This window comes from Hemiscyllium ocellatum, chromosome 33 (assembly GCF_020745735.1).
Source record: "Hemiscyllium ocellatum isolate sHemOce1 chromosome 33, sHemOce1.pat.X.cur, whole genome shotgun sequence".
NCBI classification, from domain to species: domain Eukaryota; kingdom Metazoa; phylum Chordata; class Chondrichthyes; order Orectolobiformes; family Hemiscylliidae; genus Hemiscyllium; species Hemiscyllium ocellatum.
The window spans coordinates 21785031-21929209 of record NC_083433.1 but is presented as its reverse complement, the minus strand read 5'-3'; the positions used below and the strand labels follow the sequence as shown (position 1 = coordinate 21929209).

Sequence of the window (144179 nt, the reverse complement as noted above, 5' to 3'; positions counted from 1 at the left end):
TCCACAGAATCTGCCATTTCCCCATATCCCTGTCCTGAAAGGTTGGCCCCATTTTTAAAACAGTGACCTGGGGTTCTAGACTGCGGAGGAATCATCATCTCCATCTTGTAAATCCAACTAGATTTCCTCTCATTGTCTAAACTCGAGCAAGTGTAACAACTAGGAGCAGGAGTAGGCCGTCAGGCCCTTCCAGCCCGCTCCACCGTTCAATAAGATCATGGCTGATCTTTTCACGGACTCAGCTCCACTTACCCGCGCTCTCATCGTCAACCTTGATTCCTTTACTGATCAAAAATCTATCTTTGCCTTAAAAACAACCAACGAGGTAGCTTCAACTGCTTCACTGGACAGGGAGTTCATCAGACTCACTAACCTTTGGGTAAAGGCTCCTCCCTCAGCTCTGTCCTAAATCTGTTCCCCCCAGTTCAAGTCGGCCTGAACTGTTCGATCGCTCTGTGTAAGATAAAACCCTCCTCTCTGGGATTAATCTAACGAACCTGTTCCAACCTGCCTTCATTGTTGAATGTCGTCTAAGGCAAAGGCCAGGTCAGAGGCCACAGTGCCCCCTTCCGACACACTGTACCTGCCGAGATGGGGAGGAGGGGCGACGGTTCAGCTTGGGGGTCACCGTACCTGCTGAGGGGGGCAAGGGGATGGGAGAGGGGCACACTGTACCTGCTGAGGGGGGTCGGGGGGTGAGGAGGTGGGGGTGACTGTACCTGCTGAGGGGGGTCAGGAGATGGGGGTGACTGTACCTGCTGAGGGGGATGAAGGGAATGAGGAGGTGGTGACTGTACCTGCTGAGGGGGATGAGGAGGTGGGGGTGACTGTAGCTGCTGAGGGGGGGGGTTGAGGAGGGGGGGGTGAGGAGGTGGGGGTGACTGTAGCTGCTGAGGGGGTGAGGAGGTGGGGATGACTGTACCTGTTGGGGGGGGGTGACTGTACCTGCTGAGGAGGGTGAGGAGGTGGGGGCGACTGTACCTGTTGAGGCGGGTGAGAGGGATGAGGTGGGGACGACTGTACCTGCTGAAGGGGGTGACTGTACCTGCTGAGGGGTGTGAGCGGGATGAGGAGTTGGGAGCGACTGTACCTGCTGAGGGGGGTGAGGGGGGGTCCTGTCTTTCCAGATCCTGGCACTATGTTGCCTGTCGCCCCCATTCCCGTGTAAATAATCTTCAGCATCCTCCAGATCTGCGCCACCTGGTGGCGGCTGAGTTGCCGGGCAACGGCGGCATTACGGTCGCACAGTTCAGGCAGGGGCCCTCCGCTCAGGCTGTACCGGGCCGCTGTCTCAGCGAACCAGTCCATGGAGGCGGCACCGGGCCGCGTCTCAAACAGGCTGAGGGCACTCGAGACGTTGGTGAACTGTTCAGCGGGGTCCGGACGCCGGGAGAAGAAGAACGGGTAGCGGCGGTCGGCAGCCAGGGCCTTGCGGTGGCTCTCGGCCGAGCACAGGCCCTCCTTGACAGCGAAAGCCACGTCCCCAAATAGGCCAAAGCACAGCCCCTCGGGTACGGCCTGGCCTGCCGGCCGCTGGGCGTCCTTGAAGAAATGGTGGTAGAGGGTGCTGTCCTTTGAGCCGGACAGGAGGAAGTGGGGGTCGTGGCTATGGCGCCAGGCAATGCCAGTGGTGACATCCCGGTGCTCCTCAAACATGGCGAAGGGGACGTAGGGTCTGCGGACATCCCACACGTAGATGTTGTGATCCACCATCATGGAGCAGGTGGCGATGTGGTACCTCCTGTCTGGCCGCCAAAGGACGTGTGCCACGGAGGCAATGGTCTGCACACAATACATCTCCCTGGCCTTGTAACCAGTCAGGTCCCAAACCTTCACCATCTTGTCCCGGCCTCCGGTCACCAGGCAACCCCTGCACAAGAAACAGAAAGAGATGAAGACTAGATTCAACCAATAAGGAGCAGGCTGGAAACCTCTAGCCGTACCCGCTCCCCCAACTCAATACGTTACCATTCATCGGTACAGAGAGCTCCCCACCACCCTCTGTGGTTACAGACGGGAAAGACAGAGGTAAAAACTCCTCATTTGCCTTCGATAGCAAAACATGAGGGTGATGAAACTGACTGCAGTGGGATGTAGAGAGACAAGGGGGGGGGAAGAATGGGGGGAGAGAAGAAGGGGTGGTGGAGATGAGGGGGGAGAAGAGAGGGGGAGAAGAGGGGGGAGAAGAGTGTGGGGAGAAGAGAGGATGGTGGAGATGGGTGGTGGAGATGAGGGAGGGAGAAGAGGGGAGAAGAGAAGGGGGGGAGGAGAGGGGGAGAAGGGGGTGGAGATGGGGGAGACGGGGTGAATAAAGAGGGGGAGAAGAGGGGAGAAGAGAGGGGGAAGGGGGTAGAGAAGAGGGGAGGAGGGGAAGAAGAGAGGGGGCAGAAGGGGGGGAGAAGGAGTGGGGAGAAGAGAGAGGGGGAGAAGATGATGGGGAGAAAGGGGGGAGAAGGTGATGGGGAGAAAGGGGGGAGAAGGCGTGGGGGAGAAGAGTCGGGGGGGGGGGGGTAGAGAGAGGCCATCTAGATGTGGTGGCCCCATTCTACAGAGCGAGCAGGGACAGAGGGGTCTTGGAGTTCACGGGCATCGATCTTTCAAAGGTGGTAGGATATACTGAGGAAGTCGTGAGAGACATGTATAGGATCCTGGGCACTGAGTACAAAAACAGCAAGGTTATAGTCAACCTTTATAAAGGTCTGGGTGGGCCCCAACGAGAGAATTACCTCCTGACCTGGTCACACTTTAGGACAGATGTAAGGGTCCCTGAGTGGGTAGATGTTATCAGGATGGTTCCAGAGATGAGGGATTGTAGCTGCAGGGTTAGGTTGGAGACCGTGCGATTGGTCTCCCTGGAACAGAGGAGACTGAGGGGAGATTCAATGGAGATGGAGGAGGTCAGGTCTCATTCAGGTAAATGAGGAAAAGCTGACTCCGATCACTGATGATGCATGGGTAGAGGTGGAGAGGAGAGACAGATTGAATGCTTTGGGAGAGTGATGCAGGGTTTGGATGGGTAGAGACGTGTTTTCTTGTAGAGAACACTAATGAGCTGGAACTCGGAGCTCAGGATAGGGTGGAAGTGGAGATGATGAACAATCCATTTAACAAGGAAATGGTGGGGTTTTGGAGGAAGACAATCACAGGCCAGGAAATGGAACTGAGTGAACTGCTGCTCAGGGAGATAGCATGGACTGAACGGGCTGAACAGCTTCTTTCACTGCAGTAGGTGACTCATATAAATATAACTAACCAAAGGAAACACATCGCTGTTCCTTCAGTTTTGGGTCAAAACTCTGGAGGTGAATTTTGACCCAAAACTGAAGGAACGGCGATGTACTTCCTCCACATGGAGTGCAGCGGCTCATCTGGAGGGCAACTAGGGAAGGACAGCAAATGACGGCCAACGCAATGAAGCCCATGTGCCCTGAATAAGTGAGTTCCTCCACAACGGAGCAGCACTTTGTGAGGTGGCACTGACCCAAACAGAAGGGAGGAGTCTCAGAGTACGCTGTCACATGTACCTGAATGTGTACTTTCACATGCCAGTGTACAAACACACCTTGCACCTTGTCCTCTCACCCAGACTCTGTCCTACCTGTCATCTGGGTGCCAATCACAAGAGAACACAGGCCCGTTGTGGGCTGTGAACATCCTCTCACACCGGTCAGGTCTCCGCATGTCCCACAGCTGGACGTTCCCATTCTCGAAGGTAGCAGCAAAGGTGAAGAAATCACGGGCGCTGAAGTGGACATTGCGCACGCTCTCCGACTGACCTGCAGGAGGCAGTTGCAGCACAGTAACATACAAAGGAGTCCCAGCCTAACAAACCAGACCAGAGTTATACTTTCCGCAAACAATAGGAAGGTGGGCGATGTTCCCGTGAAATGGGGTCACTGTTGTGACATAGAGAGCACAGAGGCCAATTTCTACACAGCAAGCTCCAATAAATAGCAAATTGACAGTCACCACGCTGTCCAGTTTCAGTGACAAATAAACATTGGCCAGAATTCCCTTGAGGAATGGGCTCCTGCCCCGAGACCTTTCCCATTGACCTGAGAGAGCAGGCAGTGTGAAAGACAGCACCTCCAATAGGGCTCTGTCAGTACTGCACTGAGGATTGGTACTCACTCGACAGAGCTGACAGTACAAGTCATTGCATGATCAGGATGATCATATTGAGCAGTGGTGGAGGCTCAAAGGGCCGAATGGCCTACTCCTGCACCTATTTTCTATGTTTTGACTGATTAAAAGAGCCTTTCTGATACGTTTAACCCCTGCCCTTCCTCGCCATTGCTTTTAAGAAGCAAATCAGAAGAAACAGGGAGAAATTTCCAAAGTTTGGAGAACAGTCAAAAAAAGTGGGAGAAGAGATTGAAGAAGAGGAAGCCGGAGATTACGTGGTCAGAGGGTGGGAACACTGCAGAAGATTAGAGATAGGAAAGGGACTCCGAAAGATTTGAACAAAAGAACAACAATTTTAAAACTCAATGCCGACCCTGAACAGGAACCAGTGTAGATTATTAAAAATCACACCACACCAGGTTATAATCCAGCAGGTTTAATTGGAAGTGCTTTTGTACACCCCAGTCCAACACCATCATCTCCAAATCAGTGTAGATTAGTGAGCACAATGAGTGAGGGTTAAACAGGACGTGGTACAACAGACAAAAAGTGAGCATCAGAGAAAGAGTCCCCAGACAGGGTGGCAGTGGAAGAGGTGGGTGTGGACCAGGGCAAATGCATGGGTGAGAGTCCCAGCAACTGATCAGGCCAGAGCACAGGGAAATGTCACATTGACTGTCACCCAGGAAGGTCAGGAGTCCAACTGCAGGAGGTCAGACAGGAATCCAAAATTGTTGTTGAGGAATCACTCATATTTGGAACCGAGCTGGGGGAGATCAGGGTAACATCCCTGGACTAGCAATCCCCGCTAATGTTCTGGGGACATAGGTTCAAATCCCGTCACCACAGATGGAGTTTAGACTCAAAGTGATCGATTAAATCCGGATTCGAGAGCGAGTCTCAGTGACACTGACCATTGTGTGGTTAGAAACTCTCCCTCTCACGTTCACCCATGTCCTTTAGGGAGGGAGACTCTGCTCGCTCTGGCCTACATGTGACTCCAGGCCCAACGTGACATGGGTAGGTTCATAACCGGCCTCTGAAATGGCCCGGAAAGCCACTCACAGCCAATTAGGGAGGGAGTGACACACACAGCCCATGGAAGGAAAGAGGAAGATGATTTTTATAAAAAGAATGAAGTTTGTGGTGGGCAGCTAAGCACATGGCCAATTGTAAATCTTATATTTCTGTAAACGTGGGACATTCTCAGGAACTGTTCAGCAGCACATCCATAACAAATAGGCTGGCACGGTGGCTCAGTGGTTAGCACTGCTGCCTCACAGCGCCAGGGGCCCAGGTTCAATTCCAGCCTCGGGCGACTGTCTGTGTGGAGTTTGCACATTCTTCCCGTGTCTACCTGGGTTTCCTCCGGGTCCTCCCACAGTCCAAGAAAAAATATGCAGGCCAGGTGAGTTGGCCGTGCTAAATTGCCCATAGAGTTAGGTGCATTAGTCAGGGTAAATATAAGGTAGGGGGTCTGGGTGGGTTACTCTTTAGAGGGTCGGTGTGGACTTGTTGGGCCGAATAGCCTGTTTCCATACTGTAGGGAATCTAATCTAAATAGGAGCGGAATTAGGCCACTCAGCCCATCAAATCTGCTCCACCATATGTTTCTCAAATCCATTCCCCTGTAACCCTTCATTTCCCCTTGGCTAACAGGAACTATCTGTCTCTGTCTTAAATACCCTCAATGACATGGCCTCCATAGCCCTCTGCAACAATGCACCCCACAGATTAACCACCTTCTGGCTGAAGGAATATTTCTCTTCTTTATTATTCATACAGGATGAAGGTGTCACTTGGCTAGGTCAGCAATCATTGCCCGTCACTAATTGCCCAGAAGGCAGTTGAGAGGCAACCATATCGCTGTGGGTCTGGAGTCCCATGTAGGTCAGACCAGGTGAGGACAGCAGATTTCCCTCCCTCGAAGACATTATTGAACCCACAGTCGACAATCGTTTCATGGTCATCAGTAAATTCTTAATTCAAGATTTTTCTTTTAATTTGCATAAGTACATGAATAAGAATTTTTTTCTTTTTTTTATTTTCCCCCCACACTAATAGCAGTAGTACATACTTTTCCCCAGCCCCCATGTCGTGTGTGTGCAGCTGTAGGACACAGTGAAGGGCGACAAGTGTGTAAATCTTTATTCAATTCCCACCACCAGGAAGTTAGGAAAACACCCGAGTGGCCAGTGACAAGCAGTGTCCTTCACATCAAAGGGCAATGCTGTGTGACCAAAACAGTGAAGGGGAGGGCAGGGACTAAATCAAAATAGAGTTGGAGGGGGAAATGATGCACTCCACTCCCTGCGGCGCCCACCTCTCCCTGAACAACTCCAGGGTGTTGGTGGACACCGTGTGCTCCTTCTCCAAGGACACCTGGGCCCTAATGTAACCGCGGAAGAGGGGCAGGCAGTCGGCCCTCACGACCCCCTCCACGGCCCGCTGCCTGGACTTGTTTATGGCCAGTTTGGCCAGGCCCAGGAGCAGACCCGCGAGGAGGTCTTCACACCTGCCCTCCCTCCTCTGTACCAGGTGCCCGAAGATCAGGAGCGTGGGACTGAAGTGCAACCAAAACAGAAGGAGGTTTTTAAGAAAATCAAAAAGGGAGTGCAAATGCCCACACCCAACATACACATGGTCCATGGACTCCACAGCACCACAGAACAAGCAGGTGGGCTGGGAGTCCGTGAACCACCGCAATCTGTGGGACTGCCGCGTGCAGCACCCTCCATCCCAGATCCCCGAGAGAAAGGGGGAGGACTCCCACGTAGAGAGGCCTTCACTGGGGATGGTCCCCACCGCCCGGTGGTAAATGGGCACGCCAGGGTGTGTCCGGGAGGTGGATGAGGGTGTACAGCAGCAGTCTGTACAGGGCCCTCTGTGATACACCCCTGAAAGGGACAGAACTAAAACTCCGGAGACAGCTCAGGTTGTGGAGCATAGGCTCCCACAGGAAGTACAGGACCCTGGGACCAACGTGAAATTCCGTCTGGGCAGGAGTGAGCGCAGACGGGATCCCACTGTACACCTGAGCATCCTCCAACTGGGACACTATGTCGGGTCCGAGCACCGCCATTTTAAGGTGCTGAACGGCAGTGGCCATGAACCAGACGTCTACCGCTGCCAGGCTCACTATATCCTGCAGCAGCGTTCAGCTCAGACCCCTGCCACCCAGCACGTCCCCCCCTCCGACAGCCACTCGAAACCACAGTAAGAAATCTTTGGAGAGATAGGGGCCAGGAGCAGGCAAGTGGGATTCGTTTAGTTTGGGATTATGGTCAGCATGGACTGGTTGGACCGAAGGGTCTGTTTCTGTGCTGGAGGATTATGACTCTTAATTGAATTCAAATCCCACCAACTGAGGGGTGACCTTATTGAGGTTTATAAAACCATGAGGGGCATGGATAGGGTAAGCAGACAAGGTCTTTCCCCCCCTGGGGTGGTGGAGTCCAGAACTAGAGGGCATAGGTTTAGGGTGAGAGGGGAAGGATATAAAAGGGACCTAAGGGGCAACTTTTTCACACAGAGGGTGATACATGTATGGAATGAGCTGCCAGAGGATGTGGTGGAGGCTGGTACAATTACAACATTTAAGAGGCATTTGGATGGGTATATGAATAGGAAGGGTTTGGAGGGATATGGGCCAAGTGCTGGCAAATTGGATTGATGAATTTAGGATATCTGGTTTGTATGGACGAGTTGGACTGAATGGTCTGTACATCTCTATCTGCCCTGGTGGGATTCAAATCCCTCCTCACCTCAGTTCTAAAGGGTCATCCCTTCACCCTGAGGCTGTGGACCCCCAGGTTCTAGTCTTTCCTCAGAGCGGAAACGCCTTCCCCATGCCCACTGTACCCAGAGGCCTCTGCGAATTTCAATCCAATTTCCCCTGCTCCCCTCCCCCACATTGAGCTTGGGGCCTACCTGAAAAGGTGCAGACGGACTCCTTCCTCCTCAGGTCAAAGCACTTCATGGAGCCGTCCTGGGATCCGCTCAGGAGGATGTGCAGCTCCACGGGGTGGAAGCACACTTTGTTGACTGTGCGCTTGTGCTCCATGAAGAGCTGGTCCTGCTTGTTGCGTGACTGCTTGCCCAGGTTCCAGGTCACCACCGCTCCGTTGGTAGCCGCCGTGGCCAGCAGGTTGTCCTCCGCCTGGTGCCAGGCCACATCGGCACAGCTGAGGTTAAGCGAAGGCTTGCGGCCTACCCGCAGGTTGGCCTTCTCGCACAGCTGCTCCTCCTCGATGGCGTAGACCTTGAAGATGTTGCGCCCGGCCACCGCCACCTGGGAGCCGTCACGACAGACGCTGATGGCGTTGGCGGGTGCGTCCAGGTTGCAGGACATGGTCCTGCCCCCAACGGCGCTTCCGCCCAAAGCTGTGGCCATTCTCGCCATGACGCGGGGTGGTGTGGGAGCGCGAACAAGTCACTCGGCCGTCCGTGGTGTCCTCCACCCACCGAACCTAACTGTCATGGCTGGCATTGCCGATCGTTGATGCGCATTGCCACGGTTACCGGGGCCTGCAGAATGATGGAAACAGGTGGGTCACAGTTGGATTGGAACAAGGCCTCCCCTTCCCCCACCTTCCCTCTCCAAACACATCCACCCAGAATTCCAGATTGGCAACCATCTTCCAAAACAACACACCTAGCTCGGCAGTACCTCTCTGTGCCCTTTCAGGTTAGAGGATATTGGTGGCTACATCCCAGCTCTGTCCATTTATTCTTTACTGGTTGTGGGCATCACTGGCAAGTCCAGCATTTATTGCCCATCCCTAATTGTGTTTGAGGATTTCATGGATTTCCGTGATTCTGACCCAACAACAACAAAGGTACAGTGATATATTTCCATGTCAGGATGGAGGAGATAGTGTATGGTTTGGAGAGGAACTTCCAGCTGGTGGTGTTCCCATGTATCTTATGCCTTTGTCCTTTGAGTTGGAAGTGGTTGTGGGTTTGGAAGGTGCTGTCCCAGGAGCCTTGGTGAATTTATGCACGTTATTTTGTGGATGGTATGACCTGCTGGTACTAAGCGTCGGTAGTGGAGGGAGTGAGGTGGATGTGGTGCCAATCGAGTGGCCCTGTTAACATCAAGCTTGAGGGTTGTTGGGAGGTGCACTCACCTGGGAAAGTGGGGAGAATTCTAACATACTCCTGACTTGCACCTTGTTAATGGAGGACAGGCTTTAGGGAACCAGGTGAGTTACTCACGGCAGGGTTCCCAGCCTCTGACCTGCTGTTGCTGGCCACAGTATTTATATGGCTGGTTCATTCTAGTTTCTGACCATTGGTAAACCGAGATGATGTTGACAGTAGGGTATTCAGTACTGGAATGATGCCTTTGAAAAGCAAGGGGAGATGGTCATTGCCTGGTATTTATGTGGGATGAATGTTCCTTCCAACCTCCACCAGATCTTGTTGCATATGGGTTACTGTCACCACCAAGAGTGGAGGAAGGTCAGTAGTTCCTTTCTAGCCCTGTCCCTCCATTATTGAGACCTATCAAAACCCTTGCTACAAGCTCCTCCCCTATTGCCGGGCAGAATTGAATGTAATATTTGGAACAACCAATTGCTAGCTCCTTTGTCTGTACCCCTGAATGTTGCAATAACCACCAAGTGCTGATACAAGGAAATCATCGCAACAAAGGGCTGCTTTAGTATCTGACCAATTGCATACGGTTCTGAAAGTTAGACAAATTTACCCACTTCTGACCTGAACTTTTTAAAAAATTGTCCACGGGATGGAGGTGTTGCTGGCCAGGTGAGGAGGAATTGCCAGTCCCTAATTGCCCAGAGGACAGTTAAAAGTCAATCACATTGGTGTGGATCTGGAGTCAAATGTAGGCCAGACCGGATAAGGACAGCAGATTTCCCTCCCTACGAGTTTTTACACCAGTGGACGGGGGTTACAGGATCCATTACCGAATGATTCCCCTCATCAATGCCACGAGACGAACGCACGGTTAACCTGATTGCAGTTGGTGGGATCTTGCTTTAGATTAGATTAGATTCCCTACAGTGTGGAAACAGGCCCTTCGGCCCAACAAGTCCACACCGACCCTCCGAAGCGCAATCCATACCCCTACATTTACCCCTTACCTAACACTACAGGCGATTTAGCATGGCCAATTCACCTGACCCCGCACATCTGTGGACTGTGGGAGGAAACCGGAGCACCCGGAGGAAAACCATGCAGACACGGGGAGAACGTGCAAACTCCACACAGTCAGTCGCCTGAGGCGGGAAGTGAACCCGGGTCTCTGGCGCTGTGAGGCAGCAGTGCTAACCCACTGTGCCACCGTGCTGCTGTGCACCTGTTGGCTGCCAGGCCTGCCCTAAGTGACAGCAACTTCTAACCGGCTGACTGAGCCGACGAAGTGCCAGCTAGGAGAATGGGAAAGGTGCTATGTAAATTCCAGAAGGTGAATGATTCCCCCCCCACTGCCTGGTGCTGTGGTCCAGATCCCACTGTCCCCTTTAAGCAGCAGAGATGATTCAACCAATAAATTCCCACAAAACACAACATTTCTGGGTGTTACAGGGAAAGAGTGGAATTAATCGGAAATGTTTTTCTCTTCAAACAGCGGATGCAGGATCGATGGGCTGAATGGCCTATTGTATTGTGTCAGCCTGCATTGCTATCTGTCTTGATGTGTTAACTGGGAGGAATCAGTGAACTCTATCCCAGTCTCTCTCTCTCTCACGGGGCTCGGGTGACTCCGGGGAAAGCTAAGGCTAAGCAAAGAGTCAAATTCTTACAGCTGCTCCCTCCAAATCATCAAGTTCCCCTTCCTAATTACAGAAATGTGAAACTAACCACTGAAGTAACACTGGGCCTTAACAAAACTAGAGGCTGTTTTCACTAACAGCTTCGCTAGCTGCTTCTCAAACACACTCACCTTCGGACGAGAGTTCTCCCTGATTCCCACCCCGACAAATCCAGGCAAACCAGTCCCCATAAACCTTGGAAGCAATTTCAGTTTCAGTAATGGGGATTCGACGTTTCGGGCATAAGCCCTTCTTCAGAATTCCTGAAGAAGGGCTTATGCTCTAAACATCGATTCTCCTGCTCCTTGGATGCTGCCTGACCTGCTGCGCTTTTTCAGCAACACATTTTCAGCTCTGATCTCCAGCATCTGCAGACCTCACTTCCTCCTCAGTTTCAGTAATGTCAATTTAACATATATTTATTCAGTATTTCACCATTTATACAATTGCTTTAATGTCACCAGAATGTGGTGACATTACCTACTTTTCACTGTACCCAATATATCTCCACTAAACTTCACATTTCTTCCTTGTTGGGGCTGTTACTTTCTGATTTAATTTATTCCCGCAGGGGGAAGGCCAGCACTTGCTGCCCGTGCCTGATTAGATTAGATTACTTACAGTGTGTATACAGGCCCTTCGGTCCAAAACGTCCACACCGACCCGCCGAAGCGCAACCCACCCTGAAATAACCAATTCAGGGGGGCATTTAAGAATTGACTATTTTGCTGTGGGTCTGGACTCACAAGTAGGCCAGACCGGGTAAGGGTGGCAGATTCTCTTCTCTATTTGGGCACCGGTGAACTTGACTGGGTTGGTAATCGACATTTAGTGTTTTTCTTTTAAAGAATTGAATTTAAATGGCCCCGGATGCCTGATGGGATTCGAACTCACATCCCCAAAACATGAGCCAAGGCCTTTAGTGTGAGTGAAACGACCAGTACGCTAAATCCCTGTGTACCTTGTGAGCCAGGAGTCGGAGGCTGTCCTTATGCCAAATTTCATTTGTATAGCATGGACTCTTTGCTTAGCCTCAGCTTTCCCCTGAGTCACCCGAGCCCCGGGAGAGACAGAGACCAGGATATAGCAGTGAAACAAGTCCCCAGCCACATCCGGCAGTAACCGGGCAGGTGACTGACAGCCTAACCAAGGGAGAGGTTTAAATGGAGGATGGAAGGTTCAGAAAGGTTTCAGAGAGGGAATCTCAGAGTGAGCTAAGGCATGGCCTGCCAATCGTGGAGGGACAGACGATGGGGATCCCAGAGATTCCATTCAGAAATGGTACTGAAAGAGTTAATGGTAACAAACTCCACCCAACCTGATGGCACCGTGCAGTTCTGGTTTGGAAAATGGTGAATATTTCAGGTTTTTGAAGGGGACAGATGTCTCCCAACTGTCTAAATTGTGCATAATTCGTGTTTTACAACGAACTGCCTCTAGCCTGCACCTCCCTGAACGCCACGGGCAATTTAGCATGGCCAATCCATTTAACCTGCACATCTACAGGACTGTGGGAGGAAACCCAGGCAGACATGGGGAATGTGCAAACTCCACACAAACAGTCACCTGAGACTGGAATCGAACCCGGGTCCCTGATGCTGTGAGGCAGCAGTGCTAACCACTGAGCCACCGTGCCGATGTCTGACACAGCTGGGTGCTGCTTAAGGGGGCAGTGGGGCTGATTCAACAGGAGGGTTCAGTGGAGAAATGCCCACAAAAGGGACATTTCTCAGGGTTGTGGGGAAAGGGCGGTGGGAGTGGGAGTGATCAGAGAGATCTTCTTCAAAGAGCGGGTGCAGGGTGGACCGGCCAAATGGCTTTGTACTGTGCTGCTATCTGTCTTGAAGAGTAGGGAGCGACAACATGGTGGAATATAGCAAACAGGGATGGGAACACTGGGGACTTGGTTAGCATTAACCATTCGAGCGTGAATCAAAGGGTATAACTTCCTGCCTGGCTCACTCCCCGTTCTCTGGGATGTAGCATGAAGTAAGGTGTAACGGTCACAGACTTGAGTTTCACAAGTCACTGTGTTGCAGAGTGATGGACAGAGCTACACAGAACAGAGGAAGCGCCATTTTCTCAACCCAGGGAAACGCTACATTCAGTCCCTGGGCTGAGAAATGGGACAGGAACCGGAGTTTTGGCCCATCCCTCAAACAAGGTCTCAGGGTAAATCTAACATGGCCACAACCAGAAAGGGAGGGAAAATACCAAACCAATTTCTCCATCCCTCCCTACCCAGCTCCATCCAAACATTGCAGTGATTTCGGCTCCAATGGAGGGGGAACTGGAAAGAGGAAGTTCACGTGAGGCACTTCTGACTCTGCTATTTTCACAGTAGATTCAGTGAAACGTGCAAACCACAGGCTGGTAACCAGCAAGAGGAGCGTGATCACCAACTCTGTAACCCAGGGAAATCCCAACAAACCCACTTGGGAAACCAAGGAGAATCAAGACAAGACCCTGGTTTACGCCCACCCACCCCCAGCCCAGGGCTGTCTTATTGGGTAGATCCTGGAAAAAGGCTTGAGAAGCTAATCTGAGAAATTATGATCAGGAGTATGCCATTCACCCCTTTAAACCTGATCTCCCCTCCAATGCCAGCTCTTTCCCGTCTACCCCCATATTCCTTGGTATCCAATAACTACTGATATCTACTCAATAAATGAGCAGTCACAGCACTCTGAGATAATGAATTCCTCAAAGAGCACTGTTTTTTTTAATAGAATCCCGACAGTGTGAAACAGGCCCTTTGGCCCAACAACTCCACACTGACCCTCCGAAGAGTATCCCACCCAAACCCACGCTATATTACTCTACATTTATCCCTGACTAAACACACTACACACCCCTGGACACTGTGAACAATTTAGCGTGGCCAATTCATCATTTGCACAGTGGGAGGAAACCGAAGCACCCGGAGGAAACTCACGCAGACACGGGGAGGATGTGCAAACCCCACACAGTCAGTCACCCAAGGCTGGAATCGAACCCAGGTCCCTGGCGCAATGCTAACCACTAAGCCACCATGCTGCCCATTGAGTTGAGTTAAGACATTCCCTCCACATCTTGATTGACCTATTTTAAATTGGACAGATTAATACCTGGAACGAGTGGACTGCCTCATGAGAAGAGGTTGGACAGACTGCACTTGGTTCTGCTGGAGTTTAGAAGAGGGATGGAAGTTTTGATTGAAGTGGTTAAGATCTTGAATGGTGTTGACGAGCAGGAAGTGACAGTGATGTTCTGTCTCGTAGGCGGGCCCTGAACTAGAGGACACTTTTAAAGTGGGGGGGGTAGAATTCATCTTTGAGGATGGGGATGAGAGGACTTGTTTTTTTAAAAAGAAGGTTGCCTGACTTTGGAACTCTGCCTGAGGAGGCCATGGAGCTGGTGTCATTGAATACGAAGTTCACGGCGGGAACTGTGACTCACCATCAGTGATGGGCCTAAGGGCCTCTGTCTGTGCTTTAATACACCGACTCTAGATAGATTCTTTAAGGAGAAGGGAACCAAAAGGCTTTCAGGGGTAGATGAGAATATGGAATTGAAAACACTAACAGATTAGCCATGGTGGTATAGTATAGTTGGCTTGAAGGATCAAATGGCCTATTTTTGCTCCTAATTTGTAGCAAACTGCATTTACACTGGGGGTTCCATGGGTACGTGGATTATTTTTTTCTCTAATCATTCTTACATGCGCGCGCACACACACACACACACACACACACACACACACACACCCTCCCCACTTACCCACCATCTTGTTTTTGTTGGTTATCTATTCCCCCCGCTGCTTATCCTCCCCAATGGCTCCTTTCACAACAGGGCTTGCCCTGTTACCGTGAGGGGCTGGAGTCTGAGGAGGAGCACGGCTGCTATAACCCAGTCCAGAGCAGCCCCAGAGATCTCTCACGGGTCCCAACCCCCCCCCCCCCACCCACCCCTTTCTGAGAAACTCTGCCCAGGAAGAATTTAGGGAAATTGAAGTCAGAATTGTAAGGGGCTCGACTGGCCTCTGCTGTGGGAGGGCGAGTGGGGAAGGGGGTGGAGAATGGCAGTTACCGGGAGATCAGACACGGGGTGGGTAGTACTGAGCCGAGGAGCTGTGGGGGCAGCTCGGTCAATGTTCGCTACGGTGTAGCTGGTCAGTGTCAACCCCTTACGTCTCGCTGCTGTTGAGCTCAGTACCTCGGAGATTGGGAAAAGTTAAAAATCACACAACACCAGGTTATAGTCCATCAGGTTTAATTGGAAGCACTAGCTTTCGGAGCGCTTCCCCACCTGATGGAAGGAGCAGAGCTACAAAAGCTAGTGCTTCCAATTAAACCTGATGGACTATAACCTGGCGTCCTGTGCTTTGTAACATTCCAACACCGGTGTCTTCAAATCGGAGATTTGGGGAAGGGGACAAGGAGGTTGGGGAAGGAGCAGAGGTTGCCAGGGCAAAGAAGACAATGGGGGGGTGGAAGTTTGGGGGGGGGGGGGCAGGAACAGAGAGAGTTTGGGCATTGGTGTGGCAAGAACAGGGAGTGGGGAGTAGAAATGGGGAGAGTGGGGGGGTGGGCTGGGGTGCAGGAATGGGGAGAGTGGGGGCAGGAATAAGGAGAGTGGGGGGTTGGGGGAGCAGGAATGTGGAGAGTGGGGAGTGGGGGCAGGAATGGGGGGAGTGGAGGGTGGGGGCAGGAATGGGGGGAGTGGGGGGCAGGAATGGGGGGAGTGGGGGGTGGGGGGCAGGAATGGGGAGAGTGGGGCAGGAATGGGGTGGGGGGACTGGAACGGGGAGAGTGGGGGGGGAGAGTGGGGGGGTGGGAGAGAGTGGGGGGGAGGAAGAATGGGGGGTTCATGAATGGGGAGTGTACACACACCCCCAATGGGTACACACGCCCCTCCCTCCAGGTACACCCCCCTTCCCCCAGTACTCACCCCCCTCCACCCAACATGTACACAGACCCTCCCCAATGGGTACACTCCTCCTCACACCGGGTACACACCCCTCTTTCCCCCTGGGTACACACACACACACCCTTCCCCCCCCCCCCCCAGGGTAAACACCCCCCCCCCCCCCCGGGTACGTACACACACACACAGGTACACGCCCTCCCCCGGGTACTCACGCCCCTCCCCAGATACACACACACCCTCCCCCCCCCCCCCCCCCCCCCCCCCCCGGATACACCCCCCCGTGTACACACACCCCCAGATACACACACACCCTCCCCCCCCCCCCCCCGGATACACCCCCCCGTGTACACACACCCCCAGATACACACACCCCCTCCCCCCCCCCCCCCCCGGATACACCCCCCCGTGTACACACACCCCCAGATACACACACATCCACCCCGGTACACCCCCTCCCCGGGTACACAGCCCCCGCGGCTCCTGCGGTCGGGGCCCGGGGCCCGGTCAGTGTCCGGCTGCAGCGTCTCACACAGACCCCCCCCCCCCCCCGGGGGCGGCAGAGCCCGGAGCCCGGCCCTGAGCTGGAGCGGGTCCTGGATCTGGGGCCTGGGACCGGGGTCTGTGCCGGCTCCCGGGGGGGGGGGGGGCATTCAGGGACCGTCAGTCCCGGCAGGAACTCACCGACCGCAGTGACTGCCCCCGGCCAGGCCACTCTTCCATCATTCCGCTACTAGCCCATTGCTCCCTCCCTTTCCATGATACACACCTCCCTTAGGAGCCGCTGCCGAATCTCCTCCCCCCTCACCCCCTCTGTCTCTGTCTCTGTCTCTGTCCCTGTCCCTGAGCAGGAACACACTGACGCTGCCGCCTGGTTTATTTTTAAATGAACACGTTTTGGCAACAAATCCAGCGACAGCCCCCTCCCTCACTACACCCTATACCTCTCCCACTCCCTACACCCTATACCTCTCCCACTCCCTACACCCTATACCTCTCCCACTCCCTACACCCTATACCTCTCCCACTCCCTACACCCTATACCTCTCCCACTCCCTACACCCTATATCTCTCCCACACCCCACACCCTATACCTCCCCACACCCCACACCCTACACCCTATACCTCCCCACACCCTATACCTCTCCCACTCCCTATACCTCTCCCACACCCTACACCCTATACCTCCCCACACCCTACACCCTATACCTCTCCCACTCCCTATACCTCCCCACACCCTACACCCTATACCTCCCCACACCCTACACCCTATACCTCTCCCACTCCCTATACCTCTCCCACACCCTACACCCTATACCTCCCCACACCCTACACCCTATACCTCCCCACACCCTACACCCTATACCTCTCCCACTCCCTATACCTCTCCCACACCCTACACCCTATACCTCTCCCACTCCCTATACCTCTCCCACACCCTACACCCTATACCTCCCTACACCCTATACCTCTCCCACTCCCTATACCTCTCCCACACCCTACACCCTATACCTCCCCACACCCTACACCCTATACCTCTCCCACTCCCTACACCCTATACCTCTCCCACTCCCTACACCCTATACTATCCCCACACCCTACACCCTATACCTCTCCCACTCCCTACACCCATACCTCTCTCACTCCCTACACCCTATACCTCTCCCACTCCCTACACCCTATACTATCCCCACACCCTACACCCTATACCTCTCCCACTCCCTACACCCATACCTCTCTCACTCCCTACACCCTATACCTCTCCCACTCCCTACACCTCCCCACACCCTACATCCTATACCTCTACCTCTCCTACACCCTATACCTCTCTCACTCCCTACACCCATACCTCTCTCACTCCCTACACCCTATATCTCTCCCACTCCCTACACCCTATACCTCCCCACACCCTACACCCTATACCTCTCCCACACCCTACATCCTATACCTCTACCTCTCCTACACCCTATACCTCTCTCACTCCCTACACCCATACCTCTCTCACTCCCTACACCCTATACCTCTCCCACTCCCTACACCCTATACCTCCCCACACCCTACACCCTATACCTCTCCCACACCCTACATCCTATACCTCTACCTCTCCTACACCCTATACCTCTCCCACTCCCTACACCCATACCTCTCCCACTCCCTACACCCTATACCTCCCCACACCCTACACCCTATACCTCTCCCACACCCTACATCCTATACCTCTACCTCTCCTACACCCTATACCTCTCCCACTCCCTACACCCATACCTCTCTCACTCCCTACACCCTATACCTCTCCCACTCCCTACACCCTATACCTCCCCACACCCTACATCCTATACCTCTCCCACACCCTACATCCTATACCTCTACCTCTCCTACACCCTATACCTCTCTCACTCCCTACACCCTATACCTCCCCACTCCCTACACCCTATACCTTCCCCACACCCTCTACCCTATTCCTCCCCACTCCCTATACCTGCCCCTTTACCTGCCTCTCCCTATTCCCATACCTCACCCACTCCCCTGCACCTGCCTCTCCCTATACCCATACCTCTCCTCATTCCCTGTACCTGTCCTCTACTCCCTCTACCTGCCTCTCCCTATACCCAGACCTCTCCCACTCCCTGTACCGGCCCCCATTCCCCATTATCTGCCCCATATTCCCTGTACTTGCCCCATCCTATACCTCCCCCTACCCTGGACCTGCGTCTCCATTCCCTGTGTCTGCGCCCCCATATCTTCCCCAACTCTTTATAATGACCCCCTCCGTGATCGTGACGCTGTGTGCTCTGGCCACTGAACAGCTCCCTCCCGCTGACAACTGGAAACTGTTCCCCTCCTCTTCCTGCCCTCTCAAAACCCCTCACCATCTCCAAAACAGCTCAAATCTATCTCCCCATAACCTCCCCCACTGAAAGGAGAACACCACTGTCTATTCCCAAAACATTCCTCAAACGTGGGAGCATTCCAGTAAATCCCCTCTTCTGGCCATGACTCCTTCCCAAAGTGTGCTGCCCAGAATTAGGTGTTTGGTTGGAATGGGGGAGTGGGGTTGAGACAGTGCTGGACCCTGCGACCCTCTCATTGAAATGCCTCCATTTTCATTGAATTGCTAGCGTGGGTCCATCAGGTCCACATTGACCCCTGTGAAGAGCATCCCACCCAAACCCACCCTGTAACTCTGCATTTCTCTTGGCTAACCCACCTAGCACATCCCTGGACTCTACGGGCAATTTCCCATGACCAGTTCACTCTAACCTGCACATCTTTGGACTGTGGGAGGAAACCGGAGCACCCGGAGGAAACCCACGCAGACACGGGGAGAATGTACACACTCCACACAGACAGTCACCCGAGGCTGGAATCAAACCTGGTGCTGTAATCAATTTTCAAATGGATTAAGTATTACCAACGTACAGTTTCTAAATTATAATGTTTGTAGGAGTTTAAACCTACCGATAAAACATCTCTGAACTATTCACTGGAAGATAGTATAAAACCTTTTAAGGAAGAAATGTTACCATTGATACACTAGCAGTTATCAGAAATATACTGAAGGTCAGCACTGACCAATGGGCTGGGACAGTGTGAATTCTCAAACAACCACAGAAGTTGCTGGAGAAACTCAGCACATCCGGCAGCATCTACAGAGAGAGAAACAAAACAAAATTAATGTTTTGAATCCAATGTCCCCTCTTCAGAAATGTGAAATCTCAAGTGTTTTTCAGGGGGTGTGAATGCCCCGCCCCTAAAAGCCGTTGGACTGAGTGTCTTACTAGGCCATTCCAGAGTCAATCTCATTGACTCTGGGTTTGGAATCACGTGTAGGGCCAGGCCAGATAAAGGTGGCAGGTTCCCTTCCCTGAGGGCCATACGTGAGGCAGATGGGTTTTTACAACAATTGATGACCATTGCATGGTTGCCGCTACTTTTCAATTCCAGGGTTTTAATTCACCAAGTTTAAATTCCACCAGAGAATTAACCCAGGACTCTGGGTCACTCGTCCACTGATATGACTTCCTCCATTATTACCCTGCAGTTGTCTGTCATTTAGGTAAATCCCATACTCAGTTATTTTGGCAACAACAGTCTTCCAAGCTTCACACTTATCAATAACCTTGAGGTTGAATTTTAAATAACAATTAATAACAGCGTCATACTCACCCATTAACATAATTTACCAGTCTCTAGGGTGGGAGTTGAACTCATACCCTGAGTGCATTAGTTCAGGCCTCTAAATTAATAGCCCAGTGATATTGCCACTATACTACAGCTCCAGAGTGCCTAAGGATTGAGTGGATGGGATTTAGAAACAGTCCCAGAGTGCGTAAGGATTGAGTGTGGATGGGGTTTAGAAACAGTCCCAGAGTGGGTAAGGATTGAGTGAGAATGGGGTTTAGAAACAGTCCCAGAGTGGGTAAGGATTGAGTGTGGATGGGGTTGAGAAACAGTCCCAGAATGGGTAAGGATTGAGTGTGGATGGGGTTTAGAAACAGTCCCAGAGTGGGAAAGGATTGAGTGAGAATGGGGTTTAGAAACAGTCCCAGAGTGGGTAAGGATTGAGTGTGGATGGGGTTGAGAAACAGTCCCAGAATGGGTAAGGATTGAGTGTGGATGGGGTTTAGAAACAGTCCCAGGGTGGGTAAGGATTGAATGTGGATGGGGTTTAGAAACAGTCCCAGAGTGGGTAAGGATTGAGTGTGGATGGGGTTCAGAAACAGTCCCAGGGTGGGTAAGGATTGAGTGTGGATGGGGTTTAGAAACAGTCCCAGAGTGGGTAAGGATTGAGTGTGGATGGGGTTTAGAAACAGTCCCAGAGTGGGTAAGGATTGAGTGTGGATGGGGTTTAGAAACAGTCCCAGAGTGGGTAAGGATTGAGTGTGGATGGGGTTTAGAAACAGCCCCAGAGTGGGTAAGGATTGAGTGTGGATGGGGTTCAGAAACAGTCCCAGAGTGGGTAAGGATTGAGTGTGGATGGGGTTCAGAAACAGTCCCAGGGTGGGTAAGGATCGAGTGTGGATGGGGTTTAGAAACAGTCCCAGAGTGGGTAAGGATTGAGTATGGATGGGGTTTAGAAACAGTCCCAGAGTGGGTAAGGATTGAGTGTGGATGGGGTTCAGAAACAGTCCCAGAGTGGGTAAGGATTGAGTGTGGATGGGGTTCAGAAACAGTCCCAGGGTGGGTAAGGATTGAGTGTGGATGGGGTTTAGAAACAGCCCCAGAATGGGTAAGGATTGAGTGTGGATGGGGTTCAGAAACAGTCCCAGAGTGGGTAAGGATTGAGTGTGGATGGGGTTCAGAAACAGTCCCAGGGTGGGTAAGGATTGAGTGTGGATGGGGTTTAGAAACAGCCCCAGAGTGGGTAAGGATCGAGTGTGGATGGGGTTTAGAAACAGCCCCAGAGTGGGTAAGGATTGAGTGTGGATGGGGTTCAGAAACAGTCCCAGAGAGGGTAAGGATCGAGTGTGGATGGGGTTTAGAAACAGTCCCAGAGTGGGTAAGGATTGAGTGTGGATGGCGTTTAGAAACAGTCCCAGAGTGGGGAAGGATTGAGTGGGGTTGGGGTTTAGAAACAGTCCCAGAGTGGGGAAGGATTGAGTGGGGATGGGGTTTAGAAACAGTCCCAGGGTGGGTAAGGATCGAGTGGGGATGGGGTTTAGAAACAGTCCCAGGGTGGGTAAGGATTGAGTGTGGATGGGGTTTAGAAACAGTCCCAGAGTGGGTAAGGATCGAGTGGGGATGGGGTTTAGAAACAGTCCCAGGGTGGGTAAGGATTGAGTGTGGATGGGGTTTAGAAACAGTCCCAGAGTGGGTAAGGATTGAGTGTGGATGGCGTTTAGAAACAGTCCCAGAGTGGGGAAGGATTGAGTGGGGTTGGGGTTTAGAAACAGTCCCAGAGTGGGGAAGGATTGAGTGGGGATGGGGTTTAGAAACAGTCCCAGGGTGGGTAAGGATTGAGTGTGGATGGGGTTTAGAAACAGTCCCAGAGTGGGGAAGGATCGAGTGGGGATGGGGTTTAGAAACAGTCCCAGAATGGGTAAGGATTGAGTGTGGATGGGGTTTAGAAACAGTCCCAGAGTGGGTAAGGATCGAGTGCGGATGGGGTTTAGAAACAGTCCCAGAGTGGGTAAGGATCGAGTGCGGATGGGGTTTAGAAACAGTCCCAGAGTGGGCAAGGATTGAGTGTGGATGGGGTTTAGAAACAGTCCCAGAGTGGGTAAGGATCGAGTGTGGATGGGGTTTAGAAACAGTCCCAGAGCGGGTAAGGATCGAGTGGGGATGGGGTTTAGAAACAGTCCCAGAGTGGGTAAGGATCGAGTGCGGATGGGGTTTAGAAACAGTCCCAGAGTGGGTAAGGATTGAGTGTGGATGGGGTTTAGAAACAGTCCCAGAATGGGTAAGGATCGAGTGTGGATGGGGTTTAGAAACAGTCCCAGAGAGGGTAAGGATCGAGTGTGGATGGGGTTTAGAAACAGTCCCAGAGTGGGTAAGGATTGAGTGTGGATGGGGTTTAGAAACAGTCCCAGAGTGGGTAAGGACTGAGTGTGGATGGGGTTTAGAAACAGTCCCAGAGTGGGTAAGGACTGAGTGTGGATGGGGTTTAGAAACAGTCCCAGAGTGGGTAAGGATTGAGTGTGGATGGGGTTTAGAAACAGTCCCAGAGTGGGTAAGGACTGAGTGTGGATGGGGTTTAGAAACAGTCCCAGAGTGGGTAAGGATTGAGTGTGGATGGGGTTTAGAAACAGTCCCAGAGTGGCAGCTCCTCTCGCGCAGCACCTTGACCCTGAAGAGAAAAGTGAGTGATGGTGATGGTGTGCGCTGGGACGTGGTGGAGCCAGGGATTGTTAATTTGACCTGAAGTTGCACTGAAATACTTCATCTGAATTATGTGGTGTTTTCGTCCTCCTCATACCTCGACCCTGACACCATTTGAGGACTTTCTGATTCTTCTCCTGGCTCCTTCATTTAAAAAGTTCAGCATTTGGTAGCTCTGAGCATGACATCATTAGCAGGGTTTTTTTTTGTTCATTTATAGGATGTGAGCACCGCTAGCTTGGCTCAGCATTTATTGCCCAGTCCCTAGTTGCCCCCTTGAGAAGGTGGGGGTGAGCTGCCTTCTTGAATTGCTGCAGTCCACCTGCTGTGGGTTGCCCCACAATGCCCTTAGGGAGGGAATTCCGGGATTTTGACCCAGTGACAGTGAAGGAATGGCGATATATTTCCAAATCAGGATGGCGAGTGGCTTGGAGGGCAGCTTGGGTGGTGTTCCCATACATCTGCTGCCCTTGTCCTTCTAGATGGAAGTGATTGTGGGTTTGGAAGGTACTGTAGAAGGATCTTTGATGAATTTCCATAGTGACATCTTGCGGATAGTACATACTGCTGCTACTGAGTGTTGGTGGTGAAGGAAGTGGATGTTTGTGAATGTAGTGCCAATCAAGTGGGTTACTTCGTCCTGATGGCATCAAGGGTCTTGAATGTTGTTGGAGCTGCACTCATCCAGGCAAGTGGGGAGTATTCCATCACACTCCTGACCTGGACAGGCTTTGGGAAGTCAGGAGGTGAGTTACTTGCTACAGTATACCCAGCCTCTGACCTGCTCTTGTAGCCACTGTGTTTATGTGGCAAGTCTAGTTGAGTTCCTGGTCAATGGTAACCCCCAGGATGTTGATAGTGGGGGATTCAGTGATGGTAATGCCATTGAATGTCAAGGGGTGATGTTTAGATTGAGTCTTATTGGAGATGGTCATTGCTTGGCATTTGTGTGGCATGAATCTTACATTCCACTTGTCAGCCCAAGGCTGGATATTGTCCAGATCTTGTTACATTTGACCATGGACCATTTCTTGTAATGAACTTGACAAGGGTCAAATGCCTATCAATGTTACACTGGCCTTTGTGTCCAGTACTGATGCTAATTTGCTGTTGATGTGCTTTGGGGATTGGAGTGGATCTCAGATGCTCAACTTGTATCTGAAATATCTTCTTCATCTACCCTACTGACCTAGGATAATCTGCTTCTTAAACAAAATGCATCCATGTACAGGTTGGTTAGCTCAGTTGGCTGGACAGTCACTTTGCAATGCAAACATCACAGGCAGCACAAGTTTGATTCCTGAACTGGCCTCGATCACCAATTAAAGCTCCTGCCTTCTCAATCTTGCCCGAGGTGTTGTAACCCTCAGGTTAAACTCACCACCAGTTGTCCCGAGGAGAAAGGGAGAACTGGGAATCAGAGTCAAAGAGTGCGGTGCTGGAAAAGCACAGCCGGTCAGGCAGCATCCGAGGAGCAGGAGTCAACGTTTTGTGCATTCCTAACGAAGAGCTTGTTCCTGAAACATCAACTCTCCTGCTCCTCAGATACTGGCTGTGCTTCTCCAGCACCACACTTTTCAATAAGTTGGCCCTCCCCAGGAGAGAGTGCTTTTACCTTCACTTAACACAATGTATGAACTTCAAAAGCAAAACGAAACTCTGGATCAGATCAGGTGTATGTCAAGGATCAGATCAGGTGTATGTCAAGGAAGTTGGTCAAAAAGGTAGCTGTTGTATAAAGCCATTAGGATGGCAAAGAATAGAATCTCTACTGTGTGGAAACAGGCCCTTCAGCCCAGCAAGTCCATGCTGACTCTCTGAAGTGTATCCCACCCAGACCCAGTCCCCTATTACTCTATATTTGTACCTGACCTTCACACCCCTAAACAGTATGGGCAATTCACCTATACTGCATATCTTTGGACTCTGGTAGGAAACCAGAACAAATCCACAGTCAAAGGGAGACTGTGCAAAATCCACACAAGCCTGAGGCTGGAATCGAACCCAGGTCCCAGGTGCTGTAAGGCAGCAGTGCCAACCACTGAGCCACCGTGCCGCTCTCATGAGTTTGGTTATATCCTAAGAGATGTTTGTCCAGTGGTATACCAGTATTTAGTTCAAGCTGTTGTGTGTTACCAGAATGTTGTAGTGCTTAGTCACTCTTGCATTGAGCCTAAGGTCTTAGGAAGATTTTCATGTAAATCTGTCTAACGTAAATAGCCATTAAGTGTTAAGAAATAAAGACATCCTGCACACTCAGTACTAAGACCTTCCACCAATGATGCAATGTGGTCATCCTTCCCCATTGGATAGACTGACATAGACTAATATCCAGACGAAGAATTGCTGGCAGTGCATCTACCCAAGGTGGTTCCAGCAGAAACCAAAATAGTCAGAAACAAAAACAGAAGTTGCTGGAAAAACTCAGTAGATCTGGCAGCAGCTGCGGAGAGAAATCAGAGATAACGTTTCGGTCACAGGGTTGACTCTGATCTCTCTCCACAGATGCTGCCAGATCTGTTGAGCTTTACCAGACAAAAGTGAGGCGTGCAGATGCTGGAAACCAGAGTCTAGATCAGAGTGGTGCTGGAAAAGCACAGCAGATCAGGCAGCATCTGAGGAGCAGGAAAATCGGCATTTCACCGATGAAGGGCTTTTGCTCGCAACGTCGATCTTCCTGCTCCTCGGATGCTGCCTGACCTGCTGTGCTTTTCCAGCACTACTGTGATCTAGACCGCTAAGCTTTACCGGCAACTTCTGGTTTTGTTCCTGATTTCCAGAATCCTCACTTCTTTCGGTTGTTGTTTACCACGTCAGCCTGAGTGTCTTTAATGGAGAAGGAGAGACAGAGAGGTTCTGGGTGGGAGTTCCAGGGAAGGCACCACCACCAGTGGTGAGAGAGATTAAAATCAGATGGGACACTGTACAGGAGGCTGGAATCCGAAATCTCAGAAGGTTTTGGGGCAGTAGGAAGTGAGAGGGGGAGAAAGTGGGACCAGGCAATTGAGGGATTTGGGAAGAAGGGTGGAAGTTTCATAATGAAACTTTCAATCTAGGAGCCAGTGGAGATCAGTGAACACTGATGGGGGGAAATGATTCATGAGAAGACCCATACAAAAGGAGAAGTTGGTCAGGAGTTAGTCACATGTGGTGTCGGATCCTTTTCTGGTCATGCTCACATCCTTTTCTTAAGTGTTGGAGCAGCCGAATTTTCAGCTGACCTTGTTATATGGGGCAGAAAATGTGTTGCTGGAAAAGCGCAGCAGGTCAGGCAGCATCCAAGGAACAGGAAATTTGACGTTTCGGGCATAAGCCCTTCTTCAGATTCCTGAAGAAGGGCTTATGCCCGAAACGTCGAATTTCCTGTTCCTTGGATGCTGCCTGACCTGCTGTGCTTTTCCAGCAACACATTTTCAGCTCTGATCTCCAGCATCTGCAGACCTCACTTTCTCCTTGTTATATGGGGCAGTCCAGTCCAAAATCTGCTTTGACGGGGTGATTTGTATCCTGTCAATTAGTGTTTGCTAAGAAGGTTTTGAGAACAGACAATGCAAACTGAATGGTACAATTATTTTTATATGAAATGGAGGAGCAGGGAAACATCAAGGTAGGTTTTTGGAGTTGGGTAGGAGAATTTGAAAAAGATGTTTAAAATAGTTTGGATGCTTTACCTTGATCAGAAGGCTTTGTCTGAGCTGTACAGAGCACCATCTACAAAATGGCAGATAACACACAACTTTGGAAGTATTCATGACCACAGAGGGCTGTCGAGACTGGGTCTCTAATTATGTTCAAGGCTGAGGGAGGCAGATTTTTAATCAGTAAGGGAATTGAGGGTCCTTGGGGAAAGGTAGGAAGGTGGAATGCAGCAGTAGCATTTGGATATGGAAGCAATTCATCAGCACTGTGTGGAGCTTTCCACCGGCTACATGACTTAGCGGGAATATTGTTCATGGGCATGATTTCCAGGATGTGGCACTTCACTTACATGGATACATTGAAGAAGTTGGGACTGTTCATCTCGGAGGAGCCTTGATTAAAGATGTTCAAAATCATGAGGGATTGCACAGATATAAAGAAACCCTTTGTTCTTACTGGAAAAATCAGGAACCAGAAAACTACACAGACTTAAGGTGATTGGTGAAAGAAGCACAAAGAAAAATATCTACACACACCCACACACACACATACTCTCTCTCGCTCACACTCATATCTGTACACTCACACATACATGCACGCACACACATACATACACACACTCACTCATGCATGCATGCACACACATACATACACACTCACTCGTATCTGCACTCACACATACATGCACGCACACGCTCACATACATACACACACGTACTCATATCTGCACACACACATACGTGCATGCACACTTACATACACGCATTCATATCTGCACATTCACACATACATACACACACACTCACATACATACACGCACACTCACATACAGACACTCATTCATATCTGCACTCACACATACATGCACGCACACCCATATCTGCACTCAGATATACATGAATACACACATTCACATACATACACACATGCACGCAGATACTCACATACATACACTTATTCATATCTGCACACTCACACATACATGCACGCACACACTCACTCATATCTGCACTCACACATACATGCACGCACACACATTCATACACACTCACTCATATCTGCACACTCACACATACATGTACGTACACGCTCACTTACATACACACACTCATATCTGCACACTCACATACATGCATGCACACAGACATACACACTGACTCATATCTGCACACTCACACATACATACACACACTCACTCATATCTGCACACTCACACATGCATGCACAACACACATACTCCACACATACACTCTCACACACATACACTGTCAGACACATGCATACCCTCACACACACATACACACACTCTCTCACACAGACACACTCATGGCGTGTGGTTATGATCAGGAAGGTGCTGACACCATGATGGAGGCAGATTCAGTCATGACTTCCCACATGAAGTTGGATCACTGACTGAAAAGGGAAAATCTGTGGAACTCCAGGGAAAAGGCACGAGGGAGTAATCAGGTGACTTGTTCTTATGGACAGCCAATCTCGAAATACCGGGCAGGTGGAGAGAGAAACAGAGACAGAAAAACATTGGAGTTTAAGTGGAAAGTGACAGATCTGAAACATTAACTCCCTCCACAGATGCTGTCAAACTTGCTGAGTATTTCCATCATTTTGTAAAAGATTTCCCAAGCTATAAATTAACAGTCATCAGTCATAATCAACTTTAGGATGTTTTTGAACTGCCAATCAAAACAGAAACCTACATCATTCACAAATGTCATGTGGTTAGCATCATTGCCTCTCAGCGCCAGGGACCCAGGTTCAATTCCAGCCTCAGGTGACTGTCAGTGTGGAGTTTGCACATCCTCCCTGTGTCTGCATGGGTTTCCTCCCACAGTCCAGGGTTGTGTAGGTTGGATTGGCCACACTAAATTGCCCATAGTGTCCAGGAATGTGTAGGCTAGCTGGGTTAGCCATGGGAAAATGCATGGTTACAGAGATGGGGGAGGGTCTGGGTGGGATGTCCTTTGGAGGGTTGGCATGGGCTTGATGGGCTGAATGGCCTGTTTCCATACTTCAGGGATTCTGTGATTCATAATCTAGGGTAGAAAGTGCAGCTGTCCATCTGCTGAATGTGTACCACTGCTAAGAGGAAGGATTTTAAAATTTTATTTGCGATGCGCTTTCTGATGCAGACTTTGGGAAGAACGTTGAGATTAAACTTTATCAGTGTCTTTTTTAGAAACCAGCTTCAATCAATATGGTTTACACTGTATAATATGAAGAGGAAAAATGTGTAGGGTTATAAGGGGAATGTAAGTGAATTGTTCATTCACAGAGCCGGTGTAGACATGATGGGCCAAATGGCCTCCTTTCCTGCTACAACAAATCCGTGAAATAGCAATGCATGATTTTTATATCGAATCTTCCAATTGCAAGTTTTACGCAGCAGTGGGGTTGGTATGGCTCCAATCATGGATTCATCCCTCCTGTAACATTGAGCTCAGGTCACTGGCGAGAATCTGAGTGTTGGGAGTTCAACTCTCACTCTAGGAGCACATAATCCCTGCTGATGCTGCAGGACAGAAGTCTTTGCTGCCGATCCTGTGTTGAATCAAAGCCCCTGTCTGCCCTCCAAGGCGGTCAGAAAAATTCCATGGCCTTCTTTCCAGACGGACTGGGAATTCTCCGCAGTGACCTGACCAAGGTTTCATCCCTCGAGCTCAATCTAAATATGTTTGCTGAAAGATGTTGTGACACACTCAAACAAGATCGCAACAACAGATGATCTGTACCTTTTGGTGATTTGAGTGAAAGTTGTTTGCCATACAATAATGACTACCCTTTAAAAATATGTCACTGGCTGTTAAACACTTTGGGATGTCCTACGATCAATGCAGACACTGTATAAATGCAAGTTAGGGCTTGTGTGGTGATAGCGTCCTTACCTTTGGTCTAGGAGAGTCAGACTCAAGTCCCATCTGCTCCAGAGTGAGCAATATCATCTATCAAAACACCTATACACACACAAGCTCTTCCACCCACTCTCTCTCTGGTCAATCCCAGCGACGATAGCTGTGGCATTGGCTAGGCATGGAGACGGATTGATGCCACCATTCAAAGCCACACCGCAAATGCGTCCATCTGACTAACGACCCCACGACTGCCCTTATCGTCAATGATGTAATTGTCTTTCACCGTAAAAATTATAACCCCGTTCGTCTTAAAGAAGCTGAGCCAAAGGTTGCTATGATTGAAATGAATGGTGCTGTGGCTGCGAGGGGCTGAATGGCCTCCTCCTGTTCCTCCGGGTGGGAGGAACCAGACCACCAGGAGATGTAAGTTTTAAAGGAAATGTCAAAGCAGGTGATGACAAACAGAGGGGCTGACTTAGATGGAATACCTGGGAACTTTGGTCAAGGGAAAGGTGCAGAGGTCATGGGGGAATCAGGGTGGGGAGAAATGGAAGGGTCAATAGAGGAGCATTAGAGTGGGTGGGGCAGTGAGGGATTAGAGTGTTCGAAGGGAGTGGGAATAAACTAAGCGGGATGCAAAAGTATAATCTTCCCGTCACCAGTGACAGGCAGCTCCAGGATCTCAGGGTGGAGATTCTACTTGCTGAGAGCTGGCAGCTAGCTAGATCCAGACAGCCAGGGGAGGACCAGGATCGTGAGGGGGACACAGGCAACTCACAGAGGGAGCTAGTTCACAATCAAGGCAGGGGGTGGCTCCCAATGCCCTCCCCGATGCGGTCTTCCCCACTGTGTTTTTATTCCTCAGGTACCAGTGGGCGTGCCAGCATCTACTGCCCATCCCTGAATGCCCAGAGGGTAAATAAGAGTCAACCAGATTGCTGTGGGTCTGAAGTTACATGTAGGCCAGACCAGGTGAGGAGGGCAGTTTTCTTCCCCAAAAGACATCAGTAAACAATTGCTCTTCAGTTTCACATGTTTGCCGAATTCTAATTTGAAGGGAGATGACTTGGTGGGACTTGAACCCAGGTCTTTGGAATATGAAGCTTGGGGGGTCTCTGGATTAGAGTCCATGACTTTACCACAAAGCCATCACCACTCCCCAGGAGAGAGTCCACCCGCGTTTACTGTGCCACATGGGGGCAGGCTCCCTCTCACAGCCAGATCATACACGTAAGCTATGGGATTAATCTTGAAGTGATCATTCATTTCCATTTAAAGGCCTCAAGTTGCAGTCACACTGGAAAGCTATCGATACACACAAACATACCCATCCCCCAGCTCACCCATCCATTAAATTCCAAACTCCTGATGAGACACAGTGGAAGATTCTGAGCTCTATCCATCCATTATACACACCCGTCTCCCAAACCAGTCTTGGTTAATAAGGTGTCTAGTGCACAGATGTACCTCAGACATTGTCTAATGGGAGTGTCAGTACTAGTTAGACTAGTGGATGAATTCACTGAACAACAGCTAACAACCTTCTATCCCATCCTGCCTTAAGAGTCAGAGTCATAGAATTGTACCACATGGAAACAGACTCTTCAGTCCAACTCGTCTATGCCGACTAGATATCCTAAGTTAATCTAATTGTGTTTGCCAGCGCATCCCTCTAAACCCTTTATATTCATGTACCCATCGAATTTAAAGGGTGCAGTGGCTGAGTCCCTACCCTTGGACTAGGAGACCTGGGTTGAAGTTGTACTGGCTCCAGAGGGGTGTTGTGACATGGTTGAACATACCAATTACAAAATTCCTGCTGTTCACTTGGACAGTCATCAAGAGCAAGTGGCCACTTGAGTAATGTGATCCTGCCTTAGGCCCAGGGCTGGGCAGTAATCAGGACTGGGGTTGGTACCTCCTTGAGGCTTGAGGTGTCCCATGTGCCACAGTAGATACTGTTGGCACCGACTTAACACCCAGGGCATGTTGCAAGGTCAGGAACCACAGACGTTCACTGCCCAAGGTCAACTCCACCACTGATAAAGAGGAGACAGTGACCCACCCCAACACAGAAGGCAGTGACAGTCTGACTGGGTGGGAAGGGGTCTCCGAGTTTCAATCCAGGGGCAGGGTAGCTCATGGGAATTCACGATGGGAAACGAGAGCAGGGTCTTTAATAAGCGGAGGTAAGGTAGTGAGGGGGAAAGCGTCAGATTTCTATCGGCCCCCTCACTGACTTCCTGAGATTAGCTGCAAGGGAAATTGATTATGAAAGGACGTTGGAGCTGTCTACAAGTGTATGGATCATTGGTGAGGCGACAGCTGGAGTACTCCATGTAATTCTGATCTCCATAGTTAAAGGAGATGATTGTATTCAAAGCAGTTCACTGAACCAATTTCTGGGATAAGGGGACTAATCTCATGAGGAAATGTTGGGCAATTTTGTCTAGAAGAAAGAGGGGCAATCTAATTAAAACTTACAAGATCTTGATGGGGCGGGGGCAGGAGTTAGAGAATGTGGCAGGAGGAGTAGAGAAGGGGAGAAGAGGAGAGATGGCGGAGTGAGAGAAGGTGAAAAGGAACAATAAAGGGAAGAACAGAAACTTTCTTAAAACATTCTAAAAGACTGATGCATTTGGAGTTTGAAAGACTTGTGTTTAGCACATTTAAAGCATTTCATAGCAACTGGCTGGACAGGAAATTGTGGCAGCCATTTTGTACACAGCAATATCCTGGGTGCCCCAGCCCAGTCTGTCCCCAGGGTCATGAGATTGAACTGTAGACCTTGAATACAAATAAACCAGACAAAAACCTGAAAAATATATATCCTGGGGGCATGTCCACTTTGTAATTTTGGTGCTGTATTTTGAGACTTAATGAGAAAGTGCCACAGGATCTTGAACAAACAGAGCCTCAGTTTAACACAAGATCCCTCAATGATCCTGGACAAATGGTGCTGAAGGCTAGGTGCTGGGTTTGAACTGCCACCCTCTCGATCTACAGCCTATATTCTCCCAGCTGAGCCAGACTAGCTTTGGAACACTGTGGGCTTCTCTCGTTTCCTCAACAGCACCATTTAAAAAAAAACGACAACAAAATCCAATCCACAAACATCTTTTACTTTAAGCACCTGTGCCGAAGTCAGGCCACTCTGTGCTGTGAGGTAGTCAACATGGTCTCGACAAACCAAGTCTTTATTGGAAGCTTTTCCAATAACGTTCCACTCATGCATGTTCATTTCTAGTCAGGAAAATGTTCCCTGTCGCAGTAGGATCTTGCTCGCTTCCTGCTCTGGTCCAGCATCTGTCCTGGTCTCGGGAGACTGGATCCTTCAGGAATCAGTGAGAGAAGCAAGGCCAGAGTGTGCTCCAGCTCCATCCAGGCACCACCGTCTCAACGCTGCATCCCAATAGAGTCCTTCCTGTCCAGCTCATTAACCATTCGTCCACCAGGAGAGCAGCCCCAGTCCCGGCTCACTGATGGAGCCCTGCAAAAAGTTTGGAAACGGTAATTAGATAGGAGGCCAAGGTAGGCCAATCCCAAATGGGGTGGATTCCCATTTATTCTGTTTCAGTCCAACCCCACATACAATATTGTAAAGGGATGGGCAGGGAGAGACAGAGAGGTGCATATGAAGCAAGAGACACAGGAACAGCAATGGAACACAGTGAGGGAGAAACGAAGGAACACAGACTGACAGTGAATGATATGCTTCTAATTTCTGTCTCTACAGAATTCAGGACAACACAAAGATTTTAGTTTCAGTACTTGTTCTTGTATCACCCATTTTTTTCCCCACCCGCAGGGCAGCACAGTGGCCCAGTGGTTAGCCCTCACAGCACCAGGGAACCAGAGTTTGATTCCTCCCTTGCGTGAGTGTCTGCGTGGAGCTTGAACATTCTCCCCATGTCCTGACAGCGGGAGGAAACCCTCCCAAAGATGCACACGTTAGGGTGGATCGTCTGGGCTAAATTACCCATAGTGTCTAAGGATCTGCAGGCTAGTGGGTTAGCCTTGGGAAACAGGATTTACAGGGATAGGGTATGGGTTGGATGCCTTCGGAGGGTTGGTGTGGACTTGATGGGCTGAGTGGCCTGCTTCCACACAGTAGGGATTCTATGATGATTCAGAAGGACAAGTGCGCTCTATGGTTCTCTCTCTCTCTCTCTGCTATTGCCTTCCTCATGTTATACCCAGCCAACAGGAGGCTCCAGACAAGAGGCAAGCACAACTCTCGGTCCCTCCAAACATTGAGAAGTTCAACACTCAAACCCTCACAGGGTGCTTTCATTAACGGCCACCACTCTCCTTTCCACCAAAACTCACTCAGCAGCCTCGGCTCTCCTCGGTGTTCTCAGATCCAGCTAACCAGACCCATTAAAAACTTTACATTTCTTCCCTGGTGGGGCTGTCCTGTGTTCATTTCCTTTCTTATCCTCACAGAGGATATGGGCATCACTGGCCAAAGCAAACGATTGCTGCTCCAACCCTAATAGCCCTTTGAACTGCGTGAGCACACAGCCGAGTGAAGAGATAACCACGCTGCTTCCGGCCAGACTGGGTGAGGATGGCCGATTTCCACGCCCAGCGGGGATTACTGAACCAGACGTGACCCTACAACAATGCAGATTCACAGGCACCACGCTGAGATTTTATTCCAGAGTTGTGAAATGCTTTTAAAATTCCTTCAGCTGCCGTGGTGGGGTTTGAATCTAGTTCCCAGAGCATCAGTCTGGGCCTCAGGATTACCAGTGACATTACCCAGCATGCCACGGCCTCCCATCAGAGCTGCAGTGCTGCACTGAACCACTAGAGGAGCTGTCTTTCAGATGAGATGTATGCCTTCTGAGATGAAAGCAGAAGATCCTGTAGACAGTGTGGTACAGCAAAAGCACAGCAGATCAGGCAGCTTTCGAGGAGAAGAATCATGATGAAGGGCTTATGCCCGAAATGCAGATTCTCCTACTCCCCTGACCTGCTGTGCTTTTCCGGCACCACACTCAGACTCTGATCTCCAGCATTTGCAATCCTCACTTTCTCCTAGAAGATCCTGAAGGACTAGCTCAAAGACGACCCATCTGGTTTCCCAGCTCATATTTACTCAACAACAAACAAAAAATCACTTAAAAACAGATGGGCTAGACATGACTAGGTTGTGAGAGGTTACTCTGTGCCATCTGGTCAATGTAGTGCCCACATTAGAACACTGAATTTAAAAACAGGACTTCATTCACTACTGTAATGCTGCCTTACTATACACTGCACAGATTAGATCAGATTCCCTAGTGTGGACAGGCCCTTTGGCCCAACAAGTCCACACCGACCCTCCGAAGAGTAACCCACCCAGACTCATTTCCCTACATTTGCCCCTGACTAACGCACCTAACACTACAGGCAATTTAACTTGGGCAACTCACCTTTGGACTGTGGGAGGAAACCGTAGCACCCAAAGGAAACCCATGCAGACAGTCGCCCGAGGCTGGAATCGAACCCGGGTCCCTGGCACTCTGAGGCAGCAGTGCTAACCACTGAGCCACCGTGCCACCCAGGGCTCATTGCATCATAAATATCAAAAAAAAAGAAATAATGGCACTCTGGGAAAACTGCACACAATAGCAACATGTCACAGGATGGTGAGGAAGGGAAACGTTAACTCCGATTTCTCTCCACAGATGCTGCCAGATCCGCTGAGGCTTTCGTGTGATTTTTGTTGGGGATTTCCAGCACCCATAGGTTTTTGTTTTGTAGTTTAATGGGAGTATTGGCTGCAAGGAATTTTAGAACATTCTGAACTCACTAAATAACTGCAAGTCACAGAGTCGTACAGCATGAAAACAGACCCTTCAGTCCACTCGTCCATGCTGACCAGATAGCCTAACCTAATCCAGTCCCATTTCCCAGCACTTGGCCCATATCCCTCCAAACCCTTCCTATTCACATACCCATCCAGATGCCTTTTAAATGTTGTAATTGTACCAGCCTCCACCACTTCCTCTGGCAGCTCATTCCATACACACACCACCCTCTGTGTGAAAACGTTGCCCCTTAGGTCCCTTTTATATCGTTCCCTTCTTATCCTAAAGCTATGCCCTTTAGTTCAGGACTCGCCCACCCTGGGGAAAAGATCCCACGGCTGTCCTGACTCTGCTTCCCCACACGAGTTGAGACCAGCCTTACCGTCAGTGTGTAAGGAGATTCCTTCCTCTGGGTCTCCTCTGCGGGGGAGTTCAGGTTTTCTGCTGCACTGGGCCCCGTGGGGGAGGTGTCCACAAAGGTTTCATCCACTACTCGGAGTCTGACCTCTTCACCGATGTCCATGTAAAGGTCATGTGTGCCCTCGTCAGTCTCGTATTCCCACACCCATACCTGCTCCGTCTCATCACTGTCAGCTCAGTCAAGGAAACCCCGTGGTCTCTCACAGGCTAAATGGCCCCCTCCGGAAACCCTGTGGTCTCTCACTGGCTAAATGGCCCCCTCCGGAAACCCTGTGGTCTCTCACTGGCTAAATGGCCCCCTCCGGAAACCCTGTGGTCTCTCACTGGCTAAATGGCCCCCTCCGGAAACCCTGTGGTCTCTCACTGGCTAAATGGCCCCCTTCCGGAAACCCTGTGGTCTCTCACTGGCTAAATGGCCCCCTTCCGGAAACCCTGTGGTCTCTCACTGGCTAAATGGCCCCCTCCAGAAACCCTGTGGTCTCTCACTGGCTAAATGGCCCCTTCCAGAAACCCTGTGGTCTCTCACTGGCTAAATGGCCCCCTCCGGAATTATAAGGCCTTTCACTGCAGAGAAACAAAAGGTCCCGCCCTAATGGTCGGTGCTGTTACCCCGTTACCCTGGCCTATTATTCCTTTCCTTCTTTTGTTTATCCAGCTTCCTTTCAATTCGAGTTTTTACAGGTGTAAAGAGACCCTTCGGCCCAGCAAGTCTATGCTGGTCATCAGCATCCAACAAGCATTCCCCGACTCGAACAGACCTCTCAGATGTTAATTCTGATCTCTCTCTCACTGCATCTTCTCTGTGGCTGTAACACTATTCTGCACTCTGTTCTGCTACCCCGATACACTTGGTAAGGTAAGCTCTGCCTGTAGCACACAAAACAACACTTTTCACTGTATCGCGGTAATTGACAAGAAGAAATCAACAAATTCATCTATTCTAATCCCATCTCCCAGCACGTGGCCATGGCCTTGCATGCTACAGCATTTCAAATGCTCATCTAAATACTTCCTCAAAGTCTTGCTGGTTCCTGCCTCCACCATCATTTTTAAGCAGCGAGTCCCAGATCCCCACCGGCCTCTGGGTGTATGTTATTTTCTCAAATCACTTGAGGGGATCGGTTTCCCTCAGTCACTGAAGGATACAACTTGGCAGGTTGCTGCAGAGATTCTGGAGGGATGAGGATGTCATCAAAATATCCCAGTGTCACTGTGAGGGAGAGAGGAGGAACAGTCGTGTAAGTTAAGGGTTAGACATTGACCTTGGACTGTGGGGCACCCAGATTTCAGAACCAGACCCTGGCTGAAGGAAGCTTGAAACAATTTCCAAGGATTTGAGTCAATAATGCAACCTAGCTATATTTCAGCACCAGAGACATGGGCACAATAGGCCTGGAGTTCTGTGCACACGTCTAGAATCAGAGTCCCTACAGTGTGGAAACAGGCCATTCAGCCTATGAGACCACACTGACCCTCCACACTGACCCATCCCCTACTCTGTCCTTGAAACCCTGCATTCCAATGGCTAATCCATTTAACTCTCACATCCCTGGACACAATTTAGTTTGGCCAATCGACCCTAGCTTGCACATTTTTGGACTGTGGCAGTTAATCCACACTAGACACAAGGAGAATGTGCAAACTCCACACAGTCAGTGGCCCGAGTGTGGAACTGAATCTGGGTCTTGGTGCTGAGGGAGCAGTGCTAACCACTGAGCCACCGTGCAGCCGGCTTTAACTACAGAAGGATAAACATGCATTTGAGGCAATTCAGAGAAACTTCACGAAGATAAAGGAGCTGTCTTATGAGCAAAGGTTGGGCCCAAGCTGAGTGGGATGTTATATGGAGCTATGGGTAGTGATGATAGAGGCTCCAATTCATCATGTAGCTGACCAGCAATCTCTCTCATTCTTACCATCTGTCAGTGACAGGAGTTGGAAGCATTTGCAGACTTATCATCAATATTATAAAGGCATCGTTAATTGGGGTGGGATTTGAACCCTGAACCTCAGGTTAAGAGGCAGGTTATGCTACCCATTGTGCCATGAAATGACCTACATCTGGCCCTGAAGTGTTCAATTGAGACACAGAGATAAGAACGGATAACACTTCACTCCTGAATGTAAACAACCCTCAATAGACCGGGCACAGGATTCCACTAACTGGTCAGAAACTAGTCTGTTGGGATTTCGGACAAGGGTTTTTCGAGGGACCCCGTCCCCAGAGCACAGAGGAACAGATACAGCATTGACAGCTGTCCTCACAAACCCTTTTGCTGCCATCCCTATGGGAAGGGGCAGGTCCCGGATGCCTCAGTAGGTAAAGGGGGCAATGAGCTGTAGGAACAGGAGACCACTCTCTATCCATTTGGAAGCCCATCCAATCTTTCTTCACAGAACTGTAGACAAAGCTCCAGCCTAAATCAGCCTGTTTATACAGCTTCAGCATTCAGTTCCTGCATTTTATAATCAATACCTTTCCCAATGAAGGAAAGCATCTGATGTGCCATCTCGACCAACTTGTCTACCTGTCCTAAACCCTTCGGGAACGTCCCTGGATTCATCAACGTAATTTACCTGCCTCACAAATCTACCAATATGCCAGATTTGACATTTTCAGCTAGCCTTCGGTCTCGGCAGCTTTCACTGCCCTTACTGTAAAAAAAAACTACTTCCTGACATCAGTCTTGGAGGTCCTGGCTCTAATGTTAAGGCTGTGCCTCCCTGTTCTAGACACCCCCCAGAGTAAGGATTAACTCTGCTCCATTTACCCAGTCAAACCCTGGAATTATCTTAAACCCTTTGGCACGATCACAGCTTAATCTTCCCACTTTGAGGGAATATAAACCCACTCAATGCAGATGTGGCAGGAAGGGTACACGATGCAGGATGAACTAGCTGTCGTCAACAAACGGGAAGGGAGCCTGAATAGATCAGCAAGGATTCCTGCTCCTCATCACCATCCAGCTTCCCCCCCCCCCCTTGCTGGTACTGTGCTCTGTGTGTGAATGAAGCAAGTCCTGGGACTCAAAGAACTCCAGTACCATTCAGGAGTGTATGGGATGGGGAACGAGGGTTGCTAAGTGCAGCAGGACCAACACACCTATTTTGCAATTATTCCTGGCGATTTCTCAGTGAGAATCCTTCATTACCGCAGGGTTCTGGAATCCAGTGACTGCGACCTTGACACAGAGACTCCCCCTTCTTGGCTTTCAATCCGAACAACAGCAAATCAAACCCTCTGCCTTCGGGGGACAGAGGCAAACTCCAGGCATCTCCAAGGTCATACGCTGCGAAAAAAGCTTTATCCTTTTCACATGAGCAGACTGTTAACTCTGCACAAATGTAAAGGGAACTTTCTCTCTCAGACGTGTACATGCCATACATACTGCAGAACAATGAACAGCCACAGACCACGTAACCACTGGCAATTATCAGAAAAGCGTATCTGACGCACCAACTCATGTCCTTCAGGATTGCCCTCTGGGCAACAAACGGGCAGAAACCCTTGCCAGTGAACTAATTAAAGAAAAAAAACTATTCCGAGAGTCTCACCATTGAATATAATGGGAAAAACTACTTTTAAAAAACTATAAAAAGGACAGACAAGGTATGATGTGGACTTGAAGAGGGGTGCAAAGGATGAGGGAACTCAGCTATGTCGAAACAAGAGAAGCTGGGATTGTGCTCCTTTAAGCAGGGAAGATGAAGAGGAGGTTTAAAGGAGTTGCCCACAGTGACATGGAGTTTAATACAAAGAGACTGTCTTCACAGACCAGACAGCTGTAACCAGGAGGAACAGACTTAGGATAAGAGCTTAGGGCTGGGGACAGCAGTGAGCTGATATGAATTGCTTTCTGCAGCAAGGTGTGTCGACCTGGCACGCACAATTCTGAATCCATCTTGGTCCAAGAACCCATCGATGCACTTAGACCCAGGCAGAGAACCAGAAGCCTCCAACCTGACACGGGTGGGTGGTGACTGAATACCTCAAATTATAAGTTACTCACCGTGAACACCATCCTGACTGCAGCCTTTAATTTTGCCGGTAATAATCTCATCCAGAAAAGGTCGAAAGACCACATAACGGAAATGTACTGAATGGGAAAGCAGAGAAGACAAAACAATACATTTAAAGCAGAAAGCTGCATTTATATAGCACCCTTCACAGCTTCAGGCCAGATTCAATTCATGCAACCAATGAGTCATTATTGTTGGCATGTCGACAAACATGACCATCAAACTGCACATTAGAAAGATGCCAGATATTCTGTTTTCAGTCTGGTTAAACAAGGACAGCTGGCAGGGATATGGGAAAAACTTCACGTTACTAATCATGGCGCAGAATCTGTTGCATCAAACGAACAGACACTGTGGGTCCCAAAAGTGACCATTAGCCAAGAGTGAGTCAAGATCCAGCACCTTACGTCTTCTGGTCTTACCCTGGTTATCCAAACTTCAGATTATTCGAACAAGATCTCAAGGTCCTGTAAAAATGTTATCCAAACAAAGTACTCCCCGCCTGTCTCATTCGGAAGTGTATGTGCTTTCAGATTTTCTTTCCCTTCATATTCCAGTTCAATTTTGTTTTGTTTCCTAAGCAGTATATGACCTGCTTCAGGGCTCCATTGAAATCAATTTGCCGTTCATACAGACATATGGATAACAAATCAATCTCTATTTAGCTGAACAGGACATATTACATTTAGCATTGAAGCAGATCATATTACTTAGAAAACAAAACAAAAGCTAACTGGCAAAAGGAGGCAAATGGCATCTGAAAGCATAAATATATAAACCATGAGAACTAATGAGCAACTCTATAAAAAGGCAAATCTAATACGCATGTATTTGCAAGAGGGACAAAACTGAAAAGTAGGAAAGGCATGCCCTATTGTAGTGCTGTAGGCAGGTTTGATGGTCACATAACATGGATACTGGTGCATGAGAAAGATTTACAACGACGATAACAGTTGCAATCAGGATGGATAGACAAGATGATTAGGGGTTTAGATAGGGTTGACAGTGAGAACCTTTTTCCACTAATGGAGTCAGCTGTTACTAGGGGACACAGCTTTAAATTAAGGGGTGGTAGGTATAGGACAGATGTTAGGGGTAGATTCTTTACTCAGCGGGTTCAGAGTTCATGGAATGCCCTGCCAGTAGCAGTGGTGGACTCTCCCGCTTTATGGTCATTTAAGCGGGCATTGGATAAGCATATGGAGGTTATTGGGCTAGTGTAGGTTAGGTAGGCTTCGGTCAGCGCAACATCGAGGGCCGAAGGGCCTGTACTGCGCTGTATTTTTCTATGTTCTACATGGTCTCTCAGAGCACAGCTTCAGCAACGGCCTAATGGTGGTCTATAAAATTATGAAAAGCTGCGACAGACCATGCATTTCCTCTTGCAGGGGGAAAGCAAGTATAGAGATCGATACAAGGTGGGCAGCTAGAAACCCATCACAGAACTCAGTCACAACTTTGAAGTTTATCCATATAGCGGTCGAGGTGAATATCAGTGTGTCTAAGACAGCCTGGGGAGGCATGAGATAAACAAATGAGGAAGGAGGTGAGGAGGCCCCAGTGGAATTTAAATGCTCGCAGACTGTTGGACACCATACTCTGACAGTGTGCCATAGATCTCCAGCCCAGATTTAGGACTGGCAGTGACAGGAGGGAAACGGAGACTGCTTTATTGAGAGTTACTAAATAGAAATATGGTTCCTGGTTTTGAAATGTATAACCTTTGGTATGAGATGCTCCATCCCCTGGAAAAATGTAGGAATCTTCCAGCTTGGTAATGTCGTACAGGCAAATACAGAGGCCTACATTATATACGACCTGTAGAGAGAAACACAGCAGCAAAATACAATCAAGAGAGATTCTCAACTGAATTTGCAAATCACTGATAATCCAAAAGTCTGCAGCTCCACACCCTGTCTTGACATTTAATCCAACCACTTTCCAACCTTACTTTTGATCTGCTGACTGAATATTTCCAACAGTTTCTAGCCATCCTCTGTGCTTCTCCTGGTCAATCCTTCTTTGTATTTAACTTAGGGAGTTAGGTTGGAAGCTCAAAGGCAGGACAAGCAGAGTATTAACCTCAAGATTGCGACCAGTGCCATGGGTTAGTGAGGCTAGGAGCAGAAAGCAAGTGCAGCTGAGCATGTGGCTGCAGAGCTGGTGTAGGAGGGAGAGCTTCAGGTATGTGGATCATTGGGAGACTTGTACAAGGAGGATGGGTTGAACTACAGGGGTATCAAAATTCAAAGTTTGTGAGAAGATTTGTAGCTCGGGTGCTCATTGCTGTGGTTCTGTTCGCCGAGCTGGGAATTTGTGTTGCAGACGTTTCGGCCCCTGTCTAGGTGACATCCTCAGTGCTCAGCCACGAAACAACATGACCAGCTATCCTTAGCAGCCACACACGCAGATGACAAGCAACATGAGTTCGACTGGGACAACACTAGTATTATAGGACAAGTCAAACAGAGAACAGCCAGGGAATTCCTAGAGGCATGGCACTCATCCACAGATTCAAATCAATAAGCATATCGACCTGGACTCAATATACCGACCATTGCAGCAGACAGCTGGAACTGACAACCGGAAGCGGCAGATTCAAACCGCTATAAATGCTCGAGGCCTCAGCCCTCGATCTCTCCAGCCAATCATTTAGAATTTTTCGTCGTTAATCCACTTGCCAGTCAACAGTTGGGACAAAAGATTTTTCCTATCAAAACCTCTCATCTTGAAACCACCAGCAAGTCACCGCTATGTTTCTGTTCCCAGGAGGATGCCCTAGCTTTTCAAATCTTCCCCCAGGACAGAAGCCAATCACTCCAGAAACATTCTGGTATCTCTCCGCATGCCCTTTCCAAGCCCTTCACGTGGAGTCATAACCATAGAGTCATACAGCACAGAGACAGAATGTCCAGCCCAACCAGTCCACACTGACCAGCATCCCAAACTAAACTAGGCCCACCTGTCTGCGTTTGGTCCACATCCCTCCAAACATTTCTTCTTCATGAGCTTACCTAAATGTTGTTAACTGTATCCACATCACCACTTTCTCTGGAAGTTCATTTCACACACAACCCACTGGCTGTGTAAACTAAAACCCTTCATGTCTTTTTAAAATCTTTCTCTCCTCTCACCTTAAAAATATGCTGCCTAGTCTTGAAAGACCCCACCCAAGGGAAAAGACATCTACCATTCACCTCATCTATACCCCCTGTGATTTTATCAACCTCGAAGGTCAGCCCTCAACCCTCAGTTCCAGTGAAAAAGTCCCAGCCTATCCAGCCTCTCCCCATTACCCAAACCCTCCACTCCCAGTAACAATATGGACCTCTGCACCTTAATAATATCTTTCCTGTAGCAGGGCAACCAGAACTGGACACAGAAGAGGCCTCACCAACAATCTGTACAACTGCAACATAACATCTCAACCCCTGTACTCAGTGGTCTGAGCAATGAAGGCAAGCCTGCTAAACGCTTTCTTAACCACCCTGTCTACATGTGATGCAAACTTCAAAAGTATTATGGAGTACAGTCTGTTCTGCTAGGACGTGGTAGTTCTGTTCCGGTGCAATCCCGTGTTATAAGAAAATCGTGTTATAGCAGCACCATTTAAACTAATGGGGCTGGAATCACGTTAGAATCAATACACACTTTAAAACTTTGCGCTTTAGAAACTAATACCCTAATTCGTCAATCGTATTATAGTGAATTTGTGTTAACGAAACGCATGTTATAGCAGAATAATCTGTAATACCACATTATTCTGAAGCTTACCTAGTGATTATCAAACTATAGCAGCACAAAGACTAGGAATCCTGCAGCAACTAACTCACTATTTTTATATATCCAGTAGGTTCTGCAGGTTTAATCACCTTATCAATGGCACATCATCTTTAGGGATGAGTACGTAGACAACACAAAATTCAAAATAAACAAAGAACTGCAGATATTAGAAACTGGAAATAAAAACACAAATCTGTTGGAGAAGCCTGAAGGGTTATGAAGAAGTGTCACGAGACTCCAAGTGTTAACTTTGCTTTCTCTCTCCACAGATGCTGCCAGACCTGCCGAGTTTCTCCAGCAACTTGTTTTAGCATGAATTCCATCTTTTACCAAATTGCCCTATTTATTGTACACTTTCTTTCCATACTAATCCTCCCAAAGTGCATCGCTTCACATGTATCTGCTTGGGACTTGAAGCTTCAGAACCTGATCTTTATCATTCTGAAGCCCAGACCTAAGCTACATTCATACCATTGAAAATCTCAGAATGCCACTCTCTGCACCAAGACTAGGCCATTGCTCTACAGAGGTGGTGGTGCTCGACGCCTTAAAATACATAAAAGTGGATAAATTGTTATGTAGGATCAGGTGTATTCTAGAACCCTTTGGGAAACTAGGAAAGAGATTGCTGGGCTCCTTGCTGAGATATTTGGATCATCGATAGCCACAGATGAAGTGCTGGAAGACTGGAGTTTGGATAACATGGTACCACTATTTAAGAAAGGTGGTAAGGACAAGCCAGGGAACTACAGACCAGTGAGTCTGTCATCGCTGGTGGGCAAATTTTGGAGGGAATGCTGAGGGACAGAATTTACATCTCTTTGGAAAGGGAAGGAATGATTTGAGAGAGTCAACATGGCTTTGTCCATGAGAAATTGTGTCCCACAAACTTCATTGAGTATCTTGAAATAACAACAAAGAGGATTGATGACAGCAGAGTGGTGGAATTGATTTATATGGACTTCAGTAAAGCATTTAACAAGGTTTCTCATGGGAGACTGGTTAGCAAAGTTAAATCACATGGAATACAGGGAGAACTACCATTTGGATACAGTACTGGCTATAAAGTAGAAGACAGAAGTGAAGGGTTACTTTTCAGATTGGAGGCCAGTAACCAGTGGTGTGCCACGATGATCGGTGCTGGGTCCACCGCTTTTCGTCATTTATATATATGATTTAGATGTGAACATAGGAGGTACAGTTAGTAAGTTTGCAGATGCCACCAAAATTGGAGGTGTAATGGACAGTGAAGAAGGTTACCTCAGAGTACAACAGGATCTTGATCAGATGGGCCAGTGGGCTGAGGAGTGGCACATGGAGTTTAATTTAGATAAATGTGAGGTGCTGCATTTTGGAAAGGCAAATCAGGGCAGGATTACACGCTTAATGATAAGGTCCTAGGAAGTGATGCTGAACAAAGAGACCTTGGAATGCAGGTTCATAGCTCCTTTAAAGTGGAGTCGCTGATAGCTAGGATAGTGAAGATGTTTAGTTTGCTTTCCGTAGGCAAATTACTCCCAATGGAACAGTACAATGGCCCAGTGGTTAGCACTAACTCACAGCACCAGGGACCCAGGTTTGATTCCCACTTCAGGTAACTGTCTGTGTGGAGTTTGCACATTCTCCCCATGTCTGTGTAGGTTTCCCCCAGGTGCTCCAGTTTCCTCCCACAATCCAAAGATGTGCAGGTTAGGTGAATTGGCCATGCTAAATTGCCCAGAGTGTTAGGGGCATTAGGCAGGGGTAAATGAAGGGGACTCTGGGTGGATTAATCTTTGGAGGATCGGTGTGGACTTGTTGGGCCGAATGGCCTGTTTCCACACCGTCGGGAATCTAATCTAATCTTGATGAGCCTAATTGTTTGGTTCTGTGTTGCCACAGCCTGAACACTCCACTGCCATTTCTCAAATTCAAGGCTTCCATATTTTTAATAAAGCTCTGTATGGCACCCAGTCAAATTCAATCCATATGTACAACCACTGCATTAACCTAATCAACATTGACTACTACCTCATCAAGGTCAGTTTTCAAAGTCCCACATGGAACCAGGTGCTCTCACGGGATCTTTTGACAGCACCTTCCAAACCCACGACCATTACCATCTAGAAGGACAAGGGTAGCAGATGTATGGGAACACCACCCCCTGCAAGTTCTCCCTCCAAGCCATTCACCATCCCCTCCATCCTGACATAGAAATATATCACTGTTCCTTCAGTGGGTCAAAATCCTGGAATTCACTCCCTGACAGTAAACACCCTACACCAAATGAACAGCAGTTCAACAAGGCAGCTCACCACCACCTTCTCCAGGGCAACTAGGAAGGTAATGCCCAGCAACACCCACATCCGTGAAAGAACAAAATAACTGACAGGAAGCGAATCAGTCTGGTCGCGGCTTTAACAAGAGGTTTTCCACCTTATTTGCCAGTTTTTTGTTCAGCTCTTCAGCTATGGCGTCATTTAGCCTCCTTTCGAAAAGCCAGGGTGGGATCCGCACAGTATCCACCATCTCCACCAGGACAAACATGCTGCGAGAAGGCAGGATCGATACACTGTGGAGGAGGAGAAACCAGTCAAACATTGTTCATATAATTGGGAAAAACAAGAGTCAGGAAGTTAGTTCCTATAGTAACAAGGACTATTGATAAAAAGTCTTATCGATGTGCAAGATTAAATCATGGTGCGATTAGCCAACAATCTATTTAAGTCACACTACGCTGTTAAATCCAGCTGCACCATTGGTAAATGAGTGAGATGTATGTAACTCGTTATGGAAAGGACTACCTTACATGCACTGATTTGGCACTTTTATTATGGTAAAAGTCCCAAGGCACTTTGCAGGAACAGTTACCAAACAAAATTTGATACTGAGGATATATTGGAACAAGAGACCAAATTTTTTCAGGGATCTCTCAAAGGACTAGAGGGAGGCAGAGAAGCTTTGGGTGGGGATGAGAGTGGTTGAGGCTCAGACTCCTTAAAAACTCAGCCGTCAGTGAAGTGATTAAAATCAGGGATCTTCAAAGGGTCAGAACTGGAGTAGTGCAGGTACCTCATAGGTTTGTGGCATTAGGGAGGATTAGATAGAAAGCAGGGCAAGGCCACATAGAAATTTAATATTTTAAAAACGCCATCCTAATTGAAGTCATTCCTTGCCCCAAAGCCATCTGGATGTCAGTAAGCACAGGAGTGATAGGAAAACAGGAATGCAGGGTCACTCAACCTGAAACTTTAGCACTGATTTCACTCCACGGATGCTACCAGATCTGACCTTTTCCAGCAATTTTTGTTTTGTTTCCGATTTAAAACATGCAAAGCTCTTTACAGACTCAATGCAAGTTGAAAGGAGCAGCAGTTTTGGATAAATTCAAAGGAACAAAGGCACAATGGCACAGTGGTTAGCACTGCTGCCTCACAGCGACTAAGACCCGGGTTCAATTCCCGACTCGGGCGACTGACTGTGTGGAGTTTGCACGTTCTCTCCGTGTCTGCGTGGGTTTCCTCCGGGTGCTCCGGTTTCCTCCCACAGTCCAAAGATGTGCGGGTCAGGTGAATTGGCCATGCTAAATTGCCCGTAGTGTTAGGTAAGGGGTAAATGTAGGGGTATGGGTGGGTTGCGCTTCGGCGGGTCGGTGTGGACTTGTTGGGCCGAAGGGCCTGTTTCCACACTGTAAGTAATCTAATCTAATCTAACGTGGGTGATAGGTTGGGAGTGCAGTGGAGTAGAGGTAGAAATGAGGATTTCAGCAGCAAATGAGCTGAGGCTGAGACTGAAGAGGAATCTCATTGGATGTGAAGCATTTGGGGTTACCCGGAGATCTTGAAAGGCGCTACACAAGTGCAGCTTTTGCAGAGTTTGAGATGTATTCACTAAAGCACGAGTCGGAATTAGGTGGTTTGGACAATGTGCTGGCGGTCAGCTCCAAATTTACCGGCAGCTTCAGGTAACCTCCCCCACAAACTGACCCAAGTTACCACAAGGTCAGGTCAGTCAAAGACGTGGGGGCTCAGGGTCTGAATAGGAGCAGGAGAGAGTTACCCGGGCCCCAGGCTCCAGCTCCAACCACGAGCCCCGGGCCCACGCTCCGGCCCCCGGGCCCCAGGCCCCAGGCCCCAGCTCAAACCGCCGGACCCTAGGCCCAGGCCATAGCTCGGGCTCCCGCTCTAACCCCCGGGCCCGGCCCCAGGCCATAGCTCCGGTTCCGTCCCGAGCCGCACTTTCTCTCTATTATTGCCCGATTCCCGCGAACCTTTCTCACGGTCCCATTCGATCCCCGCACCAGGCCGAAATACACTTTACGGCAGACGGTCGGGGGGGGGGGGGCGGATGCCACTTTACGGCGGAAGGTCAGCCCGTTACCTTTTGCCGTTGGATTTTACCGCAGTTTGCGACAGCTCTCCCCTGGACCCGCTGGAAGGTTCTGGAAAAGCACAGCAGGTCAGGCAGCATCCAAGGAGCAGGAGGGTCGATGCTGCAGGCCAGAGCCCTTCATCAGGAATGAGGAGAGGGTGCCAGGCAGGCTCAGATAAAAGGTAGGGAGGAGGGACTTGGGGGAGGGGCGATGGAGGTGTGATAGGTGGAGGGAGGTCAGGGTGAGGGTGATAGGCCGGAGTGGGGTGGGGGGCGGAGAGGTCAGGAAGAGGATTGCAGGTTAGGAGGGCGGTGCTGAGTTCGAGGGTTGGGACTGAGACAAGGTGGGGGTAGGGGGGGACAATCCCTTGTGGTTGGAGGGTGTGCGGAACGCTTCAGAGAACACCTCTGGGCCGCCCGGACCAACCAACCCAACCACCCCGCGGCTCAACACTTCAACTCCCCCTCCCACTCCACCGAGGACATGCAGGTCCTTGGACTCCTCCATCGCCTGACCATGGCAACACGACGGCTGGAGGAGGAGCGCCTCATCTTCCGTCTGGGAACCCTCCAACCACAAGGGATGAATTCAGATTTCTCCAGCTTCCTCATCTCCCCTCCCCCCACCTTGTCTCAGTCAGTTCCCTCAACTCAGCACCGCCCTCCCAACCTGCAATCCTCTTCCTGACCTCTCTGTCCCCACCCCACTCCGGCCTATCACCCTCACCTTGACCTCCTTCCACCTAGCGCATTCCCATCGCCCCTCCCCCAAGTCCCTCCTCCCTACCTTTTATCTTAGCCTGCCTGGCTACTCTCTCCTCATTCCTGAAGAAGGGCTCATGCCCGAAACGTCGACTCTCCTGCTCCTTGGATGCTGCCTGACCTGCTGCGCTTTTCCAGCAACACATTTTCAGCTCTGATCTCCAGCATCTGCAGTCCTCACTTTCTCCAACCTGGAAGATGTCCAGCACCAGAAAAGGAGGGAGGTCTCTGTCTGACAAATAAACAGAATCAGACAGGTTTTACAGCACAGCAACTTAATTCAACAGCAACAGAATCTAAAACCAGCCAACTTTTTCTTTCAAAGTTAAAAATCACACAACACTAGGTTATAGTCCAACAGGTTTAATTGGAAGCACTAGATTTCGGAGTGACGTTCCTTCATCAGGAAGCACACTAGCTTCCAAATAAACCTGTTGGACTATAACCCAGTGTTGTGTGATTTTTAACTTTGTACACCCCAGTCCAACACCCGCATCTCCAAATCATTTTTCTTTCAAAGTGATATTTTAATTTGGGTTGAACATTGAAAATGCAAAGTGGTTGAGCTGAGTGATCCCACAACCAGCAGGTCAGATCTGAGCTCTACAACCTGCGCACATCCAGTCGTGAATGGTGGTGGACACTTAAACAAGTCACTGCAGGAGGAAACTCCACACACATCCCAATCCTCAATGATGGACAAGCTCAGTGTAGGCAGTGGTTAGCACTGCTGCCTCACAGCGCCAGGGTCCCAGGTTCGATTCCAGCCTCATGGTGACTGTCTGTGTGGAGTTTGCACATTCTCCCCGTGTCTGTGTGGGTTTCCTCCGGGTGCTGCGGTTTCCTCCCACAGTAACAGAGATGTGCAGGTGAATTGGCCGTGGGAAATTGCCTGTAGTGTTAGGTACATTAGTCAGGAGTAAATGTAAGGGATTGAGTCTATGTGGGTTGCTCGCCGGAGGGTCGGTGTGGACATGTTGGACCGAAAGGCCTGTTTCCAAACTGTGGAGAGAAAGCAGAGTTAACTGTTTGTGGGCAGCACAGTGGTTAGCACTGTTGCCTGACAGCACCAGAGACCCAGGTTCAATTCCTGCCTCAAGCGACTCTCTGTGTGGAGATTGCACATTCTCCCAGTGTCTGCGTGGCTTTCCTCCGGGTGCTCCGGTTTCCTCCCACAGTCCAAAATGTGCAGGTCAGGTGAATTGGCCATGCTAAATTGCCCGTAGTGTTAGGTGAAGGGGTAAATGTAGGGAATGGTTCTGGGTGGGTTGCGCTTCAGTGGGTCAGTGTGGACTTGTTGGGCCGAATGGCCTGTTTCCACACTGTAAGTAATCTAATCTCATAAGGCTGAAGCATTCGCAGCAATCTTCAGTCAGAAGTGCTGAGTGGATGATCCATCTCGGGCTCCTCCATTGGTGCCCAGCATCACAGACACTTCAGCCAATTTGATTCACTCCACCTGATGTGAAGAGATGGTTGGAAGCACTAGCTATTGCAAAGACTGTGCACCCTGATAATGTTGTGGCCATAGGACTGAAGACTTGTGCTCCAGAACTTGTTGCTCCCGGAGCCAAGTTGTCCGAGTACAGTTGTGACACCAGCATCTACCCAGCAATGTAGAAAATTGCCCAAATATGTCCTGTACATAAAAAGCAGTACAAATCCAATCTGACCAATTACCGTTCCATCATTATCAGTAAAGTGATAGAAGGTGTTATCAACAGTGCTATTAAGCAGCACTGTTCAGCAATAACCTGCTCAGTGGCGCCCAGTTTGGGTTCCACCAGGGCCAGTCAGCTACTGACCTCATTACAGCCTCGGTTCAAACGTGGACAAAAGAGGCTACATTCCAGAGGGGAGGTAAGAGTGACAGCCCTTGACAACAAAACCACATTAGTCTATGTGTGGCATCAAGGAGCCCTGGCAAAATGGAATCAATGAGAACCGGGGGCAAACTCTCCACTGGTTGGAAGAAGATGGTTAAGATTGTTGGAGGTCAGTCATCTCAGCTCAAGGGTGTCTGTGCAGGAGTTCCTCAGGGTGGTATCCTCGGTCTAACCATCTTCAGCTGCTTCATCAAGTAACCTTTCTTGCATTATAAAGTGAGAAGTGTTTGATCACACAGCATTGCCCTTTGATGTGAAGGGCACTGCTTGTCACTGGCCACTCAGGTGTTTCTTTGCTTCCTGGTGGTAGAAATTGAATAAAGATTCATACACCTTGTGTCTCTCACTGTGTCTCACACCTGCACACACACACACACACACACACAACATGGGTGCTGGAGAAAAAATAAGCACTACCGCAGTGAGGCGAGAGTGTCGGAGGTGGGGGGGGGGGGGGTGGGAATATAAAGTGAGAAGTGGGGTGTTCACTGATGATTGTCCATTGTTCAACACCATTTGCGACTCCTCAGATACTGAAGCAGTCCATGTTAAAATGCAACAAGATCTGAACAAAATTAGATTAGATTATTTTCAGTGTGGAAACAGGCCCTTTGGCCCAACAAGTCCACACCGACCTGCAACCCACCCATCCCTGTACATTTACCCCTTTACCTAACACTATAGGCAATTTAGCATGGCAATTCACCTGACGTGCACATCTTTGGACTGTGGGAGGAAACCGGAGCACCCGGAGGAAACCCACACAGACATGGGGAGAACGTGCAAACTCCACACAGTCAGTCGCCTGAGTCGGGAATTGAACCCAGGTCTCCGGCGCTGTGAGGCAGCAGAGCTAACCACCGTGCTGCCCACAAGTAGGCTTGGGCTGACAAGTGCTGAAAACGTGTTGCTGGAAAAGCACAGCAGGTCAAGCAGCATCCAAGGAACAGGAAATTCGACGTTTCAGGAATGATGAAGGGCTTATGCCCGAAACGTCGAATTTCCTGTTCCTTGGATGCTGCTTGACCTGCTGCGCTTTTCCAGCAACACATTTTCAGCTCTGATCTCCAGCATCTGCAGACCTCACTTTCTCCTTGGGCTGACAAGTGACAAGTAACATTCACACCACACAGATGCCAGACAATGACCATCTCCAATAGGATGCTATCTAACCATCACCTTTTGACATTCAATGTTGACCATCCCTGAATCCCCCACTGTCTACCATTAATTAATAAACTCAACGAGATTTGCTTTATCAATCCAGTAACTACGAGAGCAGTTCAGAGGTTAGGAATACTGCAGCGAGTAACTCATCTCTTGACTCCCCAAAGCCTGTCTACCAGGGCATAAGTCAGGAGTGTGATGGAATATTCCCCACTTGGATAGGTGTAGCTCCAACAACACTCAAATAGCTTGACATCATCCAGGACAAAGCCGCATGCTTGCATCCACAAGAATCCATTCTGTCCTCCACTGACACTTAGTAGCAGCAGCCTGTGCTATCTATGAGATGCACAACAGAAATTCACCAAAGATCCTGAGACTGTACTTTCCAAACCCACAACTACTTCCATCTAGAAGGATAAGGGCAGTAGGTATATGGGAACACCTCCCCCTGCAAGTTGCCCTCCAAGCCACTCACCATCCTGAGTTGGAAATACATCCCTGTTCCTTCACTGTCACTGGATCAAAATTCAAGAATTTTCTCCCTGAGGGCATTGTGGGTCAACCCACAGCAGGTGGACTACTGCGGTTCATGAAGGCAGCTCACCCCCACCTTCTCAAGGGCTACCAGGGGTGGCCAGTAAATGCTGACCCAGCCAGCAATGTCTATGTCCCATGAGAGAATGAAAAAAATTATTGCCACAGTGAATCCCTTGCTCCTAGCATCACAGTGTGTGTGCCCACCAGCACTGCCCAGGGTGAAAGAAACAAGGGACACTGAGCGGGAGATGGTGTCCATATGATGGGATCATTGGAGAGGTTGGGGGAGGGGTTGTGGGACAGAGAGCTGTCTAGATGGTGGGGCTCATAATCAAAAGACCTTTATACATCACTTCCAGGAGATTCACGATTATTTCCAATTTGTAGTTTCAAAATGACAGGGCAGGGGGCATTCCAGCAACTAACATCCCTGGATATGAGATCACTGTCTCAATGAGGGGATAGCCCGGAAAAATCTAGGATTGTTGGACATCCTTGTTACACTATCTCTTGCTGTGTACTTGAGTCCTCTGCAGTAGAACCTGTCCACCACTGTGTCCTTCACCCCTTCCATGTCATAGCCCCTTCTCCCACCAACACCATCCCCTTCCCACCCAACCCCAGACTTGACCTATCACACTGCCCGAAGTCTGGGATTGGCTGAGAGCCACCCCGGTGCTATTCTGCCTCCCGTCACATCTGCTGCACCAATCACAGGCTGGTTCTTTCTCAGTGCTGATAGGTTCACTGGCAAGAGACGCAGCCTGTGATTGGACAAACAGCTCCTCACTGATGCTGTCTCTCTCGTGATGTGGGAGGGGGGGTGTAGAGGAGTGATTCCTCTGTGATTGCTCACTCCATGGTTGTATTTTCCTCATTGCTTTGGGGCTTGCGGAGGGGTTATTCTCCCGTTGTTCCATCTCCCCCCCCCACCCCTCCCCAACAAGACCCCATGTATTTTGAGCCTTTCCTCTCTCAAATGTAATCTCAACAGTTCTAAACAGGACAGGATCACCAGAATAGGTCTTTGCTAAGTTTAGGTTGAGTTGCTGTATATCTTACCCATTTCAGAATAATGCAGTTATAGTTCTGAAATAACTCCACAGAGGCCAGTATCCCATCCAAATCCTCCTTTATTTACACGAGTAGTCCTTGACTCCAATATCTCTGACAGTTCTGTTTCTATCCATCAGCCAGGGCTCCCTGTTTGGGTCAGGATAACAGCCCCAATCAGAGAACTCATATTCTATGAGGTCCACCAAGCTGATCTCATTACAATCATTGCAAAGCTCTTCCAAAGAGTCTGCCTTTGGAGGTCATGGCCCCGAGTGACTGGTCTCCCAGTGACAATGTCCATCTTCATTTTATCTTGTCAAAGGAAAGTCGTATTTGACCAATCTATTGGAGTTGTTGGAGGAGGTGACACAAACAAGGTGGATATACTGCCCTTAGATTTCCAGAAAGTATTTGATAAGGTGTTACATAGTTTGGGAGAGGATTTGTAGCTTGGGTGCTCGTTGTTATGGTTCTGTTCGCCGAGCTGGGAATTTGTGTAGCAAACGTTTCGTCCCCTGTCTAGGTGACGTCCTCACTGCTTGGGAGCCTCCTGTGAAGCGCTTCTGTGATGTTTCCTCCGGCATTTATAATAGTTTGTCTCTGCTGCTTCCGGTTATCAGTTCCAGCTGTCTGCTGCAGTGGCCGGTATATTGGGTCCAGGTGTTACATCACAGGTCATTGCACAGAATCAAGCTCATGGTGAGATGGGTCGTACAGTTGCATGGATAGAAGACTGAGATTTGAGGAAGGGTCACCTGACCCTAAGTAGTAATCCTGATTGGTGTCCACAGATTGCTGAGCTTTTTCAGCAATTTCTGTTTGAAATCATAGAATCCCTACAGTGTGAAAGTAGGCCATTCAGTCCATCAAGTCCAAACCATCCCTCAAAAGAGCAATCCACCCTATCTCTGTAACTTTTTATTTCCCATGGTTAGCCAACCAAACCTGCACATCTCTGGACACCATAGGCAATTTGGCATGGCCAATCTTTGGATTGTGGGAGGAAACCGGAGCACCCCAGGAAAACCCACGCAGTCACAGGGAGAATGTGCAAACTCCACAGAAACAGTTGCCTAAAGATAGAATTGAACCCAAGTCCCATGAGGCAAAAGTGCTGACCATTGAGCCACCAGGCCGCTCCAGTTGCGTTTCTGATTTACAGCATCCACAACGAGCACCCAAGCTACAAATCCTCTCCCAAACTATGTAACACCTTATCAAATACTTTCTGGAAATCTGAGTGCAGTATATCCACCTTGTTTGTGTCACCTCCTCAAACAACTCCAATAGATTGGTCAAATACGACTTTCCTTTCAGTTTTTATTTGGATAGAAGACCGGCTGGCTAACAGAAAACCGAAAGTATAAATGGTACTTTTACTGGTTGGGTAAGATGTAATGAGCAATGTGACATAGCGATTGGTGCTGATACCTCAACTATTTACAAATTGTATAAATGACTTGGGTGAAGGGGTAGGTGGTAAGTTTATCAAATTTGCTGATGACACAAAGATAAGTGGGAAAGTACAGTGTGAGGAGAATATGAGTGGTGTGGGTGGCTCAGTGGTTGGCACTGCTGCCTCACTGCGCCAAGGACCTGGGTTTGATTCCAGCCTTAGGTGAGTATCTGTGTGGAGTTTGCACATTCTGCCTGCATCCGCGTGGGTTTTTTTTTCAGAGAACTTCAGTTTCTTCCTGTAGTCCAAAGATGTGCAGGTTAGGGTGGATTGGCGATGCTAAATGCAGAGTCGAAAAGTGTCATGCTGGAAAAGTACAGCAGGTCAGGCAGCGACCTGAGAGTCAATGTTTTGGACATAAACCCTTCATCGGGATTGATAAAGAGCTTATATCGAAACATCAATTCTCCTGCTCGTCGGATGCTGCTCGTGCTTTTCCAGCATCACACTTTTTCGACTCTACGCTAAATGCAGGGACGGGGTGGGGAATGGTCACTGCAGACTTGATAGGCCAAATGGCCTCCATCTGTACTGCAGGGATTCTATGAGGAAGCTATTGCGGGATATGGATAGGTTCAGTGAGGGGGCAAAGATCTGGTAAATTGAGTAAAATGTGAAATTGTCCATTTTGGCCTGAAGATTTAAAAAGGAGCATTATTATCCAAATGGTGAGAGGTCAGAGCTCAGAGGTACAGAACAGATCTGCATACCCTCATAGATGAATCACAGAAGGTTAGTATGCAGGTACAGCAAGTAATTAGGAAAGCTAGTAGAATGAGGGGAACTGAATACAAGTGTAGGGATGTTGTGGCACAGTTACAAAGGGCACAAGTGATTCCAATATTGGATGCAGTTCAGAGAAGACTAACTCAACTAATACTTGGGGAAGGAAAGGTTGTCTCATGAGGGGGAGGTTGGACAGGCTAAGCTTCTTTCTGCTGGAGTTTAGGAGGATAAAAGGTGACTTGATTGACGGATATAAAACTCCTGGACGGGCTGAGAGGGTGAATGTGGAGATGATGTTTCCTCTGAGGAGAGAAACTAGAACGACAGGTCATTGTTTAAAAAAAATCCATTTAAAACGTTTAAAATGTGGCCATTCTCTTTTTTGCTGAAAATGTGTTGCTGGTTAAAGCACAGCAGGTTAGGCAGCATCCAAGGAGCAGGAAATTCGACGTTTCGGGCCAAAGCCCTTCATCAGGAATGAGGAGAGGGTGCCAGGCAGGCTAAGATAAAAGGTAGGGAGGAGGGACTTGGGGGAGGGGCGATGGAGATGTGATAGGTGGAAGGAGGTCAAGGTGAGGGTGATAGGCCAGAGTGGGGTGGGCGCGGAGAGGTCAGGAAGAGGATTGCAGGTTAGGAGGGCGGTACTGAGTTCAAGGGAATCGACTAAGACAAGGTGGGGGGAGGGGAAATGAGGAAACTGGAGAAATCTGAGTTCATCCCTTGTGGTTGGAGGGTTCCCAGGCAGAAGATGAGGCGCTCCTCCTCCAACTGTCATGTTGTTATGTTCTGGTGATGGAGGAGTCCAAGGACCTGCATGTCCTCGGTGGAGTGGGAGGGAGAGTTAAAGTGTTGAGCCACGGGGTGGTTGGGTTGGTTGGCCCGTCTCCCCAAATAGAGGAGGCCATATCGGGTGCAGCGGATGCAATAGATGATGTGTGTGGAGGTGCAGGTGAATTTGTGGCGGATATGGAAGGATCCCTTGGGGCCTTGGAGAGAAGTAAGGGAGGAGGTGTGGGCGCAAGTTTTGCATTTCCTGCGGTTGCAGGGGAAGGTGCCGGGAGTGGAGGTTGGGTTGGTGCGGGGTGTGGACCTGATGAGGGAGTCACGAAGGGAGTGGTCTTTGCGGAACACTGATAAGGGAGGGGAGGGAAATATATCCCTGGTGGTGGGGTCCGTTTGGAGTTGGCGGAAATGACGGCGGATGATACGCTGTATACGGAGGTTGGTGGGGTGGTAGGTAAGAACCAGTGGGGTTCTGTCTTGGTGGCGGTTGGAGGGGCGGGGCTCAAGGGGGGAGGAGCAGGAAGTGGAGGAGCTGCGGTGGAGGGCATCGTCGATCACGTCTGGGGGGAATCTGCGGTCCTTGAAGAAGGAGGCCATCTGGGCTGTACGGTATTGGAACTGGTCCTCCTGGGAGCAGATGCGGCGGAGACGAAGGAATTGGGAATATGGGATGGAGTTTTTACAGGGGGCAGGGTGGGAGGAGGTGTAGTCCAGGTAGCTGTGGGAGTCAGTCGGTTTATAGTAGATGTCTGTGTTGAGTCGGTCGCCCGAGATAGAAATGGAAAGGTCTAGGAAGGGGAGGGAGGAGTCTGAGACAGTCCAGGTGAATTTGAGGTTGGGATGGAAGGTGTTGGTAAAGTTGATGAACTGTTCAACCTCCTCGTGGGAGCACGAGGCAGCGCCGATACAGTCATCGATGTAGCGGAGGAAAAGGTGGGGGCTGGTGCCAGTGTATTTGCGGAAGATGGACTGTTCCACATATCCTACAAAGAGACAGGCATAGCTGGGGCCCATGCGGGTGCCCATGGCAACTCCTTTAGTTTGGAGGAAGTGGGAGGATTGGAAAGAGAAGTTATTCAGGGTGAGGACCAGTTCAGTCAGTTGAAGGAGGGTGTCAGTGGAAGGGTACTGGTTGGTGCGGCGGGAATGGAAGAAGCGGAGGGCTTTGAGTCCTTCGTGATGGGGGATGGAGGTGTACAGGGACTGGATGTCCATCGTGAAGATAAGGCGTTGGGGACCGGGGAAGCGAAAATCCTGGAGGAGGTGGAGGGCGTGGGTGGTGTCCCGAACGTAGGTGGGGAGTTCTTGGACTAAAGGGGACAGAACCGTGTCAAGGTATGCGGAGATGAGTTCGGTGGGGCAGGAGCAGGCTGAGACAATGGGTCGGCCGGGGCAGGCAGGTTTGTGGATTTTGGGCAGGAGGTAGAAACGGGCGGTGCGGGGTTGTGGGACTATGAGGTTGGAGGTGGTGGATGGGAGATCCCCTGAGGTGATGAGGTTATGGATGGTCTGGGAGATGATGGTTTGGTGGTGGGAGGTGGGGTCATGGTCAAGGAGGCAATAGGAGGAGGCGTCCTGAAAAGCTGCTGGAAGCAGAGACTTTTTAAAGCAGGAGATAGATTTGTGTTAAGCAAAGGGGATGACAGCTTATAGGGGGTAGGTGTGGATTGGCTGTTCCAATCAGATCAGCCACAATCTCATTGCCTGACGGAGCAGGTTTGAGGGGCTGAATGGCCTACTTCTGCACTTTGTTTGTACGTTCATTTGTTCTCGCTTGCAAAGACAATGTCGTGACACCACAGCCATTTCCCTATACGAAATGCTTTTGGGTTTAGAGCTGTCATTTGGTGGAAGTGACCAAGTCAGCACAGACATCATTCACTTAAGAGTCGAGTGTATTGCTGGTGGAATGAGCATACACCAGAACTGTAGTGTTTGACTAAGTTAGTCAGATCGCAGATCTTTGTGCGGTACTTGACTGCTTCATCCTGTGAGTGAGTAAAGTGATGGACACCTGACTTGGAGAAAATTCTAGAAAGGGAGAGACAAGATCACAGAATTGTTAGGATCCAGGAGAGAATTCAGTCCCTCTTCAAATGAGTATTATTTGCATATGGCATGCTTTCCTCCATCAGACGGGGTATTGAGTACAAGAGTTGGCAGGTCATGTTACAGTTGTGTCGAAATTTGGTTCGGCCGTATTTGGAACACTATTTATAGTTCTGGTCGCTACATTACCAAAAGGACGTGGATGCTTTGGAGAGGGTGCAGAAGAGGTTCACCAGGATGTTTCCTGGAATGGAGGCCACTAGCTATGAAGAGAGGTTGAGTAGATTAGGATTATTTTCATTAGAAAGACGGAGGTTGGGGGGGTGGGGGGACCTGACTGAGATCTATAAAATCATTGAGAGGTGTAGACAGGGTAGATAGCAAGACACATTTTCCCAGAGTTGGGGACACAATTACTACGGGTCATGAGTTCAAAGTAAAAGGGGAAAGGTTTAGGGGAGGTATACGTGGAAAGTTCTTCACGCAGGAGGTGATGGGTGCGTTGCCAGCGGAGGTGTTAGGGGCAAGAATGATAGAGTCATTTAAGATGCATCTAGAAAGATACATGAATGGGCAGAGAGTAAAGGGATACAGTTCCTTAGAAAACAGGTGGCAGGTTTAGATAGAGGATCTGGATTGGTGCAGGCTTGGAGGGCCGAAGGGCCTGTTCCTGTGCTGTAAGGTTCTTTGCCCTGTGTTCTTTGTTCTAGTGCCAATCTCCTGCCTTTTCTGATATCCCTGCACACGATCTCGATCCAAATAATCATTCAACGCCCCTCTTGAATACCTCAATTGAACCTGCCTCCACACATTTCCAGACAGTGTATTCCAGACCCTAGCTACTCGCTGTGTGACAACATTTTTTAAACACATCACCCTTGTTTCATTTGCAGATAACTTTAAATCTGTGTCCTCTCATTCTTGTTCTCCTTGTGAGCAGGATCAGCTTGTCCCTATTATGACAAAGCTGCTCCATTAACAAGGTTATGGTGCCCTTGACATCTTTTTTTCAGAGAGCTCGTAAAAAACACAGACTCCAAAAAGTCTAAGTTGAAGGGTTTTAGGGCCAGTTTGATTACAGCTAACAGATACTGCCTCAGGCAACAGGCTTTCAAGTTTTTAGAAAACAAACACTTGTACCATGAAAGGAGATTGGCCAGTTCTCCCAGCTCAGCTTGTCTCTGGTTTGATTTGGTTTATAGCAGTAGTGTTTTAAAGCTGCTGGACCCAAAGAAGCAGGTTTAGGCTGTTATGTTCTCTCTCTCTCTCTCTCTCTGACTTCTCTCCTGTAAGACCCTGTGTTTGATTTTTCCTTTAGTGCCAAGTGGCATTTATGGGGATTATTGCAAGTGTTGGGAACAGCATCATTAAGTTGGGATTGTCTGTCGGCATTTTGGATAGGCTAAGTTATTCTGTATTCGTTTGTGTTTCATTCCATAATTTGGTAAATAAATTCAGTTTTGCTTAAAACTAAGAGGTTTGACCAGCTGCATCACTCCTGGAATATCCACTTTACACCTGCTTAAAACAACGAGCAAAGTTAGGGTCTGGGCTATCTTCTTGAAATGTTTTGAGAGTCCTGACCTGGTCCATAACAGACCGAGGGCTCTGTGCAGGATTTGTTCTATAGTTTGGATTTGGGATGACGGTTGTTGGAGTCAAAGGCAGCGAGTGGTAGGTGTTAGTGTCTTTTGTTCTGGGCATTGAATTTGATTGGTTTAAACAGTGCTTGGGATAGCAATGTCTCTTTCAGTCACTGAGAGTTTCCTTGGGGTGGAAGAAATGGCTTTAGGGTTTTTTTGCAAAAACTGGTGAAGGCCAAGCTGCTGGAATTAGAAGAGTAAAAAGTGAGGTCTGCAGATGCTGGAGATCAGAGCTGAAAATGTGTTGCTGGTTAAAGCACAGCAGGTTAGGCAGCATCCAAGATTCCTGATGAAGGGCTCTGGCCCGAAACGTCGAATTTCCTGTTCCTTGGATGCTGCCTGACCTGCTGTGCTTTAACCAGCAACACATTTTCAGCTGCTGGAATTAGAAGACAGGCTGGAGCTGGAGCTGCCTCCTTCCGTGAGGAAAGGAGAGATAATTACAGCAATGGCTCGGCATTTACATTTGCTGGAATTGCAAATGAAGCAACTTGAGTTAGAGGAAAAAGGCAAGGGAAAGGGCAACAGAAACGAAACAGTTTGAATTGTGAATAAAAGCAGAGGAAAGAGAAGAAGAACAAATCGCTTTAACAGAACAAAAAAGGGGAAGAGAAAGAGAAGAGAAAGAAAAGGAGAGAGAGAGAGTAAAGGAAGAAAGAGATGGAGTTTGAACTTCAGAAATTGGCACTAAGGCCGGAGTTCAAAAACTCACTTCTTGAAGTAATGAGAACTCGTGTGGAAGAGCAGAGAGTTAAAACGGCAAGATTCGCAGCTGAAATGGCTGATGGTTATAAATTGCTCCATAAATCAACATTTGGTTTCCAAAATCAATTTCAATCCTTTAGGGATGGAACTTGGGGAAAAGAGGAATCCCCACGTGGAAAGGGAAAGATCGATCTCGGTGAAGATCAAAAGGATAACTTACCACAGGGTAAAAAGGAAATCCCTGAAGGGGAAGGAGAAGTTAAAAAGCTTTGCTGTTTTCACTGCAATAAAGTAGGCCACATGAAACCGCAGTGTTGGTGGGTTAGGAAAAGCACTGAGAAGCCAGGTGTAGGAAAACAGGAAAAGTCAGTGAATTTTGTTGGAGTGGTAACAGTAAGCACAGTGGAGGTTAGAAAGCTGTACCAGAATGTACAAGCTGCTCAGAGGTTGGTTACGGAGGAAGTGCCAGATCCTTTTAAACCATGTACCTGCAATAATAAAGTTTACTCACATAGACTAGGAGCAGCAGGTAAAGAGGTTGCAATATTAGGAGTCACAGGATCCTCCCAATCTGTGATATGTACCTCTGAAGGACTATTGCCAGAAAAGGTGCCAGTAATGGGAATTCATGGTGAGACAAGAAGTGCTCAATTCTGTCAGGTAAGGTTAGAGTGTCCAGAGAAGAGTGGAGAAGTCATGGTAGGAGTACTGGACAAACGCTCAGCTCCAGGAGTACAATTTGTCCTTGCTAACGATACAGCTAGTTCACAGGTAGGAGTGCTGCCTACTGTGGTTGAAAAGCCAGTGGAAACTCAGACAACTGAACGATTGCAGCACACATATCCAGGAAGTTTTCCTGACTGTGTGGTAATGAGGTCACAAAGTCACCAGTTAAAACAGGAGAGATCAAAGAGTACAGATAAGAAAGTTGAAGTGGAATTAGCAGAGACCCTGTTTGATCAGATGTTTGATCTAAATCAAGAGCAGATAGATGACAATGCAGATATATTTAGTTCAGAGAAATTAACTGAGTTACAGCAGAAAGGGGAACATTTAAAGCAATTGTATCAAAAGGCGTACACAGAAAAGGAAGCTGAATGTGCCCCTGAATGTTATTATTTTAAAAATGATTTCTTAATGAGGAAATGGACACCATCACATATTCAGGCAGATGAGAAATGGGCAGAAGGTCATCAAGTTGTATTATTAGTGGGTTATAGAAGGGAGGTGTTGCGAGTTACTTCTAGGGGTCATTTAGGAGTGAGAAAAACTCAGGTTAAATTACAAAAACATTTTTACTGACCTGGATATAGTTGCATTTTGCCAGACATGTCAGGTAATTGGAAAACCACAGGCAGTAACAAAACCTGTACCTTTAGTACCTATTCCTGCATTTGAAGAACCTTTTACAACAGTCTTAATTAGTTGCATAGGACCTCTACCTCAAACAAAAAGTGGTAATCAGTATTTGTTAACAATAATGGAAGTGTCGACTAGACTAGATTGTGCAATATCATAGTTAAAAGGATTGTTGAGGAATTACTCAAATTTTTCACCAACAGAGATACAATCAGATCAAAGGTCAAACTTTACACCAAAATTATTCAAGGAAGTTATGGACAGCTTAGGAATAAAACAATTCAAATCTACTGTGTACCATCCAGAGTCGCAAAGAATGATGGAAAGGTGGCGTCAGACATTAAAGACCATGTCCAGGGTTTATAATCAGGACCATCCTGGTGATTGGGGTAAGGGAATTCCATTTGTGCTTTTTGTGATCAGATGAATTTGGTTTTTCGCTTTTTGCATCAAATTAATCGACCAAATGCAGTCCATTTGTATCAGTTTTTGACATGAAGTGAGAGGACCATTAAAATTGATTAAGGATAAATTGACAAGTCGGAACTCAGAGACCACATGTTTGGACTATATGTTAAAATTTTGAGAACAATTAAATAAAGTAGGGGAGTTGGCTAGACAGCATTTAGAAATATCACAGCATACAATGAAACAGGAAGCAGACAAGAAATCAAAGACTCGCAACTTTGCTATTGGGAAGGAATAAGGTGTTAATGTTACTTCCAGTGATAGGTAAACCTTTAAAAGCAAGGCCTTTATCAAGTCAAAAAGAAATTGAGTGAGGTGAACTATTTGAGAAGGTTAAAAATCACACAACACCAGGTTATAGTCCAACAGGTTTAATTGGAAGCACACTAGCTTTCGGAGCGACGCTCCTTCATCAGGTGATAGTGGAGGGCTCGATCCTAACACAGAATTTATAGCAAAAATTTACAGTGTGATGTAACTGAAATGATACATTGAAAAATTGATTGTCTGTTAAGCCTTTCATCTGTTAGAATACAGTGATAGTTTCACTTCTTTCATGTGTAAATCACAAAACCTTTTTTTTAAAAGTTGCATTCTCAGGTTAGCTGTTAACAATGGTGATAGCTAGATAATATGTTGAAAGTGTTAGCCCCCTGTCTTCTCTGTCTATGCCATTATATTTAGATTGATTCTAATCTAAAATGTGAGATAACAGAGTTTTACATGAATGCATGCAGTTTTTGAGCAAAGTACAATGTAACTCTGCAAGTACAAATTCACCACACAAAATATATGTGACCATGAGGGTCTTTGTCTGTCTCTGTGTGTGTGTCTGGCTGGGTTGGGGGTTGGCAACCTGATGAAGGAGCGTCGCTCCGAAAGCTAGTGCTTCCAATTAAACCAGTTGGACTATAACCTGGTGTTGTGTGATTTTTAACTTTGTCCATCCCAGTCCAACACTGGCATCTCCAAACCATATTTGAGAAGGACTCCAGACAGGAAGAAATCTCACAGAGTGTGTCTTGTGAATCTGCTCAAAAGGTATATTTTGACAGGGAAGGAAAGTCAAAGGAGACTGTTATCGGTTACAGCACAGAGGGAAGATCCAGGTTCAGAGGATCGTGAATTGGATAATTCTCTATTCTACTGAGACAGTTGAGGAAGTTCTCAAAAATTGGGATAAGTTATTGAGTTACCTTCCCAATGAAAATTGAAATGACCTGAATTATTACTATGACATGGGAGATATGTGGGAATAAGTGGGAAGTACTAACCTAATTATGTATGATGTAGATATAGGAGATACTGTTCTGATTAAGCAACATCCTTATAGGCATAGCCCTCCAAAGTTGGCACCGGTTCAAAAGGAGGTTGAACACATGCTCCAAGATGGCATAATCAAAGTGAATTACGGTGATTGGAGCTTACCCATAGTAAAGGTGCCAAAACCAGATGGTACCCAATGGTTATGTATGAACTATCGCAAAGTCAATGCCGTCACAAAGGCTGATGCATATCCCACCCCGCGTTTGGAAGACTGTGTTGAAAAGGTGGGTCAAGCAACTTACATTTCTAAGTTGGACTTGCTCAGAGGATACTGGCTGGTACCTTTATCAGAAAGAACAAAGGCAATTTCAACTTTCAAAACGCCTAATGGACTGTATCGGTTTAAAGTCATGCCATTTGGTATGAAAAACGCGCCAGCCACAGTTCAGAGGCTGACCAATAAGGTCATTGCCGGATTACCCAACTGTGCTGTATATATCAATGACCTGATAACTTTTAGTCAGACAGAGGAACCTCGATTATCCGAATATCAATTATCCGAAAATCAGATTATCCGAAGGAGATCTCGAGGTCCCAATAGAAACATTGCATCAAAGACGTGTTTCCAACAGAGATCGTGTCTTTTGTTTACAGTAATTAAACAGGCACCGTCTCCCAATGACTGATCTCCCACCCCCCCTCTCTCCCCCCACACTTTCCCTGGAGTTCTACACAGGGGTGTACCCTAAACCCCAAATTCCCCAGATAATCTCTCCAGCATTGTCCTGTATAAGGTAAACGTGGAATCTGTCAAAATTTTGCAGTAGAAAGTGGTGTGTGTGGCTCTGTGTGTGTGTGTGTGTGTGTGTGTGTATTTGTGTGTGTGTGGCTCTGTGTGCATGTGTGTCTGTGTGTGTGTGTCTGTCTGTCTGTCTGTGTGTGGCTCTGTGTGCGTGTGTCTGTCTGTGTGTGTGTGTGTCTCTGTGCGCGTGTGTGTCTGTGGCTCTGTGTGTGTGTGTGTGTGTGTGGCTCTGTGTGCGTGTGTGTGTGTGTGTAGCTCTGTGTGTGTGTCTCTGTGTGTGTGTGTGTGGCTCTGTGTGTGTCTGTTTGTGTGTGTGTCTCTGTGTGTGTGGCTCTGTGTGCGTGTGTCTGTCTGTGTGTGTGTGGCTCTGTGTGCGTGTGTGTCTGTGTTTCTGTCTGTGTGTGTGACTCTGTGTGTCTCTGTGTGCGTGTGTGTCTGTGGCTCTGTGTGTGTGTGTGTGTAGCTCTGTGTGTGTGTGTGTGTGTGTGTGTGTGTATTTGTGTGTGTGTGGCTCTGTGTGCATGTGTGTCTGTGTGTGTGTGTCTGTCTGTCTGTCTGTGTGTGGCTCTGTGTGCGTGTGTCTGTCTGTGTGTGTGTGTGGCTCTGTGTGCGTGTGTGTCTGTGTTTCTGTCTGTGTGTGTGACTCTGTGTGTCTCTGTGCGCGTGTGTGTCTGTGGCTCTGTGTGTGTGTGTGTGTGTGTGGCTCTGTGTGCGTGTGTGTGTGTGTGTAGCTCTGTGTGTGTGTCTCTGTGTGTGTGTGTGTGTGGCTCTGTGTGTGTCTGTTTGTGTGTGTGTCTCTGTGTGTGTGGCTCTGTGTGCGTGTGTCTGTCTGTGTGTGTGTGGCTCTGTGTGCGTGTGTGTCTGTGTTTCTGTCTGTGTGTGTGACTCTGTGTGTCTCTGTGTGTGTGTGTGTGTGTGGCTCTGTGTGTGTCTGTTTGTGTGTGTGTACGTGTGTGTGGCTCTATGTGTGTGCGTGTGTCTGTGTGTGTGGCTCTGTGTACGTGTGTGTGTGTGTGTGTGTGTCTTTGTGTGTGTGTCTGTGTGTGGCTCTGTACGTGTGTGTGTGTGTGTGGGGTTGGGGGGGTGCGGGGGGCGGTTTTGGGCAGGATTGGGGTGGGCGGGGGATGGTGTTGGATGGGATTGGGAGGATGGGTGGGGTGGTGGGGGGAGGTGTTGGGGATGCGGGTGGGGAGCGGTGCATTGTTCTGCAGAATTGGGGGGACGGGTGGAGGGCAGGTGGGGGGCAGGGATTGGACAGGGTTGGACTCCGAGCCCCAGAGGAAAGGCATTTAATCGATTAACTGAATAATCGATTATCCCAATGAAATAGTACCTGCCCATCTTGTTCGGATAATTGAGGTTCCCCTGTACATGGAAGGACCATCTGCAACATTTGTCGGAATTGTTCAATCAACTTCAGAAGGTGGGCTTGGTGATAAACATGGCGAAAAGTCACCTTTCTGGGCCATGCTATTGGGCAGCGACAAATGGCCCCACGGGATGCAAAAATGAATGTAATTGGTGAGTTTCCCCATACCATCGACAGGAAGAGCATTACTACAGTTCCGGGGATTGAGTGGATTTTATCGAAAATTCTTACCAGATGTTAGCAGTGTGGCTACTCCCCTCACTGAATTGCTAAAGAAAGGCAAGACGTTTCAGGAGACAGTGGTCTGTCAGAAGGTGTTTGACAGCCTGAAAGCTGTGTTACCCCCTGCCTCAGTATTAGCCACTCTTTATGACACAAAACCATTCACGATGGCTATCGATGTGAGAGATGTGGGTGTCGGGTGCTGTGCTCTTGCAAGAAGATGATGAGAAGTTAGAAAGACCTATCGGGTGTTCATCAGCAGAAATATTCGATGATTGAGAAGGAGACTTTGAGCTTGGTGTAGGCATTACAGCATGTTTATGTTCCTAGTAATGTACCTGAGACAATCATATACACTGATCATAACCCATTGATGTTTGTGGAGACATTTAAGGACCAAAATGCCACTCTGGTTAGATGGAGCTGTTCAATTTGAACATTGTTCAGGTGGAAGGACAAGAGAATATTGATTGCCGATGTATTGTCAAGACTTGGATGAGAAGTGGAGGCGGTCAATGGCAGGGGTACACCAGACTGGAACAGAATGTAGTTGTGCACGTTTGCATGGTTATAGTGTGTGTTGTAGAGTACCGAGGGACCTCGATTATCCAAAGGCCATGGGTGTTGAGTATTTTGTTCAGTTAATCTAATTCCAATAATGGAATGCTGGATAAAGTAGTCTAGCCATGCATCGGGACCTTGAGATCTTGTTCGGATAATCCGAAATTCCGATAATTGAATGCCAGACAATTTAGGTTCCTTTGTTGTAACAGTATAAGATTAAGGGGTTTTAAAATGAAGCCATCTTTGGATATTGATGGGTTGTTTTAAAGGGGGGAGGTGTGACGATGCTGCTCACTTGACAAGGTTATGTTGTCCTTAAAAGACACAGCCTCTGAAAAGTCTAGGATTGAAGGGTTTTAGGGCCAGTTTGATTATAGCTAACAGATACTGCCTCAGGCAACAGGCTTTCGAGGTTTTGAAAAGCAAACACTTGTACAATGAAAAGAGAGTAGCCAGTTCTCCCAGCTCAGCTTTTCTCTGGTTTGTTTTGGTTTATAGCAGTAGTGTTTTAAAGCTGCAGGACTCAAAGAAGCAGGTTTAGGCTGGCACTCTCTCTCTCTCTCTCTGATTTCTCTCCTTCAAGGCCCTGGATTTGATTTTACCTTTTGTGCCAAGGGGTGTTCATGGGGATTATTGCAAGTACTGGGAACAGCATCATTAAGTGGGATAATCTGTTGGGTTTTCAGAGAGGTTAAGTTATTCTTGTATTGTGTTCTCTTTTGTTTGTGGTTCATTCAGTAATCTTGCAATTAAATTCTGTTTTGTTTCAAACGAAGTGGTTTGATCAGCTGCATCACTCCTGGAATATCCACTTTACACCTGCTTAAAACAACGAGCAAAGTTAGGGTTTGGACGGCCTTCTTGAAATGTTTTGAGGGGGAGGGGCCTGGTCCATAACTCTATCCAGCTTGCTCACAATTTTGAAAGCCTCTGTCAGATCTCCCCTCAATCACCTTCTCTCCAGGGAGAACAGTCCCAAATTCTTAAATTGAACTTCACAACTAAAGTTTCTCATTCGTGAAACCATTCTCGTAAGCTGCTTGTGTAAGCTTGCCAGTGCATTCCCATCTATCCTCTAATGTGGTGCCCACAACTCCTGCTGAGGACTAACAAGTGTCTTAGACAAATTCAACATCATCTCCCTGCTCTTATACTCAAAGCCCCCATTAATAAAGCTGAGCACACGATATGCTTTATTAACTGCTTCAAACTATCCCTACACAAATATTGAGCTTTCTGTAAAGTTTTTAAGTTATAGAAATACATTTTACAGTTTGAACTTGTAGTGATTGTAATGAGGTCAGCCAGCTGAAACTCTTGGAATATGAGTTCCCTGATTGGGGCTGTTAATCTGGTACAATCAGGGAGTCCTGGCTGACAGATTACAAGGGGGGTGTCAGAGATGTCAACACTCTAATAACTATCTCTGATGCAGCAGAACTATATTCAAAGATTGTTCACATGTAAATAATGTGCTATACATAAAGAGACCTAAAGGGCAACTTTTTCACGCAGAGAGTGGTAAGTGTATGAAATGAGCTGCCAGAGGAAGTGGTGGAGGCTGATACAATTGCAACATTTAAGAGGCATTTGGATGAGTATATGAATAGGAAGGGCTTGGAGGGATATGGGCCAGGTGCTGGCAGGTGGGACTAGATTGGGTTAGGATATCTGGTCGGCATGGTCGGGTTGGACCGAAGGGTCTGTTTCCATGTTGTGTACATCTCTATGACTGTATACATGTCGTGAAACTTGGAAGGGTACAAAAAAATGTTTTACAAGGATGTTGCTAGTTTGGAGGGTTTGAGCAATGGGGAGAGGCTTAATAAGCTGGGGCTATTTTCCCTGGAGCATCCGAGGAGAGACCTTATAGAGGTTTATAAAAACCTGAGGGACATGGATAGGGTGAATAGTCCAGATCTTTTTCCCCAGGGTTGGGGAGTCCAAAACTGGAGGGCATAGGTTTTAGGCGAGAGAGGAAAGATTTAAAAGGGACCCAAGAAACAACGTTTTTCACACAGAGGGTGGTACGTGTATGGAATGAACTGCCCAAGAAAGTAGTGGAGTCTGGTACAGTTACAACATTTAAAAAGCATCTGGATGAGTATATGAATAGGAAGGGTTTAGAGAGATATGGGGGAGGCAATGGCCAAGTGCTTATATCGCTGGACAGAGATAATATTCTGGGGATCTGGGTTCAAATCCTGTCATGGCAGTTGGTGGAATTTGAATTTGATAAAATTCAGGAATTAAGAATCTAATAATGACCATGAATCCATTGTCGATTGTCGGAAAAGCCAATTGGGATCACTAATGTCCTTTAGGGAAGGAAACTGCCATCGTTACCCAGTCTGGTCTACATGTGACTCCAGACCCACAACAATGTGGCTGACTCTTAACTGCCCTCTGGGCAATTAGGGATGGGCAATAAATGCTGGCTTATCATGTGAATGAAAAAAGAAAATGTGCTGGGAAATGGGACGAGATTAATTTAGGACATTTGATCAACATGGATAAGTTGTACCAAAGGGTATGTTTCTGTGCTGTACAATTCTATGATTCTATAGGATGACTTGTTGATGGGATACTGGCCTTTGTGGGTGCTATTTCAGGCATTGTAGGAGGAGAGCTCAGCTGGCTAACAAAGAGACACTGTGGAAACAGAGACCACCTTAAGCAAGGACTTTCTCAGCTCAGTGTCCTCCTCGGTAACTCCTGCCACGGAGACTGCCCATGGCATAATGAGTATGATGTGGGAAGAGGATTAAAAGTGAAGCACTTTATCTGAATGGTGAGAGATTGCAGAGCTCAGAGGTACAGACTGGTCTCCAATAGCACATGTTTCTACAACACAAATTGGCTATTATACGATTGCTGAATTTACACCAACATTTGTAGAAAATGAACTTTCCTTACCTAGAATCATAGAATCTTACAGTGTGGAAACAGGCCCTTCAACCCAACAAGTCCACACCCACCCTCCGAAGAGTAACCCACCCAGACCCATTCCCCTACCCAGCACATGGATGATGATGGAATAGTGTAGAGGTATGGGCTTAGATTAGTTCACAGGTCGGCACAACATAGAGGGCCAAAGGGCCTGTTCTGTGCTGTATTGTTCTGTGTTCTATGTTCTATTTATCCTATATATACCCCTGACTAATGCACCTAACCTACACATCCCTGAACACTATGGGCAATTTAACATGACCAATTTGCCCATAGTGTTCAGGGATGTGTAGGTTAGGTCCGTTAGTCAGGGATAAATGTAGGATAATAGGGTAAGGGATTGGGTCTGGATTATAACACGATTCCAGCCCCATTAGTTGATATAGTTCTTATAAAGCGAGATTGTATGGGAACCAATCTATGGTGTTGTGAGAGCACTTACTGTACAGAACACCTCTGGGTATACTCATGCACGAGATATGCAAGGTTAGTATGCAGGTATAGCTTTAAGTCGGTGGTCTTCATTGTAGTGGTTACAACAAGAGCAGCCAGGTGGACCTCATAGACTATGAGTTCCCTGATTGGGGCTGTTAATCTGGTCCACTCAGGGAGCCCTGGCTGACAGATAGAAGCAGGAGTGTCAGCGGTTCTGTATGCTGTGAGAGCTGGCTCTGAGGGGGCTGGATCAGTGTCATGTACTGTGCGCGTGTAAATGAAAGGTGACCTGGTGACGGGATACCAGGCTGCATCGGGTTATTTAACTCATATCGCTTTAAAAGGTCATAGGAAATAGGAGGAAGAGGTAGGCCATTCGAAAAGCTCATGGCTGATCTGATCACCACCTTAACTCCCCTTCTCAGCCTCTCTGCCTTTAACCCTTGAGCCCCTTGCCTAACACAGCCTCAAATATTTTCACTGCCTTGGCCTCCATTGCTCTCAAGAGAAGAGAATTCCAAAGACCAACGACCCTCTGGGAGAACAAATTCATCCTCGTCTCCGTTGTAAACGGAGAAACCTTATTGTGAGACTGTGACATAGGTTTTAGATTTCTCCCAGTAGCTGGAAACATGTCAATGCTCTCTCTGTCGACACCCTCAAAATCCTTTTTTTCAGTTGGTGTCGAATTTTGTCTCATCACACATCAATGAAACACATTGGGACTGTTTCTAAATAAAGGGTGCTATATAAATGCAAATTGTTTTTACTGCTGCAACATGATCAGTTGAGCTTGTGCTTTAATCACTAGGGGGCATGTGATTCCCAAATGAGTATTTACATAATTCTTCAATGACAAATGGTCAGGATCCTGAATGTAGAGAGTGGGTTAATTTTGGAATACACTGACACAGGGAGAGAGCTCATGGCACTGTGGGTAATGTCCCTACCTCTGGACCAGAAGCTGCAGGTTCGAGCCCCACGCCCGGACTTGCTAACCTAGCTAATCAGGTTCACTGTGAACCTGTAAATCCTTACCACAGAGTCATAGAGATGTACAGCACGGAAACAGACCCTTTGGTCCAACTTATCCATACCAACCAGATATCTGAAATTAATCTAGTCCTATTTGCCAGCACTTGGCCCATATCCCTCTTAAACCCTTCCTATTCATATACCCATCCAGATGCCTTTTAAATGTTGTAATTGTACCAGCCTCCACCACTTCCTCTGGCAGCCCATTCCATACACGCACCACCCTCTGTGAGAAAAAAGGTTGCCCCTTACATCTCTTTTAAATCTTTCCCCTCTCACCCTCGTTACAGACTGCCCCACGCTGGGGAAAAGACCTTGCCTATTTCATCCTGCCCAGCCCTGGAAACAAGGACGGAAGGAAGGACACACGCTAGCATGCTGTCGATGGGCCAAATGGCCTCTCTGTATTGTCCACCTCACACCAGGCTTCCCCCTAGCACCTCGCCAGGAGGGTGTCAACAGACATGCCACACGGGATGGTCATCATAATGAGTACAAGTTTCAGCCCCCATTTAGCCCTCACTTTACAGCATACTGAATCGTGGGATTATACCCTTCCCTTGTGAATAAAAACATCCAGAAGGTGCTTTGAATGTGCAGCTGGCCTACCCAGAGAGTTATTTCTGACAGATGTTGTGGAAAGGGATTTTTCGAACTGCTCCAAACATCCTGAATTCACAGAGTGTCTGAAATTCAAAAAGGTTCTCGCTCGAAATTCACATTCAGTGATCCTAGCCCCTCTTCCCCACTGCCATCTCATTCTCCCTGCCCCCACCACTGGAGACTGGATTGGGCTCAGCTGTAAATCCTCATTTAGTTGAATGGCCAATCACTGGTGAACTGTCCCCCAACAGGCTGCGAAGAGGGGGTAAGGGGATTTGGAAAGCAGTGATGCAGAATCTTTACATGAATTAAGGAGAATCCAAAGGGTTTTTACAAATATATTAAGGACAAAAGAGTAACTAGGGAGAGAATAGGGCCCCTCAAAAATCAGCAAGGCGGCCTTTGTGTGGAGCCACAGAAAATGGAGGAGATACTAAATGAATATTTTGCATCAGTGTTTACTGTGGAAAAGGATATGGAAGATATAGACTGTAGGGAAATAGATGGTGACATCTTGCAAAATGTCCATATTACAGAGGAGGAAGTGCTGGACGTCTTGAAATGCATAAAGGTGGATAAATCCCCAGGACCTGATCAGGTGTACCCGAGAACTCTGGGGGAAGCTAGAGAAGTGATTGCTGGGCCTCTTGCTGAGATATTTGTATCATTGATAGTCACAGGTGAGGTGGACTGGAGGTTGGCAAACGTGGTGCCACTGTTTAAGAAGGGTGGTAAGGACAAGCCAGGGAACTATAGACCAGTGAGCCTGACCTCGGTGGTGGGCAAGTTGTTGGAGGGAATCCTGAGGAACAGGATGTGCATGTATTTGGAAAGGCAAGGACTGATTCGGGATAGTCAACATGGCTTTGTGCGTGGGAAATCATGTCTCACAAACTTGATTGAGTTTTTTGAAGAAGTAACAAAGAAGATTGATGAGGGCAGAGCAGTAGATGTGATCTATATGGACTTCAGTAAGGCGCTCGACAAGGTTCCCCATGGGAGACTGATTAACAAGATTAGATCTCATGGAATACAGGGAGAACTAGCCATTTGGATACAGAACTGGCTCAAAGGTAGAAGACAGAGGGTGGTGGTGGAGGGTTGTTTTTCAGACTGGAGGCCTGTGACCAGTGGAGTGCCACAAGGATCAGTGCTGGACCCTCTACTTTTTGTCATTTACATAAATGTTTTGGATGCGAGCATAAGAGGTACAGTTAGTAAGTTTGCAAATGACACCAAAATTGGAGGTGTAGTGAACAGCGAAGAGGGTTACCTCAGATTACAACAGGATCTGGACCAGATGGGCCAATGGGCTGAGAAGTGGCAGATGGAGTTTAATTCAGATAAATGCAAGGTGCTGCATTTTGGGAAAGCAAATCTTAGCAGGACTTATACACTTAATGGTAAGGTCCTAGGGAGTGTTGCTGAACAAAGAGACCTTGAAGTGCAGGTTCATAGCTCCTTGAAAGTGGAGTCACAGGTAGATAGGATAGTGAAGAAGGCGTTCGGTATGCTTTCCTTTATTGGTCAGAATATTGAGTACAGGAGTTGGGAGGTCGTGTTGTGGCTGTACAGGACATTGTTTAGGCCACTGTTAGAATATTGCGTGTAATTCTGGTTTCCTTCCTATCGGAAAGATGTTGTGAAACTTGAAAGGGTTCAGAAAAGATTTACAAGGATGTTGCCAGGGTTGGACGATTTGAGTTACAGGGAGAGTCTGAACAGACTGGTGCTGTTTTCCCTGAAGCGTTGGAGGCTGAGGGGTGATGTTATAGAGGTTTACAAAATTATGAGGGGCATGGATAGGATAAATAGACAAAGTCTTTTCCCTGGGGCCAGGGAGTCCAGAACTAGAGGGCATAGGTTTAGGGTGAGAGGGGAAAGATATAAAAGAGACCTAAGGGGCAACTGTTTCACACAGAAGGTGGTACGTGTATGGAATGAGCTGCCAGAGGAAGTGGTGGAGGCTGGTACAATTGCAACATTTAAGAGGCATTTGGATGGGTATATGAATAGAAAGGGTTTGGAGGGACATGGGCCGAGTGCTGGCAGGTGAGACTAGATTGTGTTGGGATATCTGGTCGGCATGGACGGGTTGGACCGAAGGATCTGTTTCCATGCTGTGTACATCTCTATGACTCTATGATTTTAAGTCACAAGTTAATCGATTCTCCATTGTCATGGAAGTGAGAGATTATCAGCTGGGGGGGGGGAAGCAGGAGGATTGAGTTGAGGGTGAAACCAGAACGGTCAGGAGAGGCCGACTGGCCTGCTCTTGTTGCTATGAAAGGTATGGGAGAAAGAGAGATGTAGATCTCCTACCCCCTTGAAAGGAGTAGAGTCGGTTCCCCTTTAAGTGTGACTGAATCTCCTGCCTGTTCTATCTCTGCAGCAGATGATTGACAGCGTGCAGTGACTTCACCAAGAAAGGAGGGGTTGGGGATTGTCAGTTCCCAGAGAGAGAGAATGAAGGTTTAATCAGCCCCACGACTGCGGAGCAATACAGCCTTCCACCTAAAGGAGATCAGGAGACAGTCTCTGAGATTTCTGTTTGCAAAGGTAAGCCATTTATTCCTGGGGATTAGAACTGGGCTGGAATGGAACTGGTGTGTTTGCTTACCTCTTGCTCTCAAAGGGATGCTGCAAGACCTTCCCTTGTCTGTCTCGCTGGATGGTTTTATCTTTCTTAAAAGGAAGATATAGTGAAATGCAGCAGCCTGGGGTACCCTGTGCCCTGGGTGTATGTGTGGCCTTTGTTGCAGACTCTGTTCTTTGTACTGTTCCCCTGGTAGAGGTGGGTGATAGATGTGTCGTGTCCAGATCTCCCCACCCACAGACAGTGCCACTGCCGAGTGTTTGAGCATCCCCCCCCCTCCTCTCCTCCTTTTGACGGGGTGACTCCGGGCTGGTGCACTCCCGGGGGAATGCCGCACTGTCGACACCGGGGCAGAGACGTTAAAGCGAGACGCTGCCCGCGGTCGGTCAGGTCCTGTTGGGATCGCACTGTGCATTCCACCACCCCCCTCCCCCCCGTCGGCTGCCTCGGCCTTCCCCGCCTCGGGGGGGCTTCTGCGATTGGCCAGAGGGGGTCGTGACCGGCGCTACAGCAATGCAGTTCTCCCCGTTCCCCCCCGGGGGGAGGGAATGTCCAACTCTCAGATCAAGGAGGTGCTTTGAGACGCCCCTCCCAGGAGACACACAGAGACTCCCAGCCCAGGATCGGAGAAGAGTGAGGGGTTGGAGGGAGTGGGGGGGATTGTGAAGGGGAGGAGGGGAAGAGGGATCAGACAGAGGGTGGGAGAGGGGGAAAGGGAGGAGTGAGGGAGTGAAGGAGGAGAGAGTGAGGGAGGATGAGGGGAGATGGGGAAAAGAGAATGAGGGAGGGGAGAGTGGGGGGAGGGAGGGGAGAGTGGGAGGAGGGAGTGGGAGGGGGAGGAGGGAGTGGGGGAGGAGGGAGTGGGAGGGGAGAATGGGGGGGAGAGGGGATGAGGGAGGGGAGAGTGGGGGGAGGGGGGATGAGGGAGGGGAGAGTGGGGGGAGGGAGGGGAGAGTGGGGGGAGGGAGTGGGAGGGGGAGGAGGGAGTGGGAGGAGGGAGTGGGGGAGGAGGGATGAGGGAGGGGAGAATGGGGGGGAGGGGGGATGAGGGAGGGGGAGAGTGGGGGGAGGGGGGATGAGGGAGGGGAGAGTGGGGGGGAGGGGGGATGAGGGAGGGGAGAGTGGGGGGAGGGGGGATGAGGGAGGGGAGAGTGGGGGAGGGAGGGGGATGAGGGAGGAGGATAAAGGGGAGAGGGAGGAGGATAGAGGGAGAGTAGGTGGAGGGAGGGGAGAGTGGGGGAGGGGGGATGAGGGAGGGGAGAGTGGGGGAGGGAGGAGGTTAAAGGGGAGAGGGAGAGTAGGTGGAGGGAGGGGAGAGTAGGTGGAGGGAGGGGAGATTGGGGGTAGACTGAGGGAGGAGGAATGGGGAGGGGGATGAGGGGGAGTGAGGGAGGGGAGAGTGGGGGGAGGGGGGATGAGGGAGGGGAGAGTGGGGGAGGAGGATGGAGGGGGATGAGGGAGGAGGATAAAGGGAGAGTTGGTGGAGGGAGGGGAGAGTGGGGGGGGAGACTGAGAGAGGAGGAATGGGGAGGGGGAGGGGGATGAGGGAGGGGAGAGTGGGGGAGGGAGGGAGGAGGATGAAGGGGGAGTGGGGGAGGGAGGAAGAAGGATGGAGGGAGAGTAGGTGGAGGAAGGGGAGAGTGGGGGGAATGAGGATGAGGGAGGGGGAATGGGGGAGGGAGGATGAGGAAGGGGAGAGTGGGGAAGTGAGACTGAGATAGTGGAGAGCACGGGGACGGAGAATAAGGTAGGGGCGAATGAGGGAAGGGAGGATGAGAATGGGGTGAGTGTCTGTGAGTGAAACCATTGCGATGAGATTTAGACTGGAGCAAGAAAAGATCAATCATTTAAATAACTAATCATCCGTTACCAAATTTACAATCCATTATCTCTGTGTGACATCACTTTGTGAAACAACATCCAGTTTCTCCGTTCATCACCAATTAGGAAGGAAACCTCAATCAATGACAAAATAATTTGTTGGTAAACTGGCCAAGAATAGATGGGTGTTGCTGGTGAACAACACAGATGGAAATGTGCTTCCTGCATTTTCTTGAGTCACTTTCGATGCTAAATAGAAATCTTCTAAATATTCAAATTGCAAGTGGAGTGGTGAATTATTATCTTACCTTATTAAAGATGGTGAAGACAGTATCTACTTCTTTGCTGCAGACCTTGCTTCCTGCTTTTATTTGGCTGTACTTTTAAATCAATGTTCACATTTGATTTTCCACTGTCAACGGTCACAGTGTAATACTAGTATCTGGCCAGCAGGGCCGTTTGTGAGCAGGTACCTTCCTCCATTCCATCTTTAGTTTGTAAAGAAAGACACCTTTTTTTTTCCCCTGTTCTGACATTCAATTTTTCTAGAGATTTCTCTGTTTTCTCCCAGATGTCTTTAAGTGTCAGAGTCTGAATGTCATAGCCCAGTAATATCTTAGCCCAAGCAGCTAATTGTCTTTCTCCTGTAGCTACCCTTTGTGGTAACCAATATTGGCTTTACTTTATGGCTGTAACTTCGTAAGACTGATCTTCACAGCGATTGCAAAAACACTTAATGTTGGAGAGCCTTCCAAATTATAGTGACTCACTCACGATGCGTTCGGCTGGCTGCATTGTGATAGCGCCTTCTGTCATCACTTACATGGACCTTTCACTGATTCTCCTTCTGAATTTCTCTCTCATTCCCTTCCTCTTCTCCCATCCACCCAACATTTCCTCTGCCCCACAGCCCCCACTTCTCCACTCCACTACACCCCGCCGCCCCCTCTTGTTTTCCCTCTGCATTCTTTGCTCAATGCTCTGTTGCATGCATCTCCCATATGCCTCTCCCCCAAACCCCTCATTCACCCCAACCTTCTCTTTGCTGTTCCCTCCAACCCCCTTGCTCTCTCCACTCTCCCTCACTCTCCACGAACCTCCACTTCGCGGTCCCCCAGCCACCTCTTCGCTCTTCCCCATACTCCCTCTCTCACTCTGTGCCCATTTCTCTTCCACATCCTCCCTCAGGACTAGAGTAGACCATTCAACCCTCGAGCCTGCTAGACCATTCATTGAGTCCTGTCTGATCATCTAACTCAATGTCATTTTCCCAGATTACCTCCATATCCTTTGATATCATTAGTCCCCTACATCCATGGAACTCCATCTTGAATGTGCTTATTGTCTGAGCTTCCTCAGCTCTCTGAGATAGGGAATTCCAGAGATTCACCTCCCATAGAGTGAAGAAATTGCTCCTTATCTCAAATGAGGAGAGTTGAGGGCCTAGTGGTGTTATCACTGGACTGTTAATCCAGAGACCCAGATAATGTTCTGAGGACCTGAGTTCAAATCCTGCCATGGTGGAATTTGAATTCAATACAAAAATATCCTGGCATTAAGAATTTGACAATGTCAATGAATTGATTTTTGTAATGTCCTTTAAGAAAGGAAACTGCTATCCTTACCTGGTCTGGCCTAGACGTGACTCCAGATCCAGAGTGATATGGTGGACTTTTACCAATTGGGTATGGGCAATGAATACTGACCCAGCCAGTGCTGCCTTCACCTTGTAAAAGAATAAAATAAATTGTTCTTTTGTGGTGTAAACTCTCAACATTGAATACCGATTAGATGTTGAAAAAATTATTTACCCCCATGGCTACCAAAGGTGTTAAATTATTTTCAAAACACCTGCAAGTTAGCTCGCTGAGCTGGAAGGTTCGTCTTCAGACGTTTCATTACCATACTAGGTAACATCATCAGTGAGCCTCCGGTGAAGTGCTTGTGTTATGTCCCATTTTCTATTTACTTGTTTAAGTATCCTTGGGTTGGTGATGTCATTTCCTGTGTTGGTGACATCATCTCCTGTGTTGGTGATATCATTTCCTGGTCTTTTTCTCAGAGGATGGTGGATGAGGGTCCAAATCGACGTGTTTGTTGGTAGAGTTCTGGTTGGAATACCCTGCCTCCAGGAATTCTCATGTTTGGCATGTCCTAGGATGGATCTGTTGTCCCAGTCGAAGTGGTGACCTTCCTCATCTGTGTGTAAGGACACTATGATAGTGGGTCATGTCTTTTTGTGGCTAGTTGATGTTCATGTATCCTAGTGGCTAGTTTTCTGCCACAAAAAGACATTACCCACTCTCACTAGTATCCTTATGTCCCACTTCAACTGGGACAACACACCCATTCTTGGACAAGCCAAACAGAGACACGCATGGGAATTCCGAGAAGCATGGCATTCCAACCGGAACTCTATCAACAAACACGTCGATTTGGACCCCATGTGTCACCCTCTGAGAAAAAGAACAAGTAATGACATCACCCACACCGGAAGTGACATCACCATCCCAAGGAAACCTAAACACATAAATAGAAAGTGGGACATAACATGCGCGCTTCACTGGAGGCTCACTGATGATGTTACCTAGTATGGTGATGAAATGTTCTAAAACCGAACATTCCAGCTCAGTGAGCAAACTTACATCCACAGCCTCAACCCGAGCTACAAATCTTCTCAAAACTCGTTAGTATTGAAGCAATATTTAGATGTGCACTTGAATACCAAGACATATAAGTCTGTGGGTCAAAAAGTGCTGGCAAATGGGATTAGGATAGTTAGGTGGTTATTTTAGACTGTCGCAGAGTTGATGGGTCTTTTTTCTGTGCTGTTGGCCTCTATGATCCCCAAATCCCTCTGTTGTGTAACTTTCTGCAGTCTTCTCCATTTAAATAATATTCAATTACTCCATTCTTCCTGCCAAAATGCATACATTATATTATATCTGCAACATTTCTTGCCTTAGCTTGACCACATTCCTCTGCAGATCCTTTATACCATCCTTGCAAACTTCCTTCACACTTATTTTTGTCTCGGTCAATAGTCAGGGCTGTCTGCAATGCAGCTTCAAATCTTTGTCCTCAGTCAGAGTTCACTAAAGCGATGCCTCACTCCTCATGTCATTTATCTGAAATGAACTACTTTCACGTATTTCAAATGATTTAAAGTGAGATTTCACTTATGATTCTATGAGCCAAGGCCTAGTTAACAGAATGGAATAGAGTGCTGTGGAAAAGGAAGAGATGTTGCTGAAGTTTTTCATTATGTCCTCATCAGGACAAATGCAAGAATGCCAAATTTCAAGCAATCACAACAATTTATCCTGCAGGAAAAAAATGGCATTGATTAGTTGGCAAGTCGACTCTGATAGGCTGGTATGTTGCTATTGAGAAAATAACAAGAATTGCAGGTTTCCTACACACCTGGGTCTCCGCATGCCCCCTGTTTTCTGCAAACAAAAGGAATATGTTCAAGCCTTCTACCTTTTTGAAATTCTTCAGAAGCTTGGGAATTTCTTAAGCAACTATATCAGCTAGGTCGTACATGATAAATAACTGGAGATATGTTTCCAAGGTGTTGGTTGAAGGAGGAAAGTTGTCAAGGATTCCTAGAGATCTACTCTTTGAAGAATATTACGGGATATTCCACATGTATCCAAGTAGGCTGTGGTGTTCTTAGTCAAACGGTTCCCCTGTAAAATGGCAACTCCAGTAATGTGGCCATGAAACTACACACTGACCAGTGCACATTTAGGGTGGTCATGGCCTAGTAGCATTAACATTGGATTGTTGATCCAGGTAATGACCTGAAAATCAGTTCAAATCCCGCTATGGCAGATAAATTCAATAACACTCTGGAATTAAGAGTCTATTGATGACCTTGAATTCGTTGTTGGGGGACAAACCCGTCTGGTTCACTGAGGAAGCTGCTATCCTTATCTGGTCTAGCCTACATGTGAGTTGAGACCCAGAGCAATGTTGCCCTCTGGAAAATTAGGAATGGGCAATCAATGCTGGCCTAGCCAGTGATGCTCTCATCCTGTGAATGAGTTTTTTTTAAACAAAGTGACAATCAGGAAAGCATTGAAAGGTTTGACTTTATATAGCACCTTTCACATCCGTGGGATATTCCTGTGCACTCTGCAGCCAGAGTGATAGTTTTGATGTGTAGTCACAGCAAATCCAGCAGCCAACTTGCACACAGCAAGATCCCACAGTATCAGACAGCACTGTGGCAGATTTCTTTCTTTAACGGACATCAATGGCAGATTATTTAATGGCAACTGACAAAAGTCACCATTCATCCAGCTCTATTTTTGAAATCTTCTTCGAAATCATTTTTCACCATCTGCCATGGTGTGATTCGAACCCTGTTATCAGAGCATTGGCTTGGGGTTCTGGATTAGTAGAGTCATAGAGCTGTATAGCGCAGAAACAGATCCTTAGGTCCAACTCGTCCATGCCGACCAGATATCCGAAACTAATCTAGTCCTATTTCCCAGTATGTGGCCCATATCCTTCTCAACCCTTCCTGTTCATATACCCATCCAGGGGCCTTGTGAATGTTGCAATTGTATCAGCCTCTGGCAGCTCATTCCAAACATGCACCACCCTCTGCATGAAAAAACTTCCCCTTAATCCCTTTTTAAATCTTGCCCCTCTCACTCTAAACCTATGCCCTCTAGCTTTGGACTCCCCTGGCCGGGGTAAAAAACTTTGTTTATTTACCCTATCATAATCCTCATGATTTTATAAACCTTTATAAGATCACCTTCGAACCAGTTCTATATCTAAATGACCAGTTCTCCCTGTATTCCATGTGACCTGACCTTGCTAACTAGTCGACCATGAGGAATCTTGTCGAATGCCTTACTGAAGTCCATATAGATCATGTCCACCACTCTGCCCTCATCAATCCTCTTTGTTATTGCTTCACAAAACTCACTCAAGTTTGTGAGGTATGATTTCCCTTGTGCAAAGCCATGTTGACAATCCCTATTCAGTCCTTGCTTTTCCCAAAAGCTCAAATCCTCTAACCCTGACAACATCCTTGTAAATCTTTTCTGAACCCTTTCAAGTTTCACAACATCTTTCCGCTAGGAAAAAGACCAGAATTACATGCAATATTCCAATAGTGGCCTAACCAATGTCCTGTACAGCCGCAACATGACTTCCCAACTCTTATACTCTGACCAATAAAGGAAAGCATACCAAACGCTTCTTCACTATCCTACCTACCTGCGACTCCACATTCAAGGAGCTATGAACCTACACTCCAAGGTCTCTTTGTTCAGCAACACTCCCTAGGACCTTACCATTAAGTGTATAAGTCCTGCTAAGATTTGCTTTCCCAAAATGTAGCACCTTGCATTTATCTGAATTAAACTCCATCTGCCACTTCTCAGCCCATTGGCCCATCTGGTCCAGATCCTGTTGTAATCTGAGGTAACCCTCTTCGCTGTTCACTACACCTCCAATTTTGGTGTCATCTGCAAACCTACTAACTGTACCTCTTATGCTCGCATCCAAATCATTTATGTAAATGACAAAAGGTAGAGGGCCCAGCACCGATCCTAGTGGGACTCTATTGGTCACAGGCCTCCAGTCTGAAAAACAACCCTCCACCACCACCCTCTGTCTTCTACCTTTGAGCCAGTTCTGTATCCAAATGGCTAGTTCTCCCTGGACACGATGAGATCTAACCTTGCTAATCAATCTCCCTTGGGGAACCTTGTCGAGCACCTTACTGAAGTCCATATAGATCACATCTACTGCTCAGCCCTCATCAATCCTCTTTGTTACTTCTTTCAAAAAACTCAATCAAGTTTGTGAGACATGATTTCCCACGCACAAAGCCATGTTGACTATCCCGAATCAGTCCTTGCCTTTCCAAATACATGTGCATCCTGTCCCTCAGGATTCCCTCCAACAACTTGCCCACCACCGAGGTCAGGCTCACTGGTCTATAGTTCCCTGGCTTGTCCTTATCACCCTTCTTAAACAGTGGCACCACGTTTGCCAACCTCCAGCCTCCGTCACCTCACCTGTGGTTTTTGATGCTCCAAATAACTCAGCAAGAGGCCCAGTAATCACTTCCCTCACTTCCCACAGAGTTCTAGTGTACTCCTGATCATGTCCCGGGGATTTAACCACCTTTATGCATTTTAAGACGTCTAGCACTACCTCATCTGTAATATGGACATTTTGCAAGATGTCACCATCTATTTCTCCACATTCTATATCTTCCATGTCCTTTTCCCCAATAAACACTGATGCAAAATATTTGTTTAATATCTCTCCCATCTCCTGCAGTTCCACACATAGGCTGCCTTGCTAATCTTTGAGGGACCCTATTCTCTCTCTAGTTACCCTTTAGTCCTTAATGTATTTGTAAAAACCCTTTGGATTTTTATTAGCTTTATTTGCCAAAGCTATCTCATGTCCCCTTTTTGCCCTCCTGATTTCCCTCTTAAGTATACTCCTACTGCCTTTATACTCTTCTCAGGATTCACTCGATCTCTGCTGTTTATACTGGACATATGCTTCCTTCTTTTTCTTAACCAAACCCTCACTTTCCCTGGTCATCCAGCATTCCATTCACCCACCAGCCTTGCCCTTCACGCTGACAGGAACATGCTATCTCTGGAGTCTCATTATCTCATTTTTGAAGGCTTCCATTTTCCAGCCATCCCTTTACCTGCGAACATCTGCCCCCAGTCAAGTTTTGAAAGTTCTTGCCTAATACCGTCAAAATTAGCCTTCCTTCAATTTGGAACTTTAACTTTTAGATCTGGTCTATCCTTTTCCATCGTTATTTAAAGACTAGGACTATGGTCACAACTCCCAAAGTACTAGTCCAGTCACATTGCTGCTGCTGCAACCCCCTGCCCCACCAACTGGCCCTGACATGCTCAGACCTGTCCAGGTTCCAATCTCCTAGCAGATTCCTAGTGTTGTGAGTTTTACCAGAATCTCATCGATTAAGCCCTCTCTTCCTAAAGGACATTCGTGAACTTGATGTGGGTTTACAAACAATCCAGTAGAATTATTAACACAACTGTTGTTTAATTCCAAAGATATTTAACTGTATAAAATTCTCCCAAGCATTGTGGTGAGATTTGAACTCACATGCCCAGAGCATGAGCCTGACACCCGGATTCCTAGTCCAGCAACATTACTGTTGTGCAGCTACACACCTCTGTACACTCCTGTACTCCTGCACTTGAGTGTCAGCTTGAATTAAGTCTTTTAGTTAATCTTCAAAACCCACAACTTCCAACCCCAAGGTAGGAGCCCTCCCCACTGAGTCACACTGACACTTGGAATCAGCTTTGAAAGTGGGCTGGATTTAGAGGACATGAGCTCAAACACCACCAGGACAAATAATAATTCAGGAATCTAAAGCCAGTCTCAGTAACATGACCGTGAAACTGACAATGACTGTTGTAAAAACCCATTTAATTCACCAGTGCCATTTGGGGGAGGAAATCTGCTCTCCTCATGTGGTCTGACCTACATGTGTGAGTTGACCTTTATCAACTCTCTGAATTGACCACACAAAGCTAGGAGTGAGACTCCGTCCAGTCCCATGAGATTTACTGTGAGTTATGACAGAGCTGAGTCTGACACCAGCAGGAGAGAACATCGAACAGTACAGCACAGTACAGGCCCTTCGGCCCACGATGTTGTGGCGAGCATTTATCTTAATCTAAAATCAACCTAACCCACATACCCTCACTTTACTGCTGTCCATGTGCTTGTCCAGCTATCAGACCAAACATGTATTGAGGGAGATCTTAGACATTGCGCTAGAGAGTTGTATAGTCTGTAATGTACAGATATTGATAAAGGAGTGATACAATACATAATGAGTTGAATAGCCTGACTTAGAGATAAGGTGCCAACAGCCTTAGGGACAGTATATATGCAGACACCCTCAGTCTCAATGTATTTCAGACTGATATCTTTTCATTTGATTTATTATTGTTACATGGGGCGGCACGGTGGCACAGTGGTTAGCACTGCTGCCTCACAGCGCCTGTAGACCTGGGTTCAATTCCCGACTCAGGCGACTGACTGTGTGGAGTTTGCACGTTCTCCCCGTGTCTGCGTGGGTTTCCTCCGGGTGCTCCGGTTTCCTCCCACAGTCCAAAGATGTGCGGGTTAGGTGAATTGGCCATGCTAAATTGCCCGTAGTGTTAGGTAAGGGGTAAATGTAGGGGTATGGGTGGGTTGCGCTTCGGCGGGTCGGTGTGGACTTGTTGGGCCGAAGGGCCTGTTTCCACACTGTAAGTCTAATCTAAAAAATGTACCTAGGTGCAGTGAAAAATTTTGTTTTACGTGCCGATTATAACATACAATGATCACGCGGTGATCGAACAGAGTGAGGAATACAATGTTACAACTGCAAAGAAGGTACATTAAAAGCAAGATCAACATTAGGTTTGAAATTTGAGAGGTCCATTCAGCAACTTCATTAGAGAGTTGTACAATCTATAATTTACAGATAGAAACAAAGGAGTGATACAGTACAGAAGGAGTTAAAGAGGCTGACTTGGAGATAAGGTGTCAACAGCCTCAGGGGCAGTGTATATGCAGACACCCTCAGTCTCAATGTATTTCAGATGTCTCTATGTACAGGAAGCCATCTTGGCTTAAAGCAAGAGATAAAACACTGGGTTCAAGCAAATGCTGGCCTTGCCAGGGATACCCACATCCCGAATAAAATTGAAGGACAAAAGGACAGCTTACGAACTGATCAACCAAGGCGTCTTCCCAAAGCTTTAGCTTTCTCTGTGATGCCCTTCAATTTCTGCCCTGAAATGTCAGAATCAATTTGTGATGTGCTGGCAGGGGAGGAGAGGGATGGCTATCTGGGTTACCAGTCACTTGTGTGAAATAGAATGCGCCAGCTCATACTGGTGAACACGCCAACACTATTTCTACCTTGAGTGACCTAATTGTGAGTTGGAAAACGATTAGATTGACAAATGAGAATCTCCCCACAGAGCGAACGAGAGGTTTAAACGCCAAGTTAAAGATGCTGGAAAGAAATTGGAGGGGGGGTCACTAGGGAAGTAACCCCCTGCAGGGAAGCTGGGAGAAGGGTGCAGAATGGCATGGATGGGATTCTGCCATAGAAAGCTGGCTTTTCATCCCATTTGTCCCTGGGATGTGAGCGTTACTGATGAGGCTGTCCCTAATTTCCCTGAGAAGGTAGCGTTGAGTTGCTGTCCCGATACTACTGTTTCATAGGGTGACGGTTCTGAAAGGGTTAATAGAGCCATTGAATTGTACAGCCCAGAAACAGGCCCTTCGGCCCAATTCATCCATGCTGACCATGTTTCCTACACTGAGCTAGTTTTACTTGCCTCCATTTGGCCCATATTCCTCTGAACCTTTCCGAACATGTATCTCTCCAAACGTCTTTTAAATGTTGTAATTGTACTCACCTTTATCTCTGTGGGGAATGTGTTGGTCATGAAAAAGCAGCCAATCAGCTTTCGATCCCAATGGGGTCAGATGTGTTCTCTCTGGCTCCTGATTGGTGAGTTAGACATCATTGCTAAGACAATGTAACTTTTACCTATTGCTATCATGTAATAGAGTCATAGAGATGTACAGCATGGAAACAGACCCTTCGGTCCAACTCATCCATGCCAACCAGATATCCCAGCCCAATCTAATCCCACCTGCCACCAAACTACATCTTGTTGCCAAGACAAGTTTGCCCACTCATTAAGACTCGTGGGTGGTTCATCGTCAATTAATAGTAACAAAGCAGCCCATTAGACATGGCATCAGTGAGTAGTGTCCCTATCTCTGAGCCAGGAAGCTTGGGATCAAGATCCACTTGCTCCAGAGGAGGGTAATACTATCTTTGAGTAGGTTGCTTAGAAAACAAGAGGAGGATTTTGATAGCACTCCACCCATCCTATCCACAATCTGTTAGAGGGTGTTCCCACACAAATAGGCCAGGTACGTCCACAGTGCTGTGAGGGAAGGAAGTCCAGGATTTTGACCCAGCGACAATGAAGGAATGGTGACATATTTCCAAGTCAGGGTGGTGAGTCACTACAGGGGTTGGTGCTCCCATGTATCTGATGCTCCTGTTCTTCGAGGTGGAAGTGGTCATGTGTTTGGAAGCTGCTATGTGAGGATCGTTGGTGTATTTCTGCAGTGGATCTTGTAGGTAATACACACTGCTGCTACTGAGCGTTAGTGGTGGAGCGAATGGATGCAGTGCCAATCAAGCGAACTGGGTAGTGTCAAGCTTAGAATCATATAAGACTTACAGTGCAGACGGAGGCCATCAAATCTGCACCAGTCCTTCGAAGGGCTGCCCTTAGACATATAACCCCATTCACCATGGCTAATCCACCTAGCCTGCACATCCCTGGATACTATGGGCAGTTTAGCATATCAATCCACCTAACCTGCACATCTTTGGAAGGAAACTGGAGCACCCGGAAGAAACCTACGGAGAATGCACAAACTCCACATGGACAGTCGCCTGACGGTGGAATCGAACCCGGGTCCCTGATGCTGTGAGGCAGCAGTGCTAACCACTGAGCCACCGTGCCGCCCAAGCTGGTTGACTATGGCTGAAGCAAAGTTAGAGTTTTCCCTCACATTCCTGACAGGTGTCTTGTCGATGGTGAGAAGAGAGAGAAACACAGCTTCTGCTGGGCTGGCAAGTGTAGGGCTGGGGCAGTATTCTAAAATAAACCCAAGCCAGGCCATTCAGAAATGGGAGGGCAATAGGCAATACCATTCGGAACACCCTTCTGCAGGCAGTAGTTGATGCTAGATCAGTTGTTAATTGTAAATTTGGGATTGGTGGATGTTTTTAATGGACATGGGGTAAAGGCCAAGTGGGAGTTGGGATTGGCAGTGATGGGAATGCAGAGCTGAGCAGATTGGAGAGGCAGCAGGTGACTGGGACTGGATACAGGTTAGGATATTGTAGTAGGACCAGCTTTAGAGAACAGAAAGGCCTCACAAAGACCATGGCACCCCTAGAGCCTTTGATTAGACTCCCTACGGTGTGGAAACAGGCCTTTTGCCCAACAAGTCCACACCGACCCTCCAAAGAGTAACCCATCCAGACCCATATGATTAATGCACCTAACAGTGTGGGCAATTTGGCACGGCCAATTCACCTGACCTGCGCATCTTTGGACTGTGGGAGTAAACCAGAGCACCCCCACACAGACACAGGGAGAATGTGCAAACTCCACTCAGATAGACAGTTGCCCGAGGCTGGAATTGAACCCAGGTTCCTGGCGCTGTGACCCACCTTTGCTGTATTGCTGAGCATGAGCAAGCCATAATGAGGCAACACCAGCTCTTAACTCAACAGGATATAAAAAAAAATCCGGCAGGAGAACATAGAACAATACAGTATAGGCCCTTCGGCCCTCAATGTTGTGCCAGCCTTTTATCCTACCCTAAAGATGAGGGAAGAATAGGAGGTTTATAAAAGCATGAGGGTTATAGATAAGGTGAATGACAGATGTATTTTCCCTAGGGTGGGGGGTTTTAAGACGAGGGGGCAGATTTTAAAGGAGAGAGGAGAAAAATTTAAATAAAAGACATGGGGGGTCAACGTTTTACACGGAGGGTGGTTTGCGGCGTGTGGAATGAACCTCCTGAGGAGGTGGTGGTTAAGGATACAGTCACAGTTAACTGCATGAATAGGAAAGGTTTGCAGGGATACAGGCCAAGTGCAGGCAGGTGGGACTGGTACGGTTTGGGATGTTGTTCAGTGTGGACTAGTTGGACCAAAGGGTCTGTTTCTGTGCTGTGTGACTGTGTGACTCCATGAGCCAAAGTAGGCCACCCGGAGAAAATGTTGTTCTTCTATGTTCTAAAGAAACCTGTTAACCACTTTATTTATCCCATATGAAAGAACTTGCATTTATGTGGCGCCTCCGGCCATCCCAGAGCACTAGATAATGAACAGGTCCAATTAATTGTGTCGTACATCCTGTGGTTTTGTTTCATCAACCCAAACCTCGCTTTACAAAAGCCTGCCTCATTATCTCCTGTCCTTTTTACATATCCACTAATTCCACCGTGAATTACAGAGACCCGAAATGTAACCTAATTGTGATTAGTCAGCCTGTAATCTCCTTGTTTGATTCCCTTGCCTCTTTTTTGCTTTTTTTCTTGGAAGATTTTTCTGGCTCTGTTAGTTTGACACCATTCCAAAGACATTGCTGCAGAACCAGGCAATGTTCCTGCAATCTCCTGCCAAGCTGTCCATTTTCATGGACTAATGCTTCCAGAGCTGAGAGGGCAAGTGAGGGTTATTCCCAGAACGGAGAAGGTTAAGAGGAGGTTTTTTTCCTTGACTTATTATTGCCACACGTACCTCGATACAGTGAAAGGTTTTGTTTTGTGTGCAGTACAGGCAGCTCATACCATACAAAGCACAAAAGGGTAATAGAACGGAGTGAGGAATACAAAGTTACGGCTGCACAGAAGATGCACAAAGAGTGAGATCGACATTAAATTTAAAATTTGAGGGGTCCATTCCGAAGTCTAATAACGGCGTGGAAGAAGCTGTTCTTGAATCTGTTGGTACGTGTCTTTAAGCTTTTGTATCTTCTCCCTGGCAGAGGAGGGTGGCAAAGACTATAATGGGGAGGTCTTTGATGATGTTGGCTGCCTTCCCAAGGTAGGAAGAAGTGTAGATGGAGTCACTGGATGGAAGGTTGGCTTTGTGTGACAGACTGGGCTATATTCATAAGTCTCTATGGTCCTGGGCAGAGCAGTTGTTGTATCAAGCTGTGATGCACCTGTAAAAATTAGGAAGGGTCTACACGCCGAATTTCCTTCACCTCCTGAGGAAGTAGAGGCTTTGATCGAGGGGTTCAAAATCATAAAGAGAGAAATTATTCCCATTGGCTGAAAGATCAGGAATCGGAGATTTAAAGGGATTGGCAAACCCGGCAGTGACGACCTGAGGAAAACCGTTCTCATGCAGGTAGTGAGGGTGAGGAACGTAATTCCTTAGACTGTGGTGGGCGGTCTCCTTTACATTGGGGAGACTGGATGCCTCCTAGCAGAGCACTTTCGGGAACATCTCCGGGACACCCGCACCAAACAACCACACCGCCCTGTGGCCCAACATTTCAACTCCCCCTCCCACTCTGCCGAGGACATGGAGGTCCTGGGCCTCCTTCACCACCGCTCCCTCACCACCAGACGCCTGGAGGAAGAACGACTCATCTTCCGCCTCGGAACACCTCAACCCCAGGGCATCACTGTGGACTTCAACAGTTTCCTCATTTCCCCTTCCCCCACCTCCCCCTAGTTCCAAACTTCCAGCTCAGCACTGTCCCCATGACTTGTCCGACCTGCCTATCTCCTTTTCCGCCTATCCACTCCACCCTCGCCTCCCTGACCTGTCACCTTCATCCCCTCCCCCACTCACCTATTGTACTCTATGCTACTTTCTCCCCACCCCCACCCTCCTCTAGCTTATCTCTCCACGCTTCAGGCTCACTGCCTTTATTCCTGATGAAGGGCTTTTGCCCGAAACGTCGATTTCGCTGCTCCTTGGATGCTGCCTGAACTGCTGTGCTCTTCCAGCACCACTGATCCAGAATCTGGTTTCCAGCATCTGCAGTCATTGTTGTTACCCTGTGGTGAGGGCAGGTTCAATTGAGGCTTTCACAAAGGATTGGTATCCTTTAGCTGGAGGGGAGATCTTTTTCAGGTCCACGAATCAAAGGCAGGGGGAATGCAAAGAGATGAACTGCTCCAGCAGAGAGCCAGTGTAGAAATGATGGGCTGAATGAGCCACTTTCTATGCCATATCCATTCTCCAATTGAATTATTCATTGTCCTCAGCTGCAAAATATTTGCGGGTGCAGACCTTTCCATCTAGCTTTGGACGACACAGTAGCTCAGTAGTTAGCACTGCTGCCTCATAGCGCCGGGGTTTGATCCCAGCCTGGGGTGACTGTCTGTCTGTCTGTGTGGAGTTTGCACATTCTCACCATGTCTGCGCGGGTTTCCTCCCACAGTCCAAAGATGTGCAGGTCAGGTGAATTGACCATGCTAAATTGCCCCTAGTGTTAGGTACATGAGTAGGGGAATGGGTCTGGGTGGGTTACTCTTGGGAGGGTCGGTGTGGACTTGTTGGGCTGAAGGGCCTGTTTCCACACTGTAAGGAATCTTTTCATTTTGGGATATTAACCTCTTGTAGTGGGTCTGGCTCATCCTCCTCAGTGTCAGTGGTAGAACCATGGGCAGTGTGTCCTGTGCCTGTGGAATTATCAAGGAAATGTTGCTTATGCAGGACTGTGTCTCCATGTGTGATCTCAGCACAGCACAGGAAGCAGCAAGAAAATTGTATTTACGGTAGAGAGGTGTTGCTTGACGAAGGGCTCCGTACCTGCATTGGAAAATCAGGCATCAACTTTGGCCAACTAACACTACGGTCATGGGAGAACAACATATAGACCCATGAGAGCAGGATGCTCAACAGTAAGGCCTGCATTCTTGTCCGGTACAACAATGAGTCCTGAACAAACTGCATCTATGAAGACAAAAGGCTCACTAACATCCATCTCCAGGATTGGCGACATTTCATTGGCATTACAAGCACAGATCCTGATGAAGTAGTCCTCTCTGGGGCAAACATGGCGCACGTGTCAGTGCTAAATCAAGCGAAGTAGGCCTCACACAGGCTTGGGCCTGCTCACAAAATGGTCAACAGCTGCATCCCTGAGGATGGGCTACACAGGAGGATAACCCAAACCAAAAGCCTGTGAGGGAGGCCAAAGCTTGGATTCAAGAATGATGGTTAAAGCACAGCAGGTTAGGCAGCATCCAATGAACAGGATGAAGGGCTCTGGCCCGAAACGTTGAATTTCCTGTTCCTTGGATGCTGCCTAACCTGCTGTGCTTTAACCAGCAACACATTTTCAGCTCTGATCTCCAGCATCTGCAGACCTCACTTTTTATTCAAGAATGATGCCCAAACAGCCACAAAATGACAGCCGTCAACAACAATGATGACAAGTGGGAAGCTCTTGCTATTGATCGACACAAATGGCAGCACCAATTACGGGCAAGATGTAGTTCCAAAGTCTCTCGCTAGTAATCCTGAAGAAAATGTTTACAACTTGGAATGTATTCCTCTGATGATTTGACCACCCGGGTTGCTGGCTTATTTCTCGATCTCATTCTTTCAACCAATTATTTGATTTTAATCAGTATCTATGAATCAGGGAGAAGAAAATCAGCCAGGATTTTGAAAAGAAAACCTTATTTCCTAGGATGTGGGCTGTCACTGGCTGGGCCCAGCATTTATTGGCCGTCCCTAGTTGCCCGTTAGAAAGGAAGTGCTCGGATTTTGACCCAGCAACACTGAAGGAACAGTGATTTACAGGTGTTCCCCTGTATCCACGGGTAATACGTTCCAAGGCTTACCGCGGACGCCTGAAACCGTGGATAATAGTGAACTCTATTAATTTAAATGGGAAACTTACCTCCCCAGCACCCCCTGGAATTATTTCTGGAATGCTCGATGTAATATTTCCACTCCGCAGTAAACCGCGGATACGGGATTCTACAGTATTTCCAAGTCAGGATGGTGAGTGGCTTGGAGGGGAACTTACAGGGGGTGGTGTTCCATACACCTGCTGCCCTTGTCCTTCTCAATGGAGGTGGTCATAGGTTTGGAAGGTGCTGTTAAAGGAGATGATGCTGTGAATCTTGTAATTAGAACACACTGCAGCCACTCTTGGCATCGGTGATGAAGCTGGGGGATGTGGTGCGGTCAAGTGGGAAGCAGCTGAGGATGGTTGGACTCGGTTTCCCTGAGGAACTGCTGTGTTTTTTCCCCTGCCCTAGCCCATATCCCTTGATGTCATTAGTAACCAGAAACACACTGATTTTGGCCTTGAATGGGCCTCCACATTCCAACAATTTCCTGCCTTCTGAGTGAATGCATTCCTCTTTGTTTTGGTCATAATCCCTCGAACTCAGCACCGCCTTCCTAACCTGCAATCCTCTTCCTGACCTCTCCGCTCCCACCCCACTCCGGCCTATCACCCTCACCTTGACCTCCTTCCACCTATCGCATCTCCATCGCCCCTCCCCTAAGTCCCTCCTCCCTACCTTTTATCTTAGCCTGCTGGACACACTTTCCTCATTCCTGAAGAAGGGCTTATGCCCGAAATGTCGAATCGCCTGCTCCTTGGATGGTGCCTGACCTGCTGCGTTTTTCCAGCAACATATTTTCAACCATGATCCATAGGTCTAGGTCCCACACTTGAGTGAGAGTTGTTGAAAGGAACACAACACACATTAAAATCCCTACAGTGTAGAAACAGGCCATGTGGCCCAGCAGGTCCACACTGACCACCCGAAGAGCATTCCACCCAGACCTACCCTTCTTCCCTATCCCTGTAACCCTGCATTTTCCACTGCCAATTCACCCTAACCTGCACATCTTTGTGATTGTGGGAGGAAACTGGAGCACCCAGAGGAAACCCACACAGACACGGGGAGAGTGTGCAAACTCTACACAGACAGTTGCCCGAGGTGGAATCGAACCCGGGTACTAGGCCCATAAGACCATAAGACATAGGAGTGGGAGTAAGGCCATTCAGCCCATCGAGTCCACTCCACCATTCAATCATGGCTGATGGGCATTTCAACTCCACTTACCTGTATTCTCCCCGTAGCCCTTAATTCCTTGTGACATCAAGAATCTATCAATCTCTGCCTTGAAGACATTTAGCGTCCCGGCCTCCACTACACTGTGCGGCAATGAATTCCACAGGCCCACCACTCTCTGGCTGAAGAAATGTCTCCGCATTTCTGTTCTGAATTGACCCCCTCTAATTCTAAGGCTGTGTCCTGTGAGATAGCAGTGCTAACCACTGAAACACTACGCTGACCGATGTACATGGACACTTGAAGAAGATGGATTAGTCCTTAAATAACAAAATGATAAGTCAGAGCCTGGGATATTGAGGATGGCCATGAACTTAGGATGAAAGGTTGGTCAATCATGTTGACTGCCTTTGAGTTTATGTTCTCCTTGACTGGTGTGGCTCCAGTGCCATCAAAAAGCCTCAGAAAAGACAGTCCCCCTGATCCACAGGACGAGCTGAGCCAAGACTGTGCCATCAACAGAGGGCCACAGCAGTTAGTTCCCTTAATTGTGAGTCAAGAGATTGTGGGTTCAAGCCCCACTCCCGACACTGGACCTCCAAACCCCAAGCTGACACTCCAGCGCAGGGCCGAGGGAGTGCTGCCCGTGCAGAGAATGGGCATTCGGCCCCACAGGGAGGAGACAGTGAGGGCTGGAGATCAGAGTCAAAAGGTGTGGGGCTGGAAAAGCACAGCCCGGTCAGGCAGCCTCCGAGGAGCAGGAGAGTCGACGTTTCGAGCATAATCCCTTCATCAGGAATTCCTGACGATGAGCTTATGCTCGAAACGTCGAATGTCCTGCTCATTGAATGCTGCCTGACCGGGCTGTGCTTTTCCAGCACCACACTCAGTCAGCCTGACAGGCAAGTTTCAAATCCCTTTTGGGCAAGGGTTGACTCAGGGCAGCCTTGTTGATGTAGCCAATCATTAGTTTAATGATTAAGTGAATAAGTGTGAGGTTATCCATTTGGATGGACGAACAGTAAGACAGTAACAGGGCGGCACAGTGGCTAGCACTGCTGCCTCACAGCGCCTGAGACCCGGGTTCAATTCCCGACTCAGGCGACTGACTGTGTGGAGTTTGCACGTTCTCCCCGTGTCTGCGTGGGTTTCCTCCGGGTACTCCGGTTTCCTCCCACAGTCCAAAGATGTGCGGGTCAGGTGAATTGGCCATGCTAAATTGCCCGTAGTGTTAGGTAAGGGGTAAATGTAGGGGTATGGGTGGGTTGCGCTTTGGCGGGTCGGTGTGGACTTGTTGGGCCGAAGGGCCTGTTTCCACACTGTAAGTAATCTAAAACAAAACAACGTTTTAACTAAATGGAGAGAAGCTTCAAAACAGCGCAGAGGAATGTGTGTCTCCTCGTATGTGAGTGACAGACGGTTAGTTTGTGGGTGCAGCGGGTAATAAAGAAGGCAACTGGAATTTTGACAATTACTGCGAAAGGAATGGAGTATAAAAATAGAGATGTGTTGTTGCAGCGATACCAGTCAAAGACATTGGTGTATGGTTTTGGTCCCCTTCTATGAGAAATGATGTAATTTGCATGAGAGACAATTCAGAGAAGGTTTCCTGGATTAATTCCAGAGATGACAGACTTCTCTAATAAGGAAAGAATGAGTGGGTTTAGAAGAATGAGAGGCAATCAAATTGAGGCGCGTAAGATGCTAAAGGGATTGACAAAGTAGATGTAGAGAGGATGCTTCCTCACGTAGGGAGATCCAGAACGGGAGGTCAGAGTTTTCGGATAAAGATTTGAAATTGAGCTGAGGAGAGACTACTTCTCTCCAAGGGTGGTGAATCTGTGGAACTCACTCCCCAGAGTATGGTAAATGCTGGGACATTGAGTAAATTTCAGGAGGAGGTAGACATAGTTTTATCTAGTAATGGGTCGGAGGGGGTAGGAAAGTGGAGTTGAGACTGAGATGAGATCATCGAGGAGAGAGTGAGGTCTGCAGATGCTGGAGATCAGAGCTGAAAATGTGTTGCTGGAAAAGCGCAGCAGGTCAGGCAGCATCCAAGGAACAGGAAATTCGACGTTTCGGGCATAAGCTGAAGGGCTTATGCCCGAAACGTCGAATTTCCTGTTTCTTGGATGCTGCCTGACCTGCTGCGCTTTTCCAGCAACACATTTTCAACTGAGATGAGATCAGCCATGATCGTATTAAATGGTGGAGCAGGCTTGAGGGGCCGAATGGTCTACTCCTGCTCCTAGTTTTATTTCCCCAATTAATGCTTCAAATACATAATCTGGCCATTTATCATGTTTGTGGGAGCTTACTGTGTCAAAATCAGCCAGCACTGTCTTGTTTGAGCTGACTGGAGAGTAATTTCTCATCCTCACAATGTGAAATGCAACGGAAAACTGTCTATTTCCTTGCAGTCAGCAATGTACGGTTTCTCTCCTGTGGGGATGGTGACAAATGTTTTTTGAAATCTTATAATGAGTGGTTCTCCACGAGTGTCTTTTTTTTGTGGGGGGGGGGGTGGAGTGGGTGCAGGGTAAACACTGACACAAGGATTTTGGTACAAGCTTTAATTGGAGTCAGTGGAAGCGAAATAAGGCTGGGAGCAAGGTTTCTGTCGTGTGCTTTTCCTGTTCAAAATGAACAGTCAAAAAGAAATGTTGTGTGGGAGGAATTCAGAGCATTTTATGAACTTACACTGAATTTTAACAGAAACAGCTTTTGGCCCATTTGGTTTCTACTGGCATTTGTACAATATACAAACACCCCCCTCCACACCACCCAATCCTCCTTTATTATACGCATTTCCTCCCATTGCATTTTTCCTCATTTTGTTACCTTCTCCTTAGTTGGACCCACTATATTAATACTTGGGGTCTAGAGCAGGTCAGAGGCTGGGAATACTGCGGTGAGTAATACTCCTATCCACCATATACAAGGCACAGGTCAGGAGTGTGATGGAATATTCCCCACTGGATGGGTGTGGCTCTAACGACACTCAAGACGCCTGACACTATCCAGGATGCTTGACTGGCAACACATCCCCAAGCATCCACTCTTTTCAGCATTGACGCTCAGTAGCAGCAGATGTGTACCATCTCTAAGATGCACCACAGCAACGATCTTAGACAGCACCTTCCAAACCCGTGACCACTTCCGACTATAAGAACAAGGATAACAGATACATGGGAGCACCACCCCCTGCACGTTCCCCTCCAAACCTCTCACCATTAGACTTGGAAACATCTCACTGTTCCTTCGCTGTCGCTGGGTCAAAATCCTGGAATTCCCTCCCTAAGGGCATTGTGGGTCAACCCACAGCAGGTGGACTGAAGCAGTTCAAGATGGCAGCTCACCCCCACCTTCTCAAGGGGCAACTAGGGAGGGGCAATAAATGCTGGTGTGGCTGAAGGTTGAATAACAATGTGACTTGCATTGGAAACTCTGTACATTGTGTATGGAATCTGGTTAAAACCATGTCACAACCTAATAACACAAAAAAAATCAAATTTAGCAGGGAAGTGGTATAGAGGATGTTTAGAAAATGTTTCCATAGGGTTTTGACAGGGCAGCATTTGTCTCTATTTGCCCGTGTCTTGAATGGTTTCAGACACAGCATTTCAGAAGAGTTGACCTTCCCACATCTCGGTGCATGAAGCATCAATCATGTGCTTTCTGACTGTGCCCTCTGGTGCCCCTCAGGGTTGGCTGTTGCTTAGACTGTGGCCAGGTCCAAACCATCAGGGCCACCAACTTTCTCCAATTCCTTTAGTTGTCTCATAGAGTTGCAGGTAGATAGGATAGTGAAGAAGGCATTTGGATTCCTTTATTGGTCAGAGTATTGAGTACAGGAGTTGGAAGGTCATGTTGCGGCTGTACAGGACATTAGTTAGGCCACTTTTGAAATATTGCATGCAACTCCGGTCTCCTTCCAATCGGAAAGATGTTGTGAAACTTGAAAGGGTTCAGAAAAGATTTACAAGGATGTTGCCAGGGTTGGAGAATTTGAGCTACAGGGAGAGGCTGAACAGGCTGGGGCTGTTTTCCCTGGAGCGTGGAGGCTGAGGGGTGACCTTATAGAGGTTTATAAAATCTTGAGGGGCATGGAAAGGGTAAATAAATAAAGTCTTTTCCCTGGGATGAGGGAGTCCAGAACTAGCGGGCATAGGTTTAGAGTGAAAGGGCAAAGATATAAAAGGGACCTAAGGGGCAAGTTTTTCATGCAGAGGGTGGTACGTGTGTAAAATGAGCTGCCAGAGGAAGTGGTGGAGGCTGGTACAATTACAGCATTTAAAAGGTATTTGGATGGGTATATGAATAGGGAGGGTTTAGAGAGACATGGGCCAGGTGCTGGCAAATGGGACTAGATTGTGTTGGGATACCTGGTCGGCATGGGCGAATTGGTCTGAAGGGTCGGTTTCCGTGCTGTACATCTCTACGACTCGATGACCGTCTGGAACACTTGGCTTTGCTGACTGAAATTCCACACTGGACTGGACGTGTCAGATGTCAGGTCTGTGGCCCACTGAGCTGTTTTACAATCATTCCCAATGAGGCAGTGGGTGAGTCAGACAGACAAAGACCGAAATTGCTGGAGAAACTCAGCAGGATCTGGCAGCATCTGTGGACGGAAAGCAGATTAACCTTTCGGGTCCAGTTGCCCTTCTTTAGTGAACCTTCGGGATGATCGTGGGTCAGGAGGTTGTGGAATTCAGTCCCTCTTCAGACGAATGGTCTTTTGAATAAGACCTGAAACTAAGATCACTTGTATCCTCTTGGGTTGAAGATCTGGTGGATTCTTCACTGACCTCCCTCTCTCTCTCTCTCGGCCGACATTAAGAATAACTGACGACTCTGGTCATTCTCACGTTGCTGTTTGTGGGAGTTTCACTTTGTTAATTTGACAGGAATAACGGAGGACTGCAGATGCTGGAGATTAGAGTCGAAGAGTGTGATGCTGGAAAAGCACAGCTGGTCAGGCAGCATCTGAGGAGCAGGAGAATCGAGCACAAGCACTTCATCAGGAATGAGGTCAGTCTTGATGAAGGGCTTGTGCCCGAAACGTCAACTGCGCTCTTCCAGCACCACACCCTTCGACCTTGTTAATTGGATGTCTTGCTTGGCTCAACATCATGGGGCGAAGGGCCCCTTCCTGTGCTGTACCGTTCTACATTCACCTCGGGGGCCCTCATCATCGTTTTGGGAGCCCAGGGAGGGGGGAGTCTAGCGTGAGCCTTCCCTACTAGGTAACATCTTCAGTCATCCAAATAATCTTCCAGTTTACTCGAGCTGTTTGATTGTGTCATTTTCTCTGGAAAAGAAGAATAATTGTTCAATCTTTGTGGCATCTGTTCTGTCACCGTTCTTTTGAAGGTGGACACCATGTTATCCTCCCAGTAATTCCTCAATATGTCCACTGACTGTCACTATGGTAACATATCTCTTCCTGAGGCTGACTGAGCTCTCTGGGATAAATATCAAGATGGTTTATAAAAGAGCAATCTTTTTCTCCTGGTGTCCTACTTTTGTTTTGTCTCCTCCTTGGGTCACTCTTTTAGGTCCCTTGCTTCCACTTCGGTTCACTTGATTCAGAGACTGTTGATAGTCCAATGCATGAGCTGCAGACTCGACCACACACGCGGGGGTGTTTGAAAGTTGGGGTGGATGGGCTTTTTGGAGGTGTAGGCGTTCCTTCCTGCACATTCCCAACAGTCGGTTTCAACTCCTTCCTTCTCCGTTTTGGTCAGCCACAGACTTCCATGAGTTGGCAGGGGGGTTGCTGAAGCTCTTTCAGGGATGTTTGAAGAGCCCCACCCCCCCACCATTCCAAAGACACTTGTGTTGGCCTCCTGGGAGCCTCCCATTGTGACTGAGCACTGAGTTGAGCTTTTGTTTCGGGAGTCTGGGGTACGATCGGTGTGACCCACCCAGCAGAACTGCTTTTGGAATGTTCCTGGGAAGCACCTTGAGATCCTTTATTATGTGAAAGGTGCTATATGAGTAGAAAGTTGTTGTTGTTGACAGGTAATCCACAGCCTCGAACAACTCAGTCAATTGTATCAGGCCTTTCTTTGTTTCATTTAGCTGTGGTCACTGTTCTTCATCATTGTCTCCCCTTGGGGAACCGTGGCGTCTGTTTCCTGTATCTGATTTGGATCATTAATCAGGCATTTACACTAACTCTCTGTCTCTAAGCCACTTGTGCTGATATCCCCTTCTAACCAATGTTTCTTATCCTCCGATCTCACAGCAACCAGGAGCAGTAGGCCATTCAGCCCCTTGAGCCTGCCTTACTATTCGATAAAATCGTGCTTGGCTCGAGCATGACTCCAGGCCTATTTTGTTGCCTGTCCCCCTTGACCTTTGACTCCCTGTTCATATAAAATCTCTCTAACTCAGAGTTGACTATATTCAGTGAGGCAGTCTGCACTGCTCGCTGAGTTCCACAGATTGAAAGGCTGATTCAGAATATTTTGGCTAATTGTGACACTGGGTCCACCCCAATCTCCGATGTGCCTCATGATAAACTCACTCAGTAACCTGTGGCACTTCTCAGGATTGCCCTATTTAGCTAGCCAATCACCTTCTGCACCCTGGCAACCAACCTTTGACCCATGCTAACATGGAGGCCAGTCTTGTCTTCCTGAGTGAGGGGCCAGTTGCAGCTTTCTCTCTCAAAAGGGGAAAAGGCCAGCTTTAGCAGAATCACCGAATTGTTAACAGAGCAGAAGGAGCCTAATTAGCCAAGTTCTGAAGAAAAGTCATATTGGATTTGAAGCATCAACCCTGTTTCTCTCTCCGCAGATGCTGCCAGACCTGCTGAGTTTCTCCAGCACTTTTTGTGTGTTTCTATTTATCTTTTCCTGGTTCTTGATTCATTTTGACTTGCCATCCCTGAATGTTCTTCCACGTTAAATAACTGTCCAGTTCCCTTTTTGAAAGCCTCAATTGAACTTGCTTCCCCCACACTCTTGGGCAGCCCATTTCAGACCCGAGCCACTGAGTGTGTGAGGGAAGTTTTCCTCCCGTCCTATTTGCTGTTTTTTTTTGTTTCAATCTGTGGCGTCTACTGTCATCGGTGGGTAACACTTACTCCCTCTGTCCACACCCCACAGCATTTCAAACACCTCCATCAAAATCTCTTCAACTTCTCCCAACCATATCCATCACCAAAGTTCCTCATCCCTGGAACCGTTCTCTTCAATCTTTGGCTCAAAGGGAGAGTGGTTGTTGAAAGGAGGCATTGGGGCTAGGGGAGGAAGGCGAATTTGAAGAATTATAGGCTATGTTTCTATGGTGCTGTCTCTTCATCACTCCGTCCCCTCATTGAGGGTTTGAGGGCATTCTGAAGGCAATCTTGTTGTCACCCTGGGAGTCTTCAGCCCACGATGGAGTCCTGAGTCATGGAAACTTGCTTTTCCCCAGCACAGGTCACCACCTTCAGGAGAGAAATGGAGACAGAATGGTGGGTGGGAGAAGGACCAGGGTAACAACAAGCATCTCAAAATGGGATTTATCTACTTAGGTTGGTGCAGACTCAATGGACCGAAGGGCCTCTCTGTGCCCTGTGACTCGAAGGCAAAGGTCAGTATTGCAGATGCTAGAGACCAGAGTCAAGATTAGAGTTGTGCTTGAAAAGCACAGTAGTCATCGTCATCCAGCACAGAAACAGACCCTTCGGTCCAACCAGTCCATGCCAACCATAATCCCAAACTAAACTAGTCCCACCTGCCTGTTCCTGGCCCATATCATAGAACATAGAACAGTATAGCAATGTACAGCCCTTCGGCCCTCAATGCTGTGCTGGCCTTTCATCCTACTCTAACACCAGACTAACCTACATACCTTTCATTTTTCTATCATCCATGTGCCTATCCAATAGTCGCTTAAATGTTCCTAATGTATCTGACGCTACTACCACCTCTGGCAGTGCATTCCACATTCCCACCACTCTGAGTAAAGGACCTACCTCAGACACCTCCCTAAACCTTCCTCCAATCACCTTAAAATCATGCCTCCTCACAATAGCATTTTCTGCCTGGGGAAAAAGTCTCTGGCTATCCACTGTACCTATACCTCTCATCATCTTGTACACCTCTATTAAGTCACCTCTCGTCTTTCTTCGCTGCAATGAGAAAATCCCTATCTCCCTCAACCTTTCCTCGTAAAACATGCCCTCCAGTCCAGGCAGCAACCTGGTAAATCTCCCCTGTACCCTTTCTAAAGCTTCCACATCCTCCCTATAATGAGGCAACCAGAACTGAACACAGTTGGACCCCATTTACCAACCCCTGAGAAAAAGAACAGGAAATGACATCACCAAGGGAAATGACATTACCACCCCAAGGAAACTCAAACATATAAACAGAAAGCAGGGAACACCAGTCCGGAGGCTCACTGAAGATGTTCCCTAGTAGGGTGACGAAACATCTGAAAATGAACCTTCCAGCTCAGCGAGCAAACCTACATCCAGAACCTCAACCTGAGCTACAAATCTTCTCAAAACTTGCTAAGTGTGGTCTAACCAGAACTCTATAGAGCTGCAGCATAACCTAGAGGCGCATAAACTCAATCCGCTAATGAAAGCCAACACACCATACTCTTTCTTAACAACCTTATCAAACAGGGTGGCAACTTTGAGGGATTCCACTTCCTGATCCAAGTCATTTATAAAAATCACAAACAACAGAGTCCCATTACCGATCCCTGCGGAATACTATTGGTCACCGAGCTCCAGGCTGAATACTTTCCATCTACCACCACCCTCTGTCTTCTATGGGCCAGCCATTCTGTATCCAGACAGATGGGTTTCCCTGTATCCCATGCCTTCTTACTTTCTGAATGAGCTTCAATGGGGAACCTTACCAAACGCCTTGCTGAGATCCATGTACACCACAATCCACTCCTCTACCTTCACTTTTGTCACATCCTCAAAGAATTCAATATCCTTCTAAACCTTTCCTATTCGTGAACTTATCCAAATGTCTTTTGAACGTTGTAACTGTACATACATCCTCTGGAAGTTCATTCCACACACAAACCACTCTCTGTGTACAAAAAGATTGCCCTTGTGTCTTTTTAACTCTTTCTCCTCTCACCTTAAGAATACGCCCCTAGTTTTGAAATCCCCCACTCTTGGGAAGAGACCTTTGATATTGACTTTTTCTATACCCCTCATGATATTATAAACCTCTATAAAGTCACCCCTCAACCTTCTACGCTCCAATGAAAAAACGTCCCAGCCTATCCAGCCTCTCCTTTATACCTCAAACCCCTCCCCATTCCGGGTAACGTGCTGGTAAATCTACTGAACCCTCTCCAGCTTGATAAATAATATCCTTCTTGTAAGTGAGCCTAAAGCTTTCTGACTGAGAAGGTGCAGGGTTCAAATCCCGCCTTGGCTATTGGTAACTGCTCTGCGTTCTGGTTAATTAGTCGTCTTTGTGTTGATGTGTGTTTGTGTGTGGTCCTGTTCTCATTGCCCGGGCGGAAGGAAGCTCGAAAACCCTTCCTGTTCTGTTGGACTGGTCGTCTGGAACGAAGATGCTCACAGCTGTAGGGGGAGTGTTTGTGTTGTAGCCTGCAGTCTGTCCATAACTTGGCACTTCTGTCTCTGAGGGGAGCAGCAGAGAAATCAACACCATCAGCATTATTGCTCGTGGGTAATACAGGCTGGATACTCTCATTATTATTCTGATCTATGCTGTTGCTATGCCATCGCTACAGTCTGTTGCTAGGATCCATTGTGATGTAGGGCACTGGCTGGGATGGAAAGAAGGGCCAATTCATTCAGATTTCTCTTGCTCTTTATTTAATTCATTTACTTCCCCTTTTTGTTCCGTCCCTCCTTCTCGGATCCCAGGCTGCTGGTTTGGACTTGGCCTCTGACTTGCTGAGCTTCGGTTCCATTTACCGAGGCTTGGATATGGCTGATTCTATTCCTGATGAAGGGCCTTTGCCCGAAAGGTCGATTTTCCTGCTTCTCGGATGCTGCCTGACCTGCTGTGCTTTTCCAGCACCACTCTAATCTAGACGACGGCTGACCCTTGACACTGCGTCATTACTGCTGCTCAACTGCGGGGGCCATCACATCTGACGCACCATTCCAGCAGCCGGAAATGGTTCACTGGAATTTTTGGGGTCCGCTCCCAATCCCTAAGACAGAATATATCCTCTAAATGCTCAACTGTAAATTCAAGAACCAGATCTTGGACATATTTCTGCTCTGTCTAGGCCAGCTTCAGATTGGATAAGTCTCTTGAGTTATGAGGACTGTCAACTAGCAAGGGGTTGTGTCAGATCGGGGGTTAGTTTAGCTCGGGTGGCTGGACAGTTAGGTCATGAAGCAGTGTGACGCCAACAGTGTGGTTCAGTTCCCATTACCAGCTGAGGTGACCGTGAAAGATTCTCCTTCTCGCCCTCTCTTACCTGAGGCGGTGACCCTCAGGTTATATCACCCTCAGGTTATATCACCATCAGGTTATATCACCATCAGGTTATATCACCCTCAGGTTATATCACCATCAGGTTATATCACCATCAGGTTATATCACCCTCAGGTTATATCACCATCAGGTTATATCACCCTCAGGTTATATCACCATCAGGTTATATCACCATCAGGTTATATCACCCTCAGGTTATATCACCATCAGGTTATATCACCCTCAGGTTATATCACCATCAGGTTATATCACCCTCAGGTTATATCACCATCAGGTTATATCACCATCAGGTTATATCACCCTCAGGTTATATCACCATCAGGTTATATCACCCTCAGGTTATATCACCATCAGGTTATATCACCATCAGGTTATATCACCCTCAGGTTATATCACCATCAGGTTATATCACCATCAGGTTATATCACCATCAGGTTATATCACCATCAGGCATCTCTCTCTAATGAGAGAACAGCCTAAAGGTCTGGTAAGACGATGATGACATGCTCTTTCAAATCCCTTTCCAACCTTCTCACTTCGTTCCTTCGACCTCCCTATCCCAATCAGTTCGACCTTCGACCTCCCCATCCCAATCAGTTCGGGCTATCCCGTGAGAAATCAGTTCAGCGCTGGGATCAAATATTCCAGCCTAAGATTGCTTTGATGAAGATGACCCGAGACTAACTTCAGCTCATCAGTCTGCCATCCCAAATGTACACATCACCCCCTTTCACAATCCCAATTACCCCATTACACTGCCCTAACTCCCCTTATCTGTGCAGCATCTCTATCCTATTTTATTATTACATTATTTCATGGGATGTGAGTGCCACTGGCTGGCCCAGTGTTTGTTGCCCGTCCCTAGTTGCCCCTTTGAGAAGGTGGTGGTGAGCTGCCATCTTGAACTGCTTCAGTCCACCTGCTGTGAGTGGACCCAAAATGCACATTCCTGATGAAGGGCTCATGCCCGAAACATCAACTCCCCTGCTGCCTGACCTGCTGTGCTTTTCCAGCGCCACTCTTTTTGACCCACAATGCCCTTAGTTCCAGGGTTGTGGCCCAGTGACACCGAAAGAATGGTGATGTATTTCCGAATCAGGATGATGATTGACTTTGGGTGGAACTTGCAGGGGGTTGGTGTTCCCATGTATTGTCCTTCTGGATGGAAGTGGTCGTGGGTTTGGAAGGTGCTGTCTGAGGATCTGTGGTGAATTTCTGCAGCGCATCTTGTAGATGGTACACACTGCTGCTACTGAGCGTTGGTGATGGAGGGAGTGAATGTTTGTGGGTGTGGGACCAGTCAAGTAGGTCATGTCCACCAATTCGTGTCCTGGATGGTGTCAAGTTTCTTGTGTGTTGATGGAGCGGGAGTGTTCCACTCTTGACTTGCATATTGTAATGGTGGACAGGCTTTGTGGAGCCAGGAGGTGAGTTACTCACTGCAGGATTCCCAGCCTCTGACGAGTTCTTGTAGCTACAGTACTAATCCACAGTCGTGTTGATGGTATTGTCCAGGATATTGTTGATAATGGGGTTTCCAGTAATGGGCTGAAAATGTGTTGCTGGAAAAGTGCAGCAGGTCAGGCAGCATCCAAGGAGCAGGAAAATCGATGTTTCGGGCATGAGCCTGAAGACCTTTCCTGAAGAAGGGCTCATGCCCGAAACGTCGATTCTCCTGCTCCTTGGATGCTGCCTGACCTGCTGCGCTTTTCCAGCAACACATTTTTAGTTCTGATCGCCAGCATCTGCAGTCCTCACTTTCTCCTTTCCAGTAATGGTCATGCTAATGAATGTCAATGGGCAATTGTTAGAATCTCACATTGGTGTTGGGTTAATCTTTGGCACTTGGTGATATCTAATGGGCTGTGCCCCGTGTTCTTGTTGTGGATCGGAAGAGGCAAGGGCTGTGGAGAAAGTTCCAGAAACTGTCTGTAGATCCCTCACCTGTACAGACTGGGCCGGAGCAGTCTGTCCCTAAAAGCTCACTTATAGGTCCCGTGATGCCAATTTGTCTGTCTGAAACAGGCGACTACACTGGGCATCTAAGGTAAGACCTGAATGGAATTAGCAATGGCGGGACTGCCTGGCATCGATTGGTGGTAAGTTTACCGTCCCCAGTCTGAGTTAGTTTCTGGCACATTTTCATCAGGTGAGCCGGGGGGGGGAAACAAGAAGCCAGTGGCTCATCACCTCTCTGTCACAGGGGTCACAGCCTCCCACCAGCAGGTCGGCCATTTTGGATTAAAACAATGAGTGATTTCTTCACTTCAACAGTTTCAAATCTTTGGAATTCTCTCACATTGAGGTCAAGAGGTGCATAGAACGTGGAAAAGTACAGGCCCTTCGGTCCAAGATGTGCTGAGCATCTATCTTAATCTAAGATCAACCTAACCCACAGCCCCCCCCTCAATTTACCGCTGTCCCTGTGCTTGTCCAGCAGTCACTTAAATGTCCCTAATGTCTCTGGCACCGCTGACAGTGCATTCCACACACCCACTGCTCTCTGCAGTATGTTCCAGACTCAGAGCGATAGGTTTTTGCAAAGATAGCATTGAGAGACAAGATCAACCACAATCTTATTTGAAGGTTAGAGTGAGCTTGAGGAGCTGAATGGCCTGTCCCGCTTCCGTTCACTGTGTGTGCCACATTTGTGCTGCCAATGAGTCACTCTGTAACTCTCTCTGAAAAAGAGAGAGTTCTGAGGAAGGGTCACTGCATCCGTAGCATTAACCCTGATTTCTGTCCACAGATGTTGCCAGACCTGCTGAGATTTTCCACTCTCACACATTTGTCTCTCACAATCTCTCTTACTCACTTCCTCTCACACTCTCTCTCTTACACTCTCTCCCCCTTTCTCTCTCACACACACTCTCTCTCACTCTTTTTCTCACACACACACACTTACACACACACTGTCTCTCCCTCTCTCTCTCTCTCTTCTCACCCTCTCTCTCGCCCCCTCTCTTTTCCCCCTTCTCACTCCCCCATCCCCCCCTTCCCTCTCTCTCATTCCTCGCTGTCACCTCTCCCTCTCCCGTCTGTCTCCCTCTCTCTGTCTCTCCCCCTCTCTCCCCTCTCCCCCTTTCTCTCTCTCCCCCCCTTCTCCCCTCTCCCCCTTTCTCTCTCTCTCTCTCTCTCTCTCTCTCTCTCTCTCTCTCTCTATCTCTCTCTCTCTCTCTCCTTCTTTGGGATCTTTCTTTTTCTGGCTGCTGTATCTGCCTTTCTTGTTCAGTCTGTGTGTGAAACTAAGTTGCTCCTTTTTCCAGCTGTGTAATGTAGTAAGAGAGAGCGAGGTCTGCACTGTACTGATGAGACACTCAAGGGGGTTAAAGACCTCAGTCTGCTACCAAGGTTAATCCCTTAGAGGAGGGAGAGTCTGGGAATTTCAAACTGCAGCACGTATTCAGATGAAGCAGACACGCAGCCTGAGAGAATCCTGGCACCAGCGCTGCAGTCAGATCTCAGCTGCTGTGTGCGAGAACTGTTCTCCCCTCTGGAAGATTTCTCACGCTGTTTGTTCTCCTTATTTACCCTTCTCTTTACCTTCCTCACTTTTATATCTTGGACCCAGGTAGGCTGATGGCCTCCTGGTGTTATTGCTAAATGATTGATCCAGAGACTCAGATAATGCCCAGAGGGCAAACTCAGCTCGAATCCCACCAATGGCAGAATTTGAAGTCAACAGAAGAAGAAAAAAAGCAGAACCTGGAATTAAGAATCTAATGAAACTGTTGATGGGGGAATAGACCATCTGTTTCATGAATGAATTGAAGGAGGGAAATCTGCTGTCCTTACCTAGTCTGGCCTACATGCAACTCCAGACCCACGGCAATGTAGTTAACTCTATATTGCCCTCAGGTCAATAAATACTAACTGAGCCCACATCCTGTGATTGGATAAGAAAAGATTCTCTGTCATTTTCTTAGTTGCCCATTGGATACACCCACCAGCTTATCGAGCACCTCTGTTTTCTCTCCCTCTTCCCACCAAACACTTTCTCCTTTTGCCTTTCCTTCCTCTCTGTTTTGTGTGTGTCTCCCTTGCTGTCCTTCTGGCCGAACCTCGCCCACTTGGTGCTGGGTAAACCTATGTTCTTTTTCTGATGTGAGTATGAATGTCATATTTGATAGTTTTATGAGCCTGTGCCTTTTGACTGTCCCTTTGCTTATTTGGAAGTTTTATGAGCGTACCAAGCCTCACTAGTGTTATTATATAGCCCATTGCTTCTATACGGAGTGGATACTGAAAGGACAAGATGAAGAACACTTGGGAGGTTTTGGAAGTTTGTGGAGATATGGAAAAGGTAGAGTGGGTGTATGGAATGTTGGGAAGGGATGTGTCAGGTTTTGTGCAGGTTTGGGAGATGGTCAGTGGGTTAAGGGATAACGGTGAGTGCGAGGGGCCCCAACAGCCCAGAACAGAATGGGCCCATGTTCCAGCCCAGAGAGACAGGTCTTATAGACTGCCAGCCTCTACATTCACCGAGCTCCCATGCTCCCTCAGGCCTATTTTGAGAAGCAGTGCCTCTAAATCAAGTTCCCCCCTGCTCCTTGAATTCCCTGGGAGGAGGTGATGTTCTGAAGTGGGCAATATGACCTCAGGAAGTAGCCCAACCTGCAGTTCCCATTGCTGCGGGGAAATGGTGGCCATTTGTATCACCCACTGTCTGCTTTGTATGTGTATCTCTCTTTGTCCCACTCTGTCTACCACACCCTGTCCTTTTTTCTTTCTCTGGCCATTATTCTCTCTCTCTCTATCGGTCTCTATCTCTCTGTTGGTCCCTCTCCCTGTCTGTCTCACTCTTTCTTTGTCTCTCTTTCTTTTTCACTCTCTTGGTTTCTCTCATTCTGTAGCTCACTCTCTCTCTCTCTGTGATTCTGACTCTCAGTCTCTCCCTCTCCAAACATCGCTGTCTCTCTGACTCGGTCTTTCACAGTCTCTCCCTCTCCGTGTCTCTCTATCTCTCTCCACATCTCTCGCTGTCTTACTCCAAATCTCCCTCTCCCTCTCTCGCTCTCTCTGAGTCTCTGTCTCCCTCTCAGTCTGTCTCTTTCTCTCTCTATCTCTCAATCGTTCTCCCTTTGTATATATCTCTCTTTCTTTGCCTCTCTCTGTTCCCTGTTTCTGTCTCCCTCTTTCTCCGTCCCCCTGTCTCTCATTCTTTCTCTCTCTGTCTCTCTAGCTGTAACTGGATCAGCTCAGGAGGACTGTCAGTGATACCTCTCTCGTTTCCAGGTCTAGTTGCCCGGGAGCCTCCAGCTACTAACCTGGATTTACTGGCCAAAATTTCAGGAACTGGAACAGTTCCTGTAGCAAAGCCTCCAGGAATTCTGACATTAGTCGAGGAGAATTTAATACAGAGTTGAGTCCCTGCTTTCTGGTGAATGAGTTTGAGGCAAGCTAGAGCTAAGGGACATATGTTGCTTTGTAAGTGATGATGTGAGATGGAATAATCCCAGTGCATTGACATAGCCAGTGCTCAGTTTTACCTAATGGGCATCTCCCTAACTGCAGCTTCCAGGTCTTGGCAAGTCTCCCCACGTGCAACACTGTGCCATTGTTAGAAACTGAACAGAAGGCCCCTGAGTCCCAAACGCTGGTGCTCGATGTGTATCATTAGTTATACTGATGAGGTCAAAGATACATGGGTGGAGGAGATTGACTGATTGAGGATCTTGAGTACACATGAAGAGAGGCCGGTGGAACACTGGGTGAGTACCTCAGTGGCAGACACTTGTAAAGATTCATTTTGTGAATAGATTAACCGTCAGGGAACTGGTCTCATTTCAAACTTCACCGTCCATGTTCGGGTCCATGTAACATTCGACTAGCACCCCGTGTGCAGTCACTGAACCTACAGTGGGCCCAATGTGACTGGTGCCTGGTCCAGAGTACGCGTCTGTTTGGCTTCATGTGATATTTCTTGGTCTCTCTCTTTCTCAATAACACTCCTTCTTTCTCTTTCTCAGTCTTTGATCCCTCTCTAACCTGGTTACTATCTCTCCCCTCTCTTCTCTCTCTCTCTCGATTTGGAGGTGCTGGTGTTGGGGTGGACAACACACAACGCCACGTTATTACCAGAAAGTGAGGACTGCAGATGCTGGAAATTAAAGTTGAGAATGTGGTGTTGGAAGAGCACAGCGGGTCAGGCAGCATCCGAGGGGCAGGAGAATCGACGTTTCGGGCAAAAGCCCTTCATCAGGATTCCTGATCTGCAGTGCTCTTTCAACACTATGCTCTCAACACCAGTTTATAGTCCAACAAGTTTATTTGGAAGCACTAGCTTTCAAGGCACTGTTTCCTCATCTCTCTCTCACTCTCTCTCGGTCTTGGTGTCTCTTTCTCTCCCCCCCCCCCCCCCCAGGTCTCCTGTCTCTCTCTCTCTCTCTCTCTCTTTCACTCAGTCTCTCTGCCAGGTGATGAGGTTGAGAGGTCATGTTATGGAGCTGGGTTAGGGGAATTCATAGGGAAATGAACCTGCGCCACTGATGTGCAGAAATGACAAAGGCCTTTCAGGTTGGGTATCGGTTGGAGAAATTTGCCCAGTAGGTTAGAGATCACAAACCACAGCTTGAAGTGAAATTCACAAACAGTTTATTGCAAGCAATATCGCTGGAAGAGAAAACAGACCAGCTGACACAGAACTGACCGTCTGTACAGGTAGGTCAGAGTTCTCTTCCCAGAGCTGAGGATGAGACCAGTTTTTTAATAATGCTGCACAATGAAATGGGAAACTACAATGTATCTGGAAATGGAGTAATCTAGTGACAAGGATGCTAATTGGAAAACAATGAATGTCTTGTTCCTTCACACAATGTAACATCCTGACAGTATCGATGGGTCCATTCCTCTTTGCAGGTGGGTGTCAATGTCTCCTCTGAAGTGGTGAGGTGCTTCCATTGTCCTGTTCCTGCAGCATGTCCCTGCTGGTGCCTGTCTGTCTGACCTGCTCTTTGTGTGGCTTTGGTATTGCTGGGTTGTGAAACTGCCCTTAGGGCTTTGAGATGTCTGTGGTGCTCTGTCATGTCCATGGGAGCTTAAAGTGTATTCCCACGTCTGTATGGGCTGTCCGATTCAGCTTGGGAGCTGCTGGGGAATTCTGGGTGTTCTTATACAGTTTGGCCAATTTTGCTTTTGTGAGCCTGTTGTGGGTTAGCAAATCTTTCCCCACAATATCAAAGTTACTAGAGCCATAGAAACATGGCTGCAGAGAGTTTTAAGTGAGCGAGAGGCAGAGAGAAACAGTGAAGGGTGGACAGAACTAGAGACTCGATAAGGGTTTGGAGAGTTGTAGGACGATAGCTCTTGAGCACTTCCAAGTGGTCATCTGTGGGGGAGGGCCAGGGTAGGACTGTTACTGCCCCCCAGTGAGGATGATGAGTGGTGGGTTCAGGGAGGGGGAGAAAGAGCAGGTAGGATTCTAACATTGGTCCCTCTCATTCTTTTCCAGACAGGAATCCTCACGAAAAGCATCATGTCATCGGAACAGGGGGAGATGTCACCTTCACAGCCGCCTCACTCCCTCAAATCATCAGTGTCCCCGCCTCTATCATATCTCCGAGACAACATCAAAACATGGGAACGAAACAGCTCTCTACTGGCGGATCTGCCCAGTCCCCTCCCTACTAAACGTACCCGCACCTACTCTGCGTAAGTACTCCCAGCGCACAGTCAGGGACTTTTACTGAAGACCAGCCTGTACCGTTGATCAATAAACGTCTTTCGCGTTGGATTGGCAGTTTATTCAATGCATGTTATTGCTGTGTATACTTACGATAATACTCATAACTGGGGTCTTAAATGTGTTACAGTTCTGTAGAAATAGTGTTCAGTAGCTTGGTCTTTTACGAATCCTAATCCTCATTGCAATCTGCAACAGTTTGTCAGGAGACCATTAGACCATAGGATGGGCCATTCAGCCCATCGAGTCTGCACCACTGTTCAATGAGACCTTGACAGATCTGATAATAAAGTCATAGAGATGTACAGCACGGAAACAGACCCTTCAGTCCAGCTTGTTCATGCCGACCAGATATCCTATCCTAATCTAGTCCCATTTGCCAGCACTTGGCCCATATCCCTCTAAACCCTTCCCATAGACCCATCCAGGTTCCTTTTTAAATGTAATTGTACCAGCCTCCACCACTTCCTCTGGCAGCTCATTCCATACACACACCACCCTCTGTGTGATAAAGTTTCCCCTTAGAGGCCTTTTATATCTTCCCCCTCTCACCTGAAACCTTTGCCTCCTCAACTCCACTCCCCTGTCTCTCCAGCATAACTCTCAAGCATAACCTTGTTCCATTTTTGATGAAAATTCCATCACAGGCTAGAATGACCCTACTTAATGACCCAGCCTTGACAGCCCTTTGTGCTAAAGAATTCCACAGACTCACTTCCCTCTAAGAGGTGAACTTCCTCCTAATCTGTGTCCTCAATGGGTGACCCACTTACTGTGAGGAGAAAGTGAGGTCTGCAGATGCTGGAGATCAGAGCTGAAAATGTGTTGCTGGAAAAGCGCAGCAGGTCAGGCAGCATTCAAGGAACAGGAAATTCGACGTTTCGGGCATAAGCCCTTCTTCAGGAATCGTCGAATTTCCTGTTCCTTAGATGCTGCCTGACCTGCTGCGCTTTTCCAGCAACACATTTTCAGACCCGCTTATTTTGCCCTCTGGGCCTGGACTCTCCCACATGGGGATGCAGTCTCCCCATCTCTACCCAGTTGAACCCACTAAGAATCTTGTTAGTTTTAATAAGACCACCTCCCATTCTTCAAAACTCCAATGAGTTCAGGCCCGACCTACTCAACCTCTCCTCATAAGTCAGTCACTCCATACCAGGTGGCCTGGTGAACCTTCTGCGGACTGCCCCCCAATGCCAGTAAGTCTTTCCTTAGATGACCTAATGATGACCGTGAAACTATTGCCAATTGTTAGACAAACCTGTCTGGTTCACTAGTGTCCTTTCGGGAAGGAAATTTGCCATCCTACACGTGAGTCCAGACCCACAGCATTGTGGTTGACTCTTCAACTGCCTTCTGGCCTATTAGGGACGGGCACCAGCTGAAGTTTGGTGCTAGCTTTTTGTGATTCATGGGCCAGACTCCCAGGTCAGTCTGTAACTTTCTGCAGTCTTTCTCCATTTAAAAATATTCAGCTCCTCCTTTCTGTCTGCCAAAGTGACTCTCATTTTCCCACATTATATTCCATCTGCCAAATTCTTTTACCCATTCACTTAACCTACCTGGATCTCTCTGCAGAGACTTCAACCTTCATCTCACACTGACCACGTTCTATTTCGCCGTCTCTGCATTCCACAGACAGGACAACACCACAGGGATTGGTGCTGGGGACCTCGTTGCGTTGGTGTCCATTAATGATTTGGAATGAAATGTAGGTGGCGTTATCAAAAGCCTTTCAGATTGTGAGGGTCCAAGATAGAGTAGACTAGAGAATCTGTTTCCCTTGGCGGAGGGTTTAAGGACCAGGAATCATCGATTCGAGCAAGTGGAGAAGGATTAAAGAGGTGAGGGAAACAGACTTTACAAGGAGGAAGAGTGGGTGTCTGGAATTTGCTGCCTGAGTTGGTGGAGGCAGTGACCCTGAACTCTTTGAATTCAAGTGATAAAAATAGGCTGGGTCTTCTTTCACTGGACTGTCGGAGGCTGAGGGTAACCTCATAGTGTTGAACAAAATCATGAGGGGCATGGATAAGGGGAATAGCGAGGATCTTTTCCACAAGGTCAGGGAGTTCAAAACTTGGGAGCATATTTTTGAAGATGAGAGGAAAAAAAATCTAAGGGATCTGTGGGGCGACCTTTTTTTTAAAACTGTGGTTAGTGTGTGCAATGAACTTCAAGAGAAAATGGTGTATGCTGGTATAGTTAGAACATTTTAAAAGATATTTTGGATAAGCAGATCAATAGGAACGCTTTGGTGCGATATGGGCTAAATGCAGGCACTGGTTTAGTCTGGGAACATGGTCGGCATGAATTAGTTGGACTGAAGGGTCTGTTTCCGTGCTGTATGACTCTAACACGAAAACATTACATACCATCTCACACAAGGAGAATTCATTTAAACTTGTCCCTTCTCTAACTGTAATCGCGAACCTTCTTAATTTCAAGCTCTTTATCCTGTTGGGCTGATGAGATCAGTGTGAGCGTGGCAAAGTTATGTTTATTGCCAGCTGAAAGAATATACAACTCAGAGGCAGTTATTGTCGGGCGGACAGTATCACGTCAAGGAGATGATTGAGGAGTATTGCACGTGTCAGGCAGTCGAAGGTAACATTGAACAGATAGAAAATAAACAAAGCAAAACTATTCACTAAAGGGTGTCTCTCTCACCAGCTCCACAGCGATGTAATGAAGATGTAAAACTGCTGGAGATTGCAAGGTCATAATGTAGATCCTGAGCCATTGGAAAGGAGAGATTTACCACGACCATATTTGATCCCCATTGTCAAAGCGAATTCTAACTGCAAATTGGAGGAACAATGCCTCATCTTCCGCCTGGGCAGCCTACATCCTGGAGGACTCAACACTGAGTTCTCCAATTTCAAATAACCTCCCTTCCCATCCATCCCCGAATTCCTCTCCAGTCCCTTTCCATTCCAGACCGACCCTTCCTTCCAGCTACTGATCGGATTCATTCCTGCCATCGACCAACAACCCAATACCCGAGTTATCACTACCACCCTACCCCCACTCCTTCCCCCACCCCCCTTTATCATCAGCTCCCCTGACACCTACCCCCATTCCTAAAGAAGGGTCACACTTGAAACGTTAACTTAGAGTCATAGAGATGTACAGCACGGAAACAGACCCTTTGGTCCAACCCATCCATGCCGACCAGATATCCCAACCCAATCTAGTCCCACCTGCCAGCAGTGGGGCCATATCCCTCCAAATTCTTCCTATTCATATACCCACCCAAATGCCTTTTAAATTCTGTAATTGTACCAGCCTCCACCATTTCCTCTGGCAGCTCATTCCATACACGTACCACCCTCTGTGTGAAAAAGTTGCCCCTTAGATCTCTTTTATATCTTTCCCCTCTCACCCTAAACCTATACCCTCTAGTTCTGGACTCCCTGACCCCAGGGAAAAGACTTTGCCTATTTATCCTATCCATGCCCCTCATAATTTTGTAAACCTCTATAAGGTCACCCCTCAGCCTCCAATGTTCCAGGGAAAACACTGATTCCTGAGGCTTGCTGTGTTCTTCCAGCCTCCTGTTTGTCTACCTTTTCAAAAAAAAACTTGTTCATGATCAAAGAACATTTGTGCCTCGGAGCCACGGTGCGGCAACATAATGTCCTGACTGGAATGGTGTTTACCCGCTGCAGGGTCAGTCCATGGAGCACCTTGCTGTTAATCGTACATCGCATGACTCAAACAGCAAGAGCCCCTCACTCGCCAAAGAACCCCTCAGTAATGCCTCAGTTTCCCATGCCCTCTGATATTCCCCACCATCCCATTCTTCCTCATGCTCCCCATGTATCCTATTCTCCATATCCTCCGTGAGTTCTCCATCTCCCCATGTGTTCTTCATAAGACCATAAGAACTGGAGTAGGCCATTCAGCCCCTCATGCCTGCTCTACCATGCAAAAGGATCATGGCTGATTAGACTTTCCTCATGTCCACTTGCCTGCCCTTTCCCTGTAACCCTTGATCCCTGACTAACTAAGAGTCTCTCTCTATCTCATTCTTAAATATACCCAAGAACTCTGCCCCCACAGCTCTCTGTGGTAAGGAGTTCCAAAGACACTCAACACGCTGAGAGAAGAAATTTGTCCTCGTCTCAATCTTAAATCGACACCCCTTATTCTTGAGACTATGTCCTCTGGTCCTAGACTCTCCCATGAGGGGAACATAGAATCCTTACAGTGTTGAAACTGGCCATTTGGCCCAACTAGTCCATACTGACCCCCCAAGAGTAACCTACCCAGACCCATTCCCCAACGTTTACCCCTGACTAATGCACCTAAACTACACATCCCTGAACACTGGGGCAATTTAGCATGGCCAGTTCACCTAATCTACACACCTTTGGATTGAGGGAGGAAACCGGAGCACCTCTCAGCATTTACCCTATCAAGCCCCTTAAGAATCCTGTATGATTCAATCTTCTAAACTCCAGTGAGCAGAGTCCCAAACTATTTAACCTTTCCTCATAAGACAGTCCCTCCATACCGGGGATCATCCAGTAAACCTTCACAGAACTGCCTCCAATGAAATAATATCATTGCTTCAATCAGGGGATCAAACTGCTCGCAGTGCTCCAGATGTGGTCTCACCAGCACCTTGCAGTAGGACTTCCAAACTCTTAGTTCAAGAGAGTTAGGGCATAAGGGTCAACATTCCATTGGCCATTCCTGATTACCTGCTGCCCCTGTGTGTTAGCTTTCTGGGGTTCATGTGCAAGTCCCCTCAAGTGCTGCATCTTCCTGCAATTTCTCTTCATTTAAATAATATTATATTCTTTTGTTCTCCCTTCTGCAATGAATACCTTTGTATTTCCTCACTTTATACTCCATTTGCCAATTGCTTGCACACTCACCTCACCTATCAGTCTCTCTCTATTAACTGTTGGTATCCCTCTCACCACCTGTCTTTCTACTGTATTTTTGCGTTGTCTGCAAATTTGGCTACAAAACATTTGTTTCCTTCCTTCAAATCATTGAACTATATTGTAAACGGTCCCAGCACTGCTCTCTGTAGATCCCCACTGGTCACCAACCTGGAAGAGAACCCTTTATCGCCACCTGCTGTTTCCTGCCCATTAGCCGATTCTCTATCCATGCCAATTTCCTACCCCCAACACTTTGGGGTCTTTTCTTCAGACCGAACCTTTTGTGAGGTACTTTGTCAAATGCCTTCTGGAAGTCTAAATACTTGAAAACCTTCCGGGTGCTTAAATAGGATTTCACTCGGGCAGCCATTTTCTAATTGAAAAATGTTGAGCCAATCAGGGTGAATCTCTATCAACCAATCAAGCTTGGGCCCTGAGCCTGTTATGAGAATCAGTGAGAATGAACCAGCTGCTTGTCAGGAGAGACCGGAACTGAAGTTGTCCCTTAATCTGTAAGGAGTCCCCGAATAGGCTCTCAGTCTAGCCCAAGTCTTGTACAACCTCAAGGGTTGGGGTCCAGAGTTAATTTTGTTTAAGACTAGTTCTGTGATCACTGATACAGCCGCATGGGTATCAACCTCCATTCGAACCAGGTGACCATTTAACCAGATGTTTGTTTTGATTGGTTCTGATCTGGTTGTTGCTAAGCAACTTAACTGTTCCAGCCCAGGGTGTGTGCACTCTCCCGGACACCGGCCTGTGTGTTACCTTACTCCCTTCAGGTCCTAGTGGGCACTGTCTTGCTGTCTCGAGTCCACATTCCCGGCAGCAACTACAAACGGCCTGGATCCTGAAGAAAATGTTCACCTTTTGGCCGAGGCGTGGCTGTGTTTTGGGGTTTCGCTGCGGGCTGACCTGGAGTCTCTCTGCTCAGGAGATGTCCTGAGTGAGACTGTGCAATGGCCTTCGCTCAAATGGTGTTTCCCAAGCTCAGTCAGGGTGGTGAGGATCTCCTCTTCCATCGGAATACTCTACAACTCATATGCTCCACTTGTTGCATTTTCCAGTGATAAAGCCAGCTATAGTGCCTGTTTAAAGTCCTGTTGGGCTTCAGCTAGTAGGCATTTTTGCATGGTTACATCATTAATCCCACTCTCATCATCACTGATATAACTCCACAGAGACTGGAATCCCGTCAGCAAGTCACACATAGAGATTCCTTTACACTGAGCCAGCTCTCAGTGAACAGAACCCCTGACACTCCTGTTTCTGTCTGTCAGCCAGGGCTCCCTGATTGCGACCAGGTTAATAGCCCCAATCAGGGAGCTCAGATTCTAAGAGGTCCACCTCGTTACAATCACTACCGTGAGTGTATAATCTCAGAATAAGGGGTTGCACATTTAGGGTAGAATTAATGAAGGATTTTTTTTCTCCCACACAATATGAATCTGCATGGAATTGTTTACCACAGAAGGCAGTTGAGGCTCGGTTGTTATGTATATTAAAGGCTGAGATAGATCGTTTTTAATCAGTGATGGGATCGTGGATTATGGGGAAAGGGCTGGTAAGTGAGTCATAGAGTCCTACAGCATGTAAACAGACCCTTCAGCCCAAATAAAACTTCCTGACCTCTCCGCCCCCACCCCACCCTGGCCTATCACCCTCACCTTGACCTCCTTCCACCTATCACATCTCCATCGCCCCTCCCCCAAGTCCCTCCTCCCTACCTTTTATCTTAGCCTGCCTGGCACCCTCTCCTCATTCCTGATGAAGGGCTCTGGCCCGAAACAACGAATTTCCTGTTCCTTGGATGCTGCCTGACCTGCTGTGCTTTAACCAGCAACACATTTTCAGCTCTGATCTCCAGCATCTGCAGACCTCACTTTTTACTCCAATAAAACTAGCCTCTATTTGCCTGCATTTGGCCCATATCCCTCTCAACCTTTTGTCTATTTATGTACCTGTCCAAATATCTTTTAAACAAGTAACTGTACGTATCTCTACCACTTTCTCTGGCAATTCATTCCACACATGAACCACTCTCTGTGTGAAAAGATTACCCTTCAGGCCCTTTCTAAACCTTTCTCCTCAACTTAAAAATATGCCCCTGTAGTTTTGGACTCACCAACCCTCGTGAAAAGACCTTTTGCTACTCAGCTTATCTACGCCCCTCATGATTTTATAAATCTCAAAACAGTCACCTCTCGACCTCCTACAGCACCAGACTCTCCTTATTATTCAAAACGTCCAGTCCCAGTGACATCCTGGTAAATCATTTCTGAACCCTCTTCAGCTTCATAATATCCTTCCTGTAGCAGGGTGACCAGAACTGGACACAGTCCTTACACAGAGATTAGATTAGATTACTTACAGTGTGGAAACAGGCCCTTCGGCCCAACAAGTCCACACCGACCCGCCGAAGCGCAACCCACCCATACCCCTACATATACCTCTTACCTAACACTACGGGCAATTTAGCATGGCCAATTCACCTGACCCGCACATCTTTGGACTGTGGGAGGAAACCAGAGCACCCGGAGGAAACCCACGCAGACACGGGGAGAACGTGCAAACTCCACACAGTCAGTCGCCTGAGGCGGGAATTGAACCCAGGTCCCTGGCGCTGTGAGGCAGCAGTGCTAACCACTGTGGCACCGTGCCTAGTCCTCCAGGAGAGGCCTCAACAATGTCCTGACATCCCAACTCCTGTACTCAAAAGTCTGAGCAGGCGAAAGCAGATGTGTTTAAATGCAATCTTAGCCACCCAGTTGAAATGTGACACAAAGTTTAAAAGAACTATATACCTGAATTCCAAGGTCTCTCTTCGATATCACCAGGGTGGCACAGTGGCACTAGTACTGCTGCCTCACTGCGCCAGGGATTCAGGTTCAACTCCAGCCTTGGGCAACTGTCTGTTTGTACATTCTCCCTGTATCTGCGGGTTTTCTCCAGCTTCCTCCCACAATCTAAAGATATTCAGTTCAGGTTAGGTAAATTGCCCATAGTGTAGGTTATAAGTCGGGGGAAATATAGGGGAGGGGAATGGGTCTGTGTGGACTTGTTGGGCTGAAGGGCCTGTTTCTACACTGTAGGGAATCTAATCCATACTCTGAGCCCTACCATTTATTATATAAGTCCTGCCCTCACTTCTTTTGGGTGGCACGGTGGCTCAGTGGTTAGCACTGCTGCCTCACAGCACCAGGGTCCCAAGTTCGATTCCAGCCTTGGGTGACTGTCTGTGTGGAGTTTGCACATTCTCCCAGTGTCTGCGTGGGTTTCCTCCGGGTGCTCCGGTTTCCTCCCACAGTCCAAACATGTGCAGGTCAGGTGAATTGGCCATGCTAACTTGCCCGTAGTGTTCAGTGCATTAGTCAGAGGGAAATGGGTCTGGATGAGTTACTCTTCGGAGGGTCGGTCTGGACTGATTGGGCCGAAGGGCCTGTTTCCACACTGTGGGGAATCTAATCTAACCTTTTAATCAAAATGCAATATCTTAAATTTATCCGAGTTAAACTCCATCTGCCTCAGCGCATTGGCCCAGTTGATCAAGACCTCTTTGTAATCTTTGATTACCCCCATCACCGTTGACTATGCCACCAGTTGGATTATCAGATGAGCCATTGATCTCATTGAATGGTGGAGCAGATGGGCTGAATGGCCTATGTCTGCTCCCACATCTAATGCATTTTTGGTTTTCTTGCATATGATCATGAGGCGGACTGAGACTTAAGATCGACTCCTGCGAGATTTAAGGCACTCTTCAGTACTGACCTTTCTGTACCTGTGCACTAACGCAGAAGAGTATTTTCTACTCCTTTGGCTACTCTGTACAGGATGAGAGAATCATTGGAGCCGCTGGTGGTTCTGAGAGACCACTGTCTAAGAGACACACACACACACACACACACACACACACACACACACACACACACACACACACACACACCTGTTTCCTGATGAAGGGCCTTTGCCTGAAACGTCACTGTTCCTGCTCCCCGGATGCTGCCTGACATGCCCGGCTTTTCCAGCACCACTCTGATCTAAACTCCGGTTTCCAGCATCTGCAGTCCTCACTTTTGCCCCTGATTGGTGGCCAGCTCCGAGCCCCCAGAGAACAATTCTGGCACCTCCTAATATGTCCCGGGACCTGTCTGAACAGGACCCCTTCTCACTGGCCTTGCTTCTGTCAATGCTGTGAGACAAAGCAATCCTCTTTTGTTGCGAGTGGCTGGGATCTGGGACACACTACCTGTCAGGAGATTGCAAACAGATTCAATAACACCTTTCCAAATAAATACAGTCTTGAAGGATAAAACCATAGAACTACAGCTGCTAGAAATCTGAAACAAAACCAGAAGATGCTGGAGAAACTCCCCAGATCTGGCAACATCTGTGGAGAGAGACAAACTGAGTTATAGAGTCGTAGAGATGTACAGCATGGAAACAGACCATTCGGTCCATGCCGACCAGATATCCCAACCCAATCTAGTCCCACCTGCCAGCACCCGGCCCATATCCCTCCAAACCCTTCCTATTCATATACCCAACAAAATGCCTCTTCAATGTTGTAATTATACTAGCCTCCACCATTTCCTCTGGCAGCTCATTCCATACACGCACCACCCTCTGTGTGAAAAAATTGCCCCTTAGGTCTCTTTTAAATCATTCCCCTCTCACCCTAAACCTATGCCCTCTAGCTCTGGACTTCCCGACTCTGGGGAAAAGACTTTGTCTATTTACCCTATCCATGCCCCTCATGATTTTGTAAACCTCTATCAGATCACCCCTCAGCCTCTGACGCTCCAGGGAAAACAGCCCCAGCCTATTCAGCCTCTCCCTGTAGCTCAAACCCTCCAACCCTGGCAACATCCTTGTAAATCTTTTCTGAACCCTTTCAAGTTTCACAACATCTTTCCGATAGGAAGGAGACCAGAATTGCACGCAATATTCCAACAGTGGCCTAACCAATGTCCTGTACAGCCGCAACATGACCTCCCAACTCCTGTACTCAATACTCTGACCAATAAAGGAAAGCATACTAAATGCCTTCTTCACTATCCTATCTACCTGCGATTCTACTTTCAAGGAGCTATGAACCTGCACTCCAAGGTCCCTTTGTTCAGTAACACTCCCTAGGACCTTACCATCAAGTGTATAAATCCTGCTAAGATTTGCTTTCCCAAAATGCAGCACCTTGCATTTATCTGAATTAAACTCCATCTGCCACTTCTCAGTCCATTGGCCCATCTGGTCAAGATCCTGTTGTAATCTGAGGTAACCCTCTTTGCTGTTCATTACTCCTCCAATTTTGGTGTCATTCGCAAACTTACTAACTGTACCTCTTATGCTCGCATCCAAATCATTTATGTAAATGACAAAAAGTAGAGGGCCCAGCACCGATCCTTGTCGCACTCCACTGGTCACAGGCCTCCAGTCTGAAAAACAACCCTCCATCACTACCCTCTGTCTTCTACCCTTGAGCCAGTTCTGTATCCAAATGGCTAGTTCTCCCTGTATTCCATGAGATCTAACCTTGCTAATCAGTGTCCCATGGGGAACCTTGTCGAACGCCTTACTGAAGTCCATATAGATCACACCTACGGCTCTACCCTCATCAACCTTCTTTGTCACTTCTAGTTATATCAAGGTCTGTTCTTATAGCATCCCTCCAGTGTGGAAATAGGCCCTTCAGCCCAACCAGTCCACACCGTCCCTTCAAAGGATATCTCACCCAAACCCATTTCCCTATCACTCTACATTTACCCCTGACTAATGCACCTAACCTACACACCCTTGAACACTACGGGCAATTTAGCATGGCCAATCCACCTCACCGTGGATTGTGGGAGAAAACCAGAGCACCCGGAGGAAACTCCTGCAGACACGGGGAGAATGTGCAAACTCCACACAGACAGTCTCCTGAGGCTGGAATTGAACCCGGGTCCCTGGTGCTGTGCGGCAGCAGTGCTAACCACCAAGCCACCGTGTCGCCCTATGTTCTGACGAGGGGTCACTGGACTCGAAATGTTAACGCTATTTCTCTGCTGCCTGGCCTGCTGAGTTTCTCCAACGTTTTGTGGGAATACAGCAAAAGGGATTTGGGAGTAACCGGATTGCTCATCCGTAAAAGGACAGCACGGATCTGAGGGGAGGAGTGGTCTTTTTCTGTGCTGCATTGCTCTGTGAATTGATGGGGTGGCTCGGATTTCTTCCCCAAGAGACTGGTCGTTATGCTGTTCACACTTGCCTTTCTCATTCCAGCTCAGCTCGGGCCAATCTTGGGCCCCTTTCAAAGGGGAAATGCAAGTGTTTCTCCAGGTCGCAGGGTCATGGCTTCATTACACCCATGGATGGGAAAGAGGACATCTTTGTGCACATCTCTGAGTGAGTAATAACGGCATCAACTGTTCCTACATATCTACGGCTGCGGGATAAGGGAGCGTGGGGGAGGGGTTCTCACCTGGACACTGTGCTCAGTTCATTCACATGTGAGGAAAGAGATTTACCGGCAGTGGTTTGTATCCATGTGACTGAGCAGTTTGTGGGTCCACCAGTAGGAGGCAGACTTGGACATGTTCCAGTCTCCTCTCCCTCAAAAGGCCAAATTCAAAGTTTGTGAGAAGATTTGTAGCTCGGGTGCTCGTTGTTGTGGTTCTGTTGGCCGAGCTGGGAATTTGTGTTTCAGACGTTTCGTCCCCTGTCTAGGTGACATCCTCAGTGCTTGGTAGCCTCCTGTGAAGCGCTTCTGTGATCTTTCCTCCGGCATTTATAGTGGTCACCACAGCATCTCCAGCATCACAGAAGAGCTTCACAGGAGGCTCCCAAGCACCGAGGATCTCATCTAGACAGGGGACGAAACGTCTGCCACACAAATTCTCAGCTCGGCCAACAGAACCACAACAGGCCAAATTGTGCTTAGGTCAGTGACACAGCTGAACCGAAAGAAAACACATTTTTCAAAAAGACTTGCATTTATGTAGCATCTTTCACAACCAGGGAGTGTTTCCCTTTGAGCCAAGAATCATGGGATTGTAAAATGTAGAAGTAGAGGTAGGCCATTCAGCCCATTGAATCTGTATCGCTGATCTGATAATCCCCAACCCTGATTTCCTGCCTCAACCCCGAAGCTCTGAGTTCGAGTCCCACTTCCAGGGTTTCAAGACCAAGGAGCTGTGCTCATAATGAGGTCAAACAGGCACAGCATCATAGAATCCTTACAAGGGAGAAAGAGGCCATTCAGCCCATCAAATGTGCTCCCACTCTCCACCCTAACCTCATATTTCTCACCTACCCTGCATACTATGGGTAATTTAGCATGACCAATCCACCTAACCTGCACATCATTGGACTGTGGGAGGAAACCGGAGCACCCGGAGGAAACCCACACAGACACAGGGAGGATGTGCAAACTCCACACAGACAGTCACCTGAGGCTGGAATCGAAGCTAGGCTGTGTTAAATTGCCCATAGTGTAGGTTTGGTGCAGTAGTCAGGGGTAAGTGTAGAGTAATAGGGTAGGGGAATAGGTCTGGGTGGGATACTCTTTGGATGGTCGGTGTGGACTTGTCGGGCCGAATGGCCTGTTTCCGCACTGTAGGGAGTGGTTTGTATCCATGTGACTGAGCGGTTTGTGGGTCCACCAGTAGGAGGCAGACTTGGGCATGTTCCAGTCTCCTCTCCCTCAAAAGGCCAAATTCAAAGTCTGTGAGAAGATGTGTAGCTGTGAGACAGCAGCACCAACCACTGAGCCACCGTGCCAATGTCAGGCAGTAGGAAGTGGGAGCGATTCCTGGTCCGTGCGATGGAAGCAATGTTGGGACCTCTACGTCATGCTTCACACTCCAACACGCACACTGGGTCAATGCCACAGCAACGGGGGGGTTGGGTCGGGCTCTGCCACCCTGAGAGAGGAAGGTAGTGACAAGCCAACACTGACAGAAACCGATCATCAGCTCAGAACGGGACTGCCAGCCCAGAAGGAGGCAGCGACCAGCTTCCGTGCAGAGCACAGGGAGTGGACGCTTAGTCTTCCACGGAATATTCCAGCGATTTACAGCCCAGATGATGATAAGACTGGCACAGTGGGAAGGTCACTGGCCCCGAGTCATCCAGAGGGCAGGCTAGTGTGCTGGAAGGATTGGTTCAAATCACGGAGGAATTTGAGTTCAATATATTCCAATCCCTGGAAGACGAAACTTGTCTCTATGATGGTGGCCATGAATTGAACTGGAGCAATAGTGGAGGGAATGTGGTGGATAATTCTGAGCGAGTTTTCACAAATGGCATTGTGAAACTACCTACATAGTTTGTTTCCGTCCTGTTTGCTGAGGGATAAGTAATTGCACCCGGGAGATCTACCCTTCTCCTCCTGAGGGTAGTGCCAGGGGGTCATTGACATCTACTCAAGATGCAGACGGGGCCTGCATTTAACATCTCAGCCACAAGGTGGCATCTCTGGCAGTGCAGCACTCCTCCACACCCTCTGTCAAACAAACTCAAGCATCCTCCTTGAAGTCAGCCCCATCGGTCCCTCTGACAGTGAACTCCCATGAAGTCAATGTTAATGGACTGGGCACTGTGCCCCTGTGGCAGAATGAGCTCGTACTCACTAGGGATCCGGATTTCATAGAATCCCTACAGTATGGAAACAGGCCATTCGGCCCAACAAGTCCACACCGACCATCCAAAGAGTATCCCACCCAGACCCATTCCCCTACCCTATTGCTCTACACTTACCCCTGACTAATGCACCAAACCTACACTATGTGGCAATTTAGCATGGCCAATTCACCTAACCTGTACAGCTTTGGACTGTGGGAGGAAACCAGAGCACCCGGAGGAAACCCACGCAGACACAGGGAGGATGTGCAAACTCCACACAGACAGTCGCCCGAGGCTGGAATTGAACCCAGGTCCCTGGTGCTGTGAGGCAGCAGTGCTAACCACTGAGCCACCCTGCAGGCTGAGCTACCTCTAATGCAATGTTTTCTCAAAGCTGACAGTGTTTCACAAAGAAGGCCCTCTGACGCTGGGAAGGGGAACACCGTCGGCCTGAACGTCTGGGAGGATCTCGATGGCTCAAAATGGCGCCACCATGCCGCCTCACCCCCCCACGTTGCAACGTCTTAATAACAGGGCAACGCGGCGGCAGAGAGGGGAACAAATCCCACCCTCCGGATCCCATTGCCTCCAGCACATCCTGACCCCACCCCGTGGATGAGCTCATGGATCTGCGCTTCAGAAAATCAGCCTATCAAAACGCACGGAGACCTGTGGCAGAAACTGGAAACCCTGAGTCCACGACATTCTCAATTCAAGGGACGCTCACTGTTTATCCCTGAACCAACCCCGTGTGAAGAAGTGCTGAACCACGGTCACATTGCTGTTTGTGGGAGCTTGCTGTATACAGCATGGCTGCCATCTTTCCTCCATAACTACACTGGTAAAGAGATTTTGATAGGAAAGCACATTGGGATCTCTTGAGGTGCCGTATCGCTTAATCTGTCAGAGCCCAGTGAGCCCCCGGGGGGAGGACTGGGGAATGTATTTGCAATTCACAGCAAACTTCCTTTGGGTGCTACCTCAATGCAATGTTTATCAAGTTGATGAGCACCAAGCAACACCTTCTAAAAGCAAAGTATTGTGGGATGCTGAAACCAGAAACTAAAACGGAGAGATCAGGAGAGTCTCAGCAGGTTTGGCAGTATCTGTGTGGGAGGGAGACAGAGTCAACACCTTGGGTCTGATAGGATTCTCCTTCAGAAGAGGGAGGGGCTGGAAAGGAGTTTTTATGCTGTTGGGAGAGAAGGAACAAGTGGAACAGACACTGAGGATATCCAGAGCAAAAGACGATAAAGGTGGTAAAGGAGAGACAGAGGTGCAAAACAGGTGTTAATGAAAGGTGTGTGAAGGAGAAAGTGGGCCTGCACCGCTAACAGCAAATACCAGTAAGACACAAGTAGTGTTGGGTTTCTCAACAAAACAGAAGACAGATCTCTGACATTGTTGAACTCAATGCTGAGTGCTGAAGTGGAAAATTCCTGCAGATGGCATTGAGCTCAGAACTTTCGACCTTCAGTTTTGAAGGCAAATCATTTTCAATTCGAAACTTTATTTTGCTTTCACTCCCCCCATTCTCTACACTACTTTTTAGATTAGATTACTTACAGTGTGGAAACAGGCCTTTCGGCCCAACAGGTCCACACCGACCGACCAAAGCGCAACTCACCCTACACCGAACACTACGGGCAATTTTAGCACGGCCAACCTGCACATTTTTGGACTGTGGGAGGAAACCAGAGCACCCGGAGGAAACCCACGCAGACACGGGGAGAATGTGCAAACTCCACACAGTCAGTCGCCTGAGGCAGGAATTGAACCCGGGTCTCTGGTGCTGTGAGGCAGCAGTGCTAACCACTGTGCCACCGTGCTGCCTTTTGTCTTGTGATGGTTGATGTCCATTGGGACCAGTGCTTTGACGTGTCTTCCCAATCTGTCTTTCCTTCCAGCATCGAGGGGGAGTACGTGCCGGTGGAAGGTGACGAGGTCACGTACAAGGTCTGCGCCGTCCCGCCGAAGAATCTGAAGTACCAAGCAGTCGAGGTGGTGATCACCCACCTGGCACCCGGCACCAAGCACGAGACCTGGTCCGGGCAGATCGTTAACTCCTGAGGGAGGCCAGGCCTTGTGGGCTCGGGGCCTTGTCAAAGGGGCCTTTGAAATGAAGCAAAACATTCAACGACAGTAATTGTGGGGAAGATTATGTGATTTGTGAGCTGTGTGTTGTTATTTAACGGTTTAGGATTTTAAAAAAAAGAATTACATACAAAATGGAACGGAGTTCCTACAGGCTGGGGAAAGGGGTATGATTGTGGCTCTTTGTTTTTTATCTTTATTTATTTTCGCTAAAATTCACTCACACTGTTGACCGTGAAATATTTCTGCTTCATTACAGCGTCTGGATCAGATTATTCCTCTAGGGGCATGTTCAGTGGGAGATGGTAGTGTAACGATAATGTTGCTGGCCTAGCAATCTGAAGGCCCAGCCATAAGCCTCCCGGTGTTGAGTGTTCAAATCCCACCCACTACACCTGGTGGAATTTGAACCTGGACTGTCAGAATTGTTTCCCAAAATTGTAATGTCTAATACTAGGCAGCATGGTGAGAGGGGCAAGTTTTCTTTTTAACCCAGAGAGTAATAGAGGTTGGAACACGCTGCCAGGGGTGGTGGTGGAGTCAGATACGATTGGGGTGTTTAAGGGGCTTATAGACAAGCACATGAATATGCAAGGAATGGAGGGATACGGACTGAGGACAGGCAAAAGGGATTAGTTTGATTTGGCGTCATGTTCAGCACAACATCATGGGCTGAAGGGCCTGATCCTGTGCTGTAATGGTCTATGTTCTATTTCTAGTGTATGCCTTAATTTACCAAACATTTCACCTCCAGGCCCTGAATAAATATGGCCGCCACCATTGTCACCTGGGACCGGTGGCCATTTTCTTCCCACTGAGGTTGGCGGTGAGCTCACGTTTCATTCCCGCCCCAATCTGCAGGACCCCCCCACCAACAATGTGGGGTTTTCAAAAGTGCGGCCTATACGTAACTCCTTCCCACCTTAACTCCCACCCAGCGCAAAACCTCACCACCCCCACCCCACCCAAACCCCTAACCTCTGGGAGGGGCAGGGAGGTGAAGGGGCACCTTTGGAGAACTGGGCACGCCTGGACAGTGTATCTCTGGCACAAAGACAGAAAGTGCTGGAGAAACTCAGCAGGTCAGACAGCACCTGGGGAGAGAGAAAGCAGAGTTAACGTTAAGTGGTGACCCATCTTCAGTGCTGAAGATACTGCCAGGCCTGTTGAGATTAGTTTTCCAGCCATCTCTGTCGATGTACCTTCCAGTGAACATCTGGGTGTCTTCCAGTTCTTGGCCAGAACTTGGTGCTGAGTTGTTTGCTTGTGTTTGTGATTGGTTTCCCTCTGGAATTGTTCTTGTTCACAACAGGTATGGTAATCTCAAAACCCTGAGGAAAATACATGGAGGCAGAGACTTCACATCTCAGGTTTTCAGTCAGTTCTCTCGGTACTGTGACATTCCACAGCCAATGATAGAAATTCAAATCCCTCTGACCCCTACAGATTCTGATTGTGAATACAGCTCCCTTCCATTTATCACATCTGTTCTTTTTGTTATATTTAATTGGAGGAACATTTATGCTGCCATCGATTCATTAACAGTTATCATCGAGAGGTTACATACAGAGTAAAGCTCTCGGTACAATGGTCCATCAAACATTTTAACCAAGACTTCCGCCCATCCACCGAGGAGTCCCTTCTCCTGCCTCCAACACACCCCATCCACATGGACACCCCGTGTGGCCTTCGACCCCGCCCTTGACCTCTTCATTTCAAACTGCTGCCTCTCCTCTCCCCACATTATCCCAGTCCCAAGCCTCCAACCTGGCACCGCCCTCCTGACCTGTCCATCACTCCCCCTCTGACCTATCACCTTCTCCCTCACCTTCATCCACCTATTGCTTTCTCGGCTACCTTGCTCCCAACCCCTAGTCCCTCCCATTTATCCCTCAGCACCTGAAACATGGATTCTCCTGTTCCTCAGATGCTCCCACAACAGGGACAGCAGAAGGAGTAAAGCTACCTCTGTATTGTCCATATTAAACACTCCCATAACAGGGACAGCACAGGGTCAGATAGAGAGTAAATATCCCTCTATATTGAGCGCATCAAACACTCCCATAATGGGATCAGATCCAGAGTAAAGCCCTCTCAACATCTTGCACATCAAGAACTCAGGACAGGGTCAGATAGAGAGTAAATATCCCTCCACTCACTTAAACTAGAAGTAATGCTACCTCGATACTGTTCCTGTGAACCATTTCCAGGACAGATACAGCACAGCATTAGATAGAGAGTAACCCTCCCTCTACTCTTTTCAACTGAAAATGAATCTCCCTCAATTCTATCCCCATCAAACACTCCTAGGACAGGGTTAGGTACAGAGTAAAGTTCCATCTATTCTTTTAAACTGAAAGTAAAGCTTTTTCTGCACTGTTCATCAAACACTACCAGGATAGATACAGCATGGGGTTAGATACAGAGTAAAGCTGCCTCTACACTGCCCCTATCAAACTCTCCCAGGACCGGTACAGCATGGGGTTAGACTGCGATGTCACTACGGGTAAGTTATGAGCTGTAGACAGGTTAATCATTACCATCCTCCCACCTATTAACCAGCTTCATTCCCTCAGAGTGATTGAATTCGGAGACAGGGCACCCAATCTGATTGGACAGTGTAGATGTACACATTTGGATGATTTGGTTTGTGACATCATTTTAAGATATTAAAACGTGCGAGGGGAACAAATGATGAAAGTATTTAACATATCTTTCCCTTAAACTTTATCAAATATTAATTTCCTGTATTAAACATCAAGCATGTTATATTAGGGACTGGTGTAACCACTGGAGTGCTTTAAGAAATGGCGATTTGAGGCAGTGTGTGCAGGACAAAGCAAGTGAATTTCACTGAGATTCCAGTGACATAAAAGAATTCTTGGGGATTAAACGTGTGTCATAACGTACTGTGTACCTTTTTATAATTAAAATAATTGCAACCAAACATCGTATTCAGAACTATTGGGTTTTGTCCCTGTGTTGAACCTCCTATTCCCTCCTTGGCTTTGTCACCATGTCTACTCCAGCTCCTCTTCTTCAGTTGGTTTTAATGATCTGGAACAACTGGGCAGAGTTCCTGAGGGGAATTGCCGGAAGAGGAGTTGCCAGCAATCAAGGATTTTCCAAGAATTTCTAGGAACATGTGGTTAATCTGCAGGCTAGCCAGTGGGAATCAAGAGTTTAGAGATGGTTAGAAATTGTTAAAGAAGATTAGAGAAGGTTAGCGATGGTTAGAAAAGGTTAAAGATGATTAGAAAAGGTTAGAGAGATTGTTAGAGAAGGTTAAAGATGGTTAAAGAAGGTTAGAGTTTGTTAGGAAAGGTTAGAGGAGGTTAGAAAAGATGAGTGATGGTTAGAGATGGTTTAAAAGGCTAGAGATGGTTAGAGAAGGTTAGAGATAGTTAGGAAAGGTTAAAGATGGTTAGGAAAGGTTAGAAATGGTTAAAGAAGAGGTTAGAGCTGGTTAGGAAAGGTTAGAGAAGGTTAGGGATGTTTAAAAGAAGTTCGAGATGGTTAGACAATGTTAGAAAAGATTAGTGATGGTTAGAGATTGGACAATCCTCCTCAAACACATCCAACATTGTTGGCTATCTAAGTGCAGAAAACTGCCAATTTTAGCGATCGGAGATTGGGTAGGCAGGGGGATGTGGTGGGGAAGTTTTCAGATTTTCACACAGCTCCCCCCCCTCCCTCCTCCACCACACCCACCCACCTACCCACATCTCAGTTCAGGTAGCTCACCCGATGAGAGCAGTACCCACAGCCCGGGTAGCACTGAGGAATAACCCATACTTTGATCAGCCAGGGATCCCTCGTTTTGCTCTTCAGCTAACAGTCCCTGTTAAAGCTGGCGCTTAACATAGCAAGCGGTCAGCTTCCTGTAACGTGGACAGTTACTGCTCGGACAGACGCAGTGTTCCTGGCCAGACCAGACCAGACAAAAATAATAGCTCCTACTGAAGTGAATCCACAAGGCTGGGGAGGGGATCAGCAAAAATCTAATTGCCGTGCTGCCTCTGTGCTAGGAGTGTTTGATAGGGGCAGGGTAGAGGGAGATTTACTCTGTATCTGACCCTGTGCTGTCCCTGCCCTGGGAGTGTTTGGTAGGGGTAGTGTAGAGGGAGCTTTATTCTATATCTGACCCTGTGCTGTCCCTATCCTAGGAGTGTTTGATGAGGGCAGAGTAGAGGGAGCTTTATTCTATATCTGATATATGCTGTATCTGTCCTGGGAGTGTTTGATAGGGGCAGTGTAGAGGGAGCTTTATTCTATATCTGTCCCTGTGTTGTCCCTGTCCTGGGAGTATTTGATGAGGGCAGTGTAGAGGGAGCTTCACTTCCAGTTTAAAAGAGCAGAGGAAAACTTTACTGTCCCTGTCCAGGGAGTGTTTGATGGGAAGTGTCAAGGTAGCTTTACTTTCAGTTTAATGGGTTAGAGGGTAATTTACTCTGTGAAACCCCTGGCTGTAACTGTCCTGGGAGTGTCTGATGGGGGCAATGTAGAGCGAGCTTTACTCTACCTATTCCTGTGCTGTACCGGTCTTGGAAGTATTGGGTGAGGGCAGTTGGAAAGGGCTTTAATCTGTATCTAACTGTGTGCTGTACTTGTCCTGGGATAGGGGCAGGCTAGAGAGGACTTAATTTTTAAACTAAAGGGAGAGTGATACTTTCTGTTGGTGTAAAGCATGTTTTACGTGTCCTTGAGTAATTGGGGATGGTGTAGGGGGAGGTTTACTTTCAGTTTGAAAGAGTAGAGGAAGGTTTGCCTTTGTATGTAACCCTGGACTTCCCTGTCTGGGCAGTGTTTGATCAGAATAGTGTAGAGGGAGCTTTACTCTGTATCTAACACTGTGCTGTATGTGTCTGAGCAGTGTTTGATGTGGATGGTGTAGAGGGAGCTTTACTCTGTATCTAACACTGCGCTGTGTGTGTCTGAGAAGTGTTTGATGTGGATAGTGTAGGGGGAGCTTTATTCTCTCTAACACTGCTGTATGTGTCTGGGCAGTGTTTGCTGTGGATGGTGTAGAGGGAGCTTTACTCTGTATCCAACACTGTGCTGTGTGTGTCTGGGCAGTGTTTGATGTGGATAGTTTAGAGGGAGCTTTACTCTGTATCTAACACTGCGCTGTGTGTGTCTGGGCAGTGTTTGATGTGGATAGTGTAGAGGGAGCTTTACTCTGTATCTAACACTGTGCTGTATGTGTCTGGGCAGTGTTTGATGTGGATAGTGTAGAGGGAGCTTTACTCTGTATCTAACACTGTGCTGTATGTGTCTGGGCAGTGTTTGATGTGGATAGTGTAGAGAGAGCTTTACTCTGTATCTAATACTGTGTTGTATGTGTCTGGGCAGAGCTTGATGTGGATAGTGTAGAGGGAGCTTTACTCTGTTTCTAACACTGCAGTATGTGTCTGAGGAGTGTTTGATGTGGATAGTGTAGAGGGAGCTTTACTCTGTATGTAACACTGTGCTGTAAGTGTCCGGGCAGTGTTTGATGTGGATAGTGTAGAGGGAGCTTTACTCTGTATCTAACACTGTGCTGTAAGTGTCTGGGCAGTGTTTGATGTGGATAGTGTAGAGGGAGCTTTACTCTGTATCTAACACTGTGCTGTGTGTGTTTGGGGAGTGTTTGATGTGGATAGTGTAGAGGGAGCTTTACTCTATCTAACACTGCGCTGTATGTGTCTGGGCGGTGTTTGATGTGGATAGTGTAGAGGGAGCTTTACTCTGTATCTAACACTGCGCTGTATGTGTCTGCGCAGTGTTTGATGTGGATAGTGTAGAGGGAGCTTTACTCTGTATCTAACACTGCGCTGTATGTGTCCGGGCAGTGTTTGATGTGGATAGTGTAGAGGGAGCTTTACTCTGTAACTAACACTGCTGTATGTGTCTGGGCAGTGTTTGATGTGGATAGTGTAGAGGGAGCTTTACTCTGTATCTAACACTGTGCTGTAAGTGTCTGAGGAGTGTTTGATGTGGATAGTGTAGAGGGAGCTTTACTCTGTATCTAACACTGTGCTGTAAGTGCCTGGGCAGTGTTTGATGTGGATAGTGTAGAGGGAGCTTTACTCTGTATCTAACACTGTGCTGTGTGTGTCTGGGCAGTGTTTGATGTGGATGGTGTAGAGGGAGCTTTACTCTGTATCTAACACTGTGCTGTGTGTGTCCGGGCAGTGTTTGATGTGGATAGTGTAGAGGGAGCTTTACTCTGTATCTAACACTGTGCTGTATGTGTCTGGGCAGTGTTTGAATAGGATAGTGTAGAGGGAGCTTTACTCTGTATCTAACACTGTGGTGTATGCGTCTGGGCAGTGTTTGATGTGGATAGTGTAGAGGGAGCTTTACTCTGTAACACTGTGCTGTGTGTGTTTGGGGAGTGTTTGATGTGGATAGTGTAGAGGGAGCTTTACTCTATCTAACACTGCGCTGTATGTGTCTGGGCAGTGTTTGATGTGGATAGTGTAGAGGGAGCCTTACTCTGTATCTAACACTGCGCTGTATGTGTCCGGGCAGTGTTTGATTTGGATAGTGTAGAGGGAGCTTTACTCTGTATCTAACACTGTGCTGTGTGTGTCTGGGCAGTGTTTGATGTGGATAGTGTAGAGGGAGCTTTACTCTGTATCTAACACTGTGCTGTGTGTGTCTGGGCAGTGTTTGATGTGGATAGTGTAGAGGGAGCTTTACTCTGTAACACTGTGCTGTGTGTGTCTGGGCAGTGTTTGATGTGGATAGTGTAGAGGGAGCTTTACTCTGTATCTAACACTGTGCTGTGTGTGTCTGGGCAGTGTTTGATGTGGATAGTGTAGAGGGAGCTTTATTTTTAATTTACTTTCTGTTCAAAAGAGTAAAGTGTGCTTTTCTCTATCGAACTGTTTCTTGTTCTGTTCTGGGGGTGTTTGATGGGGATAGTGTTGAGGAAGCTTTGCTTACTATTTAAGAGTAGAGGAAGCTTACTTTAAGTTTAAAAGTGTAGCGGAAGCTTTACTGTGTACCTAACACTGTGCTGGCCACGTCATGGAGTGTTTGATGGGGACAGTGCAGAGGGAATTTTTGTTTCAGTTTGTCAATGTAGAGAGGGACTTTTAGTTTAACAGGGTAGAGGGAGCTATGTTCTGTATCTAAACCTGTGCTTCCTTTACCTGAGAGTTTTTGATGGGGACAACATTAAGGGAACTTCACTTTCAGTTTAAGGGAGTACAGGGAGCTTTACTCTGTAGCTAACCTCCTGCTGTACCTTTCCTGTGTGTGCTGATGGGGAGGAGGCTTTACGTTCAGTGTAAAAGAGTAAAGGGAGATTGCCTTTGTTTCTTACCCCGTGCTGTACTGGGAGTATTTACTGGGGTCAGCGTTGAAGGAGCTTTACATTTAATTTAAAAGAGGGAGCCTTCCATTGTATCTAACCTGTCCTGTAACTGTCCTGGGAGTGTTTGATGGGGTCAGTGTAGAAGGAGCTTTACTTTCTATTTACTTTCAGTTTAATGGTGGCGCAGTGGTTAGCACCGCTGCCTCACAGTGCCAGGGACCCAGATTCGATTCCAGCCTCGGGTGACTGTCTGTGTGGAGTTTGCACATTCTCCCCGTGTCTGTGTGGGTTTCCTCCGGGTGCTCCGGTTTCCTCCCACAGTCCAAAGATGTTCAGGTTAGGGTGGATTGACCATGCTAAATTGCCCATAGTGTTCAGGGATGTGTAGGTTAGGTGCATTAGTCAGGGATAGATGTTGAGTAATGGGTCTGTGTGGGTTACTCTTTGGAGGGTCAGTGTGGACTTATTGGGCCGAAGGACCTGATTCCACACTGTAGGGATTCTGTGATTCTAACAGAGTACAGAGAGCTTTGCTCTGTATCTAACCCTGACTTGGGAGTGTTTGATGGAGAAAATGTAGAGGGAGCTTTATGCTGAATGTAACCCCTTGCTGTACTGTCCTGGGAGTGTTTGATGAGGACACTGTCGAGGGAGCTTTACTCTCAGTATAAAGGAGTAGAAGGAACTTTACTCTGTCTAACCCCCTGCTCTGGGAGTGTTTGATTGGGAGGCAGATTAACTTTCAGTTTAAAAGAGTCTAATCCTGTGCAGTCCCTGTCATAGGAGCATTTGATGGGGACAGTGTAGAGGGAGTGGTGATTTGTACCTAACCTAAACTGTAGAGCTGCAGGGAGAGATGGGACAGCATCAGGAGAATTTTCCAATGTGTCACATCATGTGCTGTACTAACCCTGAGTGTTTGGTTTGACAGGGAAGTGTTACTCTGCACATAACCAGGTACCTGTGTGGCAAATATTCAAACTGAATGATAATTTCTGAATTACAGAGAGTGTGTATAACAGGACAGAACTCATGTTGTCTGACTCTCACTGTTTTAATGTCTCTCCCTGGTTCTGCTGGATATTGTCGCTCTGTGCTGTGAGCCGCTTCTCAGGTATTGGATTTTGCGTCTAACTTTGTGAGTGATTCACTGGGAAACGGTCACCGAGCGGGGAGGAGAGGAGCAGGATTACTCCCTACATATGGCGCTCAGGGAGCCCTGCTGTGGTTGGTGAGGTCTGTGCATTGCCTATTCACTTCACGGGCCCCAACCGAGGGAGGGCGGCCATTTTGTTGACCTCTCAAGGAGTCCCATGATGTCCGCCCTGGGGAGCCTTAACCCACAGCCTGAACTTGATCCTTTGAATCCGAGCAGCCCCCGATTGGAGGCTAGAGTTTTCATCATGTCACCTCACACCGTGACCCTTGCCCCACACACTCCCACCACTTGATCATAAGATACAGGGACAGAATTAGGCTCTTCGGCCTTTTGATTCTGCTGTACTATGGCTGATGTGTTTCTCAACCCCATTCCTCTGCCTTCTTTCCTCCCCCCGCCCCCTATAACCCCAGATTTTCGGGTGTCGGATTTGGATCAAGTTGATTGATCCTGGTGGAGAAGTTGAAGTAACTGAGAATCAATGGTCTCTACTGGGCCCTTACCCAGGAGTTGAAGGTTAGGGAAGGGATTAGTGGGGAGGCACGGTGAATTGGCAGAGATAACTGCAACAGTTTTGGGGGGGTGGTCTAGATTAAAGTGGTGCTGGAAAAGCACAGCAGTTCAGGCAGCATCCGAGGAGCAGGAAGTTCAATGCTTCAGGCAAAAGCCCTTCATCAGGAATAGAGGCCTTTTCCAGAACCATTCTAATCTAGACTCTGGTTTCCAGCATCTGCAGTCCTTATTTTTACACAGTTTTGGGGGCGAGGGGGTGTGTCAGGGTGCCTTGGATTCTGGATTAACCCTTTCGTCAGCCACATGACAAATGCTTCTCATTCTAGACACTTTCCCCATCCCAACCCAAACCCCGCCCCCATTAATACTTTGTCTTTTGAGATTAAGATCTAGCCGCGTGTTATTCTGTCAAACTGTGCTAATGTGCATCATTAATATTCACTGTCAGCGCTGAATGGACACTGGAGTTGGGAACGCCAGGAAGCAAGAGCGGTTTGTGATGGGTAATGGTGTCCTTGGCAAAAGCTATCAATAAAATGCAATAATACCCCAGCCCTCAAGTTCTCTGTCCCTTCTTTCCACGTGGGATCTTGCTCTTCTCAATTGAAGAGAGAGCTGTTCCATTGGCCCAGCCAATAGGTCAAGTGGACAGCAAAGAGGGTTACCTCAGATTACAACAGGATCTGGACCAGATGGGCCAATGGGCTGAGAAGTGGCAGATGGAGTTTAATTCAGATAAATGTGAGGTGTTGCATTTTGGGAAAGCAATTCTTAGCAGGACGTATACACTTAATGGTAAGGTCCGAGGGAGTGTTGCTGAACAAAGAGACCTTGGAGTGCAGGTTCATAGCTCGTTGAAAGTGGAGTCGCAGGTAGATAGGATAGTGCAGAAGGCGTTTGGTATGCTTTCCTTTATTGGTCAGAGTATTGAGTACAGGAGTTGGGAGGTCATGTTGCGGCTGTACAGGACATTGGTTAGGCCACTGTTGGAATATTGCGTGCAATTCTGGTCTTCCTATCGGAAAGATGTTGTGAAATTTGAAAGGGTTCAGAAAAGATTTACAAGGATGTTGCCAGGGTTGGAGGATCTGAGCTACAGGGCGAGGCTGAACAGGCTGAGGCTGTTTTCCCTGGAGCATCAGAGGCTGAGGGGTGACCTTTTAGAGGTTTACAAAATTATGAGGGGCATGGATAGGGTAAATAGGCAAAGTCTTTTCTCTGGGGTCGGGGAGTCCAGAGCTAGAGGGCAGCATAGGTTTATGGTGAGAGGGGAAAGATATAAAAGAGACCTAAGGGGGAACATTTTCACGCAGAGGGTGGTGTGTGTGTGGAATGAGCTGCCAGAGGATGTGGTGGAGGCTGGTACAATTGCAACATTTAAGAGGCATTTGGATGGGTATATGAATAGGAAGGGTTTGGAGGGATATGGGCCGAGTGCTGGCAGGTGGGACTAGATTGGGTTGGGATATCTGGTTGGCATGGACAGGTTGGACCAAAGGGTCTGTTTCCGTGCTGTACATCTCTATGACTCTATGACTCGAAGTTGAGATGACTCCCTGTTGTGGTGAGGAGCCCTCTGCTGGCATAGTTGGTAAGTACACCCCTTGGTCCAGCAATAAACATTCAGACTGGGTCCAAGTTTCGATCCAGGAGTTAATCAGCTCCATCGCGATGGTTGCTCTTGAGGTTAGGTCACAACCCTTTTGGGGAGGCATGGTGGCTCAGCAGTTAGGGCAGCACTGTGGCTCAGTGGTTAGCACTGCTGCCTCACGGTGCCAGGGAACTGGGTTCGATTCCACCCTCGGGTGACTGCCTGTGTGGAGTTTGCGCATTCTCCCTGTGTCTGAGTGAGTTTCCTCCCACAATCCAAAGATTGGTGAGGGTGGATTGGCCATGCGAAATTTCCCATAGTGTTCAGGGATGTGTAGCTGAGGTGCATTAGTCAGGGGTAAATGTAGAGCAATAGGGAAATGGTTCTGGGTCGGTTACTCTTCGGAGGGACAGTGGAGACCTGTTGGGCTGAATGGCCTGTTCCCACACTGTTGCGGATTCTGGGAGGAAGTGGGAATATGGAGGTACATGCTCAATGGCCGACTGCTGTTCCAAGTGTTTCCGTTTCCTGATCTCCATGTGCCCCCGATCAGTCATCCAATCATGTTGCGACGTGTGTTGTGTGGCTCAGGAAGTGCCTTGCCAGTCTCTGAGTCAGGAAAGTGCTGGGTTCAAGTCCCATTCCAGGAATCGGAGCAATCCCCTGTCCCATCTCGGGGGAGCGAGGAGGAAGTGTTCTGCTGCATGTCCTGCTTGATGTTCAGCTCCACAGAGAACGAACTCGCCGCGAACAGGATGCTACCTGTGAGATCATGCTGTGCACAAACTGCTGGCCGTGTTTTCTGAACTGCAAGAGTGCAATTCACTGTCTGGACAGTACTTTTGGGATGACTGGAGACTTGGACGGTGCTACACAAATGCACATGTGGCTGAAATAGTAGGAGCAGAAACAACTCAAAAGAATTCAGTATAGGAGTAGGCAATTCAGCCCACTGATGTTGGAGGGAAAAACCAAACTCTCTACATCCACCAGCCACCCACTCAGCCAGTCGAACCTCCGAGGAATCTGATAATATTCAGTAAAAGAGATTAACACCAACACGGTACCCCCACTGTGACGGTGATTATCATCAACACGGTACCCGCACTGTGACGGTGATTATCATCAACACGGTACCCCCACTGTGACGGTGATTATCATCAACACGGTACCCGCACTGTGACGGTGATTATCCCCAACACGGTACCCGCACTGTGACGGTGATTATCACCAACGCGGTACCCGCACTGTGACGGTGATTATCACCAACGCGGTACCCGCACTGTGACGGTGATTATCCCCAACACGGTACCCGCACTGTGACGGTGATTATCACCAACGCGGTACCCGCACTGTGACGGTGATTATCCCCAACACGGTACCCGCACTGTGACGGTGATTATCACCAACGCGGTACCCGCACTGTGACGGTGATTATCACCAACGCGGTACCCGCACTGTGACGGTGATTATCACCGACACGGTGCCCGCACTGTGACGGTGATTATCATCGACACGGTACCCGCACTGTGACGGTGATTATCACCGACACGGTACCCGCACTGTGACGGTGATTATCATCGACACGGTACCCGCACTGTGACGGTGATTATCATCAACACGGTACCCCCACTGTGATGGTGATTATCATCAACACGGTACCCGCACTGTGACGGTGATTATCCCCAATACGGTACCCGCACTGTGACGGTGATGATCACCAACACGGTACCCGCACTGTGACGGTGATGATCACCAACACGGTACCCGCACTGTGACGGTGATTATCCCCAACACGGTACCCGCACTGTGACGGTGATTATCACCAACACGGTACCCGCACTGTGACGGTGATTATCACCAACACGGTACCCGCACTGTGACGGTGATTATCATCAACACGGTACCCGCACTGTGACGGTGATTATCACCAACACGGTACCCCCACTGTGACGGTGATGATCACCAACACGGTACCCCCACTGTGACGGTGATGATCACCGACACGGTACCCGCACTGTGACGGTGATTATCATCAACACGGTACCCGCACTGTGACGGTGATGATCACCAACACGGTACCCGCACTGTGACGGTGATGATCACCAACACGGTACCCGCACTGTGACGGTGATTATCATCAACACGGTACCCGCACTGTGACGGTGATTATCACAAACACGGTACCCGCACTGTGACGGTGATTATCACCGACACGGTACCCCCACTGTGACGGTGATGATCACCGACACGGTACCCGCACTGTGACGGTGATGATCACCAACACGGTACCCGCACTGTGACGGTGATGATCACCGACACGGTACCCGCACTGTGACGGTGATGATCACCAACACGGTACCCGCACTGTGACGGTGATTATCATCAACACGGTACCCGCACTGTGACGGTGATTATCACAAACACGGTACCCGCACTGTGACGGTGATTATCACCGACACGGTACCCCCACTGTGACGGTGATGATCACCGACACGGTACCCGCACTGTGACGGTGATGATCACCAACACGGTACCCGCACTGTGACGGTGATGATCACCGACACGGTACCCGCACTGTGACGGTGATGATCACCGACACGGTACCCGCACTGTGACGGTGATTATCACCAACACGGTACCCGCACTGTGACGGTGATGATCACCGACGCGGTACCCGCACTGTGACGGTGATTATCACCAACACGGTACCCGCACTGTGACGGTGATTATCACAAACACGGTACCCGCACTGTGACGGTGATTATCACCGACACGGTACCCCCACTGTGACGGTGATGATCACCGACACGGTACCCGCACTGTGACGGTGATGATCACCAACACGGTACCCGCACTGTGACGGTGATGATCACCGACACGGTACCCGCACTGTGACGGTGATGATCACCGACACGGTACCCGCACTGTGACGGTGATGATCACCGACACGGTACCCGCACTGTGACGGTGATTATCACCAACACGGTACCCGCACTGTGACGGTGATTATCACCAACACGGTACCCGCACTGTGACGGTGATGATCACCAACACGGTACCCGCACTGTGACGGTGATTATCATCAACACGGTACCCGCACTGTAACGGTGATTATCCCCAATACGGTGCCCGCACTGTGACGGTGATTATCCCCAACACGGTACCCGCACTGTGACGGTGATGATCACCGACACGGTACCCGCACTGTAACGGTGATTATCCCCAACACGGTACCCGCACTGTGACGGTGATTATCACCAACACGGTACCCGCACTGTGACGGTGATTATCACCAACATGGTGCCCGCACTGTGACGGTGATTATCCCCAACACGGTACCCGCACTGTGACGGTGATTATCACCAACGCGGTACCCGCACTGTGATGGTGATTATCCCCAACACGGTACCCGCACTGTGATGGTGATGATCACCGACACGGTACCCGCACTGTGACGGTGATGATCACCGACACGGTACCCGCACTGTAACGGTGATTATCCCCAATACGGTGCCCGCACTGTGACGGTGATTATCACCAACAAGGTACCCGCACTGTGACGGTGATTATCACCAACGTGGTACCCGCACTGTGACGGTGATTATCCCCAACACGGTACCCGCACTGTGACGGTGATTATCACCAACACGGTACCCGCACTGTGACAGTGATTAATACCAACACGGTACCCGCACTGTGACGGTGATGATCACCAACACGGTACCCGCACTGTGACGGTGATTATCACCAACACGGTACCCGCACTGTGACGGTGATTATCACCAACACGGTACCCGCACTGTGACGGTGATGATCACCAACACGGTACCCGCACTGTGACGGTGATTATCACCAACACGGTACCCCCACTGTGACGGTGATTAATACCAACACGGTACCCCCACTGTGATACTGATTGCCATCAATTCCCATGAGGCAGTGTGTCATTGATACTGTGTCGTATAATTTGAGATGCAGAGATGAATAGGGATGTTCGGAATAGCCGTTGCTGTAGGCCGTTCATCCCCTGAAGTGTTCTATCCCATTCGATAAGGTCATGGCCGATCGAGGCGTAGTCCCAAACCCCTGTCCCGTGTAACCCATGACCCGTGCATCAGTCAGACATCGATGTAACACCACCTTGAATAGATACAAAGGTCTGTCCTCTACCACTCACTTGGGGTTTGGGGGCGGGTTTGGAGATTTGCACGAATTAAAGCTGCTTGAGACAAGAGATGTTGTGAATGAGATGCTTTAATTTTAAACTTTGTTCTTTACATGGTTTGATAGGAAACGTTCTCTCACCAGCCGCCCCGCCACCCTCCTTCCTGATCTTCCTGTCTGTGGTTCCATTACATTTCACTAAATTCTGACCCGATCGGCCTGAGCATTCCCCAGCAGGACAACCCCTTCCCTCCCACACTGAGCCGAGTGAACTGCCTGTGAATTCCTTCCATTTCCAGCCTCAGGATGGGGAGGCCTAACCCGCCCTGGACTCTCGCTCTCATCCCACTCCCCGACAGCTCCTTGACATGTCGAGCCTCTCTCTCAGGAAGTGGAGGCCAGCATTGCTCTTTCGCTTCGCTGCTTCCAAAAAGCACATCTGACCATCCATCTCTCACCCTCCTCCTCAAACCTCCTTCCCTTTCCTCACTCCTTTCACTGTTGCTCTCTCTGCGCAATTGTTTAGAAGTCTTTCATCCTGGGGAAAAGGCCGGTGCTCTTCACCATTTCTCTTCCCTTCGCGATTATATAAACCTCTCTCAGGTCATCCCCTCAACCTCCTACAGTGCAGTGAAAACATAATCCCAGCCTACCTTTGTAACTCAACCCCTCCATTCCCAGCAACATCTTTGGGGAAGTATTTCTGAACCCTCTCTGACTTAATAATCTCCTTCCTATAACAGGGCGACCAGTACTGGACACAGTACTGCAGAAGAGGCCTCCACAATGACGTGTACCGCCTCAACATGACATCCCAACTCCTCCACCCCGAGGTCTGAGCAATGAAGGCAAGCTTGCCAAATGCTTTCTTAACCACGCTGTCTGTATGTGACACAGATTTCAAAGGATTATGTCCCTGGAGCCCTAGGTCTCTCTTTCCGACAACTCTCTGTCCTGGCCCGCTCTTTATAAATGACAACACAGTCTTCCCTCCTCACCCCTCTCAGGTCCTCACCCCGAACCATCCTCTCCCAGAACTCTGAGCTGTGGAAATTCACAGTCTCCACGTTTCCCCGTTTCAGGATTTTAAAATCCAAGAGTCTGGCACCCTCGAACTATCCCCGCTTCCTTCACTGGGACCGGCCTCACAACTCTCTGCAATCTCTTCAGCTCATTTCTTCATGTTCGAAAGTCCATGCAAACTCTGGTTTTTGGGGTCTGAGCTTCCAGCCCCTTTTGCTTCCTGTTGTTACAATATTTTTTTTTGGTGGGGGTCGTGTGTTTTTCGATCAACATGCACCACTGTAAATGGCTATGTCAACATTTTCTCCTCAAACGGTCACGGTGTAGTACTGGCCTCTGGCCAATAGGTAGTTCCGTGAAACAGGTTTCTGATATGTCCCAGCCATAGTTCCATCTTGTAGCTACGTACAAAAGTAAATGCACATCTGATTGTGAACAACACATAAAGTAATTCCGGTCACACTGATATGGAACTGGATGAGTGACATCCCACAGCAGCAGTATCCCACAATGCACAGCTGTTGACATGGCTGAGCTAATTGTCCATCCCAATGGGCAAGGGGAACCTGCAGTTCCGGTCGCCCTCTCCATGATTTCCAGAAGCTGAATTCCCGGGCTCGAGATCCGGGAATGACAGGATGTGTCCGCGGTTCGTTCCTACAGGAAGAGCTCCTTACAAATCCGGACTGTGTCATCCGGAGACATCACTGTGTGTCCAATTGTTCTGGGATCATGGAAGATTTCATGATCGTTTCCACCCTGAACAGATCAGACAGAGGTCCAGTCAGTTTCATTTCACCATCACCACTGACCCCTCCCCACCAAACCCCTCCTCCAAAAACCCATACCACTCCTTTCTCACACACACACATACACACACTCACCTTTCCCTCTCACACACACTCACCTTTCTCTCACACACACACCTTTCTCACAATCTCACACTCACCTTTCTCACATACACACACACACACCTTTTTCACACATACACCTTTCTCTCTCTCTCTCTCACACACACACACACATACACACACATCTTTCTCTCACATACACACACTCACCTTTCTCTCTCACACTCACCACCCTCCCTCCCCCGCCCCCAGACACTCACCACCCAACCTCCTTCACACCCAGATGCTCACCATCCACCATCCCCCATCCCCAGACACTCACCACCCTCCGTCCCCCACATCGGCTCCCTCCCCCTCCCCCACCCCCACACCCACATCGGCTCCCTCCCCCTCCCCCACCCCCACACCCACACCCACACCGGCTCCCTCCCCCTCCCCCACATCGGCTCCCTTCCCCTCCCCCCCTCCCCCACATCACCTCACCCCAACTTTCCAAACCCTCTCTCACCCTCCTCCCACCCTGAGAAACTAACTTCCTCGCTAAAACCCAAACCCGTAACATCCCCTTGACCCTCTCGTTAACTCCGACCCTCTCGTTATCCTCTGACCCTCTTGCTAACCCTCTGACCCTCTCATTAACATACTGACCCTTTTGTAAACACACCAACTCTCTCATTAACCTCTGACCCTATCGTTAAACCCTGACCCTCTCATTATCTCCCTGATCCAACCCTCTGATCCCCAGGTTAACCTAATACCCTCTCGTTAATCCTCTGACCCTCTCGTTAATCTCTGACCCTCTCGTTAATCTCTGACCCTCTCGTTAACCTCTGACCCTCTCATTAATCTCTGACCCTCTCATTAACCTCTGACCCTCTTAACTTCCTGAACCTCTCGTTAACTTCCTGACCTTCTTGTTAACCCACTGGCCCATTGGTTAACACTCTGACCCTCAGGTTAACCCATGACCCTCTGGTTGACTCCCTGACCCTCTGGTCAGTTCTTACCGGCTCAGTCTCATTCCCAAAGAAGTGGATGGTTTGAATCCCGTCCTTCTCCAGGATATCCAGGCAGTACCGTTTGTCCCAGCCCTCAGGAAAGATATCGAAACTGATCATTCCCCCTGGAGGAGAGAGGGACGGTGAATCCTGGAAGGAGGGAGGTTTCCTGCTCTCTCAGCCGGACATGCTGTGCTCGCTGGGGGGAGGGGCTGTTTTTACAGCACAGGCCCTGTGGGTCCTGACTGGTGTTCCTGCACCACACAAGGATTCTGTCATCCTCACCCCTCACTATGTACCCCCATAGGTTCCCCAATGCTATTCCCCTCAACAACTCCACCAGATAGAGAGACAGAGAGAACCATATTGTGGAAGTGGAATCAAGGGATGGTTACAAACATTGAAACCAGAAGCTAGAGGAGGCCATTCAGCCCTTCAATCCTGCTCTCCTTT

The 144179-nt window shown here is 48.2% G+C and overlaps 4 protein-coding genes across 6 annotated transcripts in view; 1 reads left to right on the top strand and 3 right to left on the bottom strand.

The window, feature by feature from the left end:
- Nucleotides 1–16641, bottom strand: part of LOC132831283 (GATOR complex protein WDR24-like) — a 30740-nt gene extending 14099 nt beyond the window's left edge. The window contains exons 1-4 of one of the 3 annotated variants that reach the window (XM_060849323.1): nucleotides 16576–16641; nucleotides 8056–8652; nucleotides 3599–3776; nucleotides 1091–1870 (exon numbers count right to left, since the gene is read on the bottom strand). In XM_060849323.1, coding sequence (XP_060705306.1) covers nucleotides 1091–1870; nucleotides 3599–3776; nucleotides 8056–8527 — 1430 coding nt within the window. In that variant the 5' untranslated portion in view covers nucleotides 8528–8652; nucleotides 16576–16641. Of the gene's footprint in view, nucleotides 1–1090; nucleotides 1871–3598; nucleotides 3777–8055; nucleotides 8653–11522; nucleotides 11606–16490; nucleotides 16540–16575 lie in introns of those variants that run through there. The other 2 variants (XM_060849320.1, XM_060849324.1) reach the window with 2 other exon arrangements.
- A 15595-nt stretch (nucleotides 16642–32236) lies between these two features.
- polr3h (polymerase (RNA) III (DNA directed) polypeptide H) lies at nucleotides 32237–47447 on the bottom strand. The gene is made up of 7 exons (XM_060849235.1): nucleotides 47402–47447; nucleotides 45568–45703; nucleotides 41091–41187; nucleotides 39360–39446; nucleotides 36496–36559; nucleotides 35312–35516; nucleotides 32237–32621 (listed from the first exon to the last, which is right to left on the bottom strand). Exons 2-7 carry the CDS (start codon nucleotides 45676–45678, stop codon nucleotides 32568–32570), a joined length of 618 nt encoding a protein of 205 aa, XP_060705218.1. The 5' UTR covers nucleotides 45679–45703; nucleotides 47402–47447; the 3' UTR covers nucleotides 32237–32567.
- Nucleotides 47448–73807: 26360 nt separating this feature from the next.
- Nucleotides 73808–129068, top strand: csdc2a (cold shock domain containing C2, RNA binding a). The gene is made up of 4 exons (XM_060849252.1): nucleotides 73808–73906; nucleotides 110301–110500; nucleotides 121688–121810; nucleotides 125935–129068. The coding sequence occupies exons 2-4, from the start codon at nucleotides 110325–110327 to the stop codon at nucleotides 126095–126097; spliced, it is 462 nt and encodes a 153-aa protein (XP_060705235.1). The 5' UTR covers nucleotides 73808–73906; nucleotides 110301–110324; the 3' UTR covers nucleotides 126098–129068.
- Nucleotides 129069–140935: 11867 nt separating this feature from the next.
- Nucleotides 140936–144179, bottom strand: part of LOC132831246 (phosphomannomutase 1-like) — an 85363-nt gene continuing 82119 nt past the window's right edge. The window contains exons 7-8 of the mRNA XM_060849259.1: nucleotides 143736–143851; nucleotides 140936–142636 (exon numbers count right to left, since the gene is read on the bottom strand). Coding sequence (XP_060705242.1) covers nucleotides 142535–142636; nucleotides 143736–143851 — 218 coding nt within the window. The 3' untranslated portion in view covers nucleotides 140936–142534. The remainder of the gene's footprint in view (nucleotides 142637–143735; nucleotides 143852–144179) is intronic.

What these genes read in the sequence shown, in the direction of transcription:
- polr3h (XM_060849235.1), bottom strand. Translation starts at nt 45,678, where the DNA reads ATGTTTGTCCTGGTGGAGATGGTGGATACTGTGCGGATCCCACCCTGG. An exon ending in ACAAAAAACTGGCAAATAAG is followed by an intron (nt 41,188 to 45,567) that starts GTGGAAAACCTC and finishes TTCTCTCTACAG; the next exon opens with GTCGTATATAATGTAGGCCT. An exon ending in CTGCAGCAACCTGCCAAGTT is followed by an intron (nt 35,517 to 36,495) that starts GTATCCTTCAGT and finishes CTGAGCTGACAG; the next exon opens with TGATGAGACGGAGCAGGTAT.
- csdc2a (XM_060849252.1), top strand. Translation starts at nt 110,325, where the DNA reads ATGTCATCGGAACAGGGGGAGATGTCACCTTCACAGCCGCCTCACTCC. An exon ending in CGTACCCGCACCTACTCTGC is followed by an intron (nt 110,501 to 121,687) that starts GTAAGTACTCCC and finishes TTCTCATTCCAG; the next exon opens with CTCAGCTCGGGCCAATCTTG. An exon ending in ATCTTTGTGCACATCTCTGA is followed by an intron (nt 121,811 to 125,934) that starts GTGAGTAATAAC and finishes CTTTCCTTCCAG; the next exon opens with CATCGAGGGGGAGTACGTGC.